The sequence below is a fragment of the Anabas testudineus genome, chromosome 5 (assembly GCF_900324465.2).
Source record: "Anabas testudineus chromosome 5, fAnaTes1.2, whole genome shotgun sequence".
Classification (NCBI taxonomy): domain Eukaryota; kingdom Metazoa; phylum Chordata; class Actinopteri; order Anabantiformes; family Anabantidae; genus Anabas; species Anabas testudineus.
Genome location: NC_046614.1, coordinates 9300602 through 9444780, shown reverse-complemented (window position 1 = coordinate 9444780; position 144179 = coordinate 9300602). Strand labels below are relative to the sequence as shown.

General features: G+C 40.4%; 7 protein-coding genes across 10 annotated transcripts; 6 read left to right on the top strand and 1 right to left on the bottom strand.

Annotated features, from left to right (window-relative positions):
• The first annotated feature begins 36029 nt into the window (after positions 1–36029).
• dlgap4b (discs, large (Drosophila) homolog-associated protein 4b) lies at positions 36030–57177 on the top strand. Its single transcript, XM_026348149.1, has 11 exons — positions 36030–37288; positions 37402–37616; positions 39943–40093; positions 40817–41072; positions 41376–41528; positions 48024–48463; positions 48914–49002; positions 49994–50481; positions 51636–51727; positions 54562–54732; positions 55601–57177. Exons 1-11 carry the CDS (start codon positions 36092–36094, stop codon positions 55841–55843), a joined length of 3495 nt encoding a protein of 1164 aa, XP_026203934.1. The 5' UTR covers positions 36030–36091; the 3' UTR covers positions 55844–57177.
• Positions 57178–60542: 3365 nt separating this feature from the next.
• On the top strand, positions 60543–68362 carry LOC113154625 (mucin-5AC-like). Its single transcript, XM_026348928.1, has 3 exons — positions 60543–60837; positions 62713–62954; positions 63721–68362. The coding sequence occupies exons 1-3, from the start codon at positions 60819–60821 to the stop codon at positions 65302–65304; spliced, it is 1845 nt and encodes a 614-aa protein (XP_026204713.1). The 5' UTR covers positions 60543–60818; the 3' UTR covers positions 65305–68362.
• myl9b (myosin, light chain 9b, regulatory) lies at positions 68187–72757 on the bottom strand. The gene is made up of 4 exons (XM_026348930.1): positions 72606–72757; positions 69680–69877; positions 69180–69341; positions 68187–69086 (listed from the first exon to the last, which is right to left on the bottom strand). The coding sequence occupies exons 2-4, from the start codon at positions 69861–69863 to the stop codon at positions 68911–68913; spliced, it is 522 nt and encodes a 173-aa protein (XP_026204715.1). The 5' UTR covers positions 69864–69877; positions 72606–72757; the 3' UTR covers positions 68187–68910.
• A 1263-nt stretch (positions 72758–74020) lies between these two features.
• LOC113154624 (phosphatidate phosphatase LPIN2-like) lies at positions 74021–84198 on the top strand. 2 transcript variants are annotated; one of them, XM_026348927.1, is made up of 20 exons: positions 74021–74236; positions 76957–77157; positions 77251–77346; positions 77426–77694; positions 77777–77884; positions 77997–78108; positions 78265–79024; positions 79159–79258; positions 79375–79568; positions 79656–79749; positions 79867–79936; positions 80148–80237; positions 80665–80708; positions 80794–80944; positions 81066–81214; positions 81398–81484; positions 81713–81865; positions 82192–82306; positions 82471–82574; positions 82774–84198. In XM_026348927.1, the coding sequence occupies exons 2-20, from the start codon at positions 76966–76968 to the stop codon at positions 82919–82921; spliced, it is 3036 nt and encodes a 1011-aa protein (XP_026204712.1). In that variant the 5' UTR covers positions 74021–74236; positions 76957–76965; the 3' UTR covers positions 82922–84198. The 2 variants fall into 2 exon arrangements, with proteins under 2 accessions (XP_026204712.1, XP_026204711.1); XM_026348926.1 differs by having other exon boundaries at positions 74022–74236; positions 80148–80249.
• Positions 84199–84292: 94 nt separating this feature from the next.
• Positions 84293–87230, top strand: trim107 (tripartite motif containing 107). Its single transcript, XM_026348929.1, has 2 exons — positions 84293–84469; positions 85126–87230. The coding sequence occupies exon 2, from the start codon at positions 85137–85139 to the stop codon at positions 86667–86669; it is 1533 nt and encodes a 510-aa protein (XP_026204714.1). The 5' UTR covers positions 84293–84469; positions 85126–85136; the 3' UTR covers positions 86670–87230.
• Positions 87231–88744: 1514 nt separating this feature from the next.
• On the top strand, positions 88745–94779 carry tpra1 (transmembrane protein, adipocyte asscociated 1). Its single transcript, XM_026349494.1, has 11 exons — positions 88745–88904; positions 89754–89935; positions 90113–90245; positions 90569–90655; positions 91136–91208; positions 91598–91677; positions 91808–91918; positions 92011–92071; positions 92204–92306; positions 92558–92638; positions 92772–94779. The coding sequence occupies exons 2-11, from the start codon at positions 89763–89765 to the stop codon at positions 93040–93042; spliced, it is 1173 nt and encodes a 390-aa protein (XP_026205279.1). The 5' UTR covers positions 88745–88904; positions 89754–89762; the 3' UTR covers positions 93043–94779.
• A 365-nt stretch (positions 94780–95144) lies between these two features.
• Positions 95145–143346, top strand: LOC113154749 (MICOS complex subunit mic25a-like). Of its 3 annotated transcripts, XM_026349107.1 has the most exons (8): positions 95145–95372; positions 96116–96203; positions 96380–96434; positions 97458–97614; positions 112088–112171; positions 118899–118969; positions 129935–130070; positions 143024–143346. In XM_026349107.1, the coding sequence occupies exons 1-8, from the start codon at positions 95289–95291 to the stop codon at positions 143045–143047; spliced, it is 699 nt and encodes a 232-aa protein (XP_026204892.1). In that variant the 5' UTR covers positions 95145–95288; the 3' UTR covers positions 143048–143346. The 3 variants fall into 3 exon arrangements, with proteins under 3 accessions (XP_026204892.1, XP_026204894.1, XP_026204893.1); XM_026349109.1 differs by lacking the exon at positions 129935–130070; XM_026349108.1 differs by lacking the exons at positions 112088–112171; positions 118899–118969; positions 129935–130070; positions 143024–143346 and adding exons at positions 109508–109573; positions 109660–109755; positions 111167–111223.
• The last annotated feature ends 833 nt before the right edge of the window (positions 143347–144179 follow it).

Genomic DNA, 144179 nt, shown 5'->3' with positions numbered 1-144179 from the left:
TTTATCCAGTGATGTTTATGTAAAGCATTTCAATATGTGAGACAGACAGAACAGAGCCGTCGCAGAGTCTGTAATTATGCATGAGAAGCTATTCTACATAAGCACATCCAATATTTGTGCTTTTAAACCAAGATGAATTTGCTGCCAACATGAAGAGTTTATCTTTTTTTCTCTTCTCTTTTCTTTTCTTCTTCAGAGAAATACCTTTAGGTATAGAGGTGACTGCAGGGAACATCTACCTTTGTGACAATATGGCAGCATTGTACAGTCATTTAATTTCTTCACAGCTTGAAAGATATTCATCACTAAATGCCAGAGAGGCATGCTATTCTCAAAGCTATGATCCCATTGCCTTCACTCAGCACACAATCAATTTAGTCTTCTCTCTCCTGAGAGCCACAATGTTGCATTTTCAACGTATTGAATTGTTGATGTTTCGCTTTCATGTGTCAAGGGAGCCTATTGTAATTCATCTGCAGCACACAGCTCATTTAGGTTGTTCATCATTGTCATGGTTCGAGAATCCTGATAAACTCTCTGTTACTTTATTGACAGTGTAGACAGTGGCCAGAAAAGGCCAGTTTGTGAATGTTTTGGAATTTCATGGTTTTCATATAATGTGCCTAAAATAATAATAGAAACAAATTCTGATTTTTCATGACTTTATTGAGAACAACCATAAAAATATCACAGTGAGAGTGAAAAAAGTATGTCAACCCTGAATATTGACCTGAGTTTGAAGGTATGAACTACTCCAAGTGATAAAAACCACTCGGCACAAGAAGCACAAGAAGAAAATGCTTATGTGAGCCATACCTCACAAAAAGGACTTTTTAGGGGATCTACAATAAGGAATTGTTGATTTACATAAAGCTGGAAAGGGTTAAAAAGTGATGTCAGAGACTTTAGAAATTCACCAGTCTACAGTTAGACAAACAATCTACAAATGGAGACACTTTGGGACTGTGGCTAGTCTACCGAGAAGTGGGCGGACAGTGAAAATGACCCTAAGAGCACAAATAACAGTCATCAATGAAGCAGAGAAACAACCCAGAGTGACAGACAAAGATTTGAAGGCATCATTGGAACTGGCTAACATCTGTGTTCATTAGTCTATGTAACTTAGCTGATGACAGTAAAGCTAGCGATGGAGAAGCCATGTGTCTCACAGCTGTGTTCAGCAGGTCAGGGTCAACGCTGCAGTTCTGCAGGGGATTTATTTCCCTCATGAGAACACTTTGTTCTATTAATTTGCATAGACGCACTGGATTGGCTTTAATGAAGTTGCAGCACAACTGCTCATGCAAGGAGCTTTCATAAAACTTGTTTCCAAATGTTAAATCTACTGTGGCCAAAAGAACAAAAGTGCTGACACTACTGCAAGAAATGTATATTAGATGTAAAACAGTGTGCTTCATTATTGAGCTTTACCCCGGAGTCATTAGACACCGAAAGGCTGTTGTGGAGTTGTTCTTTTACTGTTGGTGATCAGTGATCATTGACCGTGGCAAATGTGGATATGCAGAAACTACGTTCTTGACTTAGTGCTACCTCTCTCTCTCTCTCTCCTCCTACCTCAGTTTGTGTGTGTGTGTATGTGTGTGTACACTGTGTGTCCAGTTTGTGTAGGCATTGCATTAACATGCTTTAATCCTTTGCATGGCTTATTGGATACAAATCCCTCCCAAAGCTTTTAAAGCTCCTGCCTTTTCATTCCTGTCTCTACCTATCCTTCCGTTGGACAGCGATGCCACAGTGTGCTACCTTTTTCTAATCATCTCTTGATGTCACATCATCTTCACATGACACCTGTTCTATTGGCTTATTTTAGACATTGGCATATATATGTGCAGATCCTTCCTATTTCTCTTAGGTGCCATTCACGTCTTAAACATCATTTTTTGTGATTTGTTCTAATTTGGAAAAACTCTCATCAGGCCCATACATGGATGGCATGGATATAACTAAATTTAATAAAGTAAACCAACTGCGACCAAACTGATTAGCAACACAGTGGTTTGATTTAAAATCTCATGCTATTGCTAGATTATACTGCATATTGTACCTTTAATTGTATATAATACATTATGGGCAATCCAATTTGAGATGAAAGGGTATATTTTAAACCCATTAGGCCTATTTTAGTATAAGAAATATCAGTGTGCTGTATCAGTCTTGTATATACACCCTCATGTGTACAAAGCAGTTGTAAATACTTCATAAATTGTTCTGAAACTTCAGCGGTACGTGACAGCTGAACACGGCTTATCATAAAAAGAGAGTACAACTAAATTAGCAACATATCTAGAAGTGCAAAAGAGTCTTTTCGGTTCATCTACAATGTTTGGCAGAAAATGTAATTCTTCTCTCTTCCTCATTCTTTCTCGTTAATAAAAATATCTGACTTGGTTGGAAGTGTTTCTCATACAAAATGAATATCAGGGCAAATGTGCCTATTATTAACATGTGGATTCTATTTTAATAACCTCGGTACCAATTTACTGGAGGTCTTCAGTATCAGTATCACGTGATGTAACCTAATTAATGTGACAGAGATGGATGCTTCAATTTCTTATGTATGATCTCATTCCAGATAATATTTGAAGAGAGAAAGTATATTTTAGCATTTACTGTAGCCAAAAGGTAACTGGGATAGTATTGTGACTGTTGTCAGTTTTATTTCATTCATAAATGCATGATTTGTTTTTTACATACAGAGAAAACAGAAGACACTAACGTCATCAGCATCAGAGTTTTTTGTGCCTGTGTTTATTCCAGGTGCATTATCGAATCCTGCAACATTGCTCAAGTACTTTCGCTGCCATTCTCATGGCCTAATTTACGTGGAAATAATTTCAAGGGCCCTGATTTGTGAAGGTCAATTTTCCACTCTGGTTATTTATGTATGTGCTCTGTCTTCTCTGACACAGTTGGTGACTTTTATGTTCCATATTCTGCCTGTTATTTCTAACGCTACTAAGTTGTGCAGTCATGGAAGATAGGGTACATTATATTTTGCATTGGCATTTAAGCTCAGACTTTATGTTGTATCATGTAATATAGCCAATAAACTACCCTCTGAAATGCGTTTGTCTAAAACGGGGCTCAGCAGAGTACTGAAAACAGCAACAATGAAGGTTGTTGGCGCTCTGTGATTTTCCACATACTGTGTTGCTGCTGTTGTCTTAATACCAGACTTGATGTCTCCCCCATGGATAATTCAACAAGGAACTGAGTTTGTGCTGCATGTAATGACAGCTAGTTGTATAGAAAAGCACTATGGCTTAACATCTGAGAGCCGGTGACAGCAGGAGCAGCAGGAGCCATATCCTGTCATTTGCACTCACTGCTTCCCCTCTGAGAATCTCTCTCCGTGATGTCTCACTCCTGCAAATACTTCTCCCTTCCAATTCGGCACTCTCTCGTTTTCATCACCCCTTCTTTGCTCAGTCGGGTAAATACTTACCCCCTCGTTCTTCTCTTTAAATCTAGTGACTGCTCTGTATTTTTCCCTCCAATCTGCGAGGCCATCTGGTCCTCTGTCCTCATCCTCGTGTCTGTCTGCAGTATCTTTGCTCTCTGAATCCATTTGACAAGATTAATAGAGTGGACCTCAAACTGATGTAAGCTGCTCTTTTTGATAGAGATCATTAGGAGGGGAGAAGTTGAGCGCTTGTTGTGAGTAGATAAGCATTTGCTGTTACTTTCCTTCACAATGATTGCTTACCTGGCTAATGAGAAGGATTCAATGTAAAGACATTTCTTTTTAAAGTAAAATATCACTGTGAGAAAAAGAATATCGGGTCAGCATATAGACATAATGCCTAAAATGTGACCCCTTGTAGCTTCTTAGGTGGCAGACATGTTCAAACCACCCAGCTGGATGGATAAACTAACAAAGTGTCCTGAACCAGATTAGCACAGTGCCGGGTGGAGTTCCACTGTAAAAGCTGATTGGTTTGAAATCAGAGTGAATATTTGTGATGGACAACATAGACATGTAGACAGTTGAGTACATAACTTTATTTGAGTTAATATTGTCTACCTTGATCTACAACATTATGGATCTATGGATGCACTGTGTCAGTAAAAACAGTAAAAAGAATATCCTGCTGTGATAAATGTAGGACGAAAAGTAGAAAACTAGCACGTTACCTAAAACCTACAGGCCTAGGGACTTTTAAAAGAGCTTATGTCAAATAGACCTAAATAAATCTTACCACAGGCATTTCCAGGCATAAGAACTGCAAAGGCGGAGGGTGGGGTGAGGGGGTCTGGGTAAAAATTGAAAATGCAGAGGATTTAGCTAAGTACTGATGAGTTGGATGAATCTTAAGTATATTAAACTGTATATGATATGTTCAGAGAGTAATAGAATTAAAACTTAAACATAAACGTAACAGCACATAATTTAATATTAGTACAGAGTGATGTATTGGTAGCTGCTCATTTGACACCACGACCCCTCTGGCACTGGCCGCTGCCTCCAGCGGCACATGGAAGAACAGTTTCCTGCACTGACGACCTCATTTGCTAAAATGATTCCGTTTAGTTTTAACTGAAACATCTGGCAGCAACAGTTTCTATCACATGCTGCCATTTGCAAAGCTTTATGTAAACACAATACTGAGTAAGCAACGCTCAGTGTGACGGTGCTCGACCAAATAATTGCTTGGCTGACCTGAATTTGGCTCTTTTTATTTTTGTCACTCTGAATATGCAGTGATAACACTGATTGGGGCACTGAGAGTGATGGGAGATCCCATGTTGCACATTTCCCTCACTCTGCCCTCCTATATACTCTTATTATTTTCAAATATATAATAGAACAGATTCTTATTAAATGTTTTATTACATCACATTCACAACACATGCTTTCCTTTGGGAATATGAAGATTTGACATCCAAACCCAGAACAAACACTTCTCTTTAATTGCATAACACACGCTCTTTGGCCATGCCTGGGAAGGTAAACCACACACAACAGCAAAGTGAAGATTCATGTGCAATGTTAACATTTAACCATTTTTCATGTTTACTTGTCCACTTGTAGCATCGACACCCCCCAGACACGTACTCTTCTTGACTTTTCTCATGTGCATCTCTAAACCTCACTTATCACTTGCTTTTTCTTTTCCCAGCCATCCAATTATCTTGTGTGCTTAACAAGACTGGCCTCAATTAAAGTAGTAATTGGACCATATGGCAAAACAAACTGAGACTCATCATGCACACAGTTCCTTTATTATGCTCCTGTGAGGACCGGTTACTGAGGGAAGCTTTATTTTTTGTAGTTAACTTCAGTGCCCTATCAGTATAAGTGAAATAAAAGCATGTATTATATGAGAATATTACTATTTCAAAGTCCCTACCTGGCTACAGTAAATATGAACGTTGACTGTCATCACAGGAATTTACATGCATACTTATAATATGAGAATCACAAATAGCTAATGCCAGAAATAGAGTAATATAATAATATATAATATTCCTTCAGTCACAGGCTCATTTACACTCATGTTAAGCTTTGAAAAACAGGCACGTTTTCTTTTTGCAATAGTTGTTAAGACTTTCTTAGCTTGCCTTCTTCTCCATCTTCTAACATGATGCTGAATTTGGTCACTTGGCACACGACTTTGTCAGAAGACTCACTGGAAGCCTGAAGGAGCTGTACTGTGCACGCAAATGTCAGAGTCAGTCAATCCGGCCATTAAATGGACATCACCTTACCTGCACCCTCGAGTGGTCAAACAGCTCTGTGCGCAAGGAGTGGATATTCTCTCTCCTCCACTTTGCTAATATGTTCTGGCCTGTACCAAGTTTCCCAAAGAGCGAACGAGTCTGACAAGGACTGGAGTGAACACTGTACTGTCCCCACTAATAATAATAATAATAATAATAATAATAATAATAATAATAATAATAATGATGATGATGATGATGATGATGATGATGATGATGATGATGATGATGATGATGATGATGATGATGATATCTAATTGTTTCAGTAATCCAGCATTTCAGATAGAAGAATAGAAGTGAAATTATTTCTGTCTATAACCATGTGCTACAGTATATATTCCATAAGTCCTTAAACACAAGCATGTTTAGGTTGGTAGAAGACAAAAATGAATGAAAAAGATTATTGTGGCCATGTTCATTTCCTTGACTTCCAGTTTCCTACCTTGAATGTTGCACAGTGATGCACAGGTTTGTGTTACCACAGCTTAAAATCGTAACTTATAATTACTGCAGAAAAGGATGTGGGTGACAAGACAGAAATGAATCCATAATGTGTTATTCAACACAAGGTGGAAACCTATGAATATCATTTCACATTCATTTGTGCTTTGGCATTGTGTGACTGGAACCACAGCCCGGTTTACAGTGACAGAGCTTTAGAGCCCTGCAGGAGAACAGTTGCCTGAAAAACTGTAACAACAGGCAGCTCACCTCCACTGCCCTTCAAGGAGGTCACTAGTCACAGGCCTTTCTTCTTTTTAACGAGGCGGCAGCGACAGTGAAGGTAATGGGGCTTTGTTCTGTGTTGTTAACGCGGAGAAGATGCAAGTGCGCTGTATCAGTGCTTGAGGAACTTAGCAGGGGTTAGTGCTGTGAAGTGACTAGATCCAGATGTTAGCAGTTGTAGTGTTCATTAGCACTCCAAGGAAAAAGTGAGATTAAAATATGGCAGCCTGAAGGTTGGAAAAGGTTATGAAGGTACGCTCGTACTGTAATTGGAAGGTTGCCAATTTGCATTCGCACTCCAAATAGCTGCAGTCTAAATGTCCAAATAACTGAACTACCAGATGTCTGTAGAGCTGCTCAGTGGTGATACTGCAGTGTCACATTCTGGTGGTTCTGCTGTGTCCCTATCACAACATGGACCTTTAGATATTTTGTCATTTCATTGTCCCTTTGTGATATTTTAATCTGTCAGCTGTGGGAGCTACACTGACCATACAAAAAGACGAAAGTATCCTGCTGTTTAGAGACAGTGTAGATGCAACCAAGTCCTAATTAACTGATAACCTAACAGACAGTAAATGGTGAAATCAATTGTGTTTGAGAAAATAGCAAAAATAATACAAAACTTCAGAAAGACACTGAAAAAAGCCGCTGCTGGTATTTGTAGTTTAAAATCTATTCTAATAAAACAACATATTCACTTCACTTTCGTTTTTTTAAATCCCATCTGTGGCAGACAATGCAAGGACATGACTCAGTCTGAGAATGACCAAGGAAGACTGGATGGAGGACAACATATCATTTCAACAATCCATGGCTTGTACTAATTAATGGCTTGTACTTATCAAACAGTGTACTTATGCATTATTTTGTGCTGTATTGAATGCTGAGTACTCAGAGGGGGACACACATTTGCAAAGAAGCTGCATTTCTGTTTATGTACTGAGCCTATGGGCAAATGTGCTGAAATGGTAAATCAACCCCAGAGGGAGAGGGATCAGATTAAGGCCATGTCAGCTGACGGCATCTAGAGCCTTGGCATCATCAACACGTCACTACAGGATGTCAACGTGTCAAACCCATGTGCAAAGCTTCATGAAGTCACGTTCCATTCTTCTCATAGTCTCAATGCTTCAAGTTTGTTTTAATATCACTGTTGATGTTGCCGTATGTCCCCTAAACTCATTCATTATACCTTTCCCCTTAGTAAGCTACAGTGGCTGGTGCGGACGCATCAGTATGGCGCTTTTCGGAACTGTGACGCGTGACCATGTCTGGCTTAGGATTTTAAACCACCTGCTGTCTGTACAAAATCTGGGATAGATGGTTGGAGGGATGGAAATAATGACGTGGTGAATGGGCGGGGGAGTGGTATGTTAATGTGAGTGTGACATTTTGTTTGCTTGTTTATTTATTTATTTATTTCTCTCTGAGCCACAGTTGACCATGACCTCCAGTGGCCTATAGCAAAGGAGTGGAGGAGCACATCTGGTATTTAGATGCTCGTGTGTGCGTCTGCTTCAGTGTGTGTTTGTGGATTTTGTGGATTGTGTGTATATTGAGCATCCCATCTGGCCGGGCAAAGAAAAAAAAAAATACGACTGAAGCCCGGAGCGTGCAGTGGGATGCGGCTGTCACACACTACTGTGAAGACACACAAACACACATCTGTTTCTTTTCCTATCATACATGTAAATAATAATACATAGGCAAACAGAAGAGTTCAGAAAATGGGTTCGAGCTAAGCCAATTTGAGCTAAAACTATTCATCTACAGCTATAGCCCATGACTTGCATATCCTGTGCTGTTAAATGGACCGTATTAGCCTCAGGCAGGTGTCTCACCCTGAAGAACAAAACAACAAAAATAGCATACACACAAACACACAACTGACTGCTAAACTAGGTAATGCATGTTTCCAACCATGGTTGAACACATTGCTACAGTAATTTAAACAACCCTTCACATAGAACATGTTATACTATAAATGAATACTGCAGCCTTTTGCCCTCTGAGTGCTTCATGTTATCGAAATGAAGATGGAATAGGGTTAAAATCATATAGGAGATGAATATGTGTGATTTATATGTATCTTTAATGCAGCAACTATTTGCTTTGATTGATACTTTTTGATTAAGAGCAAAATCAGCCACTCGCAAAACCTCTCGCTTTGGCAACAAATGTCCAAACACAGCTTTGCAGCCATATCTAGGTGCAGCAGACCTGTCAAGCTTGTGTTTCACTACATATCAAAGGAGTGTGCCGTCTAGTTGACAATGTCAGCATCACTTTTTGGCCTTACTCAGCCAGTTTAGGCCTCGACTTTTAGTATGATACCATGTGCACAGGGCCATTTTTAGACATAGGCCACCGAGGGCTCTACCAGCTGGAGCAGTCCCAAAAAAGGAGGTAGCTCTACTTTTTAAAAGCCTGTTACACATCCAGTGTGCCCCTTAAATTGCTTAAAAACCACTGCTCCAAACACGTGAAAAGAGGCTACCGAAGGTGGACAGACACTCCGCTGAGGGATAACTCTACCTTACCCTGCAGTTTCTTTCACTTTTTCATTCATTACAACACACTACTATGTCAGAATCCCATATGAATAACCAGTTGATACTGTATATATATTACACACCAACATTTGGCCGTAATATGATTCACACCAGAATAAATTACATCATGTTCATGAGTTGACAGGGCTAAAAAAAAATAGCTATAATAATAAACAAGTAAGCTACATTGAAATTAACATAATATGTATTGGTGTGTGAAGCAGTTAGAATAATGGATGCAATGCAATTTGTAGCCATCAGGTTCATATTTAGGGCACCTAAAACAATGTCACTTCCAAACATTACGATATCAGCTGGAGGTACAGTTACAGAGATACAGTGCATTTGTATTATGTAATGAGCCGTGTACCATGTACGTCTGTTTCATTACTGCTGTCTGTGGCTGCTGGGCTGAAACCTAAGGAGAAATAATAGATGTGACTAGATGCCTTAAAATGGTTGGATTCATTGCAGATTTGTAGAGCAAACTATGTCTTTACTGATCTTCAACTACACTGAAGTCCAAATATATCCATGCTAACAAAGAGAGGAAGAAAGAGCTGACACATTCCAGCAGCCTCAGTGCTATTTTGAGTCCACTGTCAAAGTTATTTAGGGATAACAGCTCACTCAGACATTGTTTCCAATTGCTCTTAATCTTTGGATTTTCGTTCAGTAACACCCATTAATGACAAACATGGACCTTATCAGCGTGGGTGCCTGGATGAGACAGTTTCCTGCATCCTCCAGTCATTTCCCCCCCTAGAGACACACTGTGTACTTGGCACAGGAAGTGGTGCTATCACATTCTGTGTCACAGCCACGCAGTTGTATTAAATGTGAGAGGAGGACCAGCAGTCTGGGAAATATGAGTCAGACTTGGATTTTAAAGGCTCAACAAAAGTCATCACGTCAAGGTTGAGCAGGAGCTTTAGAGACAGCTTTTCTCATTGTTTCTTGAAGATAAAAATAGAAAGAGCGACAGAAAAAGAAGAGACTGCTGAAGTTACCTTATTGTTCTTCGAGGCTTGTACTTTGCTGTAAGCTTACGCAAAAACGCCTCAACACTTGAGATGTCTCTTTCCCGACATGTCATCATCCATGTACTGTACTGTATGCAACAGTGTTCAAAAAAATGTATCTCTTCATTTTTCTTTTATGCTCTTTTATTTCGCCTTTTTTTTATTATTTCCTTCTCCGTCTCTGTCTCCAAAAAACGCGGTTTGTTCCAGTTCGCGAGGCCGGTGAACAAAAGGCGAAGCCAAATCAAGCTGACAGGTCAACTGAACCCAGCGTCCTTGTACAAATATGGAGACTTCCAGGAAAGTGAAAGTCCTGAAACTCTTCTAATGAGTGAGGGCTGCTGCACAGTTTTTGAGTGATAGTTGAGCTGATTTGCTTAATGTCCAAATCCATGAACGAGGTCGAAGCGCTGGAGTGATGAACAACATGTACATTTGGGATTGGTGCAGTGGAGATGAGCTGCCACGCGATACCAGTTGATAATACTGAGTGGGTTTTTATGATGCATTGCAACTGTGAGACGGACTGACGTATATGGTAACATTTCTGAGGGTCAGTTCACCTGAGCATTTAAATTTTATTCACTGCACACTCGTCACTGAATCATTTATTGAACCTTCTCCTCCTTAAAACCATCTGTATTCATTTCATTTCTGTGTGATTTTCCTTTCGTTTTTCGCCATCTGTATGTCACAAACAGTCGAGAATATGGTAGAACATAAAAGCTGTTGCCCTTGAAATTATGCATATAATTAAATCATTTAGCTAAAGCTGTGCTTTTAATGACTGACTGGCCTCCTCGTGCCTTTACATTAAAATGTTGATTGTCTGCAGGTAGGGAGTATGCATGAAGGAAAGAAATTGAGAAACTACATTAAAAAGAGTGAAGATAATAGGTAGTTTAATAATTCTCTGCTGTAGCAATGTGTTACTGCTGATCAGAACCATTTAATTCACAGTCAGAAGCACACTTAAAATAAGTAATAACAACTAAAGACTTCACGGTAACTACAGTGCAAATGAATGCACACACATTAATGGAGCTCTTCTTCCTGGGCACCAAAACACAAATATGTGTGCTTTAGATATTAACATTTTGATAACCCTGCTACACTATCATGCAGTTCGAACACAAACTTTTGCATAAGCTGATTAGGATTCTCGTTACACCATGCTGACTCACAGCAGCATGCATAATGGACAGAACATATAAAATATTTAACTGGGGGATTATATAAGATGGCCCTTTAGCTACATCCACTCTTGTGGCGAAAACAAACGAACATAAGAAATGTAAATTACATTTCAACCTAATTTTTAAGTCAGTCGATTCAAACATAAAAGCACGGCAGGAGTGCATGAAAGAGCAAAGAGCACCGAGGTGCAGTCAGTGTTTGATCACGTCAGTGTACTAGGAGCTTCCCTCTTCCTGGTAAAGCTGCTGTGGCAAAGACGTAAGCTTCTCAATTGGCTTGGGATTGGTTTGAGTGAGACAGGCTCATGTAATAATGTCAAAGTGGTTAAGCCTCTGGACATCTTTAAAAAGCTTTCAGCAGTGAAAAACACAGGAGGAGGGAGGAGGAGGGAAAGATAGAGAAGAACCACTGAATGGTAAGTACTGGAGAGACCTCCTTCAGCACATGAAGACGGAAAAGACATCTCATTAGGCCAAAGTGTCGTAGAATAGCAACGAGGAAGGACAAAGACAGATAATGTCAGCAGTGTGGAGGGAAAGAAGAGGAAGTCTGTGATGTCACAGACCAGAAAACGCACAGCTTGCAGATGACTAAGCTGTATTTCCATGGATTCACCAATGCCTGAGCACCTTTAAAGCCTTGGGCAGTGACACAGTGATGTTACCACTCTTCAAAGGAACCTCGCAGTGCTGCTGTGATTTGTATTAAAGAGGACTAATAAAGTCTCTGTAGTTATGGTTGACAAATTCAATTCTACTTAGCATTTTAAATGTGAAGCATTAAGTCTCAGTGGGTGGTGAGAAAGAGACCAGTCCTATGGAGTGGAGGAGTACACTTCAAGATGCTTCACTATGACGCAGAGCCTGGACCAATACAAAGGCCAGTGGGCTGGCACATGTCTCACTTTAGCATGGCTCAGCTGAAAATGGTACGCCGTGTGCATAAAAGTAGTGTGGGTCATGTTGCGTTAACTCCCGCTGTGCTGAATTCGTCTTCCATCCATGCTAATTGACTTCTGCTCACCTGTGAATGTACAGCCTCGGTCAAAGTCCCAGGAGGTCTACATAGCTAGGTATTAATCAGCCAGCGAGGTAAGAGAAATGCAGCAGTTCATCCCCATCTTGTTTTCTGCTTGAATCAGCTAAATCATCCTTTACTTCAGCTGGAGAACACAAGCAGTGATACATCTGTCTGTCAATGAATCACCCACTGACATCCGGAACACATCTTTCTGACTCTCTGCGTCGCAGGGAAAACGAGGATTCATCATTAAGTGCGACTTCCTCCCCGTGAATGACAGCATGCAGGTGAAAACACCAGTCGCCTTCATCCTTCCTCTCTGCAGGTGAGGCTGGATTATTCTGTGACAGGCCGGCATGGTTGTTTGTTATATATACATGAGCTGACTCAGGATTTGAAGTGGAAAATTTTACGGAAAGCCTCAAGCAGAATGCGTCCCATTTATTTAAATCTCAGTAACAGAATTTTCTTTGCTTTATTCCTGCGGAAGGAAGTATGCATGAAAAAGGAGTGACCGGAGTTACTGAAGATTCACAGATACTTGCACAAGTCTTCCTCAGTTGCGCAATAAAAATAATTTAAAAATTATAAGAATTACAATATATACGTCTATGTATATGTGAAGTAAAGTTTATCACGACAGTAACATCGATCTGCATGTTGCGTCATGTTTTAGTTTGGGACTTCCCTCCACGCTGGTGTATAGAGCAGGAGGAAGTGTGTCAGAAGTGATGACTAGGAATTTTGTTGCAGCTAGTGACACTGTCACACATCATCAGTGTTTGGAGGGTCCCCCAGGACCAAGTCAGAGATGTAGAAATAGAGATCTGGGGCACTGATTCAACTACAGAGACAATGATTAAACTGTCCCCAGACTAAGTCAATATTAGCTTGTCGCATGAAAGCATATCGCTTGCTTTTTTTTTTCCAGGTTATCTGTTAAGTGGCCAATGCCGCAGGCACAGTTGTTTTCAATTGTTATGTGTAATTCTGTGACAGATAAAATTTATATTGAGAAAGTGGAGAGGTTAAAAACAACAACAGGGATTACAGTGGTGAAAAAAAGGATGTGAACCTTTTGGAATTTTATGGTTTTCTGCATTAATTTGTCATAAAATGTGATCTGATCTTCATCTAAGTCAAAAGTACTAACATATATATAAAAACACAAATCAATTCTGATCTTTCATGTCTTTATTGAGAACAACTATAAAAATCTAGAAAAACTCCCAATTCATCTTCCCCCCAATCACTGCAAGCTGGTCAGGCCCTGAGGCATCACAGCAGGCCCAAATCATGATGTGTCCTCCACCATACTTGGGATGATTCACGTTTTCATGATGACCTGCAGTGACCTTTTTACAACAGATATAGTGCTGTGTGTTCTGTTGTTTGCATAACTGTAGACTGGCAATTTTTTTAAGTCTTTAACATCACTTTGTAACCCTTTTCAGCTTTATGTAAATCACAATTCTTAATCGTAGGCCCTCTTAAAGCTCCTTATGGCGAGGCATGGCTCACATAAGCATATTCTTCTTGTACGAAGCAAACTCAGTTAGAGTGGTTTTTGTCCGCTGAAGTAGTTCTAGTCCACACCCTCAAAATAATTTTCTTTTTCTTCTTGCATTGTGAGATTTTTATGGTTCTCAAAAAGGCATGAAAGAGCTGAATTTATTTTGTGTCTCTAAGAGTTTGTGTGCATGTGTGTGTGAGAGAGAGTTTGATTTATTCTCACAAGAATAGCACTACCAGTTTATAGTTTAAAAATTTTTTCAAGGATGATAATTTCTTTATTGATGAATATACATCTGTCAACTATAAATCCACACGTTTTGAGTCTAATTCTGGTTGGGGTTGTCATGAAGGGAAATGAGCTGTCTGAAGAATAAGAAGAATAATTCACAGCAGAACAGGGTGTTCCCATTTTAGCAAAGGAAGACTGAACCCTTGGTTCAATATAAATCCAAAAGAAGAAGCATGTCAGTGGTAAAATCCTTATTTCTTTTCTGTGTTACAATAACCTTATTGTGTATTAAGGGGTTAGTGAATCCTGTGATCCTTGTGTGAATGTTATGGACTGGTGTGTTGCACAAAATACAGTATTTAACCTCTACACAGCACCAGCTCAGGGATTTCACATAAATGCACAACGATTCATAAGAGTAGCACATATGCTGATATACATATTATGTTGTTAAATAATTAATGTCCCATTAATGTTATAAAACATCTGAATCAGAACTAGGTTTGTTGCAAAGTAGGTTTTCACATACAGGGATTTGTTTTGGTGTATTGGCACATGATGCAGAAGGTCATCATTGAGGGTTTGGTATCATTATGCTGTGATACTGAACAAAGAGCAATCAATGCTGCCCAATCAAATCCAGCAATTCTACAAATCATTCCCCGACAACTCCAATTTTACCGTTCCCAAATTTCTGATTTTGTAATCAGTGTCACTCTTGATGAACCATAAGACATCAGCATTTCTGATTGCTTCCCAGAATTAGAAGTCATTTTTCATTCAACAGCAACTTTGGTGCAGATGGCAGCAGATGAATTCAGTTGTCCTCAGTAAACATACAGTAGGTGCTGATCATTTGTTCCTTCCAGCAAAACAAATGACACAAATGAAGTAATTATGTCAATTTCCAGCATCAAGAAATCTGCATGTGTATTCTTGGAGGAACACCTGCGCAGTTATACACACCCAATCTTGTTGCCACTGAGTTGTAGCAGATGTTTGTGCCAGAGCTCGAAGACTGTCCAGATGTCTGCGTCATGCTTGTCTTTACTGGGAGGAAAACATGAAGCAGACTGCAGGGCATGCATGGAACATTTAGAGGCTATTATTCTGAGCAAAAGCATATGGAGGCCGTTCTGTTCTTTTCCTGGAATCCTCTCCCTGCCTTCCTATCCCCCTTTCTTTACCTAAAGTGGTTTACTGGAGCTGCTTATTCTGCTTAAAACGTGATGGTTTAAGTTTAATTGGATTGCACTATTTAATGAAATTATAGTGGTTTTGAGAAGAATTAACTTTTTTAGTAGGACGTTTGTCCTTTTCAGGTCAAACTTGCACAGAATCCAATTTTGACATCTCTTGTCTCGTGAGATTTTCAATTCCAATACCCTCGCGGCTGTTGAATTAATTGCATATCATTGTGTTACATGTCAGGTTTCTGCAATAGCTGTGAACATGTAGTTTTTAGATTTTACATATTTTAAGACCGTGACCTCCCTGCAGTGGTCTCTGAGGCCTCAGGAGTCATTAGAACATGTGCCTCGCAGGCCACTTTAAATCACGGCTATTGTGAAGGGAAAGAGGTAAATAATACTGTACTTAGTTTTAGCTCAAACCTGCAATACAGTTGGTGACTAATTTGCTGCTGCAGGCTAATATAAATAGCACAAACAACTTTAATAAAAGCCTCTAATCACACATGCAGCTTTGCTGCTGTCTTGCTGTCTTAACAGGCTATTGTTGCGCCTCACTAAATGCAGCACTCTGCTGTCAGTCTGAGTGGGCTTTCTTTATCTATGAATGTCCCATGGGCTTTTACAGTAGGGCAGCCTGTTCTTGTCCTACTTTCCTGCATGCTTGTCCTCCCTTCTTGTTGTCTGTTAAATGTGACGTGCTGGCCCTACTTTGAGTGACCTCTCTGAGCTATCAGACAGCAGAACCGCTAGCCATGGAGACAGCCTAGACTTGGTCTGCATCCATCTATCTTGTTTGCATCAGTAAAATCCATTTCCCTTCAATCATGCAAGCATCCCCGCCGACACTCATCCCTCTCTGACTTCCCATGAATCCGGGCCATCTGGTCAGGTGCTGCGAGCACATCATTTGTTTCAGTTAGGGTTTTAACCCCCCCCCAGTCCACTCTTGTCTGTACTCTGTTCTCTCTTTGAAATGGCCTGTAACTCACAAAGCGCCTGGTGACGCCATAGTCAAGGCTAACAATATCACTGTGGCAGGCAGGGAATGAGGTTCGACGTTTTGCCATCAGCAGCTGCTCTAAACCAATAAACAGGATGTTAAATTGAGAATTGCTGCCATGGCCAGGTAGTTGGCTGTACGGTCAGCTGTATTCCAGACAGCAGTAATAGCATCATTGGTAATGCTATGGGTCTAAATGGGCTGTAATTGAATGTGACTTATTCAGTTACACATATATATCTATGTCTCCCACTGGGGCTTTGAAAGTGTCTCATGAGTTTCATCCTACAATAAAGACAGCAGAGAGTTTAATAACGGTGATGGTAGCTTAATGGCTGCTACCTGCCGGCATAATTGAAAATCTAAGTTGTCGTATTGCGTCTTTGTTTTCATGGCTCAGTGATGCGATTGTATTTACAGCTTGTAGTACAACTGAAAATGAAACTGAGCCACCGTACAACACTAGCGTAATGGTTTAATTGCATAGTCCCAATAATAAACATGTTACCAGTAAGTCCCAGCAACTCACACGCAGTTGTTGGCCCGATGTGGACACATGTTAACCTCGGGCTCTTTTACCATTACACATATTGCCACTCAGCAACCTTGCTGAAAGGTAGACTGGATACATTGCCGTCTGGTAGCACTGATGTGAATTCCTCTTGGTTGCTGAACTCGGCTGGCCAGGGTATTGTACTGGTTTACTGGAGTCAGTTTTGCATGAGCTCAATACAAAACAAAACTGTATTTCCCAAACACATGCATTTATTACAGTAGAAGCCTGTTTGCCCTATCTCTTTGCCTATCTGTCTGGAAATTGACATGCAGTTGGCCTATGCCAACTAAAATTGTAATAAATCAGTGGTCAATTATATGCCTTCTTAGTTGGGATGTGTTCCCAAAACACAAATGGTTAATATCACACACACGCTGCCGTTTCTGGCAGTAAAGAAAGAACCATCTGTAGATTTTTGGCATGCCTTTCATTCTACATGTGGACCTGCTATTTTCACATACAGCATGTAAGAGATGGCCAGCGGTCCATGTATCCAGAACACCCAGGCTAGAGAAAGGGCTCTTTGTAGGCTAATTTAATAAATCAATAAAAGACCAGAGGAGATATCCTCATTAAACATTGGCATCAGTTTAAATAAACCCCTGATTAAACATTTCTGGAACAAATAAGCACACAAAACCATCCAGCCACAAACACACACACAAACACACACACAAACTTTGAGTCTAAATGTTAATATACTGAAGTACCCATGCATGCGTGCTCACACACACACAGAGACACGTACACACATACTAGACAAATTATTTCACAGTTACAGTATCAAAAGAAGGACTACATTCATCCTTTCCATAGTCTCTCACTGCACACTCCACCCATCTGTCACTAGAGTTCCTTACTCTGTGTTTATGTGTATGTAATGGGTGTGGTTATAGCTCATAACACAATATCAAGCATTATTTAACCTTATATCTTTTAATTTTGAGGTATAGCTACAGCTCTAGTGAGATCAATAGACAGGCAAAGAGAGACAGGTGTTGTCTGCCTGCTTCTTTTCCCCTATTTTATTTGTGAGACTCTCTGCGTGTAAGTTGTTGTTTAATGCACCATTCATGCATAAACACACGCGTACAGTATGCTCCGTGTGTGTGTGTGTGTGTGTGTGTGTTTTAGCTAAAGGCTGTGCATCTCTCTCGTGAGCCAGGTCCTGCAGAGGTAGCATGCTGTGTTCACAGTCGGCCTGCATTTTACTAGCAGTGTCCACTTACACAGTCTGCCACTCGACTGTCGTCGGCTGAAACATATATGACTCTCTTGCCTATAACAGGTACCGATGAAGTCAGGGTTCTTGCGAGATTTTTGTGACATTATATAGTTATTGTCCAGACTTCTGAAAATGCAACATAAAAGAGGAGAGTCGATACAAACACAAGTTCCAACTAACAGAAGTATGAAAAACTGTTGAGATATATTTATAGGCTCTATTGTTCATTATGTGTTATCAGCCCAACTTCTAAACAATAACATAGTTAAAATAGGTATGTACAATATATTGATTGAGGTGAGAGTAAGACTTAGCAAGCTGGAGCTGAGCTGATAAGACGAGGAACTGTTGTTTCAAGACTAATTTATTCTAATTGATTTGGACGGTTAATTGGCGTGTACCTTTTTAATTCTACCAAATAAAAGGAACCAACTTTCCAGTGAACAACCGGTTCCTCTGGAGGCTCCTCAGGTTCTCTACTTCTTTATTCAATAATGACACAGGCAAAGAGAAGTAAAAGTTGGACTCGTACTGTGTCAGGCAATCGATTAGGCACAACAATGGTTTGAGAGCAGATAGAAATATTTGGCACATATTGTAATATATGTATATAAAAACAATAAAGTTTACGTTGGTGTCAATGATTTAGCTCTGCATAAATATAGTAATGATGTTAAAAGTTATTTGAAGAAGTTAGTTTACAAAGCATGAAAATAGACAGTTGATGAAAAGGTAAGATCATTTATCACACTGAGATAATGTCATGACATGAAGTCAGATATCTTGTTGCAGTCAGTTAAAAGTTATAGGACTATTGTCAACAGTCAACCATCTTAATCTTCCTCAACATGCTTGCTAAAGAAATATGTATTAGTACTGTATTGGTTTGCATTTATGTGCCAGAGTCAATGTATTTCATTTCTGAAATGCAATGAGTTGATGTGATGAGATGAGGTCGTCTAAAACTGAAATAAATAATTAATAATAAATAATAAATAATTCACAACAACCAACATAATGTTTTACTTTGACACTAGTTTTGTGTCTTGCCGGTCAACATCAGGATTTGCACGTGCCGAGGTCATTTTCACAATGGCTGACAGCACCAGTGCTAAACTTGTCTTTGGAACTTCGACTCTCTCTTCGTCTGCAGGTGGAGGAGGGCACAGTGTGTGCAGGGGAAGCCTGCTGGGGCACTTCTCTGATTATTTAGTCCTTCTGAGTCTGTAGCAAAAACTGCTTTTGCAGGTTAAAAGTCATGCTTAAATTGTGACATCAATTTGAAAATGATTAATCAATCAGTGCTTGTGGTTGGAATGCACTTTTGGGGCTGCTGAGAACTGCTGTATGGAGTAATGAATGGTGCTACTCTTAAAGTCAAATAATGTAGTGTAATTGTAAGAGTCTTGCATGGGTTGATTCAAGATCTAATAAAATATAAAGAGGATGGCCAATTGATCTTTGTCTAGCACTGACACTGCACCCCAGAGGACTTAATGGTTCATTTGGAAGTTTTGGTACCAAAGCACAAACTCATTAAAGTTCTAAAGATGAGCGAGAGCAGAGACTTGGCATCCACGGAAAGAGTTTTATTTTCAACTTACTCTTGTGACTTTTTAGCCCTGGAGATGGCCTGAGCTGGTTGTTTTTTCCACCACTGTGTTTTTTTTCCCCCTCTCTCCCTCTGTACTTCACCCCTTTGCTCAGAGCACAGAAAAAGTTCAAAGAATGAATATGAGAACAGACAGTAGTCCACATTTTGCAGCACAGAAGAAGGGTTCTGTGATTTCACTGACAGGAAGCTGTAGCACCTAATAGAAACCTTGAAATCTTAAAAAATATTTTTCAGAACTGTTTAAGCGAGAGAGGCTTTTAATTTTGTTCAAATGAAGTAAAGGCGACAAATGAAATTATTTCTTTACAAAAAATGTAGAGGTTTAATTTTCCAAGTGCTGCAGTCTAATGTAATAGGGTCATTGTGCAGCTTCAAATGTAAAGCACCTAAAATGTGTGCACATAGGACATCTGACAATGTGAATATTATATTGTGCATTCAGAAGAAGAAACAAAAGTGGAAAAATGGCTTAAGATTTCACCCATCAGTGAGTTTTACTACCTTGGATAAACTAAGACTGCGTTTCTTAAAACACAATAATGAGAACCAGAGGGAAAAAAAAAAACAATACAGTACCCTTTAAAATCACAGTGAACAATGTAGCCTCATCTGTCTAAGGAAAGAACATATTGACTCCTTTTTTCTTCGGCAAATGCTGATTACATCTATTCACAATCTGTTGCGCAAAAATCATTGCTTTTCATGAGCTCAAAACGTGTCACAGGGCAAGTAGTTGTAAAGCCTCATCACTGCAATGGCTGCAAGCTGATGTCACCATGTTTTTATTTCAAGATCAAAGGGATTGAAAAGCATCATTTTCGAAATGTAACATTAATAAATGAGCATAATGTTGGCACCAGCTTTGTTTTCTTGTGCACTTGTCTCTTGTTCGCTCTCTCTCTCCCTCATAACCTCCATTACTGCACTGACCACATTTAATCCAGTTGCCGGATATGCTGCCAGCTACTAAGTCATTAGCATAATTATAACATGCTGAGATTTATGAAATGAGCATGTGATTCCATCCAAAAGCGTTGTCACGCTGCCTCACTCGCAGGATTCATCTTCAGTCGCACTCAAGTTGCCTCCCATCTGCTTCCTGAATGCTGCGAATTGTATAAGTAGGAGAAGTTCTCATCCTCCTATTGATGAAATGGCCCAACAGATTTGAAAAGTGCACTCCTATCTGTTGGCTCTGTCACCAGCTTCTTCTTCTTCAGGTGGCAATAGTTTCTGTAACATTTCAATAATGTGTGCACTATTTACATACAGTAGTCAGAGTCTTTGAATAATTAGAGTTTGCTTGCTAATGCATCTGCACATTGTGACATTGAGTGACATTTTGGCTTTGCAGTATTTAGATTTCATGGTTTTCCACAACCGTAGCCATCATTTTGTACATTTCTGAGTTAATTTGTAACTTGAGTAGCCCAAACAGTGCATAATTTAAAGTAAAAAATTAAAGCAAACCAAATCAGACATGAAATCAATGAACCTCCAGATTTATTGCCATTTATAAATAAATAGTAGGACATGGTCTGAACACATAATTGTCAACCAGTCTTTTAAAATGGAGCTTAACCAGACCCCTGTGTATAAAGAACACTGTAGTGTCTTTAGGATGTTTTTTATTTGTGAATAGGCAAAGGCATCTTAGAGAACGGGTCCTGTTCTCACCAATACAGTGGGGGTTTTGTATAAAAAGGGCTACTGATTGTTGTGGACAGAGGGCGCTCACCTGCTGAAGAGCATGTGAACAGTCAAAATGTAATGGAAATCTATCCAGTGGTTGTTGATTGTAACGCTGTAGAAGTATAGTTCATGTCAGATGTATGCTGCGTTCAAGTTCGGTTCAGTTGTGTGCGTTTTCTTTCATTGAGATATATCTGTAGAAATGTTTGCAAAACTTAAAAAGACAAAGACACCATCAGCAGTACACTCAGTTTTTATTATCTGATCGGATGTGATGATTCTCAGTGGAGGTTGTGTTTCTGCTGAGACTTAAAGTCCGTGCATTCCATCAATGAGAGAGATTTCCACAACCAGTGAAGAGAAATGTATAATGCATTTCCTAAATGAAGAGCCCAATCAGCAGTACCCCCTCTTCCCCTCCCCCACTCAGCCTGATGCCTCAATCTGTTTCCCAATCTCATTTCTAATTTATCTTACTCTGCCCCAACAAACCCAGCACCATGAAGTGCAGCTTGACATTAGTCCTTTGAATCTGCAGTGGGCGATGAAGCGAGGGAAGAGTGGTTTGGCATGAATCCCATTCCCGATTCAATCCCCACAGCTCCATAAAGTGCCCTTCATTTGTCTTCTATTGAAGTTCATCTGTGCTTTATGAATGTGTTTCAACGTTTGTGTGTTGAAAGTGTAAGGAATCCTAATGGCTTCTTGATGTAGCGTCAGCTGGACACGGAAATGTGAGGTGAGAATCAGCTTTGCCCATTTTCATCCACTATTTAAACATTTGCACTTACTTTAAAAACTCTTTTACTGTTTGTCCAATTAATTAATGTGATCCATAATGGTAATGGCTACTGAAAGGTGATGCTAGATTATGTTCTTGTTCTTGTCATTTAGATTCTTCTGACTAATGCTTTGAAGCCAATATGAGTTGACCTTTAACACTGTTAAGAGAATTTGTGTGTGTGTGTGTGTGTGTGTGTGTGTGTGTGTGTGTGTGTGTGTGTGTGTGTGTGTGTCTGGGAGGGGGGGGGGGTTGTGAGTGTGTTGTGCAATTTTTCTTGACATTTTATTGTAAAAGGTCACAGCACTTTTGAGTTTTGTGTTTGTTGATTCACAATGAACAGTTTTTACAAATTTTACAGTGGCTGTGGATGTTTGGGCAGAGTGGTGAATCTATAGGCCGTTCTGAATGGTGTGACTGAAAAACATGATATTTTGTACTGCCTCCACCTCTAAAGCCGGCTGAAGGGCAGCCGGTTCATCCTGCAGTATTATGTTATTAAAGCCAACCAAAAGGGCCAGCCTAACATTTTCAAGTCATTACCGTCTCTTGGTTTCAGTTTCAGTTAATTCTTTATTTATATGATGGGAACAACAAAATCAGTAGTGAGTCAAAATGATAAGAAAAAAACATGAGATGAAATTTTGACTTTAAAAAGTCAAAATTATGAAATAAAAAGTCAAAGAATTTGGGCTTATTTTGACTTGATAGTCATATGGTAGCTCTGTGGTTTGATACAACAATTGGGTGAATTGTTGTGAACTGAATTGTGAATACATTGAGGACTACTTTAAACGTGGCTTTACTACAGATGAAATTCTTCATTTGCTTGCTGATTCTCATGGGATTGTCCTAAGTAAGCACACCCTTGAGAGGATTTTAACCCAGAAGCAGCTTTGACGGAGAAAGAATAAAACTGATGTGGCTGAAGTGGCAGCTTTCATTCAGCAGCAACTGGAAACATCTGGTCAGTGTCATGGTTACAGACGGATACACCAAACATGTTGGTTGAATGGAATTGTAACAGTGAAACAGGGTGAAATCTGCTACGCGTATTGGATGGAGAAGGTGTTGATTTGAGGTCAAGAAACTGATTGCAGTAGGCGTGTTTATCACAGCTGTGGTCCAAACCCTGCAGTAGCACTAATACGTACTGTCTGGCAGCTGTCCAAACACAATTTCCCCAAGTGGATCAATAAAGTATGTCGTCATGTCATTTCAAGGCACTTTACAGAGTACAATTGTATAAAAAAATTACATAGAAAACCCAACAATCTTTTTATCTGATCATTTGAACTTTTTTAAGTCAACATTAGAGACAAAAAGAGTTTAGAGATCTGGATTAGAAGAGAGAACTGTAACAGTCACCTCACACACAATGTGTTTATTGAACTTTAAACAAAACCTCAATCTCTCTTGATCTTTAACCAAAATGGTTTTCTAGCCTAAACCTAACCACACATTTGACTCTGGAGTCAAACCCATTTCTCTTGTGCGACAGATATGCCCTTGCACACCCAGTATCCACCCCAACTATTTCCTTGCAACTTGCTTTTCTTAAAAGAAAATGTAGCGTAGCACTTAATTCATTCCCAAAAGAACGTGCTTTGGAACATGGTCCTTCCATTGCATTACGATACCTACCAAAGCATAGCATAGGTGCTGTTTATTATTACCCAACATTCAGCCCCACTTCATGCCATGATTGTCCTGTTTTTGGAGGAGAGAAAGGAGTCACATTTTAAACATCTGCGTCTAATTCTGACTATTTCTGTCACTTTTGACATGAACAGCTGTGTGCAGCATGATCAAATGACTTCCGGGAGAAGTTACCTGAAATTGTGAGCAATAGAGCACAACAGGAAACACTCGAAAGAAACACACAATTGTACTTTAATATTTGTCTACAGCACATTTGTGTCATCTACATTAACAAACAGGTTGCTATATGTGCATATAACGCTTATTGCGTATTGCTCGTGTGGCATCCACTCCCTTTGTATCCTTGCAACCATCATGCATTTAAACCTGCCTGTTAAACTCTCACTGTGAAGAGTAGTGTACTGCTATCGGACAGGACATACAGTGAGCGTATGACCATTTGTATAAGACCTGGGTGAAAAGAGCGCTGATCCAACATTGTCATAGCTTCAGTAACACTGCAGGTGTTATAAAAGCAACTGGAATATGTATGAGTGGGAGACTGCTGTGATTGAAATGTGCTGAAGCAAGTCTGTGCCTTTGTACTACCCTCCAAGGTGTGGGAGAGGAGGAAGAGAGCGAGAAAGTAGGGCAGCGAAGAGTAAAGCAGGCAACAAGGTGGAGCTGCTTGCCGAGACTTTGCTGGCCTGGGCCTGCGCACAAGTTTCCCTCAAGCGCTGGTTCTCAATCTGATTATTTTAACCCGATTCGCAATGCTGCATGGCAAAGCCTTATCCTTAGCTCTCTCTGTGTGTGTGTGTGTGTGTGTGTGTGTGTGTGTGTGTGTGTGTGTGTGTGTGTGTGTGTGTGTGTGTGTGTGTGTGTGTGTGTGTGTGTGTGTGTGTGTGTGTGTGTGAGTATGTGTCCGTAGCAAAATATGCTCAGGTTTTCTTGTCACTTAACAAGTAAAGCGTGACACAGTTGTATGGGTTCACAGCACACATAAACACTGACACAGTTTTCCTTGTATTTCTTTCAGGATACCTCCTCCTACTCAGATTGAGACTTCTGAGAAATAAACTGCCAATGTAAGTCTTTTACCCGACCTCAGCACTTAGCTGCTTTTAAATTAATTAAACTGGCTGAAAGTTTTAATTGAGTACACAAACAGCCGTGCACACACAGGCATCGCCTTGATCCGCTAACCTTTAACTAATGTCTCCTCACTAACCATCGGGGACCAGATTCACCGCTGACATCATTTATTAGTAGCTAATTGCTATTCTATTATGCTGCAAACGCACTGATAGGACATCAAAGGATGACTCACTGCAGGAAAGGCTAGTGAAATTCAAATTTCAAACACAACCTTTCTGTCAATATTATGCTACTTAGGCTGCTGGTTTTTAGTTAAGGCTTAGGGCACCATCAATAATGGATGAGGATGTGAGACTTTACAGCAAGTTTTCCAGATGCATCAGTGCTTGCGTTTACAACCCAGCTGGGCATCTGGAAAAATTGTAGCTTTCAAGCTGACCTCCAGGCAGCGTAGTCTGTTAGAGGTGCCTATAGCGAAGATAAGACACTGCAGCTTATAGAGGATCACTGCAGAAAACCATGTGAGATGTTAAGTAGTGGTTTGCAAAACATTTTTTATAGTGCATTCGCTTTAAAGTAGTATTAATATTTCCTGTGAATACCAGCTGAGATAACAATGCTGCAAAAAATTCTTTAAAATTTGAATTATTTAACATGCATTCAGTGACCTTTTGCCCACTTGAGGGTTACATTATAGACGCATCATTGAGAGATCATGCTGCATTTGCATCATTTGGGGTCTCGCTAGCTCTATTTTTGTCTCCAGTAACTTAGTATACCTGATTAAGCAGCTAATCAGTCCACTATGTACACCAGTGAGTCTTTAACTGCGTTTGCTGTTTGATGCTGGGCAGGTAGCACATAGTGGGTTTACTGGGAAAAGGGCTTGCTGTCATGGTTACAAGAGGCTATAAAGCTCTGCTGAAACTGTGTTAAGAGTTAATTTGGCATAGAAGGAGTGACTATTGTGTTTGTAAGGTTTGTAAGGTCTTCTTCTCCGTTCTGAGATCTTAAATGAAATTTCAAAAACCGTGTACATGCACTACAAAGTTTAAGGATTATACTCAAGTCATGTCAAGTTGCTAACACACACACACACAAACACACACACACACACACACAATCCTTTGCAAGTTCTCTCAATTATTTATATCCACACTTCCTAAATCACATATCCACCCAAGCACTCATATGATTTTTGATATTTACACACAGGCACCTCAGCAGACCCATACAAAGACACACACAGGCATTGTTCTGCAGACACCGGTGCCTTGCCAGCCATGTCGCTGTGGTTTGGAGATAACAGGAAGCTCCAGGAAACGCAATCCTTCCCATAAGGCCTCAGATGGTTGTCTCCCCAGGGTGGAGGATGAGAGGATGTAGCTGACATCACACTCACAGTAGGGCATGTTAGAGGTGTTAGAATTGGATCTGGAGGTTGCATTTGACACTGGCTTTTGTACAGTAATTGTGCATAAAAGGTGAGTCGCAGCTTGATAACAAATTAATCATACAACTTTCGCTGTGGCACAGTAATTCCCGCTTTCCTTTTTAGGTCAAAGGGAGACATGAAGCATTTGCCAGGGCATAATCAGATCAATGATAGCCTCCCAGAGGAAAGGAAGAAAAGGCACGGCCACAATATCGAAACACTATGATCAAAGCTGAGCTCACCCTGTGAATGAGAACATAGGGAGGAGAGCAGGACAGCAGAGGACAGCTGTGATTGATGCAATACTCTCTTGCCTAGCTGCCTGCACACACAGAGGAGGAGACTGTGGCAATTTCCCTGAATCACAGAGTTGTACTTCCTTTGTCTCGTCACTCCTTCCCTCCCGTCTCTTCACTCCACACACTTGCATTATAAAGAGCTCATCCTGTGCTATTAAAAGGCCTCTTGTGTGTGCAGACAGTAAGAAGCAAGCGTGGAAACACTTGTGAGTCTGACGAGGACAGTGCAAAAGTGCTCTTACTGTCCCACACCTTGAATATAAGCAAATCACTTGTGAAGAATAAAGAATTATTGGATCTCATATGCTGCTGCCTTTACTGTAACTTGCAGATATCAAGCGTAACATGAAACACGCTATTTTCTAACGTTTGGTTTTGGTTTTTTTATGTGTAGCCTGAAAAGCGAAAAACGAGACATCGGTTTCCCCCAGAGATGAAATGTGCTGCTACCTCTGAAATCGGTGTATTTTTAGATGAGTCATACCAGAGAAAACATTTGTTAAATGGATATGTTCTAATATATCAGGACAAATGCGTTTGCAAACACACAGCCCACGAACGCTGGAAAATGTGCAAAAATATATATATATTTGTCACTCCGTGTTAACATGTCAAGGTCACCATCCTATCTGACTCAGAAATCCTATCAGCAAAGATCCACATTATCTGCTTCAGTGCATTTTAACAAGGTAATGAGTCTCAGTGGTGATATTCAGACCACAGTGGGAAAGAAAGCTCGTGAGAGACTTGATTAAGCAGACTGAGAAAATAGTAAGGCTGCCTCTCATTTACAAATCACGCTCTGAAACAAGAAAACAAGACAAAAGGCGTTAATTTTACTATCCTCAGCTTTAAAATGCATCAAGATAACGTCAAAGTATTTGTTCCTTTGCTTTTGCAAACAGAAGGGAAAAGTGCAGTTTTATTTCTGGGTTCGTTTTATGGCATTGCACAGTACATTTCCAGCACCTAAGGGAATAAATGTGTGGGTAACATATCATGTCCAGGCAGCTATCAAATTCTCAATTCAACTGGTTTTAAAGCACAAATAAAACTATTTCACTTCACACAAAAAGGAACTTTTGTGTTTTATGTGCTTGTGATTTTAAGATTAGATACATGATGTTAAGACAGTGAGGAGAAAGTAAAAAAATAAATACAGCAACAGCCTCAAGCAGGTGCTCCCCGTAGCTGTGCTACATGGAATTTTAGTCCATTCTTCCTGCAGAACTGCTTCAGCTCTGTCATATTCTTTGGATGTCTCGTGTGTGTGACTCTCTTTAAGTGGTTTCATAGCAGCTCTATTGGGTTGAAATGATTTTTCCTCCACCATACTTTACGATTGAATTATGTTTTCATGATGATATGCAGTGATGATATGCCAGATGTAGTGCTGTGTGTTCTTTTCAAATAGTTCAATCTTAGTTTCATCAGTTAACAAAACATTTTGTCAATACTGCTGTGCAGTGTCCATGTGCTCTTATGCAAACATCAGGTGTGCAGCAATGTTGTTTTCAATAAGCAGCAGCTTTCTTCATTGTGTCATGCCATAGACGCCCTGCTTGGTCAATGTTTTATCTTCTGGAGACTCATGAACACAGATGTTAGCCAGTACCAATGATGCCTTCAAATCTTTGTCTGGCACTCTGGTAGATTCTTTACTTCATTGAGGACTGTTATTTGTGCCCTTGGAAACATTTTGACTGGTCGCCCACTTCTTGGTAGATTAGCCACAGTCCCAAAGTGTCTCCATTTATAGATTGTTTAACTCACTGTAGACTGGTGAATTTCTTTGAAAGTCTTTGACATCACTTTGTAACCCCTTCCAGTTTTATGTAAATCAACAATTCTTGATTGTAGCTCCTTCTGCCGAGGCATGGCTCACATATGCATATTCTTCTTGTGCAACTCAAAACTTTTTTTTTGTCAAAGTAGCTCTACTCCACACCTCCAAACTAATTCTCCTAACTTATGCTAACACCTTCCATACTTCTGCCACTTGCACTGAGGTTGTTAAGCACATCATATTTGTTAATATTCTTGACTTAGATGAAGATCAGATCACATTTTATGAGACATTACTGCAGAAAATCATGGAATTCCAAAAGGTTCCCATACGCTATAACTATCCCATGATTATCCTGGGCTTAAATTATATCATCAGAACATACTGTGACTGATTTTATAAAGCTATGTTCCACCTGTTAGAAGACAACGCCATAGAACAGTATCATCACACTGGAGCAGTGTTTCTTGATAAAAAAAAATTGTTATCTTTAGCTTGGTAGATGTGTTAAGCAGACACACCACTTACTTTGACTCCTTGTATACATCCCACTTATCTGGGCTTATTTTCTGGAAATGGAGTCGTGACTTTTGATGCCACTGTTTATTAGCAACTGGTCAGACGCAAGTACAGTACTTAAAAATAAGTTCAAATAAGTTACATGCTGTAAGTCACACAGCTATATGGTCTGATGGCTGGAGCTAACATCCCCTAAATGCCTATGCTGCTGGCTTTATCACTGTCATGGCAGCAGCTCATCTCTGGGCAGTTGATGGGTAGATAGGTTGACAGACGGCCATTAGGGTATTACCGTGAGGCATGAATGCCGGGCTGACCCACTTGGCACCCAGAGGGGACCACTGTCCTCTCTCCCCCTTACACCTCGACAAGAAGTGACTTTTCACCCTTACCTTCCAAAGAAGGAAGTCTTATCGCACCACTGCTTCGTCTTTGAGGGTCAAGGTGTGCGCCCCGAACAGTTGCTATTTTTAGGTCAAGGACACTGTGGTTTGCGAGCCGTTTAAGGGTTATCCTGATGGGATTTATAGCTGTGCTGTGGTTGTTCATAACAGGCTGCGGGTGAATGCTCGCAGCTCATATACATGCAATGCAGCAACTCACAGACAGCAAGGATGTCACTGAGCTGAAGCTTAGAAATAAGATTTGAGAGCTTTCATTAAAGCTTTCAGGTCTTACGAAGTCGGCTCGTGATAAAAACGTCAAACTCCCTCTCACCTTTTCGTTTAACTCTGCACTCTGGTCAATCCAGTTGTATTAAACAACATGAAAGACTGGCTAAATACTTGAATTTCCAATTTAAATGCTTGCTGATGTTCTATATTTATTTTGTTATAGCGAGGAATTAGAGAGTAGCTCAAAGGTGCACAGTAATGTATCACAATTAATGTTTCAATTGGATATCAAAGAATAGCTAAAGTTTATACTGTGGTCTTATATATGCTAAATTTAGTTCAGTGGATAAAGCCTTTGAAGTGGATCCTTACTGTGTGTGCTAGATGTGAGTGCGTGTATTTGCATCCAGGCATCTTAATATATGTGCTTCTCATATGCTGGGGTCTGTGTGTATATGCATATGTGCACATCTCCGTGTCTGTTTGCATTATTTCTGATTTGCCCTGAATCTGGAGATAGAGGCCACAGCTGTAGCCCATAACCCTCTCCTTCCTCTGTGTGCCTCAGTGTGTGCAGCACTCAGCGAAAAAGACGCACATCTTAATTTTACTCCCGAATATAAAAAAAACACTCAACTGCCGTCATGTATATGACCACCACGTCTTCGGTTGTGAGTTTAGTAATCATTTGATTCCCTTTAACACAGTGTTTAAGATCCTAGCCCACTACTCTTGTTTTCTGCAGCTTTGCATTTTTTCAGTTCAACTCTACTTAATCCTACTTGCCCACTGACATGCCCATATGCTCATTTGTCCATAGAATAAGTTCTTTAAACCTCTAATCGATCCTCTTGTTCTAACTGTGCACTGGCCATAAAGACAATTGAGCAATTTTGATGTAAAAAAACAAAAACAAAAACAAAACAAAATCCTCCCTTTTGTGCAAAAGTATATTTTAAAGTTCAGCTGAATACGAAGGGATTTTAAATCCTGTATGAATTAGCTAAGTCAAGTGGGCATCTTTCAAAGTCTTTTTAGGACAAAATTCCCTCTTTGTGCTACTATCTCTCCTGCAGCTCTGCAATTAGGCACTGTCTGTGGAAACACAAAGAGTGTGCTCGAGACATTCTGTGCCCCATCACACAATGAAGGGATAATTTTATGGCAAGTGTGAAAAACAGGAATAATCACACAGAACAACAACACTTTCAGTCGTCTTCTAGTCATGTGAGTACTGTATTAAGGCAGACGTGAAAAATAAGAAGTTATCACATATAAATAATCCTACTGTAGTTGTCCTTTCACAATAATTGTCACTAATCCATCTGAAGTGATAGTTGTGTTTAGAACCTCTCTTGCTTAGTGGACTTTCATGCCAATGTCCCAGCAGATTCACCAAAGGGACTTCAACAAGGTCAAAGGAGTGAGAGTGGTGGGCTCATGTTGGAGCATGGCCACGATAGAGTAACTGCTACAGATTAGAGGTGAAGGCCAAAAATAACTGAATGCTTTCACTTTTTTTTTATTTCCGTAGCTGCCACGTGCAGATGTCGATGGAAAAAAAACAGGCTTTCCTCACATTAAAAAATGGCAACAACAACAACGCCCCATAGTCCCTTTAATGTACCGACTTCAAGACCAGAAATAGTTTCGAGGACATTAAATGTTCCATTGGCACTACGAGCAGCGAAGTGGTGCCACTGTCTTTGACTGACTTCTTTTCTGGCTCACAGTCTTCAGAGATGGGCTAAAATGAGTGGGTCATCTATCACAACAGAGGGGAGAGTGGTAAATTTATAGCTGTGAAAATAGGCCAGAGCACAGCACTGATGGAATAGATAGAGTGTAATTAGGACAAGGTTAGCCTGCTTCACACACACACACACACACGTACAGCCATACAACCATACACATATACAGTATGATATATCATACTAATTATGCACATGTGCGCACATATGTACAGTTTTGCAGTGTTGTGAATGTTTGGATTTGCTCACAAGCACTCAGCCCTCAGTGGAATTCAGTGACTGACAAATCATTCAATTACTTTGCACTTGAGAGGCGAAGCCTCATAACTTAAAATAAAAGTAATACAACTCTAATCTCTGGAGCAGTCTTAGATGATTATTATCTTGCACGCACAAATATGCCTCACATATTCACACTCATTAACACCCTTGCATCCTTTTCTGGCATATAAACACAACGTCACTATCTCCAGTACTGTGTGACTACCTCTACTCAACTAAAAACGTGACTTGTCTCCTTTATATGTTTAAAGATTGAACTCTTTAAACAACCTCTCTCTTTACACTACCTTTATACTACCTTTCTCCCCCTGTGCTGTCTACTGTCTCTCGTCTCTCTTTTTTTTTTTTTCCTGCTTCTTTATATTTCACCTTCTCCCCGGTGCACAGTTTACAACACATTTTCTCATTTTCACACCTTCTCCGTTCCCTGTAGATTGCTTTCATTTTCACTGCCGTCAGAACCCACACCTTTTTCCTAGAGCTTTTCCCTCACTTCCTTCTGTCCCTTCCTCTTCACCAGCCGTCTGTAAGCATTTGTCTGTCTTGTTACATGTGACACGCCTTGTACATGTGCCTTTAGACACTGCGTGCACACACACACGCACACGCACACACACACACACACACACACACACACAGAGCTGCCCCCGGTCTTCCAGGACGGTGCTGTACAAGGAGCAGATGGGTTCAGGGCTGACTGAGCTGTGCTCTGACGAACTGCCTGTGTTGCTCAGATGATGGGATGATGTCCTTTGCACAGTCTCTAGTCTAAATCTGGCCACCCACAGATTTGCCAATCTAGAAGCTGGCAACTGGTTGAAAAATCTGGCTGCTCAAGGTTTACAATGCAGACAACCCAGAGATGTTTTGAAACAGAATCAGTTTTGTTACTTCCAGCATGAATCTGTGGACTGGGAATCAAATATTCAGAATAGAAATTCTCACTTATTTTTTTAAAATAAGAGTTCTTCTTCTGACAATAAATAGAGAGAAGACTGACATGGTAAGGAAAGACAGATAGACCCTTGGACAATGTTGTATATGTTAGACATGAACGTTGCCAGTGGGATTCAACCAATTAGACCTTTTGAAGAACAAAATAGACCAGTGTTTTATACATTTTACTCTGTATTGCTACATATTTTTTATTCCATTCAGCCTTGTTCAACTTTCCTACCTCAGTCATCTCATTTCCTAACAAACTTATCTTAGGAGGGGTCCCAACATCAAGATTGAAACCACTGAAATAATAATACTAAAATAATTAGATATTATGTACCTCAATAGATCTCCATCCGAATTGGATAGTGCATGCGTAATCTTGCTGAGCACTATACAGCGTCACTGGGCTTTGCTCGCTGTCTTTCCCTTTTACATTCAGAGTGCTTTGAAAACAATTCCAGGCATCACTGTAACACCTTTTCGCTCTTAATCACTATTTTAACCTTATTTGACTCCCACAGACCTTTTTGTCAGGTATCCAGGGTTGCTTGCTGTCAGGTTCTGTGACTGACAAATGACTTGTTAAGTCTAATTTGAACAGGTATTTTCACAACCTGCCCACATGCCATAGGGGAACCTGGCAGAAACAGTCCTGCTTGCGTTGACCGTGATCGCCCTCTTCTGGTCAGTAGCATGAACTGCCTGTAGCTCTGAGGTTGTGGCTGAAAGAATGAGTAAGGTCATGAATTGGCTGTGAAGCCAAACGCCCCTTTCCCCACTGGAGGAGCAGATGGCAGCTCCCCAGTGCACAAGGCTGGGAGATGCTGCCACCAGACGCTCCAAGCTGAGTGTAAAAACACACACAAATACAGACACATTAACGGTGCTGTGAACACTGAGTTTTGAGCGCTCCATTTTCTACGAGGACACAGACTCAGATGCACATGCACACTTGTCTGTCCAGCACCTATTGAATGCAGAAGCATAATATGATGGACAGACCCCTGATTAGCACGAAGCTCCACTAAATGAAGTTCCTATGTGTGTTATTTCTCTTACACTGTACTTTTGTGTGAGTGAAACGATGTGCAATTGCAACAAATACCAAATGTTCTGAGTGTGCTTAAGTGTTTGAAGCTTTCAGCTGGAAGTGCACGGTTTACAGTCCTGCAACCACAACAACGCGGCCCTTCATGTGTCGTATTAGTTGACACATTGAGAAGGGCTCGCTAAGCTTAGCTGAGTGGCGTGTCACGACGGGATATGAGGCAGTTAGCTAATGTGGTGTAAAAGGATTTAGAGGATTTGACCCTATCAGCAGAGATGGCACTCAGAGAGGCTCTGTTAATGATGCTAAATGAGTCTGTGCCTGCAGCACGCTAATAATGGTGGCATGAAAGTCAGGCTTACAATTTATATGGAGATTTTTTTTACAAATAGCTCATTTGTAGATGTGTGTACAAAAAGCGTGGACGCACACACTATGTGAGAGTATGAGGAAGGTAACGCACAAAGCATCTCTGTACTTTCATTGAAACAGTGATATCTTGTAAGTTGTAAGTTCACATATTGCCGTTGAGAAGTACACTGTGATTATGTCTTCCTCTTTTTCTTTAGGGTTTTAATCTTCTGAAGGTGAGATAAGTCCTAGTAGTTGAACATAGATTTGATATTTCGAGACAGTATGAGGCTGAGATATGGATTTTTTTTGTAGGACTGCTGACTGATTTCCTCTTTCATAGCGGGGAAGTCATGGTTAGACGGCGGGCAAACAGCAGCAGTCTGTGGTTGTGTGCTACAGCTGTAAGTGCATCAGTCAGGTGTTGTTGTTCTGCCCATCTGACTTTCTCTGGATAAATTAAGATAAAATGCACAGTGATGAATATCCAATTGAGTTTTTAACCACTTTATTAGTTTTCCTCACATCTGCTGGAAGTCTGCAGGAGCCCCAATGATAAAATGTAATTTATCTTTTTCAGTCCAGTCAAACAGAATTAAACCCCATGCTGCCATACACTACAACTATTAATCATCCATCTTAGAGGGGGATCAGATAGAAATGTGTTATATTGCTATGATAGATTACAGAAGGAATTATATGAATATTAGATGTTTGAGTTATAGGAAGTGATTTATAGTGTCGGCACTGCCAGACCATTCTGCTTGTGTCCAAGAGTTGCCAAGGCTAATAATAAATGACAGATGGAGTCATGGATTCAGGAAGCATTTGCGATAGGCAAGACAAGCATGAAAAGGCCTAAAATCCTTCCTGGTTGGGTTGACATGCTGCAATAAAGAAAACATTTCATTTCTGGGGTTTTAGACGGCCTGCAGACCGAGAGCAGGACAGAACTCTATTGAATAAACTGAATTAATTTGACTGCGCTAACACAAAGATAAACTGCAGGCTGCTGAGAGAGTGAATGGCTTTCACCCTATGGTCTCCTAAAAGGGAATGCTCCCTCAGTCTGCCATTGACAAAAAAGGCATCATACAATTCATAGATACTGACCACACTTTCTGCTGGTGATTACAACAGATTTAAAGTGGATAAAGAAACACAAATAAATAGACAGTAATCGTCAGTGGTGGTGCTGTATCACCCTTACTTCACCTTTACAAAATATCTCTCATTCATTGCCGTCTTTTATTTTATGTGACAAGAAGTAGGATACCATCCTTGGCTGTCTTGCCAGCTAGGGCATTGGCACAGCTTGACTAGGATGACAAGGAGGTGTAGCTGCCAGCTCCCACCGCCCACCACCCGCTGGTCAAATCCTCTTTACTGGTCTCACTGTGACAGTCTGCCCACCATCCTTGGCTCACCATGCAAAGATAGGACAGGAGCTCGGTGACCAGTGCCAGGGAAACCCACTAGAGGTGGGAAGAGGAGAGAGAAGGAACAGTGGAGGAGGAGAGAGAAAGAGAAGCAGATGGAATAATGGGCATAGAGAGGGTGTTACAGGCTGAAAGAAAGGGCTCTCACAGAAATGTGGCTGTTTTGTATCACAGCTATCCTGTAGGATATACAGAGAGGCAGAAAGAGGAAGGAGGTATTTCACTTTTTTTTTATCTGTAATTGTTTTTGGTTGTTATAAAAGAGAGCATCCATTAGTACAGCAACATTGAGTTTGGCACATTATTCGAAATGTTTGTGCAATGATGTTCTTTTGATTTTGCTTTCATTAACGTGATTGCACACAAGAGAGGAGTTGTTGTTCATTGACTTCTGTAAAGTTCCATGTAACAGTGGATGTTTCTTGAGTTACAGATGACTGCCAATAGTTGTTCTCTTACCCACAATATATGCCCAGTCCCACTAGCTACAGTTTGCCTTTGTTCCATACAGTTTTTTCATTCATTTTCTGCATTATAACGCAGATGTTCACTGTGGGAGGCAATGGAAAGTGGCTCATTCGCCACACAGAAGCTATTCTGGTTTGGCACACAACTGGGCGTGTTTGTGTGGCGGAGATGATGGGCACTGTTTAGTCTGAATGTGCGTTTCGTGTGTGAAATTCTAAGCCTTGTCCCTCTTTATTTTTGCGTTTTGTGACTTTCTGTCCTGTCCTCTGTTTTCTAGGAGTCACTCTCAAGCTCATCAGTCACCTTAATTGGCCTGGGGCTCTTCTACAGGGTTGGGCCTCCTTGCCATCATGAAGGGGCTGGGGACCAACCGCAACAGACACTTGTCTGACTCCTGTGATCCTTCCGCTGGCCATCCAGAGGCCCTCTACCCTCAGAAGACCAGCACCCTGCCTCGCAGCCCTTACCTACTGAGCCCCACAATGGACCATTATGGCACCATGGACCCCCACCTCTATACTTCAGCCAACCCAGGCTCACTTCCACCAGACTGCATGCTGTCACTCACTAATCAGATGTCCAACAGCAGCACTTTCCCCAGGATTCACTACAACTCCTATGACCAGTCTGACTTCTCCCCACCTGGGGACAGTATCGGGGGGATAAGTACAGGGACCATGGGGACATCTATGTCAATGGGTATGGGAACAGGCATGGGTATGGCAGGGCTAAGTGGACAAACATCTATGATTGTGAGTGGCTCAGCAACTATATCACATCATATGACCAAGAACCAGGCGCCACCCAGTCTCCTGGAGTTCGACAAGCAGCTACCCGGGGGCCGTGATGGATTCAGCACATTGCAATTTCATCGAACTTCTGCTGTTGCTGCAGCCAAGCAGCGCACGGACAGTCCTGGTCGAATTCGTTATATGTTGCACTCTGTGCAGAAGCTGTTTGCAAAGTCCCAGTCTCTGGAAAGCCACAACATGAAAGGAAATGTCAATGGACGGTCTACTGGCAGCGGTGGAGGCTCATCTAGCACAGAGGATGGAGGGAAGCAGAATCGCAGATCCAAAAGTAAAGATCGGGGTACAAAGTCAGAGGCAACCGCCAAGAGGCGGCCACGATCCAACATGTCAGGTTACTGGAGCTCAGACGACTTAGATAGCAGTGATTTGAGCAGCTACCATAACACCATGGCCATGATGACTCTAGGCCGTCCAACTGGCCATGAGAGCCAGGGAAGCCAAAGCAGATACATCCACAGTGGATACAACACTATTAGTTCCTCCAAAAGCAGCAATGACATGAAGTATCAGGCCCTTTCTGTCCCTGGTGGGGGAGGAAGTGGCGGACTTGGTGGAACAGGAGCTATGGTAATAAATGATATTGACTATATGAAAGGAGGGTCCTGGTCCACATTGACCATGGGCCAGCCAAGACAGGTGATTCAAAAGGGCTCAGCTACTCTGGACAGATCCATGCTCAAGTCCAAATCCTGCCAACAGGAACTTACTGGCAACTACCTGCAGGTTGGACGCAGGGTGAGTAGTTCTGAAGTGAATGTAGTGTGTGAATTAAAAAAAAAAAGAGCACTAATGATATAGTGTGAAAACTAATACTAGTACTAATTTGAGCCACTTAATATTGCCTATAGGGTGATTGGAGTAGCACATTAGGCCGCAGCGGGGGTGCCAACGAAATCCCATGTCGGCGGATGCGCAGCGGTAGCTATGTAAAGGCCATGGGGGACATGGAAGACAGCGACGACTCGGAGGGAACCCCCAAACCCTCACCAAAAACTGCTGCTCGCCGCCAGAGCTACCTGAGGGCTACGCAGCAGTCTCTGAGTGACCAGCTACCCCCACGCAAGTAAGAGCGCAGACCGAGACACAGAGCTGGGCTTTATTATGCTGTTCATGTTTACAGTGCACGTACAAGTACAATCTCTATTCTTAAAGATATCCAGTGATTAAAACATCCTCATATCAGTGGACAGGTGTTCTAAAAAAAACAGAGGTTGTATACTGATTTAGTGTCTCCTGATGCTGTTAAACGTTTCCTTCTGTAACGTTTGTACAACTGTGACCTATAGGCTTCAGCAATACTTCAGCAAGTGTAGTTGGATGGAAAGTTACTGATTAGGCTTTTAAAATGTGTGGCTATAAAAAGTGTTGATTTTCAGCAAACACTCATGGGTTAGAAATAAACAAATAACAGGTAAATCAAGTTATAAATACAGATTGGCACAACCTCTCAACAATCAAAAGAAAATAAATAGACCACCCTTTTACAGGAAGGAGCCCAGCCTCACCATGCTAATACACAGGAAAAAACACAAACGCAAACAACATGCACACACCAAAGTACACACACAGCCCAAGCTGTGCTTACTCACGCATACAATTAAGTGGTGACAGACTCCCTGTTGTCCTCCACATGCCAGCCTTACTACCATACCTCGGCTGCATTACCGTCCAACTGTTGGTCTAGCTAAGAGGATACAGACCAATTGAGTGTATTTACACAATATGACGCCATGCTTTGTCGGTGCTCAACCAGTAAATTCACGACAAATTAACTTTGACGCTGCAATGTACTGGCGTTGTGCCTCGCTTGTCTTGAAATTACATGCTTTCTGAAGCAGACATTCTGCACAATGTGTGATGCAGGTGCAGTAGGACTACAGCGGAGTTTATTGTGTCTTATCTAAAACATGACAGAAAGCACATTGTTTCATTTGGACAGTCACTAAGGAAGTGCTATAAGCAAAATGAACAAAGACATGATCAGACAGCGTCTATTCAGACACCACAGTGGCACATTCAACCCACTGTTTTTGCATTTCTCTCTGAAATGACTGCACAGTTGGACACCAGTAACCCACCTAAATCTGATTATTTAAGGTTTTTCCAACTTGTGCCATAGATTTATATGCCGTGAATTATACTGTGTCCATTCAGGTATATAAATATAAGTCATAGTCATTAAACTGTGCTTTCAATTTTCATTAGCACACCTGGACAGCATATTTTAGTGAACGTTTGATCAAGTACAGTATAAAGGTTGCAGTGTTAAAATGCACCACAGACAGACTCTGTAGCGGTGGATACATAACTGGCTTCAACACAGATGGAGTGTTGATGAAAGCACCTCCACATAAATCAAATGTTTAAAATCCCTTTAAAATAAATGTTTAGAAATGTAAGTATTGATTCTTCCCTAAAGCGTGGTTGAAATACTAACCCTACTCCCCCTGCCAATCCCTGACCATCCAACCCCCACTGTGCTCCGGTCTGCTCCACTCTGATTGGCGTGAGCAGCAGAACCCTGGATTACACCTTGTTGCAGGGGGAGCTGGATGCCCTGTGGTCTCCACTCCACAGTGTGTCCTCTCTGCACCAGCTGGGCAGGTCAATGAGCAGGTCAGTGATAGGTCTGTAAGATGCGTCTCAGGGGTGCAGTGTAAAACACTAAACGTACGCCTGATTGTATGATCTATCATCAGTGACTTTGCACTGCTCTCCTCAGATGTCTGTAAAGTCAGTGGCAACTCCAAATGCCAAAATCATGCCCTGCTGCCAACCTCCCTTCAGCTTGTAAATACCATCTGCCCAGTGCTTTTAAAAGGAAAGTAGCTGAGTTTGACACTGTTCAAACAGGGGAATGAGGGGAAATCTGTGTGCATAGACCATGGCATGGCAGTGTACTGTCATGTTACAATCACTGTGTGCCAACAAAGAATGTGTAATGTGCGGATATAGTCATTTTCTTTAGTTTAATTCAATCTAAACCTGTTCTTTGACTTTGGCACCATGATGGCACAGAGCTGCGTACATATACCACCTGACATCACTGGCTTTGCATGCTGCGATGCTACAGTGATCAATGCTTAGATTAGATAAAATTGGAATGGAGTCACTATGTGGATTCAAGATGATCATTAAATACAAGTCAAAGTTAATGGGATGACACGACGAAACAACCTTATCCTCATTTTAGCTCTCTTTCAATTGCTGGTTTTGCCGATCATTCGGTTCTCTCCTGACCCATGTTTCCTTTCTGCCTCCCTGCCATCACATATAAACTGCCCTGAATACATTCTCATGCACTCCTTGACTATGCTTTTTAATTTCCTGGTTACATTTCATATCCTTAACACCTCACCTCTCTGCTCTTGTCTTACTACCATTTCCAGCTGTCTTCCATCTCTCAGAGAGCTCTCCAATAACCGCAGCCTGGACAATCTAGACTGCATTGGGGATTCAGGCTCATCTTTGCCACGCTGGGATGATGATGACTTCAGCCAGGTGTGCAACACGTTGGGTCGCCGTAGCTGCCTGAGCCAGGTCAGTGGTCATATCTAGAAGCTTGTGAGCTGTCGGAGTCCAAATCATGATCACTTAGTTATTATCCCTTTTATGAGTTCATTTTTACTTGCTTATAACTTTTATTATTTACTTCAACTCCTAGCAAGCTTTCCTCTTTTCAATCACCAATGATTTTCAAATACCCCTTTGTCTACCTGGTGCTACACTCATTTCCATAGTATAATTTGTTTTTTCACAGATACAGCTTTAATGGCAGTAATAAAATGAGCCTTCAGTGAACAAAGAATCTATAATGTATTTTCTCGCTGTATCTCATATTAATGTTATGATCCTATAATAACAAATGACTCACTAACAAGGCGATTGAAATCATGAACAACTGTACAGCAACTATTTTCAAAAAACTAGTGAACCGAGGCAGTGTTGGTCATTAAAACAGGATTTGGTTCAGGTCACCCCACTGCAACACATTTATCCAGAATACTGAGTAATTTCTTTAACTACTCAAATTTAATATTCTTTTTAACTTAGACTTGTTAATTAATTTGAACAGAGTGAAGTGAAAATCACCCATGCACAAAACTTTGACATGCTTCCAAATTGTTTGTAGCTGTAACCACCAGGGGGTGGGCAGCTGGTGGTCACCTATGAGCAGCTGATTTGAACAAAATGAACCCACTCATACAGATCATGCCACACTACTGATAAGTCTCTGACGATTTTGACATTTTCTCTCTCCAGCTACGGGACTTGGAACTGAGTCATCATTACGAGGACCGCAGCTCAGAGTCCACATTCAGAGATTCCCGCTCCCATTCTCAGGACAACCCAGAGCCTCCAGACTTACCCATGCCAACATGCTTCCGATCCCGCAGCCACAGCTACCTGAGAGCCATTCAGGCTGGCTGTTCCCAAGATGACGACACAGTGTCCATAGACTCAGGCTGCTCCCCACCACCGACTGACACCACTGTTCACACCTACAGCACCAGCACTGGTGAGTCATAGACTGAAAACAGAAGATGAATTTATTGCAAATTAATTTACTTGACCCCATAGACCTTATAAACTGGGACGACTTTATTTGGTTATTAAACCTTGGTCTGCAAAGTTGACATAGTGAACCCTGTTCAAGAGTGACTCAGACACGTTGGCCAAATTTTTGCTCTAGTTTGTATTTTCCCTAATGTTCCTTAATTATAATGCTCTTCGTGGCCTTGAACCTAGATGGGACACTATTCCTCCAAAATGCACACACCAGGATTTTTAGCTCAAATGAAGCCTCTTTTGCCTATGCTAGACGACCTTCCTACCCAATGGAAGACATGGAAAGAACAGTTTGGCTCTTACCTGATAGCCACAGGCTTGGACAAAGCCCCAAAGGAGAAACAACTTGCAATATTTCTTCAGCGTTTGGGGACAGACAGACCTCGCATCCGACCCACAAACACAGGTAACAATTTGAAACCAGCTCCTCTCCCCTAAAAAGAAACAAATTTCTGCCCTATCCGCTTTTGGACAGCCACCGACACTAGATCTCGATGCTGATCCAGATGAAGCATCACTGAAGTTATTACAGGACATGTTTACAGGACACGGTGGCACAAGAATGCACTGAACAGCTGCCTGTTATCTCCATGCTTGTATTTTGGATATGTGGATATGTTGATGACACACATCAGGCAAAGAGGCTTTGTACTGCAAGTTGACCTCTGACTGCTCTCTGCTGCGTTCAGAGTGTGGATTTCTGTTCTTCTGTTGGGATTATTACCACAGAGCATCCACCATGTGGCGCTCTTCACCACAATGATCTGTACATCAGCCAATACTGCCCTCACACTGTCAAAATAAGATATTCCAGTATGGGATAGATGAAAATCAAGTTGTGTAAGAAGTACTAAGATCTTTTATTCATATAGAAATAGCAGTATCATTGTGCAAATGCTATGTTGCATTCAAGATTGTGCCACCAAGTATATTTCCACATACAACTGTGCATCAAAATGTATTTGTTCATTATATATATTGCTTTATTGATGTGCATCTACAAAATAAACCGGTATCTTACAATACTGAATAAACTTAGCAGAGCTAAACATACTACTAAAACCAGTACGGTTGCTTATTCTTCACATTAGCGCGTCCAGGACCGCACCTGTGCTGTTTCCACCTACAAAAACACCTGAGCGTGTAGCAAAACCACATGTGCCGTGTGATCGTGAAAGCATCATTGCAGTGCGGGATTGTCCGAGGCGGTGTCGAAGGCATCACCTCACGCCACCACGCCTCCCTCTCGGCTCTCGGAGAAACGTCCCCGCCGCACGCAGCCGAGCCGGGCTGGTGTCTCCGCGACGGACGCGGCGAGAGTCGCTTCTAGCTGCGCCGAAAAATATATCTCAAAGCTCAACATAACACACGGCTGTGTTGCGCATTTGTCTGCTCCCGAAGCAGGGTAAGTATTTGAAACCGTGTAACGTCGTCCGGTTGGTATATTATGTTGTGTTTGTGTCCGAGGACCACGGAGGTAGTTTAGCTAACTTTACCTCTGAGCATCCGACACTGAATACTTTTAGTTTAATGTCACTAATGAGCATTTAGCTCCTCTACCTGTATTCAAATGATATTTCGCCTCATGTGTTTGTTTTATTTTTAAGTTAATGTAAATGAAGGCAGCTCCCTCATCAGTTATTATGGAGGTTTCATGCTCTGTGATGTTTCCTCATGCAGTCTTCACTGTATACACAGTTAGTCCAATACTTAATACTAAGTGCTGACTGCACCAGTGTATTTGCACTATGATGCTGTGAAGACCAGTCGTATCAGGCTGTCTGGATGTCTGGATCCCCCCCTTTAGCTGCCTGCGGCTGAATGTATTCACATCTTAATAAAAGCTGCTTCTTTTTGGTTGCTGAAATGGAAAATTGGCTTTCACAGGGGATTATTTGAGGGCTGCCCCACTTATGTCCCACATGGTGGCCTGTGTATTGCCACATGGATCCAATCCCATTTCAAGCTTGTATTTGATAAATAGGCAGGGCAGTTTTGCGGCAGCTGTACTTTGTTGAAAGTATTTGATGTGATAATTTAATGAGATAATGGTTTTGTTGACAAGGGAGTGGTGATATTTTCAGACAAGGTTGTCTATGTCTTGTGGCTGTTATTGGATTAAACAATACAGATGGGTCAACTGGCAGGCAGCAGGAAACTTGGCATGCAATGCAAACCCGTTTAATAGAGCATCACAAGCCACCTATTGTTCTGGCCTCCGTTTGACCACTTCAGTAAATTAGCTTAAAATGTATATTGTTACTGGTCAAATAGTGAAATAGACAAAGTGGAGCCAAAATTGTCAGCTGTTACTAGCACCAAAGTTTTTCAAAGTGTATAACCACTCACACACATCAACCACTGCACTTACCCTGAGTTTTTGCCCCACGGTCGATTAAATAATTATAATTACCTTCACTGCAAACAGTAAAGGGCTATTACCAGGGAGGAGACTGCGGTTCTAGTACATTAAGTTTCTTTTGGTTTTTGAATATGTAGCCAAGATCTAATCTGTTAATATGCGTTGTACTGCTGATGTGTGACTGTGGCAAATAACTTTTGTACTGTTTAGAGGATTAGTGGAAAGCAGTTATTGGGTAGCTGCAAGCTGTTTGCAGCTGACATAGCTTCTCAAAGCCAGTTGTTTTCCAGCCTTGAAATTTGCATGTTGAACCAGGCCTAGCAGTGGACAACAACGCCACAGTCCAGATGGCATGGAAAACAGCGGAGCTGACTGCCCACTCCAGATTCCACTTAAACGTTTTGGCACAAAGCATCTGGTTGTTTCTGTTGTTAGATTCCCCTTCTGAAGAGCAACTAGTTATTTGTAGTGAGCAGCTCCTGGGCACAGATTCAGCTAAATTAAGAAGCAACAGTGTTTGGCTTCATGTGCACTTTTCCATCTTTTTTTGTGGTAGCGAGTAGTGTTTAAGTTATAAAAATAACATGGTCAGCATTAGTTGCTGAAATGCCGGTTTTATGCTTGTGTGGCACAGAATCTCAGAATTAGACCATTAGAGCCATTAACTGGTTCGTGCTTTGACTTTTTACACTTTCTCTCAATAGCTAAGACACACTTAATTAAACTGGGATCCAACTTGCTTTGGTTTCTTTTATGTTTACTTTTCAGTATTTCTACACTCGTTTTCATATGATTCATATTTTATATCATGCAGGAAAAATTGTTCCTGACTTTTTCTCCTTTTGCGTGAAATCTGTTTTTTTTTTTTTTACTTTAAAAAAGAAAACGGTACATACACTGCCATGTTGAATGTCTGAATTTGTCTTGATATGATAAATATATTTGCCTTTTTTGCATTGCCTTATAATAAGTATGTAAAGAATAAGCAAATGGCACAAGCTTATTGCCACACACAAGGTTGAAGTGGATTATATTGCAAGCTGTGTGCAGTGATGTCTGTTGTGTAATTACTTGACCACAGGTTATTTTGTTGGGAGGGAAGAATTCACTGTTTTTGCAGATTTTTAACGTATTGTTAGTTTGAGAACCTTTTGCAAATGAAATGTGTTTTCATGCTGTATTTAGTTTGCTATGCTTTAAATTTCTGCTCTTACAACCTTTATAGTTTTTTAGGTTTGGTCATTATTCTATGACCTATTAGTAACCAGTTAGATTGGTGAGATCTGGGATGTTGTGTTACTGGTAGTCATAGTACAGTATGAATAACAGACAATGAGGATAAACTCTAAACTTGTTTAAAACCCGTCTGATTAGTTATGTGGTTGCTCTGTGTATGCCCAAGATGAACTCTGCCTATCACAATTGCTGCATCTCTTTTCATTAGAGGCGTGATTGCTTTGATGAAATGTGATATTTCGACTGATATTCATTTCAACATTAACACATGACACATTCAAACGTTTTGCATAAGGTTCCCCTACATTTTGTGTGATTCGTAGTTGCAGGACATATTACAGGAACAGGATTGTGTTTCTGTCGGCATAGTAACAGCTCAAAATAACAGTTGAGGCTGATGGGAAAGTGATGGGTATTTAGACATACAACTGTGCATACAAGTTCTGGACAGATTAAGTTTTAAACCTGATAGTGGTATATAGAAAGCCAGGTTAAGTAAAGCCGTTACATATTTGCTGAGGGGCATAATTACCAGATGGTATTTTATACTATAACAAAGCAGACTAACCCACAGACGTGTACAGCTGCAATTGGCAATTTACTGTGTCCTGTCTTACTGTTTTATCTACTGTCTAATCCCAGAGGCAGATGTCGGTAATGATTCAGGCTTTTTGTGGGTGGAGCAGATTCAGTGGTATTAAGTCTGTTCAGAATGACAAGAGCATGATGTGACACTCGGAGAACTGCAGGACTGGTGTCCAAACACGGGAACACATATCTATGCTCTCTCACACCCAGTCACACTGACCGTTATCCTGCAGACGTGGATGCAGGAATGGTGCCAGTGTATCGCATAGCTGCCGCAGTGTCAGCCTTGTTTGTCCACATCTATTAATGTCATGAGAGGGTATACGGATGGTGGTCTCAGCAGGTTTTCATAAGGCAAGTGTGGTTGTCAGAGGCCAGTGGACAATCCAAGGCTTGTAGCATGTACTGCCTAGCTACAATTTATGGCAAACTGCAGTTATTTCCAAACAGAAACTGCAGTTGTAAAAAGACTGTAGTTAAAACAACTGTAGAGTGCACCAAGATGCTGTTGATGACACATTTATTTACTGTCTTGAGATTTCCAGTGACAGCGTCTTGACTCGTAAAATGGATTGAGTCCAAAAGATCTGAGGCTGAGTTACAACCTACTTTCAAGTCAACACACTTTTCCTGGGAAAACCGATGCTGACATGCATCCAAGGACCTATTGAGTGAGATTTGTATCATTAGCTTATTTCCAGTCAGGGGTGGGTGTCTAAAAGGTGTGCATGTGTCTAGTCTCTTCTTTGTGATATCACGTAAAGGATAAGAACACACATCAGATGGACTGGGTTAGGTGTGGTTTGGGTGTCACCTCTGCTGTTTAAAGATGATGTCAGTGTTTTGCCTTCATTGGCATGTGTTCGTAACTGCATCAGAGCTGATAAGTTTCACAGCTGGGACTGGTGCCAGCACTTTACACATCCAAGTCCAAGTTGGGGACATAGGGGTGAGGAGCGACTGTAGAACAGGTATTCTACTTTGTTAGCTGGACCAGAGGGACCTTGGTTCCAGTTTTGATATAGTTGCTTACACTGGAAGACTGCTGATCAACATTTTGACAATTCAAGCATTTAATCTGGCAGAAAAATTTGTGAGGTCTTGTGAATTTTTTTTGTGTTAGGAATGAGTTTATTGAGTTAAAGATAAGAATTGGATTACAATGAACAACAAGCCTTTTGTTTGAGTGTTTTTCTCAGCTACTCACATGTTTGTTTCAAGGCTTTGTCCAAATCCTTGATGACTTGTCAAGATTTCTCACCACATTATTCAGTGATTCTACGCTAAGCATAAACCATGATTTTTTTTCCCTAATTCAGTTCACCACAGGATCAGTATGTCAGCTTAAACTCAAAGCCTTACAGTGTCAACTTGCACAATTAGGACTGTTCCTTACAATTTTAAATTGTGCACAAATGGCTCAAGACTGGTAAATATGTATTTTGTCTTGACACACAGAAAGGCATGCTTGCACTTATATGAAACAATAAATTGGCCAACACTTATAAATAACCAATAAATCTCGCATTTGTCTACTGATGCAAATGTCTCAATATTCTCTATGTAAATGAATTTGTTAAAGAAGCAATGAATTTAATTAATATCTATCATGTTGTGGTATCAGGTTCTAGAAATGTGTTCTGCCATTTGGTAGAATCATATCTGATGTCAACATTGGAGTATGAAGGCAATAACTGTCCCACTGATCAGCGGGTCTACACCAGAAACTGGTGCTTGTAAGCTAAATATCAATGACGGAAGCTGTCTTCCTTTACCAGGTTATGTCACTTGGCATAACTGCTATTATGTACTGTATATTCAGGATTTATTTCTCTACATTACTCTCTCCATACTGACACTCTCTTCTATGCTCTTATGTAGGTTTGATGTGCTTTCCACTGTTTTATACAGTGTGGTGTCAAAAGGCATATTTAAAAGAAGAAAGAATATACATCAGCCACAGAGTTCATAATGTTACAGTCGAATTTCACATGTTTTAGCATTTCTGTGGTGTCATCAGAAACTTGAAATGTTCCTGTGTGCAACAGACTTTGAGTCTTTATTTCATCTTTGTGTATAGAAATTCTGTAATCTTTGACTTTATATTAGCATTTTTTTTAAAGGAAGCCTGTACAATGTGATGTGTGCTGTTCATCTAAACTGCTCGCTGTTGTAACTTGGCATTGTTGTATATTATTTCTAGTTGTGATAATAGGCTGTGATATAGTTAAATCCTCGCAGTCAGTTTCTCTAAAGATGGACAGATCGCTTTATACTTTTCATCACCAGTTTTACGATGGCGCCTTTGGAGTGTAGTGTGGGTGATTTTTCATTTAGTCACCTGGAAAGGTATGTTTGTTTTTTTTCTGTGCTCTGACTGATTTGATTGTCATCTTTACAGGATGTTTCCTTTTGATTCAACTGCTGTTCCAACTTTCTTACAGCAATGCCTCTGTGTTTCATGTACATTACGAAGTCTTCTCCTCTGCTTGCTGATACAGCTTGAGTTTCTAAGCAATGCTTCAAGCTGTTCCTTCTACTACTTAGATATGTTCTCAACTTCCTCTAATTGGTTTATTTCTGTTTTATTTAGATGTGACTTGGCCTTGAAGATTTGCTAAAACTCCCATCCCTACTACCGTACAGTTCTAATGTTTTTCTCTCCTTAATTCTCTCCTCTACTTTTTTATCCCTCTCCCCTCTTTTTTCTTTCAGTCTCTTCTTGCATAACCACCTGTAGGAAGGCTGCTCCTCCTCCTGTGCCACCCCGTACAACTTCCAAGCCCTATATCTCTGTGACTGTACAAAGCAGCACAGAGTCGGCCCAAGACAACTACCTGGATCAGCAGGACCGGAGGTCAGAGGTCAACAGCCAATCCAGCCACGCCCATAGCAACTCTTCTGATAGCCTTGATAGCACCCGTGCCAACAGCTTGGCCCGGGGTATTCCCCGCCCTCCGCACATCATCCCCACTCCCATTGCCACCCCAAGAGAACCTGTCATCCCTGCTACTGCCAATGCTTCCACTGAGACGAGTGACTCAGTAGTTCAGCATGAATGCCTGAAATCAGGATTTAATAAAGGCAATCTAGTGGTAGAAGAGCCTCTTGTGGCCCCAGTACCCAGGCGGAAACTGTCCTCCATTGGAATACAGGTAAGCCATGGAACTGATGCACTGTGTGGGGTTGGCATTGTTGAGTCAGTGTTGCTGCTACATATGATTACAGTATGAGTACAGTCAATGTAGTGCCACAGAGACGGTCTTTTCTTACGTGTAGCTTGTTGTGCATGTTGAGCTAGAATTCAGGAAACTCATCATCTTGGTGCCACTAAGGCATCGTTAGTTGAAGCGCCCCATATTATTAGAGATTTATTTACACTGTAATACAGACAGCAGATAACTATTACTTTCTGTATGTGCTGAAATCTTGGGCTATTTTTCCATTTTGTTGTAAGACAAACTCAAGATTATATAATAAATAATAATTAAACATAACCATAGTCATTTATTTGGGGTCTATAAAATGATTCATGCCAAGATTTATTTGAGATAATGTTCATTGTGTCTACTGGTTATGCTTTATTTCATATTACTTGTTCTCAGGTTGACTGCGTTCAAAAAGTTCCACGAGAGGAGACCCCACCATTGGCCAAATTTCAGTCAGTTGGAGTACAGGTGGAGGACGGGTGGCAGTAAGTCCTCTTCCTGTCCTTGTAACAACGTGAGGAATTTATATTATAGCCACACACACTTCTCTGACTATTGTCTTGCTTTACAGGAGCTATGTAGATGTGACACTTTTATGTCTCAAAACTATCTTTGTGTGATCTTGGTGTGTGTTTTTTTTTTTTTTTTTTTCTTTGTGATACTGAAGAAGATTCTTGGCATGAGCATTTGCGATTAAACTTGTAACTGCTTTGAGACTCTTGGTTGTTGCAGTGGGGTTCGCATTCTGTGATTGTGGTGGTTTGAATGCCAGGAAGTTCTGGGACGCCTTGTGCCTTCCTCCTTTGTTTTATTCTTACTTTTGCATGCTGTACTGTATATAGCAGCTGCCCGGGAGTCGTGGCAGATATTTTACCAACGTAACCAGAACTCATGTATTTATTTACATATTTCTTACAGAGCATTGTTCTTCCTACATTTTTACTGAAGCATCTTTACAAAGTGTATTTGGTTCAGCAGTTAACAAAACATGGCATACCCTTTGCCTTTCCAGTCTTTGGCTATTTTCATCCTCCCTGATATTGGTTAAGATTCTTCAATCAAGCACTCATTATTCAATATCTGACTGAAACTCCATTGTAAGCATTTCCTGAGCAATAACCGGTAATGGAAGTGATGTTAGACAACTTTCATGTTCTGCCTGTTATTCCATTTGTTGTATGAAAACAAAAGCCAGACTCCCGGTGATAATAGATCATTTAATGCCAGTCTGAGTGCACTATTATTATGTATACAAAGCCTAGACTCAAATCAATACTGTTTAGTTTATACCTGTATTGACCATCAGAAGTGACTTAGTATCGAAAGTAAGTACTTCTTCTTTGTTCCAGTAATGGAGACATTACTCTTGAATCCTTTATCTTTATTGTCCACTGTTGTGCATAGAAATTGTTTTTCAAATTTAAAAAAAAGGTTTATTAACAGAGAATTAACCCTGTCTCGCTCTGTTTATTTCAGGCTCAATCGCTCCAGTAGCATGGCCTCCAAACAAGAAACAGACTCAGACACACAGGACATCCCTGTCATCTCCCACGTCACTAATGCTAAACACACCGAGAAGAAAGTCATGGTCAACAGTGCCAGCCAATCTATGAGCTCTACTCCAGGACATGACTCTTTAGACAATGGTGATGCTACTGGTGACAATTCGTCACCTCCACCACCCCGGCAGATACTCAACCGCTCCACCACACGAAGCAGCTCTTCCTCCTTCTCAGAAAGTCTGGACCCAGCGCTGGACCCTTCATCCCTGCCACCTCCAGACCCCTGGCTGGAGAGTGGGAATGGCAGTAACAGCAGTGTACCCCAGAGTGGAGGAGGGGGAACACTGTGTCGGAGAGATGGCCACTGGTTCCTGAAGCTGCTGCAGGCAGAAACTGGGCGCATGGAAGGCTGGTGCCAGCAGATGGAGCAGGAGACCAAAGACAACCAGCTCTCAGAGGAGGGTAAGGACAGCAAGATCCTCACCATAAACCAAAGTCAATTTTAAATTAGAAGTCCAAAGAATTTCCAGTGACACCGTAAAGTTTTACTACTGAGTTTACACAATGAATGTCCATCAACTAAACAAAGTGCTGTTGTTTGGCCCAGAAGTAACAGTACATAGCCAATTATACAATCAAAGCACTGCTGAAATCAAACATGTGCATGTGTCTGAATGAAGCATCTTGATCTTCACTCCAGAGGTCTGTTGCTGTTTGACCTCATCGCGCAGTTCAGAGTTGTGTTACAGGGTTCTGCCTCAGGCCCTACAACCACTCTATCGCACATACACAGCATAGAGGGGATGAGGCAGTAATACCTGGGGTTGCCACACACAAACAGGCCTGTAATCCCCAGAATTACACAAATCTACTCTGGAACTGATTAAACCTCCAGATTAGATTTGGACTTCAACATCAGCCTGACGGGGCAAACAGCAGTGAGCGCACAAAAATGTACACTGTACACAGAAACAGACAGAAAGTGGGAAGACTTTGGATGCATTGAAGATTTATCAGAAGTGCTGGATCGATGAATGAACAAGGCTGTGTGTGTCTTTGTGTTGGTTTGTCAAAAATTAATTTTATTGTAAAGTCATTAGCATACAAGCCAGTGCAAAATCTGGAGACCAGAGCTGGGTCTCACCACACTATAATCACATTGCTATAACTTTACAATCCTGTGATCAGATAGGATTCCCTTTTTTTTTCCAAGGCAGATGTTTGTCCTAGTTTTTTCACAGCAGCAGACTAGCGTAGTCGACAGAAGGCTAGAGTATCCGTATAAGCTTAGATGCCTTTAAAGGAGATAATGTTGTCCACTACACTGTGATCCTCTTTATGCCACCCTGTGGCATCAGTTGAACAATGGCAAGGCACAGCTATACGTCTATATGCCTGCAATAATCTTTATGTTAGTTATGTAAAGGATAAGTCAGACAACATGTGGTGTATTTCAGGCACTTTTTGTACATTTTGATCTAGGCATGTGTCCTCTACTAAATAGCCTGAATAACAGGATGCATCTGAGATCAATAATCATGAAGTAATCCTTAGAAATGTACGTTTGTTGTTTTTTCATGTGTGTCTGTGTGTGTGTCTGTGTGTTCTCCCTTCAGTGCTGGGAAAGGTTCGCAGTGCAGTAGGAAGTGCCCAGCTATTAATGTCTCAGAAGTTCCAGCAGTTCCGGGGACTCTGTGAACAAAACTTGGTGTGTATATTGTCTTTCTGTGGCACTTACACTCTACAGATCTGCACAGCCATAAGGTTTAAAGTCTCATTCAAACCCAAACCTGTGTCTTTTAAGACGTCTTTATTATGCTAAATATGCACAAGAAATACAAAAAAGCTTTCACACAAATGTGAACTGACTAATCTAACAGCTAACAGCCACAATACACAGGACATTAGACCTGCACAACATACTGCACAACAGCAAACCAACATAGAATTCAGAGAGCTTATAATAAGCCAATAAGCTGCTCTTCTCATGTGACGTGTTTTCCTGGAAATGGCATTCAACAAAATGGAGCCACCAAGCAGCAGATGACAATGTAACACTATAGCATAAACTGTGCAAGCCACTATACCAGACTGTGCAAGGTCGTCTTAGGAAATCCAACATTGATGCTGACATTTAATCAGTTGTCGGTCTTCACTGTGGGAAGAAAGCCTTTTCCATATAAGTCATATTTGAAAGTGATTGTACCCAGTGCAAGTTACACATAACCAACCAGTCCAATCCAAACTTGAAGCCTAATACTTTGTTGACACCCATTTTTGGCTACACCAACAGGTCGAACTGTGTTCTTCAAACAAGCAGAGGCTGCAGAATGGGGGGAAAAAGATTGAGACTTGCTATTTAAGAGCATTGACAATAAATGTTCAGGTGTACATTACCTTATTAAGGAATGTAGTCATAAATAATGATTGCCCGTGTCCCCTGATCTACACCAGCCAGTTAACATGTCAAAACATCAAAGCCATGAGCAAAGCTGCTCAAATATGAGGAACAGAGTGTAGACTACACAAACAAAAGCCAGTCTGTCGGGAGCACCACAGACAGTTGCGGCGTCGGAGGAAAAGAAGCCAGAGCAGGATGTACTTTATATCCGTTTGGCAATCTGTGCAGATTTTGAAGAGACAACAAACACAGAGGCAGCTGTTTGTAAACAAGTGAGGGGTCATGTCAGTGGCTTGTGCCAAAAAGTAGGTTTGACAAAGCCTCGACCTAACCCTCAATGCTAAGTTGATTTACCATGATCAGAGCTGTGTGTGTGAATACATGGTGAAGTCATAAGCCATCATCAACCAATGTCCAGCACAGCAGTTCATCATGACAGTGGGTAAATAACAGAGCTGCTATTTTAATCCAACAGAGGTGTGACAAAACACAACTTAATGACACAGTAGCAGAAAAAGTAATTATTTAAACTTAGATTCACTTCATGAATGTAAAAGCACCTCAATTCGGTTTTTGTGACATTAAGGTTTTGAATATTATTTTATGATTGAACTAACAATTTTGACAACTTGCACTTGAAAAGGCGTCTTGCAGTTAAGAGTTTAACATTATATGCAGCCAATATGTAGAAACATATTGGCTTAACAACTGTTAAGCTACAGCTAGGGCTTACTCCCAACAATGAGAATGAGGAAATGAAACGGCTCCTTCACGCTCAGCAGGATAGGAGATAATGGGTTTGTTGAAAACAACGTGCAACTGAGCAAGTTAGCCACAGAACAGGTTAACACAGTAGTTGACCTGCAGCTAAAGTGACCTCTGAAAACTTGGTTATCACAAACACTGATTTCTGAAATACAATGATGTTATTTATACTATTAATCAAAATGATTGCAGTTGTTTTGTATTTCTGTTGTTTTTTTCTGTTAACATTGTCAGAAACTGTATCTTAACTAATCCAATGTTAAGCACAACAGACTAGTGGTGCTGTCGCATGGCTCCCTCTAGTGGTGAATATGAAAAGAGCAGTATTTGTATGACTGACAGATGGACATGTACTGGAGTATTGTTGCACTCTTCAAGCTTTTCGAGATTCAGGTTATGCCAGGTGTGTTTGGACAAAACCAATAAATGTGAATGGATCAATTCTTCATGAGAGCACATTATCTGGCAGGTCTCAATGAGGAATTATCCTTAACTTGTCTGTAATAACTTACTGCTGTGGTTTTAGTGATTAACATTGTTGGTGTTTGTTTTGCTTTTGTAATTGTATGTCTATTTCAGACCATAGAAGAATTAGACCTAGACAACCAGTAATAGTGAAGAGATTAGCTGAGAGAGACAATGTGACAATTGGGACATTGTGGTTATGTTATAATAAAGTTTATTACAGTGAAGCATCAAAAACCAGGATGGACGATGGTAGAAATCCACAACGGTTGACAAACAGATAACCCATCCAGTGCCTCTATTGACACATCTAGGACATACAGTACTATTTGAAGAGATTTGCGAAATCCTTTCTAAGTTTAGTAGATTTTTATCCTTTGAAGGTTTTTTTTACATCAGTGTTGCTGCCTGTGTAGGTGTGTTGCACTTTTCTCTGACACTTTTATTTTTAATACATTTGCAAAGATTTGAAACAAACTTCTTTCACTTTGACATTATGGGGTATTTTTGTAGAATTGTGAGGAAGATAATGAATTTAATAAAATTTTGGAATAAGACAAAATGTGGAAAAAGATAAGCACTGTGAATACTTTCTGGATACACTGCAGTCTGTCTTGCAGAGCATTGAATGCCCTTTTCACACCAGAACAGTACAGACATTAACAACACAAGAAGTGAGATAGACGTGTAGTGAAGTAACGGGTTCTGGTTCACACCAGGAGTTAGTGTGGCAAAATTAATGCCAGCTGAAATGATTCATTTTCAACTTTTGGGTAAAGCAAAATAATTTATTAAATGAACCGTTTCACTATTGTCTATTCTCTAATGGTGTTTACAGTTTCTAATATATTTCTTAAAATCAACATTACATCCCCCTCTCATTCATTTATTCTCATCCCTCTTTTGGTCAGAATGCGAATGCCAATCCACGGCCCACAGCCCAGGACCTGGCAGGTTTCTGGGACCTGCTGCAGCTCTCCATTGAGGACATCAGCCTCAAGTTTGATGAGCTCTACCATCTCAAGTCCAATGACTGGCAGCCTGTTCCATCTGCAGCTGCCCACTCACCCCCTGAGTGGAAGGTACTTCCCACCCCTGCTGCCCAGTGCCCTGGCTGGGGTAGGAAAGCCGCCGAAACCGGCCTCTCTCCTCCCACCACCACCACCACCACCATTTCTCCCACTCTTTTTTACCTCCCCTTCAACTTCCCCTCGTCCCTGTGTGGGATGAACTCTAACAGGGCCTCCCTGTCCAACACAAAGGGTCCAGAGAGATCCCTTTAGACATGCATGGACAAATTCACCTCAAAGAGGGCTGTTGGTGTGTTTCGTGTGTAAAGCCCTGATTTGAGCATGCATGTGTCACCTACTGATGTGTGTGTTGCAGTGGAGCATGGCTAAGATGCACTGGCTCATATGACAATGCAGTCTTGCTTTTGCTTTTGCTATTGCTCTGTTTTAATGTCTCTGTGTTTGTGTGTCGTTGTTGGTTACTGTTTGAATTTCTATATGTGTGTGTGTGTGTCTTCCTCTACTAGATCCTTTCATGCTGTATTTGCAAATGCTCTCGCTTTCCAATGCAGACGCGCTGACTTTGTCTTGTGATCCTTTTATTCTGCTTTAAGTTTGATCCATTGTGCCCTTCATTTCATGTTACCATTTCACGTCTTCTAGATTTTCATTCACTGTTCACAGTTTTTCCTCACCATTTGCCTATTTGTACCCGTTGTGTATGTGGTCAGTGTTTAACATCTGTCACCTTCTACAAGAGCTTTAAGAAAAGCAAACTGTCGGCATAATGTCTTTGTCAAAGCCTCGTCTGTCAAACTTGCCTAAACAAATAGAACCTGTTGAAGAAGGTTTATGATTTTCTCTCACAGTCTTATAATTGTCTTTTCCCTTTCCTCCTTCACACTTTGCTCTCTCCCTCTGTCTGTCTTGTTTACCACAGGACGAGGAGAAGGCAGCCCCTCCAGCATCAAAGAAGCCCGGTAAGGGGCGACCATCGCTGGGCCGCGAGAAGAGTGCCGACTTTTCATCCAGCTCCTCTACGGCCTCAGCAGAGAAACAAAGACAGGAGGCTCGCAAGCGCCTGCTGGCTGCTAAGAAAGCTGCCTCATTTCGCCAGAACTCTGCCACAGAGAGCGCAGACAGCATCGAAATCTATGTCCCTGAGGCCCAGACTCGCCTCTGAGAGAAACCGTGAGATGCGGAGTCAGATCAAAGAACAGATTCCCAACAGAGTCACAGAGATAGAAGAGGAAAAGGTTTGCAATGCAGATGGGATGCTCTGAGTGGAGATGGATGGAGGTGGGGGGTGGAGAGATTAAATTCCCAGAATGGAAAATTTGGTTCATTTGTTTTGGTGGGGGGATGAAGACATTCGTACAGTTATAGGCTGGTCCTGGAGGCATCAGACATTTACTCAACAATACAGAACAGGATATATTGAACTTTTCTGAACTTGAAAGACTACAAAGCAGGAGATTCCTCATTTGAGGCTGCCATTGAACACCTCAGCTGATGAACTTTGTCATTTCTTGTTACTACTCTTTATCATAAAATTGTTAACGAAGGTATTGTTATTACTACGATTATATCCTAAAGAATCTATATGAAGACTGTTTTAAATTTTCCTCTATCTTGGCTATAAGATTTATTCAAGGGACAGAAGCGAGTATTAATGCTCTCCTGTCCCTTGTCATCCTTCTCTCTTCCCAGTTTCTTGTAGCTTTGCACAACACCGCCTTGTGGCCATCACACACACAACATCTACTGCACTAACACGTCACAAAGTCACACCTATGTACGTCTTCCTCGTATTTATTTGTTTACTCTATTCACTTTGAGTTTTGTATAAAATTCCAATTAGATCAGGTTATTATGAATATTTTTGGTATGATCAAATTGAAAGTCAGATTTAAAGGGTTATTTATATAGTTCATAGCAGTTGAATTCTGTCTGTGTCCTTCACAGTGTTTTTGTGTCAAAGATTTCAAACACTGGTTAGAAGTTTAGTTTCTTAATGGTTTTGAATGAAAGCACATCCTAATGTTAATGGCTGAGGATCTCTCATTTTAGTCATTATGACTAAAATATTAATATTTTTTAAAGGAAACACCTTCAACTCATTTATACTTTATTCTTCTTCTCTTTATTTCATTAATTTTGGTTTTCATGTTTGTGCTGCAATTACAGTTCTATAAAAAAATCAGTCTGTTTAATGCTTCTTAAAGTGCTTTTATCAACCCCACTTAGCTTCCAGCTCATACATCACAATTGAATCCAAGGCTTTTACTGTAGTAATGCAGCAGGCTGAGTATGCAGGATGATACATGTGCACTAATGTAATACTGTTATTTTTATACTGTTTTCAAACATTTGTGATTTGTTTTGTCTCCCATCTCAACAAAATCAGTCTTAGTTTTTAGTTTACCGTTGTTGTTTTCCCCTTCATTGAACATCATCCAAAGTAGCTGCACTTTTTTATTTAAAGCAAAATATTTAATTAAAGCATTACACACATTAGTCATTGTGCTTTCATCATTTATTAAGTTCTGCTTGCTTCTTTGTTTTTTTTTACCTTTCTTTCCATCGAAGACTGAACAAGCCAAAGATAAATTCACTGTTTCGAATAACTCCAATGTATTATTTGTCAGCAGCAGGGAACTTGATAGTAATAGTGCTTACTGTGAACACAGATGAAGATGTTACAGGTTTAACATTTTGATACGCGCACTCCCAGAAGTTAGACACTGCCCGTGAGTATAACTGTAATGGGCCGTGGCTTTAGAAAGCTCTGAAACATCATGTTTTAAATAGGACACGTAATGTGGCTTTTCAACATGCACAGTGTTTATGTGCCACTCTCAGTCAAGGTTTGCCTCTTGTAATGTCCCAGTCTCTCCACAGTGACCTCTAGGGGGCGACAGTGATTAATACTCAATTCATACACAACCAAGCAGATGAACATGCAGTCACATTAGACGCCCACACTTCTGACCTGTTTTACAATAAGGAGTCGCACTGTGTTGGTTACATATATTCATAAATTATATATTATATCATCTGTTTCACTTGAAGCCAGAACCACAAGGTCTGAAAAGGGCCTAGTGGTACTAAGTACATATCCAACCTTAAATTCAGCACTAACAACCACAGTAGTTTTCCCCTCTTTCACTCACGTTTGGTTTCTTTCAGAGAAAACAAACCAACCTTTATCTTCCCAATTAGTTAGAATAAACTATTGCAGCGTCCCCTCCTTTGCCCCTTTTTACACACAGTGACGACTCAAAACACAGCCTTGGGCTTTGATTTGGAGAAGGACGATGGCTACCATTTTGTCTGTCAAGGCAAGAGCTTTCTCTTGATGGCAGTCCTTTGTTTGCCTGTTGTGTTTGCCTGCTGGAGATCGCTCTGTGAGGAGAGGTGTCAATAGCCCATTCCCTGGCTGCTGTCAATGCCCCTTTCCATTTGACTGGGGTGGATGGCACCGTTAGCACCTGAAGACCATTTGTGTGACTCGCTCGTTTGATTTGATTTCTGACTGCCAGTAAAAAGTTGTCTGACAAGCTGTTTTCCTATGTTATACTTGGTGTATAGTGTCTTCACCATATGCACCCACTGCAGTCTTACGAAGATTCAGAAAAAACTTTTAATATTATTTGGCATTTTTCTCCACTTGCTGCAGATTTTTTTTTTTTTTTTGGGCCAACCCTGCTGTCAGTTCCTCACACAAACTGTAGGTCTGTTCCCGACTTGAACAGAGATCAAACACATTGTGGCATCTCTGCTACGCTAAGGGGAATGAGGGGAGAGACACAGAAAAAAGTTGTTCTGTGACCTAACCAACACAAAATGAAAGGTGAAGCTTTTCAAGTGTGCCTGAACTTGGACGTGTAAATTGCCAAGAGATGTCAGTGACATACTTAAATGGAGAAAAGAGAGCTCATCTCATACATTTCAACAAGGCTTTTCTCCAATACACACTGAAATCACTGGGACACACCTAGGTCTATTTCCTGGGTAGGGTTATCCACGATCCAAACAGCTGCAGTGTAGGGGGAAGGGAGGGGGGTGTTGCTGCTAAAGCCATTGATTTGGGGGTGATAATGGCCCCTGTGTAGGTTTGATGAAATTGGCCTTTCAAAGGCAAAACTGTCACTAAAAGCATTTGCTTTAGCCGGGTTCATTTGTTTTGGTCTGGTATGAACACTTTACTGCCTCCTACAGCTAGTGGAGTATGTTATTGTCTATAAATTGGAAAAGATGTCTGTGTAACTTTCAGTTTAACTTTTTGTGATCATCTAAAGATAAGTTTAAAGTCACTGTACAGAGTTTATCTTTACCCTTAAAGATTGTTTTATGTGTTTGCTACGTTTTCTGCATTTTGACGACTGCGGAAAAAGTTCCTTCACTAGAGGCCATAAAGAAACAGACAAAGAAAAACGGGTTAATCCCAGGAAGAAAGTTTACCTCAGCTGGTTCACCAGTGAATCCACTCCCATACAGTACTCCAAAGGCCTGTTTGCTTAAAAAAAACAAAAACAACAACAAAAAAAAAAACACTCATTAGCATCTCTGCTTTGTTCCACTGAGCTGGGCATAAAACTGGGAAAAGGGGTGAGGAGTACAAGCTATGCTCTTATCACAGGAGATACGATGTAGCAAAAAGTGTCTGTACAACTGCTAGAACATATATTTTATGAAGCAAGCACATATTTTAAAGACGTTTGTCTCTTCGGTATAATACTCTATAGGCTGTGTGTGTTAGTCGGGGTTTGTGGGGTTTAGTATAAGGGGTCGTACTGTTTGGGACAAAGATGTGAGTGAGTGTGTTCTTAAAATGAGATTTACCTAGATTCTTGTCACTATACCCTGCTAATGTTTAAAGTATAATACTGAGTGCAATACTGAGTAAAAACAAAGGGTTCTTTTGATATTAAGATGAAACTAATAATCTTGCATTTCTCCCCCTGTTCCTTCTTACAGCCATCGTCTGTAAATAAGAACCAGACTGACAACCGTCATCTTTTACAATGCTGTAGATCTATTTATACTATTTGAAGGTTGTTCAGATGTATAACAGAGAGAAGTAACATTCAATAAAATGCACACGATACTTTCTCAAAAAGTCCACCCTGACTCTAAGTGCTTGGGTCCTTTTTTAATTTTAATGTAGAATCATCATGTAGTATTCTGCACCGTGTTATTGCATTTTCAATCCTTGCAGAGCAGAAACTGATTGACTGATGTACACTTGCACATTTAAAGTCTGCAATTGCAATGTGCATCACAGTTTGATATTGTACTCTGATCCAGTAATGTTTTTTTTTTTTTTTGTCTCCCAGGCTTCTAGCAATAAATTGCACTGAAGTGCAACAATCAGACGATCAAAACCACAAACGTGAGGATGAATGCGTGAATCGCACTCTAGTCGTGTCTTTAGGTAGCGTGTAACGTAACGTTTGATTTATGTAACTAGAACATTTTGCTCTTGTTACGTAAAGCCTTTCCATATGATGTTGCTATATGCGGCACACAGGAACAGATGCAACCACCAAGGTTGAAACATGTTTGCACGTTGCAGCGTGCGAAGAGGCGCAGTTATGAAAAGCGATCGTGCGGTGTCGACAAACAACAACAACACGTTCAATGACTGCGCTGTGTTTTTGAATGAAATCTGTTTTCTCCCGTCAGTCACAACGACGCGGGGTCCGTCCGCTGTCTGGCCGAGCGCCGGGATTGGCCGACGACGGACTCCCGGAGCCCGGCGATTGGCTGCGGGGCCGCGGAGGAGGCGGGACCACTTCAGCTGCGCCTGTGTAGATTGGCACAGCGCTGGCGCTGCTGCTACGTGCAGGTAAAAAAAGGAAGCAGCGACACGAAGCAGGCAGCGAACACTTCTCCTGGCGGGGCGGAGAGCGAGGCGAGCGATGGAGGAGGACCGTCCGGCGAAGATCGTTTGCCAGAGATTTGAGAGGAAAGATATCCATTAAAAAAATAAAATAAAATAAATAAATAAATAAAAGCGCAGGCACCTTTAGCGTCTCGGAACAAAGTGCCGTTGTGCGTCCAACCATCGTCCGGACTCCCGGACGCGCTTTTAGTGGAGACGGCGAGCAACTTGGGGACAGCTGCGTGTTTTTCCAGCGAGCCGTCAACAAAGAATGAAGGCGTTCAAACGAGGTGAGCGCCGCGGGCTTTTGCTGCTTTTATTTGTCACTCTGTAAAGTGTCCGTCCGTCCGTCCCCCTGTGTGTGTGTGTGTGTGTGTGTGTGTGTGTGTGTGTGTGTGTGTGTGTAATGGGAGCAAATGCGGCGTGTGTTTGTGTTTGAATGTGGAGGGACAGCTAGCCAGCTAGTCGTCTGTCTGTGGAGGCAGGCATGGTGTCCATCTGGCGGAGCGACATGCGGGAGGCGGTGTGTGTGTGTGTGTGTGTGTGTGTGTGTGTGTGTGTTGCTGCCTGCCTCCTTTGTGCGCTTCCCTCGACTAATTTAACGAAAGCTGCCTTTTCTTTTTTTTTTTTGGCTTTTCCAGCTCCTAACCATTCCTCCTAGTCGTGTGTTTTTTTTTGTGTGTGTGTCCGTGTTTGGTTGAACTTGCGCGGCGTCGTTATCACCGGGACAAAGCGGGGCGGTGTGAAAAGTTGGTGTTTGATGTGCAGCGGGCACATTGGACAGATTAGCTCTCTGAGAAGTTGAGATCTCCAACTTTTACTCTGGGGACCGTTTGGCTCCAGGTAGAAACACAGTAGACGACCAGCAGCGGATTCAGAGGCACTGATTGACAAGCTTGAATCCCGATAAAGGCGATATTTTGTAAACACACTCGGATCTATTTGACATCCTCTGCCTCGTATCAAGTTGCTGTGGATGTGACGTGCTGCACCAAAGCAGCATCTAACTCTGAATCATACACACGACGGATACATTGGTCAGATCTTTTCATGGCAGATGTGTTTAATGTCAGCCTAGTGAGCCGGTGGAGTTGAGGGGGTGAGAGCTTTGTCGTGGCCTACATCATGTCTCTCCCAGAGGCTGTTATTAGAGGGAAGGATAACGTGAGGCCCACTGTGTGTATTGATGATGGACCCAGCTAGGCACAATTCAATAGTTGCAATTGTGTGATTATTAGTTCAATTAAAGGTGGTTATATTAAGTATTTTGGAGGGAGTTGTATGGAAAAGCAGTGTTTTGTCCACAACTATTAGTTGCATGCTGGAGATCATGATGATGTTTCACTAACTTGTTTTAGCTCTACTCCCAGTTCTGTACCAACATACATTTAGGTGCAAGTGGAGCTTAACTCATTTATACAGATTGGGGAAAATTCAGTGAATTTGCATTTGTATGTTTTTAGCCCCCCCCCCCCCCCCACCCCAACTTTAAGAATGCAGGATACCACAGATTTGTCAGCTGTAAGCTGAACTGGCATGAGGTGAAAACAGCCTCCTTTGCATGGTCAATAGATTCCTGGGCCACTGGCTACTGTGATGTTGATATGCACACAATCTCCTTTGTGAAGACAGGCGCTGCCCCAGGGGTCAGGTTTCAGTCAGTCCCAGAGAAAGACATTTACTGCATTCTGTGGCCCACCCCTGGGATCAGGCATGCTCCATTTTGTGGGGAGATTCCCTCCAGTGGTCAGCAATGGATAGAAAAAAGCAACACGCACAACATATCACAAAGCCATTGTTTAAAAATGTTCAGGCCACCGACTCTTTCAAACTGTGTTGCAACTGAAAGTAAGAAGAAAGCAACTCACGAGGTTTGTGCACTTGTTCATTGCTGTGTTTATTACTCTGCTTACATGGCTCCTATAATTTTGAGGAAGCGTGGTTCTATTTTGGGCATGAAAATCAAATCACACCGCTTTCTGCAGAGGCAGGAAAGCACTTACCTTCTGCCTTCCGCACACCTCGTGTATAGTGAAAATAATGCCATTTAATGACAAAACACAGAAGAGCACCTTTTTATACCGAACGACTAGCAGGGTTGGGTAAAAGAGGCTGTCGGTGCCGTAGCAGTGAGCGTGACTGACACCTTGCCTCTTCTCCCTCAGCTCTGGAAGAAGAGCACTGCCCGGAGCAGGAGAACTCCTCGGCTATGTCGGACAGCGATGATGGCTCCCCACTCGACCTGTCAGGAAGAGGGCTCTTTGGGAAGCGTCGGCGCCGAGGCAACCTGCCCAAAGAGGCAGTGCAGATTCTGCGGAGCTGGCTGTACGAGCACCGCTTCAACGCCTATCCGTCAGAGCAGGAGAAACTCAGTCTGTCGGGCCAGACCAACCTCTCCCTGCTGCAGGTGAGGACCAGGTTTTTATACAGTATATTAATTTTTTTATTGTTGTTTTCCCAGAAGTGCTCGGTACTTGCCAGAGGAAATGACACTTGTGGTGCTCACTGTTTCTGCATTCTGGTGGATTTTATTTCTGTTCTTTAGTAGGAATTAGTCCACATGATAAACACGTTCATGTTCATTTTTAACTGTGGTCTTTAACTAATTTTTGTATAAGTTTGAATACGGTTTGGACTCCGTCTTTTTAATGAACTGAACATAAGAGAGCAACACAATGATCAGACGTTATCACCACATTGTGCTGGCTAAGAAGGGCACTTTCCCAGCCTTCCCTTTTCACTTCATTGCATCAATAGTTCACATTTCCTCTTTCCTTCATAACACAGGCACACAGAAAACAGGCAGCCTACACTAGATAAGACATTACAGATCAGCATGAGCCAACAGCAGAGTTCTTGTTATGTAGTCAGTTCACTGGAATGCCTTTGGCTGGCTTCTCTGTGGCTCAGCATATTTGAGTTCAGTCCTTCATTATTGCCAGCTGTCTGAGGGCTCTCATCTCTTTCCGTATTACTGTCAACTTTTCATTATGTCTCATACAGATGTAGTTCAAGAAAAAGGTGTAGGTGGTAGATTGATTTATTTATTATTTATTGATTTATTTATTATAAGACCTTGTGTGTCGCAGAGGTTTAGGTGACAACAAGTGAAGCTTTCTTGCTAATGCTATATTAAGTAAGCAGCCGCTGTTCCTTTTTCCATCTTTTCCCAGATATGCAACTGGTTCATCAATGCGCGTCGGCGTCTCCTCCCCGACCTGCTTCGCAAGGATGGAAAAGACCCCACAAAGTTCACCATCTCCCGCAAGGTTGGTTGTAAAAGTGAAGGCCACTCATCTAATGGAGGTGGAGCCAGCTCTCCAGAAAGAAATACTTCCACCAGCACATCTCAACAGCGCCCTTCTGTCATCCGCTCTGGCCCCACATTGGACCTCAGTCTTCTTGGGAACACAGCGACTGCTATTCTGACAGGGGCAGGCTACCCTGATAAAGAAGGATCAGTCCAAGCGCTGATGAAGTTGGACACACAGAGATTGCTGAGGGAAGCAGAGGAGCAGGGAGCTAATACAGCTTGTCTCACCAGCACAACAGTGGCAGCTAGCCCCACCAGTGGCCTCTTCAACACGCCACCCCCAACTCCTCCCGAGCTGTTCCCCACCCAGGACTTCAGTGATTTGAGGCTCTTAGTTGATGCAGCTCTGCAGAGGGCAGCAGAGCAGGAGAACCTCAAGAGACTCCAGGAGATCCAGAACAAACCAACAGATGCTGTAAAGACAGAAGACGTAGGGGCACAGGGCAGTGGTTACAGCAGTGATATGGGCCCCACACCGCCACCCGAGGACAACCAACAAGTCATGGATGCTTGCAGGGTCCAGAGTCTGATGGAGAAGGCTATGGCAGTCCCAGTGTCAGCTGTGACTTCAGTGAAGGCACCAGTGCCTCAGTCCTCAACTGCACCTGTATTAGTCCCAGCTCCAGTCTTGGGCTCAGCCCCGAGGTTATCTCCCCTGTCGGTTAATAAAGTCATCTGGAGCCCCTTGGATAAGGACACAGCCAGTGCCTCTGGCTCAAACCAGCCTCAATCCATCCCAGCCAATCTACCAAACCTAGTGCCAGTGCCGGCTACAGCCTTCGGACAGCCAAATTCTCAAAAGTCATCTGCTGCTCCAGTTGTTACCTCAGCTTCATCAGCTCCAACGTCACATCCCATCACATGTCCAACAGGTGCAACAGTTCCAGCTCTAACATCAGTATCTGTGCCATCAGTTCTTGTCTCAGGTACAAGTTCCACTTCAGTCACGGTTTCAAGCCAGGCTTCACCCCCAGCTGCAGCGCTTGTTCCAGCTGCTCCTTCTTCAGCCGTCACCTCTTTCACGTCTCCCAGAGGAGTCCCACTTTACCTTCCATTTCACAAACCGGCTTTAATCCCAGTGACAGTTCCCTGTCCATCACCTGTTTCAGCTTCAGAATCATCTCCAGCCTCCACAGTCTCGGTCCAGTCTTCAGCGCCTGTCCTGGCTTCAGCCATTGCGTCCCCCTCCACTCCAACAATCACACCTCTCGGCCTCACATCCCAGCTCACTCCTCCCAACCAGCCATCCTCTACAAGTAGCAACAGCAGCGGTAGCTCTATTAGCAGTACTACTCAGAGAAGTTCTTCAGTGATGCCCAGTGTTTGGAACATGGTCCATGCTGACACCAGGCAACCTAATTCCCTGCAAGTGGTAAAGACCCCAATCACCACAGTGTGGAGCCCACAGCACAGCCTTCACACAGTGAGCGAAACCGTTAACTAGAAGCTGGAACTGAGCATCTGTTTTTATATATACATATATATAGACACACATACAGGAGAGAGACCAGCCAGTCCCTTAAGCTGGACAATACTGTAAATACAAGAATGTATGCTCCTCACCACTCCCTTATTGGTATTCAAGCCCGTGCCTGCAGAATACGTGGCAATGAATTAAAGTTGGGACAATGAATTAAAGCGAAGTAATGGACAAGGTCTTTTTTTTTAGACACGCTGTTTCTAGCAACTTTTATTGTTTAATATGGCGTTCTTGTTAAAGCTCGTAAGAACACTCTCAAAAACATTCCTCAGTGCACAGTAATTGTATTGTACAATTTTTTTATGCCATTAATTCCTTTTCCGTGTTACAGACTATGAATGAGGAAGCAAAGTATCCCCTAATTGTAAAGTTTAAGCGGTATATAGGCACCAGAACCAGCAGAACTAGCCTTTTCAGTAGCAGTACTGGACTTTAGTGAATGTACAAAACATTATTGGTTAGGCTGAATGTTGTCCATTCCTCTCCAGGACACAAAGGCAGACATCTTGTTTCCTGTGTGCAGCAGCAACTTTATAGTCATTATCATTGTCATACTGGTGCAATTCTGATAATTTTTCTCTCAGTTCTTTATTTCACTACATTCCCCTGTTTCCTTTTCTGAGGTGGAGATGAGCAGAAGAGAAATTGATTGTACTGCAGCGAACCTGACTAAATGACTCGATGTGTCTGTCTCCATTATTCTCTCTCCCATCTAACCACAGTATTTTCTTTATCTCTCTCTCTTTTTTTTTTCTCTTTTTTTTTTTTTCTTTGATTAGTTGTGTGCAGATTTCAGGGACTATTGTTGATGGGGAGGACTGTGAATATAAGATCAACAGGAGAAGGTCACATTGGATCTGTTACAGAAATCAATTTCAGTAGAGAGGTGAGCAGCCTGGTGATCCGATGACATCAAGCTCTTACGGCTCTTGAAATGAAACGTTACACTCGCTGTGAGACATGGCGCCTCCACTTTTTACAGCACACAAAATACTTTAAATGTTGGATCTTCTTATTTGGGAGAGAGAGAGAGAGATTATTGAAATTTCCCTGTTGATCTGGGGCCCTCGCATTTGGTCAGTGTATTTTAAACCTGAATGTCAGAGCAGTGGTGGTGTCTTCACAGAGCAGATGTTGCAGATGTACTGATGATTTGCTTTTTTTTGCCTAGAAGATGCCACGGCATATAAATGTAGTTTTCTCATCTGTGCTTACCACTTATCTAGTTTAATCTAGTCTAATGGTTTCTATAGAATTTCTAATCATTCATTAAGCCGTAGTTTCTGTGAAACTGTCTTAGCACAAACCACAATATATGGCTAAATGCCAGCTGGACATCTATTAACAGTAGCATTGTGTGGAAAGGTTGAGTTCCAGTGTGAATAAAACTGTAGCTGAATTGTCATGTTTACCAGTGTCACTGAGCCTCGGTTGGTTCAAACAGTTACATTCTGCATCTGCAAGGAGTTGGAAGAGACAGAGGGAGGAAATGTCATGTGAGGTCAGAATACTGCTGTGCACTGATCCCGGAACCATTTTCTTGTTAATGGCAAATCCAACGACCACGTGTTGTTTCTTCTTGTTTGTTTTGACTGTCTCCTCGCTGTTTGTTTTCTGTAGAGGTCAATGGAGGATGTTTTTATAAATATATCAGACTGATGTGGATTTATACCTCAATTTACACAGGTCATATCAGGCTTGGGTCATGTGTAGAATACTAAGTATTAAATATTTTTATTATTCATACTACAGCACCCCAATGTGGCAACTTCTTACTGGAAATGGCTAAATAAAGTTAAGGAATGCAGGCTTTTTATAGTAAGGTTTTTAGATGCAAATTGATGCTCCGATCATGTAATGATGTATGTAAATGTTTTCAAAGTGGTTTTTTTTTTTTTTTTTTTTTGGATTTGGAACAAACTTTATCTCAAACTGTAGTTTTCTATACAGCCACATGCATTCAAAAATGTTTTTTTTTTTTTCCCATGTTCATGTTCTGAATCATGACTGACTGTTGGCAGTATGACTGGCTGCTGTGCCTTAAACCTACGACTGAGGGATTATGTCCCTTTTTTTTCTTCTTTTTTTTTTTTAATATAAAAACTTCAATAGTCTGTGCAATATATGCCTTAAATTTTAAATGTGTGTTTTGTATAAGCATTTCAAAGAAATAAAAGTTCAGTTTTTCATAAATGCCATTTCTTCTTCTGTTTCTGTCATATGGACATGGTATTGCGCACGCTGGCTCACTGTGTCACACTGACATGACTTAAGGGCACGTGAATAGAGCAGAAGTCATGTTGTAAGACCTGTGCTTTGCCTACTGTCAAGTTAAAGTACAATGAACACGGCCTGCACAGCACATCAACAGTTATTTCACAGGAAGTGTGTGTCTCTCTGTTTCTTGTCCTGTGGTTTTCTGTAGCAGATCATTATAAAGGAGTGGGAGGACACACACACATCCATGCATCAATCTGGATTTCTCAACATTTGACTGTCAGGCCACTGATGTGCATTATTACTGCTAAAAATGATTTATTCTTTCAAATGAAATGTTACAGAATGAAGACATAATGATCAATTCATGTCAGTGAAATGTGAATATAATCTTGCAATGGTAAATGTTTAATTATTACTGTGAGGAGATGTAGCCAATATATATATATATATATATATATTAGTAGGCCAAAGAATAAAACATTCAAATGTACTGAATAATGCTTGAAACAGCAAATTAAATATAGTCAGACACCTTTTCTAGAACATTTCAGAGGTCTGGCACATACCGTACATGCTACGCTGTCTTAAAAACATTCCCAACACACATCCACGCTTTTTGCGGTCAATGGCATGAATAAACAAACTTTATTAGTCTAAAGTATTTCAAGACTAAATTCCTTCAACAGCACAGACATACCTGATCCTTCAACAAATACACAACCAGCTGACAGTGGAGGATATTTGTTTAGACTAAATAAGCATCTGATAGCAGAGTTCCTCACTATTTTTGATTGTCAAAAAATAAATCCAAACACAGCCAGAAAGACCAGTTACTCTCTCCATTTCCATAATACAGGGACACAAATTTTTACAGGGAAGGCTTGTTGCAGTGCTTGTGCAGCTGTAGTAGCTAGTTGGCAGGAAGAGGTAAACATGGCTGGTACTGTATGTAGCACTGAATCTGGCAGTCCAAACATCCCCTACACACACACACACACACACATATATTGGTGTTTAATGCATCTCCAAAGTCCAACCAAGTTCCCTACAAAGATCAAACTGCAGTCAGAGTGGATCAAGCTGCAGTAGACTTGTTGCTATGAGATGCAGATACTGGGACACACTGCTCTTCACTGATGATAAGAATGGTTTAGTGGTGTATTGCAGAATATTTCTGTGGCTCTGAAATAAATCCCAAGATCCTACCTTTGACAAATGTGTAGATGTAAATTAATCGTATAAAATACTTGGATGTACAGCATTCCTATTGGATTTCCGCAAAAGTAGGAGCTAGGAATTAAATTGGGGTGCAGAATGTGTGCAGGGGACTGAGGCAGTTGTTTCCTTCCTCTACTCATCGTCCTTGTCTTTGGCGCCGTGTTTGAGGATGCGGGTGAACTCTGCGTAGTTAAAGTTGCCCTTCTTGTCTATGGGCGCCTCACGGAACAGCTCGTCCACCTCTTCGTCTGTGAAACGGTCGCCCATGGTGGTCAGCAGCTCTCGCAGATGGTCCTCATGGATCACGCCTTGGATACGGGTAACATCCAGTGAGTGGGAGATAAAAGTTCAACGCGTTGATTTTGTGCCATAATGGGTGTATGTTGCTTATGGTGACTCACCAGATCCCTCCTCATCAAAGCAGGCAAAGGCGTTGCGGATGACGTCCTCGGGATCTGTCCCATTGAGCCTTTCTCCAAACATGGTGAGGAACATGGTGAAGTTGATGGGCCCCGGTGCTTCACTCATCATCCCCTCCAGGTATTCATCCGAAGGGTTCTTCCCTGAGGACAAACACAGTTACACTCACAAACTGACGGATGTTATTATGTAAACAACTCTATACAAACAACTGTAACACTTTTATAATGTAGTTTACATGTAAGAGGGAAACTGACAGTGTTCAGATAAATAAACCTTTAAACCAAAAACCACTGCATCATACATTTCCCATAATGCAACTCCTTGATAGTCTACTGATCAATCACATTTCTTTCCACCACCTCATTCCACTAACTTCATGTGTGAAACTGGTGGAGTGCCCCTTTAAAATGCAACGTTCATGATTTTGAACCTCAGGTTCACACTTGTATCCATACAGACTGAGAGCAGTGGTGTTTACCCAGAGAGGCCAGCATGTCATGAAGATCCTCCTTGTCGATGAAACCATCTCTGTTCTGGTCGATCATGTTGAAGGCCTCTTTGAACTCCTGGATCTGAGACTGGTCGAACATGGCGAACACGTTGGAGGTGGCCCTTTGAGGGCGCTTCTTGGTGGTCTTTCCCTTGGCACGCTTGCTTGACATGATGGCGGCTTGATCTGGTGGTTAGATAAAACTGTGTTAATATAGTATATTATAAGGCAGCCTAACACAAACACATCATTTGAAATGGATGTATATGGCTGTATATTTAATGTTTCTTTATTATTGCGTTTTATTTATTACAGTTACAACTGAAGCACTGGATCTGTGCAGCTCTTCTACGGGTTTTCTTCCAGGAGAATATCCTTCGATTGCCGCGTCCAAACAGAGAATCACATTCTCCTTAAATGTCGGGTACAGTGATGGGTGTGAAAATGACATGTCACCACAGCGCGCGCTGCAGCCAACTTCAGATGCCTCCAGTATTAGACCTGTCACTCACATTCCAGTCTGCAAGGGTTTCTCGTGTGTGTGCGTGCACTTTATGATTGCATTATACCCAGTGGGCAACAGCAGACAGAGGACAAAAGCACAGGGTGCGCAGCCAGGAAGGAGCAGGTGAATGTGGCTCGTGAGTCACACAGAAGTATGACATCATGTGAATACCATAGCTGGTACTAACTCATACAGTTTAATCATTGACTGTATGATGTTATAAAATGTTGTGCTAAAATTAAAATCATGTTTTTAAAAATGATAACCAGAAGTAGATTTGTTTTAATTTGATGTTGATTTTAAAACCTTTGTCTGTAATATTTGACCCTAGTGGGATATACTGTTTAAAATGCATAAAACAGTTTTTAGTTCAATATGCTGAGGAACTGTTTCTCAGCGTTAAACATATCCAGGCAAATCACATATTATCATCTAAAGACATATAAATGGGTTTTGTTAAGTATAAGACAATATTTCTAGTCAATTATAAATGACAAGATTGGGCTCTGTTGATTCAAATGTGATCATCTTAAGAGTTCATTCATTAAATCTGTTAATACTTAATCAGAATATCTTTGTTTATCATGGCTTTCTTGTGATTTAATGTGATTTGAAATTCTTTACAAAATAAATTGAACACATTTCTGCACCAACATATTTATTCCCTAGCACATTAGAGTAATGGCTACAAGTGTATTCAACAATTTTATAAATAGCTCTTTGCTGTCCTATATTCCAAACCCCTGTCTCCAAGGGGCACTCTCATTGTGACACTGTCTGTCAACATATTTAATGGGCACCACAGTAGTCCTACTTTTCTGTGTCTGCTGTATCGGCTGCTTGTATGATTCACAAAGGCCTCACAGAAAAGCTGGTGAGGGCAGGTTTGCCTATCTATGTGCGCCTTTATCTGTTTCTGTTGAGCAGAAGGCTTCCTCCTCTTCTGATCTATATACAAATGAAGATGCTTTTTAACATTTATAGTTCATGCAAAGCAGCATAACCAGCCACAGTTGTCCACTGTTTATAGTATAATAAATTATAGGATACGTCTTGAGGTTAGTTTAAGTCCAGTAATGAATTTTTATGTTTTGCTTTTTGGTATAAAAGGTTACAGGAGAGAATTCAAGCACAATATTATAGGTGCTCGGTGCCAAAAGAAGCATATTAGCAAGGATGTAGTAACTTGTTCAGTATCACACACACACTTCCGTTCACTACAGACACAGTCTTCCCTTGAGTTTAAGTAACGTTTGGCTGCTTCTATCTCTTCAGGTGCCACTAAATGAGGAAATGTGGAAGGTGTGTGCTGCTGGCTCGAAGCCCTTCCATTCTCCATCTCACAGTCACAGAGGAAGCAGGAAACCAAGCAGCGGCCAGCTCCAATTCAATCCAGTGCAGTTTCAGAAACGGAGGAATTCCTCGATCTGATTACTTACAATTTAGGCTGCGATTGTGTGACTGTAAAGGAGAACTTAGGGCTCAGATGAAGTGGCTCCAATGTAAACAGTCCAACTGAAGGGCAAGGAATGTAGTTATCTGTAGTGTGCTTTCCCGTTTGGCTCCATTGATTCAGTAGTGTATCCGGAGATAACTAACCTAACTGTTGTTTAACTCTACATCAATAGTTCTGCTTCAAGCAATCTATAAACTGGATTTGTGAAAGGCTGAAGTGTTATTATTTCACAATTCATATTTTTGCTTCACGTACCACTGTGTCTGGTGTCATATCAACAGCTGAAATGTTCACCAAAAGTCTCCATCATTCACAAAGAGGGAGAGAACAGTTATTTTTGACCCCAGCAGACAATCGCGTTTGTTCTCTGTCCACGACTCTGTGGACCCTTCTGGGATGACAAAGTCTCCTCTGTTCCTCTGTCCAGCGAGAACACACACACGCACTAGACCAAACAGTCGGGCTGTCAACCCTCACCCCTCACTTCAGGTCACCCACAGCACCTCTACTGTAACGAAGACTCAAAGGCCAATGGTCAGGAATTTTAAAAACAAACAGAGAGCGGAGTGAGACAGATCTAAACGGGTCAGCTGCATTCAGAAATTCCTCCGTCTAATGTGCCGTAGTGATGGGGTGGAAGTAAACACACGGGCGTCCAGTGCGTCTATCACTGCACATTCAAACCTACACACAGCTGCTACAGGTCTCATGTAGTTTGATCAACAGATGATAAAGCTCTATTGTAACTACTACCTTTAATCGAAGATCCACTTCAGAGGCTTTCTGTAATTCAATCGTCCCCTTCACTGTCAGCTCTGACAGTTCAGCATTGTATCACTGAACTCACAGAAATCACACTTTAACACTCTAAAACCCTCTTTAACATCATTCGACGTACACACTGAGTATCTACTTATGCAACTATGTGATAAAAAAAACGCTCCCTTTCTCACCTTGGCTTCAGGTAGGAATATTCAAGTCCTTCAAACTCCTTTTGTCTGGGTCCGACACAGCAGTGGGAAGGGAAGCAGGCAGTCCTGCTGAAAAAGTTTGTTTAAAGAATCAGACTCACTGTGGATCCCTCCCCTTTCTGCCCCAGCCAATGGAGAGGCCACCCTGTCCCGTACAAAGACGTCCCAGGCCAGGGCATTTCTCCATACAAGGCAAAAGAATGCACAGGCTGCAGCTTGCTACTGCCACAGACGCTGGTTGGGATGTTTGGGAAAAAGGCAGAAATGACAGGAACTACGATAAGGCTGCCTTATTTAGAGAAAAGGGCCTAAACATTTAGAGGAGACTCTGTGTGGTGGAGAGTGCAAACATGGGAGAGGGAGCTGTGAGCAGATGCAGAGCCGTTTTGAAAGGCAGTGTTTTAGTTGTAAGACTATAGGTTTCCTTAAATAGGCAGTTTGGCCGGGGCAACATCTGCTCTGTGGCTGCTCACACTTTATTCTACTGTGTTCTATTAAAAAAACGTCGTGAAATACAAACGAGATATTATGAAAATAAATAAATAAAAAATAAAAAAGGCTGCTCTAACATTTCAACCTCCACCACTTGACAAAATATATATATTTTTTTTGCATATTTATACATAATATATGGAGAAGAGAAGAGATTTGTATTACTAGTATTCAATTTTCTGTAACCTTTAAATGCGTTGTCAATTGTAATGATAGATTAAAATAGGCTAATGTATTTTTATTTAATTGTGAAATAATTACTATCAATACAATTCTGTAAAGATGATGATAGCAGTAGGTAGGGAACCCACCCCCTGCTGCATACCTGGCATTTAATTGATAGATTACTACTTGCCTCCATGCTCCTTTGTAATTCTCAATTGTATATTATATACATGATAATGATAATGATAATAATAATGGCATCATTTGTTGTCTTTATATAGATATAAATATGTATATATCTAAAGGGTTTTACTTAATTAAATTATGTTTTATCAGTATCCAACATATTTTAAGTTTGTATGTCTTAACAGGACACTTTCATTCTTTAGAAGAAATTGTGGACAACATGACAGGAAGCATCCTGTCACAGAAATGAGGCCTCTCTGTGTGATGAGGCTCTGTGCAGGTGCAGTGATGCCCTCTGCTGGGTTCCATGTAGGTCTCATGTTCTGTAAAAAAAGAAAATCCTTCGATGAGTGATCATGAGGAGAAACATGCAATTTTGAGGCACAAAGAAAGTGTCGAGAAAATAAGTGAAGTCCCCTTTTTATCACATGATCATATAGAAAAATATAATATAACATCATATATCTGTCTCAGAGACATGCATGCAGAAATATATTTAGTGAGAAGTTCCTTTCACCATGTGATAAAGGTTGTTTTGAGCCCATGTAGATGCTTTTTGTCTCTGTTTTCAGAGACACTGCAGGTCTGAGGACCTCATGCATCATTTCACCTTTCCTGTAGACATGAGCACTAGAGGCGGGCCACAGTTACTATGCGGCAATGTTGATTGGCTGTTGGAGTGATTGACGTGTGTTGGGGCGCAGGCGCAGTAAAGCAGAAGTCCAGCGTCCAGGATGGCTGTTTTCTTACTGTGAAGAGCAACAGTGAAGGTAAGCTGCTTTTAAAAGACTTTAATCTTCAACACGCAAGAAAGAAACGGTCTTATTCTCAAAAAGCTATATCCTCTAGTCGTGTGAGATGTTAAATAGCCTGTGTTATAAGAAGTATGTAAATCCACGTGCTTGTTTTTATTTGCTGTAACTTCGTAGCGATGAATTCTCTGTCAAGCAAACCTTGTTTTCTAGTAAATAAAATAAATAATAATGTGTGCTCCGTTTAAAAAGCAGTGATTAATCTCTCTAGTAAATAGCTGTAGAGCATTTGTGCTTCTTGGTTGGGTTAAAAGTGTCGATAGTTTAGTTAGTTTTGGTGAATAACGTGAACCCTGGACTGCGCCATAGAGTCAGCATTTGCGGAAGTTATTCGGGTTTGGTTTGTGTTTATGTTTTTGTTTACATGTCTCCTATACAGTAAACAGTCAATTAAAGTTACTCTGGAAACTCTTTAAATGGAAAAATGCTGTAGGAACGTGTCACCTGTCGTTTAACTTAAAGTTATGAAGTGGGGTCTCCTGCCGCTAAATGTAAAATAATGTTTAGTCAGTAATAGTGATGAATAGTGGAATATGTAAAATATCTCATACACATAACACACAAAGCAGCTGTGGGCCCCAGATATTATGACTCACATGATGAACGCATTGCATTAGAGTGATGTAAGGTCTCTGACCATGTGTCCCTGGAGGCAAAGGTCGGCACAAGATGAGTCCACCCTGGGGAAAGTGAGGCACATGTAGCTCTATGGGCATTGTTGAAATGTCCAGTGTCCCATCTAGTGGTGAAACCACGGTGGTGAACTGACACAAAATGAATCCGCAACTACTTCTTTTAGTTGTTGGCTGTTGATGAAAGGGTTTAGTCCAGTTTATTAGAATAATTTTTAATTAGATTTAGTGACACTTAGTTAATTTGAGTGGGATTATGCCAATTGTGACACTGTGACATTTGAGCCTTGTACACATTTCTCTGCTGGCATCCCTATTTTAACCTGTGTTTATACTACCATTGTCCACTATAAAATACTATAAACTATATCACTGTTAATTATATATCAGAAAAGGCTGAATGAGCACAGAAAGTGACAACACACATCAAAACGTCATGAGCTACAAACTCTTATAGTGCATCTGTGCTATTGGATCAGTTCCACGTCGGACTGAACTAAAAAAGCCCCACCTTTCTGTCATGTCCTCTTCTAGCCAGCACAAACAGCGATATCCATTAAACTCCACAAGTTGTTTGTTTGAGTTCCTGCCAGGTTGGCTAGGCCTATGAAGGATATTCCAGTGTTGGTAGAGCATGACTGCTAGAGAGCCCCCTCATGTTTGACAGCCCAGAGGGCTGTGGTCAAGCCCAGAAACTGTGTCTGTGTGTGTGTGCGCGCGTGCATTTCCATGCCATGCGTGTTTGAATAGCCTGTCCAGGCCTTTTAGAAACTGCTAGTCTGGCTGTCATGTGCAGGAAGTATGAATTTGGTGTGACATGAGGGTGTGAACGTATAGTGTGTACTTGTGTAATTGTGCCTGAATATGCCAGGGCTCTCTCACAGACTGCTATAATTTTTTTTCCCCAACTGAGAGCAGAGAGGACTAGCGCGCTGTCAGTAGAAAGTCTGATTCAGATGGCAACGTTTCATTTGTTCAGAGCTAGAAAAACATGTAGCCTTTGAGCTGCACTGATATTTGGGCCGTGGGGGTGAACAGTACAAGATTTGAGAGGCAGCTGAGAATTATGGGGAATTGAGTGTTCGGTGGGAAATGGAGGTAAAAGTTCTTCAGACTGGTCCTGGGTTTCTGCGGTGGGAAAGGCCTGTGTAGCGGTGGCATATGGCAGAAAGGCAGTCAAAGCAACACAGCCTGCTAGGGAGGGAACATCTGCATCCTTCACTCTGGGTAAGACCGTTTGGTAATGTGTATTTGAACAAATGATGCTATAGACAGGTTTAAACCTTTGTCTAGGTGCACCGTATGATCCATCACGGCCTCTGTTGTTGTTGTTGATTTCTCTATAAATATAAATATATAACTAAATTAAATATATAATATAAAAGTTTGGTTTCATTATGAAATTGAAAATTGATAAAATTACAGTGAAGGTTGCTTCTTTCGGCCTCCACTTTGTCTTTGTTTATGTTATGTATGCAAAACATGATCCTCTTTCCTGTCTAGATATAGATACGGGGCTTGTAAGGCCATGCTCAAAAATAAACTAACTTTTTAACATGTGCGTCCTCGTTTGCAGTTACAGCAGCAAGTCAGTAAGATTTTACACATATTGTGATGATTAACTACACTGCAAATTCATCCAGCAAACCTTTTCAGTTGAGTCGAGTTGTTGCCTTAGATTTACAAGAACAAACGTCTGGACAAGTATCAGTGAAAGATCTCCCGTTCCCTCCCATCTCTTGACCTTAAACCCTTAAACTTCAACGATTGATATTGATTTGTCAGAACACACGCAAATTATTTGAAGTTCCTTGGTCTCAAAGTCTGCGATCTTGCAGCATGTGAGACTTTTCTTTGACTAACGATGTTGTTTTTAATATAAGGCACTGCTGTATTTTCTGAAAAGGTGCCCACTGTGAAGGGAATAGTTGCTGCTGACATTATGAAACAAAGGGTTAAGGATCTAACTGCAGACTACAGAAAGGATTAAATGCACACTTTTTGTTTCACTGGGCCTCACTGTTGTCACTTCTTGTTTGTTTTTAGTCCCAAACCATGAATATTGTGGGCCAGCTGGCAGAGACAGTGTTTGTGACAGTGAAGGAGCTGTACCGTGGCCTTAACCCCGCCACTCTCACAGGAGGGATCGATGTCATTGTGGTGCGACAGCCTGATGGATCATTCCAGTGTTCCCCTTTTCATGTTCGCTTTGGCAAGCTGGGGGTGCTGCGATCCAAGGAGAAAATTGTACGTCTTTTCCGTCTTACTTGATTTATTTCAGTTTCCTTTTGTTTTGTTTTTTGGTTATTTAAAGATACATTTTAATTATTGTGTTTCTAGGTGGACATTGAGATAAACGGAGAATCAGTTGACCTGCACATGAAGCTCGGTGACAATGGAGAAGCTTTTTTTGTGGAGGAAAATGAAAACATGGTGGTAAGACTAGCTTGCAAGTATATTGATCTGTTTTTTCCAATTAATTTGTAACTGTCCCTTGTCTCCCGCTCTGCCGCAGGTCCCAGCCCATCTGTGCACATCCCCACTTCCTCTTGAGCTCCCTGAGGAAACAGCAGAGGCCTCTGAGGGATCCTTCGTTGCTGGGTCTGGCACCCGTAGGAAGAAACGGCGCCGCAAGCGCGTGCGTTCTGACACTCACCTCAGAGAAGATGGCAGCTCATCGTCAGAGGAGAGGGAAAGAGAGAAGGAGGAGTGGGAAAGAGAAAGTGATCAGGCTGCACAGGAGAGTTCCATTCTCGAGGAGAGCGTCACGGCACTGCAAATGAGGTCAGTGATTAAAACACATACATCCATGGTCACACCTTCAAAGTTAACCCAGTAGATTAAAACATCTTTGTGTGTGTTACAGTAAATCAGTGTACTACTCGCTGTCTGAGGAGCCTACTGAGGAGCTGGGGGCCACGCAGACCTGGGACACTCATCCTCACTCTGAGGGAGAACAGTCACCCTCAGAAAGGTGAGGAAGGTTAATCTGTCCACAATAAAGTCATTCATATATTTATTTTTAGATTGAGAAAAGTTTGTTTTATCAGACATTAAGTTTTTGGGTTTATGTCTCTCTTTCCCAGCACTGTGTTTTACAGCCGACCATCCTCTCCTAAGAGTGACTCTGAACTTTTGGTCAAACCCCTAGAATCATCTGGGCCTCAGATACAGTGGAACTGGGGAGGCTTTCCCACGGTATGACAACTCGCACATAATATCCTCACACACACGCGCACTCACTGTATGTAGGTGTGCTTTCAAAGGCCACTCGTAGTGTGGTAATGCTTTAGATTCGATATTGTCAAACTCCCACACTGTCTCAAATTGCTCTCACTGACCTCCCTTTTGCAGCTGTGTCAATCTGAGAGGACGCCGGTGGAGTTGCAGCACATCTCCCCTTCAGGCAGTTCTCATTTTCGCGCCATAAAGAGACAGGACTCCTTTGAATTGGACTTGGAGCCCGTCATCAGCTGTGGCAGACTGGGCAGCATAACAGTGATCAGGCCACAACCCAGGACTCCCTCCCAAGACCCAGATAATGGTACAATGCAAAACACATCTTTAGCTGAGAAGAAAAACCTTCACGTTGACCACTCGACTTCCAGTGTGCTCCCAGAGTTTTGTACATCATCAGTTAAAACTAATGTAGACTCAGCACATACACATCAATCAACATCAATGGCAGAGGAGAACAGAGACTTGTCTTTATATTCCACTAGTCAAACTAATGGTGCTGATTACCTTGATAGCAAGAACAACACAGTCGGTGTTGTCAGTGTTAATAAACCAGGCAACGAACAGAAACAACTCATACAACAGAGAGAAGATGACACAGTGACAACAGCAAGTCCAAGTAGTACAGAGTCAACAAATCTAAAACAGCAGGGGGCTGCATCTGAACAAGGTGAACAGGGTTCATCCAGCAGTGTCCCAGTCAGTGAAGGCGACAGTGGGATAGATCCCTGTGCTGAAGGATGGGAAGAGGGTAGTGGATCAGGATTAGTGAATGCATCAGCAAGAGGCTCAACGCCCAACAAGACCGATTCAAAAGTTGAAATGACAGCTGTGGGAGTACGCTGGACTTCACCAGAGGTCAAGGGCAAGAAGAAAGGTAAAACAGTAGTCTAAGGATTTATTGTGCATTTAATGAACAATTAAAATTAAACTCATTTTAGACTAAGAAGAACATCTTTGTCAGCTTATGTCAATGTTCACCAGGGATTTCTTTTTTTATCTGTTAATTAGTCGCAGCTAGACGTAATCACCATCTAGGACCTACAGATATTTACTTGGATGATCTGACCACGCTAGACCCAGAAATGGCTGCACTGTACTTCCCAAAGAGGTAAACGACATGGCTCGCAGTGTCAACCCAGTAATTGTGCTGTAATGTCTGTTAAACATTTTCTGTCCAGTTACACTGGAGAATAATTCAAGTGAAACGCTTTTGTGTTCCTGCAGCGAGGCAGAGGCAGCGGCAGCATTTCAGCACGCAGCAGAGCAGGCTTCCTGCTCAGGAAGCCAGTCGCCTCAGTCAGTGGGCAGTGGAGCCATGGACAGTGGAACAGAGTATCTGTCTGATTCCACCTCCTATAACATGGATGTCAGCATGTCTCTCTGTGGACAAGAAGGCGACACCAGTCAAATCACCAAAGGTATATGTTAGTGAATATGTAGTGATCTTTACTATGCGTCCAGTGGAGTTACGTCAGTCAATCTTTTTACTTTTGCTCTTTCTCCAGAGAAGTTTATGAAGCACATTGTGACGTACCAGGAGTTTGCTAAAAATCCAGGAATCATTGAGGATCCCAATCTTGTCATCTGCATCAACTCCAAGTAAGACTTAAGAAAGTACTAACATATATGTACTAAAACCTTTTACAACAGTGTCTCACGAAGTTGATCAAATCATGACTCTGTGATTGTTAATCGGTTGACTTTCATATTTCACAGCTATTATAACTGGGCAGTGGCTGCTCCAGTGGTGTTGTCAATGACAGCTTTCCAGAAAAACCTGCCTAAGGTACTTTTTGTTTGTTTGTTTCTAAACAAGATCATAGTAATGTCAGCTTGTGATGCTTCCTTAAATTTTTTAATGAGATTCGCCCAATTAAAAAATGTCTTTTATAACTTTAATGTTTAGCTGCTTTAGTTTTACACTTTAGTTTGTTGGTGATTATGATTATATATATATGTTTGTGTTTGTATTAATTGCCTTCTCTTTTGTCTTATAGAGTACAATCGAACGACTGGTGAAGGACAAGATGCCCAAAAAATCTGGACGCTGGTGGTTCTGGAGGAGAAGAGATATGGACAACAACCAGGTAGACACTCAGGTTAGTTACTGAGTTTTGTTTCTGTGGAGTAAGAAAAGAGAAATTGCATGTTTGTACCTGCAAAAATACATCCATTGTGTTTAAACAAGGTGCGGCCTTGTTAGCCAGGTTTGGTTTTATGCTAAGAGGAAAAAGAGTGGGAGAGATGAAAGTGAATAAAGGAGTAGGAACTGATTGTCTTCTGGATAGTTTTTTAATATATCTTTAATGTCAACTTTACAATGTCAACAATAGCCTGTTTGCCTTGCGTACTTTTTGCCCTGTTGTTTTTTATTATGCCTTATGGTAATTGTTGCACTATGACTGTGTGCATTTTAACAATGAAGTGTCATCTTATGTTTTAATATGAAAACCACCATTAACACCTAAACACTGTTTTTGGTTAAAATGCTGCTGTTACAACCTTATTTTTCAGCAAAAACCCTCAGAGGGGCAAGAGAAGCCACTGACAACAGTGATGTAAGTTGCCTCACTGCGCGTCAGCTAACACAAGTTAATAAAGTTTATGAAACCTTGGATCAGTTGTTTTTTGCTTTTTCCCCAGAGCCACACTGGATGACATTGAGAGTGATGAGGCAGCAGGGCTTGGCCGAAAAGCCACCATTCCCTCCAGCGTGTCAGCAGAAACTCTTAGCACCACTCAGTGCATCAGCCAGATGTACCGCAAATCACTACGTCTGACCTCTGAACAGATAGTAAGAGACAAACTCAAGGCCAAGTTCACACAGATTCCTCTGTCACATACATTTTGTGGTTGACCACACAGAAGTGTGGCCTAGTTAACACCTAGCTAACTCTCCCCTCCCCGATATCCAGGAAAACTTAAACCTGCGTGAAGGAGCCAACCAGGTTGTGTTCAGTGTGACCACACAATACCAAGGCACCTGTCGCTGTGAGGCTGCCATCTATTTGTGGAACTGGGATGATCGTGTCATCATATCGGACATAGACGGCACCATCACCAAGTAAGAACAGCTGGGTTTCCTGGCACTGTAGAGTGTATAGAGAGTTTAATAAACATTTTACAATGCCTATTTCTTATAGATCTTCTTCCTACATTGATGTTAAACTGTCTACTCTACATAAAACATTGTGTGAAATAACATTGTCACCTAGTTAAGACCAGTCTTCACTTTCTGTCTCCTCAGGTCTGATGCTCTGGGTCATATTCTACCTCAGTTTGGGAAAGACTGGACACACAAAGGCATTGCCAAACTCTACCACAAAATACACCAGTATGTGATTTGTTTTTTCTTCTTTTTGGAACAGTGCTGCCCTTAAGACGTTTTCTATTCTCTGATTCTGTCTTTCTTTCAACAAACTTCCACTCGTTATTCACACTGCACCAAGTACAGTACATCAAGTTTATCTCATGCAGATGATGCCATTGTAATACCAGTTGACTGCGTAAGTGTGGTACAAGGCAAGTTAAATACCCAAGTTCTTCTATCCCCTTCTTGCAGAAATGGCTATAAATTCCTGTATTGTTCAGCGCGGGCTATAGGTATGGCTGCAATCACTAAGAACTACCTGCAGTGGGTCAACGATAAAGGCATAGTGCTTCCTAAAGGTCCTGTGCTGCTGGCTCCCAGCAGCCTCTTTTCAGCACTACACAGGTAACAAATACATGCCACTAATCTACTGTGCAACCAGTGCCCTACGAAGATGGTCTGCTTATGTTTTAGCATACTTCATGTCGTAGAAATTGACATGAAGTAGATCAATTCTCTTGCTTTGTCATCTTATATGTCAGTACATGAGCTGTGCAGTAAAATGTCTAAAATGTCTACAATAGCATGTACTGCTGACCTCTAGTGGCCACTCTTTTACATCAAAACAGCACCCAGCAAACACTAATCCTCAGCTACTACACTGTAAGAAATATTGAAATGTATGCAAAGAGACATATGAACACATTTAACTGTCTGTCCAACCTGTGCAGAGAGGTTATTGAGAAGAAACCAGAGGTGTTTAAAGTTGCTTGTCTCGGGGACATCAGGGACCTGTTCAACCCACAGAGACAGCCCTTCTACGCGGCGTTCGGGAACAGGACTAATGTAAGCAACAATGATTATAATGTGTAGCATCTACATGACCTTATCACATTATTGATTAGTGCTGAAACAGCCAAATTATCCTTATAATGTACATAAATACTTGAAAAAGGTTAGAATTGATACTGAAGCTCATCTCCGATATGTTGCTACTGTCACCTTTGCAGGATAGTTACGCCTATAAGCAGGTTGGAGTACCTGACACCAGGATATTCACTGTCAACCCTAAAGGAGAGTTGATGAGAGAAAAGACTAAAGGAAACAAGTCGTCGTAAGTGTGCAATACAACACGGAGAGGTTTAACACCTTGTAAATCTCTGTGTATGTTTTCAAAATGTCTGACTTTGATGTTTCTTCGTGGTCTCAAAAAAGCCATATAACAGTGACCACAGCACAATGAAACTAAATGCATGATCTAATAATAATTTAAGTTCACGTTCATGCAACATTGTAAAAGTGTGTTTTTGCAGGTACAGCCACCTGAGTGAAATGGTGGAGCATTTCTTCCCCGTGCTCTCTGCTGGTGGGAACACGTCTTCTTTTGACTGTCCTGAGTACAGCAGTTTCTCCTATTGGAAGGAGCCTCTGCCAGAAGTGGACCTGAACACACTACTGTAGACACACACCTCCAGCTGACAAAACGCACACACAGAGACGTATAAAGGCAAGCACATGCACTGTGCCCTTCTCCCTTCTCATTTGCAAATATTTATTCACGGTGTGCCTAATTATTGCCTTTGATAAATCTGCCTTTTATGATCCACTCAATAAACTGGAACAAAGAGACAGAACCAGATAAAGTCACATGTGCATGGACGTGCAAGTGGGTAAATCATTATGCAGTTCGCATTCTCTGACAAAATATTTGCCTGTTTGCATGTAAGATAGTAACAAGACTGGACCAATAGCACTATGAACATTTATGTTATTGTTTATACCACTATTATAGTCAATCTAAAATATACATTTAAGTATTATATTGGCACGACGGCTCTAATACAATACATTTCAAAGTTAAAAACATGGAAAATATAGTTAAACAGAAAAGAAAAGTATTAATTGATGCTATAATCCTGCTGTTGTGTGACTGATCTGGGTATTTTCAGTGCACTGTTTGTTCCTAGTGGCTTGATGTGAACACACCCAGGCACACGCGGCTACAACACAAACCTCTTGCCCTTTTTTATTTTGTGGAGTTATGAGGGATTATGCGTCTCTGTGTTGCTGACAACAGAGAATGTCTTTGGGTTTCAAGGTTGTGAAGAGGAGTTATTCTTTATACTGGATACTGAATATGTACCAATCAACCACATATGGTGCGAGGGTGTATTTCAAATGCTTCAGACTATTTTAGAGCCTTTTTTTTTTTTACTGTAGTAAGTTTTCTCCCATCATGGTCGAGCATGATTGGTTTAGTCAAGCACAAATGTGTTTTCAAATTGCACTCGCCCCAGGTGTGAAAACCTCTTGGAGCTCTAGAGGGAGAGCTGGGTTTAATGTGTGACATTTGCTGAATGATAGTTGAATAGTAAAGTAGTAAAGGTGGTTTTAAGGTGGACTAACAGATGGATCTGAGGACACCATCATCATTGTGAAAATAGCCAAAGCACATTCCAGGTGATCCTTAGAAGAGCTACAAGTACTGCACTACAAAGTAATAGAAACGTTTGTACACTACACGACAGAGACTTTTATTCCACAGGTGACAGACCGTGTCGGTGGTGTCGCCTGCTGCTGTGCCTTCGTGCTGTACAGTGTCACTGTAGTATTTATTGTTATTCCGACTTTTTATTCTTTTATCTTTCGTCATCCAAATGTGTGAATAAGCGTTGGAGTTCTGCTGTTACTGTTTTTAAAAACCAGGGTATAATAAATATAATCGACTTTCAGATAAACCACTGTCTGTGCTGTTTGTTCAACTCTCTGTGCTCATATAATAAAAACAAAAGAAAAAGAAAACCATCAGTGGGACCTTTACTGTGTTTGGTGTTGGTAAAGACACAGTCGGGTTGAAACATGTTGATGTGGTTGGATTAACTCACGCAGCTGGAGGAGTTGTGTGCTGAAGGCGTCCAGGGATCCGGACGCTGATCGTCTGCGTCAGTGCGTTTTCTTATCTCCTACCTGAACAGGAAGACTCGACGCGAGGCGGTGGTGTCGCAGCAGGTAGGTCCTTCACGTCCGGAGAAAGTCTTTTTTTTTATTTTTATTCCGTATCCGTATTTATGCTGCGGTGTAAACAAACAAACAAACAAACAAAACAGAAAACAACAACAACTGCGCGTTTGGTAACGTGCGCCGCGCGCAGAGTGGCGCGCACACAAAACGCTCCTTCCTATTAATAAAAGCTTAATTCATATGTTGGCAAATCCAAATGAGCTGAAATCACACCCGTGCCTCGGAGCAGAATAAGAAGTAGAAGTAGAGTAAACGGAGATGAAGGAGCTTTTGCTTTTGTCTGTGTGGATCCAGATCCTGTTGACTGGAAATCGAAGCGACGAAACAAAAACACGATGACGTACATTACAGAAGTTGCTCTGGGCCATATGTGTGGGCCATGAGGTGGATTGTTCTGAAACTAAAACCACCTATGGACACCTGTTTGTGCAACTCGGTCTATCAGTGTAGCTTCGTTTATCCACATGTCGCACTTATATCTCTACTTTTAATGACGCATCCTGACGTCGGTGACTTGGTTGTTTCCGCGTGCATGAAGACCCGCGTCTGCAGATGTAAACATAAAAAAAAAAAACAGAATAAAAGCACAACCTAATCATTTAACCTGCTATATTCTACATATCTGACTTATCTGCTTTTTCCAGCACCTGCCACGATGTCTGTGAGTGACGGTGCAGAAATCCTCTCTGATAACAATCTTCATACTAAGGTTGTGGAGCTGACCTGCCCCATATGCCTGCAGCTCTTCTCTGAGCCAGTTTCTCTTCCCTGTGGACACATCTACTGCTTTGACTGCCTTCAGACCATGGGAGAAGGTCTTGACCAACACAGCTGCCCTGAGTGCCACACAGCGTATCAGGGAACCAAAGCCCTTGTTAGAAACGTCAAAATGTGCAGCATGGTAGAGACTTATAAAGCCAAAACTGAGGACATCAGCTCCGCTGTAGGCCGTCCTGATGAAAAAGTCCAGAGCCACGATAACCCCTTTGCACAAAAATCAGACACAAAATGCCAGGAGGAGGGTGAAGAATCCAGGGCGAAGGATAACATCCAACCTGTGTCCGAGTTCACAGAGCGGCCTTCGAGTTTAGATCAAAAACAAAGCAGAAGCAAACCCAGAACGGAAATGGACGAACCTAAATTCAGGCTCGGGTCTCAAGTCACAGAGTTGACCCTCAGGTTGGAGATGGCAGAGGGCGTCCTGAAGAAAGAGAAGGAATGGGAGCTGGAAGTGACCACGGCTAACGCTCAGCTGCGAGAGAACATATCCAAGCTGTTGGGGCAGGTTAAGGATTTGTCTCAGAGCTATAATGAGAAAGTGGCCCAGATGATTGAAGAAGAGCTAGGTCCCGGCGAGGCTGGCATATCGAGTCGAGTCTGCCAAGCCTCTGAGCTGACTAAGCAGCTCAGGCAGGCCTTGCTGAGAGCCGAGTCCCTGTTGACCGAAGAAGACGAGGCTGCGTTCAGTGGCGACCTTCAGACTCTGCAGCCACACATTGAGGAGCTAATGGCAAAACCAATCGGTGAAGAGGAAGACCGTGTTGAATCGAAAGTCAGTCCTGCACGAGCCTGTTCCAAGCTGGAAAACATGAACACTGAGCTGAAGGAAAGACTCGGAGAGATTCAGCGCTCTCTTCGGAACACGCTCAATCCTTCAGAGGTGACCTTTGACCCAGAAACAGCCCATCCCAACCTTGTTCTCTCAGAGGACTTGAAGACAGTGACATACAGTGCGACCAAACAGCCCTACCCATCTTCCCCACAGAGGTTCACCAGCTTCTACCAAGTCCTCAGCACCCAGAGCTTCTCTGAGGGCGAGCATTGTTGGGAGGTGGAGCTCGAAGGCTCTCCCTGGATCATCGGTGTGTGCTACAGCGGGCAGGTGGCACGCAGCGGGCTTCCCTCTGCTCTGGAAAGCAGCCGGTACTCCTGGTGTCTCATGTGGTTCAACAACCTGCTCACAGCCTTTGAGAAGGGTCACGACGTCCCGCTGAAGAGGACCACAGTGTCGCACAGGCTAGAGATCAAGCTGAGCTTCAAGACCCACAGGCTTAGCTTCTACAACCTGAGCCCTGTCAGCGGGAAGACGCATGTGTACACGTTTAAGACCAACCTGACCCAACCGGTGCACCTGGCCTACAGGATGATGTCAGGGCACCCTAAAGCACGTGTAACTATTTATTCATAATAAGAAAACATTTCTATAAACTGTATTTGCTTCTTTACAAAGGTACTCCATGAGTTATGTAATGTTTTATACTATATATTAATAAATTAAAACACCAAAGTTGAAACTTGATTCACGTGAGGGTAGAATTTATAGTCTGAATTTGTGTTTTGATAGAAGATACTTTTTCTCAACGCCTGGTTGTTGGATGCTTTGTGCTTTACATGCTTATATAAGACCACAGTACTTTGTAACTCTACTACAGAAAACGTTAATAAGTAGTTGTTAATATAAAATTCTTTATGAAGTTTTTATTTCATTATGACGAATGAAGTATTTAAAGCTTCATAATATAATACTCTTGGAAAATTCAACTCATTTGTGATGTGTATTTAGGTACCTAAGCGTCTGATAAATGAAATAAGTTGCTCCGTTTTCACATTCTGCGTGTTTTTGATGAGCTCAATATATTTTGTGTTTTGACTGCAAATTTTATAAAGTTTAAAAAAATGGAAAGCACGTTAAAATATAGAGCAATGTTTGTCACAATTAAAAATGATTTTAAATAAAAAGTGGTAATGACATTTTGTAAGCCTTTGGATTTATTGAAAACACTGTCAGGACTTTGTAGTTGTTTGTACAAAGTACAAAAATGCCATTTAACCACAGATGGGATGCAGCATGTAATATTTTATTCCCAGCACTGAGGTGAATGGTTAAAAACAGAAAGGTATGATAAATATGAGCTAATGCATAAAAAGAATTTTGTTTTACCACTTGCCAACTGGTGATTCAACACTCTGTTGACTCAAAGAAAACATACATGTAAGAACTTAACGGACCACTAGGGGGTACAAAAATTGAAGAAATAAGGGACAAAATGCCAAAAGTACAACACTGAGACTGACTGTTCATAATATGTCTCAATATGAATATGAAAGGCAGAGGTGACCAAAACTAACATGAGAAAACATGAGAAGACGCAGGAATTACTCAGCACGAATGAGGAAGTCTAGAATACAACCACAATTGAATACTCTATCTGCCATAGAAAAGGTGAAAGGTCGGGCCCGGGTATTTTCTGCTTTTGAAGCTGTAGATTTATTATGCCTGCCATTGCTTAATGCGATCCACTCTGTCCCCTCATCTGATGTCCAAACCAACAGCCCCCCTGCTTATATCACTCAGAAAAGGTTACTATGGGCTGCTGGATAATGCCTGGCTATGCGGTAAGGAGGATAGCATGCCAGTGCTCAGCTGCCCCTACCTCTATTACTGTGGCCAAAATAGCAAACACAGGGTCCCAACTTAAGCAACAGGGACCATAATGAAATTTGTCCGCTGCACCCCACCCACTATTGAGTGCATTTCTTACATTTTCTTTCAGGTATGACACAGAAAACAGGTTCTTCCAATAGGTCAGAGCAGTAGGGTAAAAGTTAGAGTTTACCTTCGGTTACTTCTCAGTAACTCTCGGTTGTTGCCTAAATACGTATGCCACACAGGACTGCACCAAAGACCTCGGCCTAATGCCTAGTTGCTACAGTGATGTTGTATTGTGATAAAAGCTCCTCACGAATAAAAAAAATGGACCATCATTAATATGTCGAATCCAGTTGACCTTACATGTGCTTTTTAAGTTGGACAAGTCCAGAAAACATAGCCCACCCCTTTAAAAAGGACTCATAATAACTGAAGAGCATTTGATGGATTTCTTTTCATTCAAGCTATGAAGTCAACGCAGCAGAGTCAGTTGTGATACAGTAGCCATTGTGTTTAAAAGCCTTCATTAACAATTTATTGGAATTTTCTTTTCCATAATGACATTAAAGTTTAAGAAGTAGTATCTAATTTCCTGCTCCATTGTGAGAAATATGCTCTACCTATAATACTGGGATGAATAAAAAACAGTCCTTGAAGACAGACATGGAACCATTAAAAATCAGAGTTTGAATTTGTTATTTATTTTTTTAAAAAACATTATTTTCTACCAGATAAATGATGAATATCTTTTTCCCACTAAGAAGGTTACACAGCACTAGACCTCCCATCCCAACGCGACCATGTCATCTCGCGAGATTTGGTCCGCTTGTTTGGCGAGAGGGTCAGCTGACAGCACAAGGGGAAATTTGTTAACGAAAGTGTCCAGTACAGCCATGTTCCGTATTACTGATCGATTAGCTGTCCTAATACCGTGTGTATGACAGCGACATTATTTTACAGCAGTCTCACCTTGAGTCCGTGTCTTTTCAGCAGGTAAGTTGTTATTTTCTACCAGTTGAAGGTGTCGTTACGTTTGCTCCGCGTCATTGTGCTTGTACAACTAACGTTCTCACGTTTGTTGTGATGCTAACGTGAGACTGTCGGCTTTCAAACATTGACACCTGAGGTTAAATAGTAAGCGATTTTTTTTTTTTTTGCCGTTCGCGTTTGTGATCTTCCAGTGTGTGTCTGTAAAGCAAACTTTAGGAGGTTCCTCCTAATTTAACAGTGTGTTTTCCCAATGCAGCTAGCAAACTGTAACGTTAGCAGCGTTAGCTAAGGTCTCAAACGCTAACTTCAGTGTTGTGCTTTGTTGCACTAGCTACTACGAACAGTATAAAACAAATAAATCCATGTGTACGTAGTATATGATCCACGTTATTAACTACCTGTCATGATCTTTGCCAACTCCGACCGATCTGTTTCATTTAGTTGGGTAACAATATTAAATCTTGCCACTTATCCAACTGTTGAGTCGCTGAAAGTAAATGCTCAAAGGATTAGATCAGTTTTGGTTAGCTGCAACTTTAACACCACATGCGGCGGGTATAGCAGCCAGTCTCATTACATAATGTTTATTTTAAAGTGGAAAACTGTGTGATCACAGCCTGTTTGGTACAAAGATCATAAACATACCATAACATAACATAACATAACGAACATATAAAAAGTTGAAGTCTCTCTTATCTAAGTGTTTTGTGATTGTGTGACACCTTTCAAAGAGTGTACTGAAACTTTACAGTTTGAAATGACAACTATAATGAGTTGCTGGATCGTGTGCTGATGAGAGTAATCAGTAACAATTAATATCTCACACTTTGTTTGTTTGTTTGTTTATTTCAGCCTCTCACCATGTTACCCACAGTGACAGCTGTGGTCAGATTTGCCCAATACAATAGCAGTATTTCACCCACGCCGTGGGAGAACACATCAGCATTGCCAACTTGGCAACCTGATAGTGGAGCCAACATCACCAAGCCCCACAAATGCCTGCAGATTCTGTATGAGGACATTAGAGACTCCAGGTAATTAGTCTAAAGTTATAGTTGAAAACCTTAAATGAGTTAGGAAGAATTGAAAATGACTAACTGTTCAAAGACTACAAAAAATATGTAGATCAGCAGTGTCTACTGATAATAATTTTTTAAAAAGTTCTTCATTGTCCTCATCTCACCTTCATCATCTTCACCTTTTTGTCGTAGGGTGCGCTTCTGGGACATTTTACTGCTAGTACCTAATGTGGCCTTTTTCATCTTCCTGATGTGGAAGCTGCCCTCAGCCAGGGCAAAGATTCGACTCACCTCTAGCCCCATCTTCATCACCTTTTACCTGCTGGTAGGACACATACTACAGAAACGGAAACATCTTAATCTTTATCTGATCAAAACTTTTGGGATCTGGGGATGTAATTAAAGAATTAATCCCCTAAAAGACTCTGGGAACTCCGTGCCTGATCATGCCTTTTGCTTTCACTTTTGTTTAACAAAGACAAATGACCTTGTCCAAAGACTTTCTGATAAGATTCTTTTTTGTTTACTCTTTACAGTATTTTGTTCCTAGTTTATTTTTAATTTTACTCTAGGACTGTTTTTACTGTTATGTTCAGTAATAAGACTGTCTAATATACTCTAACATGTTGTGTACAATATTTTTTTTAGGTGTTTGTTGTAGCAGCTGTTGGAATTACCCGGGCTATAGTGTCAATGACTGTCAGTGCATCCAGTGCTGCCACCATTATTGACAAAGTAAGGGAGCACAAACGTGTATGTGTATGTATGTGGTAAGGAAAGACGGGTCCAAATGTTAAAGTGATATAAAGTCTATAAGTTGTTTACTGAAGTCAAGTTACAGTAACGCTTAACTTACATCTGAGTTCTAATCAGATTTAGTGATACCACAATCTGGTACATTTTTTTAATGCTTTCCTTGAGCGTATCAGTCTGGCATTGTTGTGGATGTTTCACAAGTAGTACAGTATGTGTACTTCAACATTGAAGCAGCAGTCAACATATCCTGTCACACATGCCAGGAAAAGCATGGCTGACATTGCTCACATACCACACAGATCCCTACGGAGTTCGCAGCGATTCCCAAGACGCGCCGTCTTGGCTGCACTTTTAAAAGGGGAAAAAAATGCACATTCTTATATAATGTTTTGGGGTGTGGCTATGCAGATGTCCTGGGTCAATGACAGTGTTTTCCCCTGTTGTTTTTTATCTGTTTAGGTCTTGTGGGAAATCACCCGTTTCTTCTTGCTGGCTATTGAGCTCAGTGTTGTCATCTTGGGACTGGCTTTTGGTTAGTTTTCTGAACTGGTTTCAGTTCTCATTTATACATTAATCGTTGTGTTGTTTCTGTCTCTTTTCACATGACAAAACGGTTTCAGATTATTATTTTTTTCTTCTTTTTAATTTCACATTCATGCATTGAATAGCTGTTCATCAAACACATTAGCTCACCAGGCTGATGCCAAAGCTTATTAACATTGCCTACTCTAGAACAATGTAATGTCCATAAACAGAAAAGAATGTTAGACCAAACTCTTGAACTTATTCTGTTATTCTTTAGTCCAGTGCATGTTCAGATATCTTTAATTCATTCTCAAGGTCAGTTTTTAGTTTTCCATTTCAGCATGTATCAAATGATATATGTAACAAGTAACATTTAATTTTTTGTTCTTTTATCAGGTCACCTGGAGAGCAAATCTAGTATAAAGCGTGTGCTGGCAATCACTGCTGTGCTGGCTCTGGCCTACTCCATCACACAGGTAACCACAGGCGTTAACCAGATAAGTAATGTTAAATCCCAAAAACTAAAAATATAACTTAACATGGCATGGCAGGCAATTTTGTCAAGTCGTCTTTGTGGCACTAATTAAAATAAATGCCTTGTTTTAGGGGACACTAGAGATCCTGTATCCAGACAGTCACCTGTCCGCTGAGGACTTTAACATCTATGGCCATGGAGGAAGGCACTTCTGGTTGGCCAGCTCTTGCTTCTTCTTCCTGGTCGGTAAACGGTTATCATGCAGCAGAAACAACCTGACCAAAAAGATACAAATCAGAACAGATGATTGATAATATAATTTTTTTTTTTATAGGTATACTCTTTGATTGTGATCTTACCTAAGACTCCACTGAGGGATAGAATATCTCTACCGTGTAAGTTACAGAGTTTAGTCACAGCAAAGAACAAAAATTGAATAATGCACAGACACATAATGCCCCCCCTGATGTGCTTTTTACCACAGTATGATCTCATAAAATTAAAAGAGTTTGTCGTCTGTTGTTCAGCTAAGAGGAGTTTCTATGTGTATGCTGCCATCCTGTCTTTACTGAACTTCGTCCAGGGCCTGGGCAGTGCACTCCTGTGTGCTAAAATCATAGAGGGACTCTGGTTAGTATGGTTCTCATAAAAGCTGTCAATAGTGGCATTTTGGTGTACACCATATTTACTATGGATGCAAAATGATTCCGATTATAATTTTAATGAATCCTATGATTTTCAGTGGATTTTAGAGGCGAGGATGAGATCTGTTGTTAAAGATGTTTCTTCAGCTTTTTGTGCCTAATGATTCTGATAATCTCTCTATACTCAGAGACTCATTATACAGTTTGAAAGTTGTTTCTTTGTGTTTTTTTAAACAGCTGTGTGGATGTCACCACCTTCCTGTACTTTTCTGCATTTGCTCCTCTCATTTATGTCACATTCCTCAAAGGCTTCTTTGGGTATGTACACAGTATCATACGAAATAAACACAATGCTGCTGACTGACAATCTTCATCGACACAGTGCTGCTGAGTTACACTTGATACAGTTGACTTTTTCTTCTTTAGTTCACTTCTTTCTTCTCTTCAACAGTTCAGAGCCCAAGATCCTTTTCTCCTACAAGTCACAAGTGGATGAGCCGGACGAAAGTGACGTCCACCTTCCCCCAACTGTTGCTACAACCCTCGGCCGGAAGGAGATGACAGACCAGGGTCTGTTCTACTCCTCAACTCAGATCGATGGCTCTGGTTCAGGAGGCTCTCGTGTGCTTGGAGCATACTTGGATGATGTTGCCTCTGGGCCCTATGGGTCTAGCAGCATTAACAGTGTTGACTCTGACAGATGGAGACCTGTCAATGCATGAAAGAATGAAGAAGGAGAAATGGAGAGAGGCGGTCATGCAGCTGTATTGATATGTACGCTGGTAGCGTGTTAGGTAGGGTGCTGATCAATGAGAAGCTGGCCAAGAAATGCAGAACAGCATAATTGGACACCAAGGTAATCTTGGTGTTGCTTTGAGACCAGGATGAGTAAACAAGTGGACACTTTTACTATCCAATTATCTGACCGACTGTGAATTTAGCAACTGCGTTTGTAACACTGTTGCCAGAGTCCAATGCTGCTGTAGCTCCACAATAGGAGTACTGTCCCTTATTGTGGGCCCCAACAGAGCTTTGTCCAGTTCTGTTGCACAGGCTCTTGAATAATGGCGCTTACGGACTTGTCTCAGCACATTCTGTCATTCAGAATCAACTCAATTGTCAGTGATTCAAAATTTGTACATTATTTAAGATTGTCTCAACATCTGTACATTCCCGATTTCAGTAACGGCATCTAAACTGACTTCATCTGCTGACTTGTATTAGACCTGCGACTCTGCTGTCACTCTGCCCCTCTGTGGATAGGTGTACTCAGTTATCTGAAGTAGGTGCTGTCCCTACTGTTAACAATGATGATTGACGTGATGGGTGCCACTAGAATGTCATAAGGAAAGCGGTAACTCCTAAACATAGGAATTGCATTAACATCACAAACCATCTGTCCCTGCTACCACATGGGTACAGTTATTGAACGTATTTAAATTGTATTTCTGCCATAAGCTCTCTACTTTTGATTTATTTCCACTTTTTTGGTTTTGCTTTAATTTCTTGAACCAGGTGAATCATTCCTGCTACTAAAGCACATTTGTTGGCTTCCCCTTCAATGTTGTTGATCTGTGTGATTTGAACATCAGATGTGCAGAAACCTGTTTTTGGTTGTTCCAATTCAGACATGTTTTCCCTGTCTTTGCTGTTGCAAAGTTAAATTTTTATTTTGCTGCTAACATCTTTGTTCTCTTGTGTTCCAAGTTTTCATAATTGAAGTGGTGAAATGAGTTCTGAATTGCTCAATTTTGTAGTAACAAACAAGGTTACTGATACAGTTCCATTGTATAGAGAAAGTTTGATTCCTCCTGACGAAGAGAAGTTCATCTACGAACCATGACAGTGTCAGGGAAAAACTTATTGGAAGAAGTTTCCATTTGATTTGTGTTGGGCTTTAGCTTTTGCTTTTTGCTTCAATGCATTGGGCTCATACTCTGTATTCAGCAAATATCATACCACCACCACCACCACCTCATGTTAACTTTATTTACCCTTACCAGGTTTCCCTCGAAAATGCTATATATTTGGTATGATGGAATAATTGTATTTAAGCTAGCAGTATTCATATAGTAGTGACCTGTATGCAGAAAGCATTGGATTATCTATATTTTTAAACCATTATGATGCAACAACAGTAAAAAAAAATTTATGAATTTCCAAGAAATGACAATATTTATACCTAATATTATGCATATTTGACTGCTGGTGAACATTGCTGTATTACTTGGAATTGGAACAGTCATGGGAATCTGTTGGATGTCTCATTACAAAGATTCAGTGTGTGTTGCTGTGGGGTTGAGGTGCACCGTCTTAAAACACAAAATGTTTAGTGGTGAAATCAAAACATGTGTAAATTGACTTTTTATTTAAATGCATTAATTGTATAAAATTCAGCCCAGCCCATATCAATGTGTTAAGTATTCCATGACCTTCGAAATAAACCATGAACTCTTTAATTTTTTGTTATTGAGGTGGAACAACACACCACACCCCTGTTCCTTTAGTTATTACTGTACAGTATCAAAATGCAAGAGAGCACTCCACTCTGTGGTCTTCTGTGGAAACTACGTTCTGGGATGAAGCTTTGTTTTTTTTAACATGTATATATGTTTAGGACACGGCTGCTTGTCCTATATATATGCAGGATTCATGTTTTCCCTAAATAGTGTTTCTCTTATAAAGTTAAGTCAAACTTCACAATAACAGAACCGTAGTTTGACAACAATTCCCATGAACCCTTGGTACACCAACATACAGGACGACGAATGATTGGCTGCGAGTTATTTCATCTAACCAATGAGGTTTGAGGATACTGCGGCGCTAGAATGACCTTTATTGGAGTGTAATGACCACCGGTCGCTGTGGCGGCTCCTTCAGCCGCTTCTTGCCCGTGTCCCTGTCATAACACAAGGCACGGATTTAATGATCATTTTCTCTAACCAGGTGGACCGGACAGTTGGCCACAATGGGAGCAAATGGAAGCACAACAAGAAACGTGTCATTCGGACTGGACGAAGACGAAAAGGTCACGGTAGTCGAAGGGGTTAAGGTAACGTTACATGTAACGCTAACGCTAGCTAAGTTAACGTTCTCTGTAAAAGTAGAAATTCAGAGCTAAACTCTTAACTAACGCTACTTTAAGTCAACTGTTAGCTAATAGTGGTCATATCTGTCTCAGGTGGACTGACAAGCTGACAGGTCCTGTGTCCTCAAACGAACCCCGTCGTCCTCCACTCTCTCTCCGCTAGAAGTAGTCACCGTTGCCCGCTGTGTGGACGGTTAGCTAAGCTAGTAGTAGTAGAGGTGGTGGGTATGATGACGTTACAGTGGGTACGAAGCCACGCTTCAGCACCTGATCTTCTCACAACATAGGAGACACGTTAGCTAGATTTGCTATGTCAGCATGAGTAAATGTAATTAACGTGATCGTTAATTCTAACTGTAATTACAGATGTTATAAAAACTAGTTTCACTTTCTTGAACGCACAATTTACAGTTCTCATCGGTTGACCTTCGCCCTGTGCTATAGAAGAATAAATTAATAATTTATCCATGCTTTGATTCATCTAACATCATTATTGTCTTCCTGTTGAGACTGATGTTACCTTAATGGTATAGCTGCACATCTGGATCTGGTAGGCAAGTCAGTGACCTGTTCTAAGATACGTCAGTAGACTGGATGATACTGCCACTGATCTGATATCCTTTAATCTGCTGCTTTCCAGGTTACCCCCTGAAAGACTTGTAAGTATGTGTTTATGTGCCTGTGTTTATTCCCACATTTCTGCGCAGCTCTCAGAGCATGTGCTACGGCGGATGAGGGAATCTCAGGGGTCTGACAGCGCCAAGCCACCACTGTCTTCGTTGGACAAACCACCAAGTATGTTCCAATAAAAGACCTTTACTTTCTTACAGAGCTCCCACTGGGAGACCCACTTTGCCCATATCTTTTTCAGATAGTCTGTGTCTGGAGTTGGTTCACTGTCTTGCTCAAAAATATTCTATTTGATTAAAAATAAAATACTGATATTGATGTTTATCCCATTGTATTTTCAGGTCAAAAACCAACAGGACCATCCACTACAGAAATACAAGAAGAACTGCGCAAAGAGTAGGTGGTCACAATGTCAAGCTCTGTTCTTAATATCCAGTCAGATTTGGAGAAGGACCTGCCATAACTTTGCATTTATTTTCCATAATGTTGGCTTACTTGAAATGTGGTATCTCGCTCTCCAATTCCAATTACTCATTGCAATTTTATTGTAGTAAATGGCAAATTCTGCAGATAATATGACCTTTATAACAACAACAACAATAATTATTATTATTATTATTTGATTTTTGATTAGCTTATTGAGTGTCATACCTATACAATCTAAAAAAACCCTAACTAGATAACGGGAACCAAGTCAAACAAATAAGAGATAAAATACACTTTAATCGATCAATCAGTCTTAATTATTTGTTTCAAAACTATGTGAACCTCATCAGTGTTTAAAATAATGTATCCTGGTTTGTGTTCTCCTTTTGTATTTGTATTGTGAGTTAAAACAAGAAACCATAGCCTGATTTAATTTTAATGTTACATTTTTACTTTATTCCACACTAAAGTTCATAAATGGCCATGCAAATGACAATAATTATCACTTTCCGGTATCAGTAAAAGTATTATGCTCTGTGACATTCCTGGAAAGCTTAATATGTATAGTTGTATGAAAAAGCTTGTTCACCTCTGGGCAAATTGAATATTTTGGATAAAATATTGGAACACAAACCAACAGACTACGGTTCAATTATTCGTTATACGTATTATATAAAAACCCTAATTTGTAATGTTTGTTTACTGAGGAGTTGTATTTCAATAAAAAAAAAAAAAAAAAAAAAAACAGAACTTGCCCAAGGGTACACAAACTTTTGCATACAATTATTCAGTATGTTTGGGATTTCGGGTCATATTTCCTTATGGAGGCTTCATATGCCAAAAGGTATACCAACCATTGGAATTGATCTGCAGAAGTCAATATGTGTCTAAATCTAGTGGAGAGCTCTGTGTGAACAACAACGTCCATATTTAGCAAACTTGTAGTGGATGCATAAAGGGACAAAGGGTATAACTTATCTTTCCCTACTTCAGCTTTGAGCGGCAACAGGCTCTGGTTCAGGAGCAGTTGGCCAGTCTGGCCCAGATGGAGAGAGAGACAGCAGCAACCACAGGTCTGGATGAGCTGACCCCTGCCCTTATGGTCGAGAAAGGGAAGGTCTTTGAAGAGCAAGAAAAGTCCAAAATACTTGTGAGTAAACAACATGGGGCCCACAGCAAGGGTCAGAGCTTTGTTTTCCACTGGTGGACTTAGTTGAACTTTACTGCACTCTGTATCCCACAAAGAATTGATTTTACGTCTTTATTTGCATTTCGTATAAATAGCAGATCACCAGTATTATTGGCATTCTTAAGAGTAGACTCAGTCAAATTGATCCAAATGGCTATTTTTACTTATGTTTTACTCACGTTCTTTTTCTCTTTCTGTTCATGTGTCTTCATTAGCAACAAGCGACCTATCCCCTTTACATCTGAGTTTTTGTAACAAAAACAGAATAAATATTCTCTACTTACCTCAACTTACCTCTTTACCAATTGCACTAAACCTCTGTTAGGAAGATTATATAAATACACAGAAAAGATATCATTCATCTTAGACGTCATTTCACTGCTGTCATCTGTTTTTTGCTGGTAAGAGCTAATGTCAGTGACTTGTTAGTGTCAAGTCTTGATTTGTTGAGTCCTTTACTTAAACTAAGAGATGGAACAAGCAAACATTTAAAATATTTCACACAAAAAAGATAAAGTTGCAAAATTGACGATACACATTTTCTACTATGTAGCAAGAGCAGAGTAGTAGGTTTAATTTCTTCTTATAATAATGTAATTCAACAGCCCCCTCTACTGGTAACAGTACTCTACTTTGGACTGAGCCACTGATGACTTGAATTATCTAAAAAACTGGACTATATAAACCAAAGATGTTTTAATTTTATATGAATGTTTCTAAAACAGCAGAGTGAAAGTGATTAGTATAGTCTACTTATCCTACACATGTTCAGTGCTTGTTAGCAACAATGCATTATGTTCAACATCACATTGTCCAACTTTTCAGTGATGACTCATGTAGCACAGCCTTGCCACAGTCTGTTTTCTCTCTGTTTCCACTCATTTAACCTTAAAATTATGTACCTGATTGTCAATATCACTACACCAAAGATTTGCCATTTTTTGCCATTTGCCAGTGAGACTATTCAATTTCCTTTTGTTTACAACTGTTATAATGACAAATGAGTCTTTGCACTTGAATAGATTATGTGAGTGGTGTGTAGCATACATGTGATGGTGGAGATATACACTGGCTTGAGTCTGTTAGATTAGTGAAAGCACCAATGATGCTTGTATCTTGTAAGGGAACAAGTATGATCATCTAGTTCAACAAGCTATATTGAAAAAGACAGTATTCATTAATAGATGAAAGCAGCACCATGCACAATGCTGTCCTCTATGAATATTAACCATCAAAGTCACAGGGTTTATATGTATTTCTGTAGTCAGATTAATCTTACCTGTATGTAAATGAATTGCTTGCAGTGATTGCTGTCTGCAAGTAGACTGCTCTTCTCTCCTCTGCCTCCTTTCAGTGTTTAACTGGAAGCTCTGCTTTCGCCTTTCAAATGTGCTTCATGACACATTCCTGTCAAATTCAGAATTCAGACTGATCATGAGTCAACCAACGGTACATTGTGTGGGAGTGAAAGAGAGGTGATAGCTAGTTAGTGTCTTTAGGATTTGATGGAAAATATTGAAATTACTGGCTGACTAAAGCTGACTCAAATGCTCGGCATGTACCAGTTTATGTTTATGTGATATATACTGTACATTGTATGTTTTACAATACATATGTGCACGGTTTACTTACCATACATACATACCGTGTGTGTGTGTGTGTGTGCGTGTGTGTGATAGTCTTGGCTCTCCCTATTCGTATTGATATATGTATATTGATAAGCATTGATGTGTTGCCGATTATAAATTAGCATTTCTCTTGTTGGAGTTTTTTTACACACTCTGCTCACTGTTGAATTTTAGCACATTGAACACAGTAGACTCACTTTGGTTTTCTCTCTGTCTCTTGCTCTGTCCAATTGATTTGTCCTGGACTGTCGGTGTACAAGCCAACTGTAATGAATACTGAATGAAGCCGCTAACTTAGCTTACACTGATATGGGCTCCAAACAATTAAAGATGTTGCATCAGTGAGAAACTGGACACTTTCTCGTCAAGGCCTTGTTTCCTACTTTCTGACATGACAGTAATCAGTATGGTGTGTGTGTGTGTGTGTGTGTGTGTGTGTGTGTGTGTGTGTGTGTGTGTGTGTGTGTGTAGAAGTAGTAGCCAGAAACCTTGCATTGAGTAGAAAATACACTCTAAGCCAGCTCTGTCACTAATGATGTAACCTTTTTCAATCCCTTTTTTTTTTTACAACACTGCATGCTCTAAAACAAAGCTTAATGTGGAGAGGTGCTGTAAAAGGGTTTTGCAGTGCAGAGATATTTCCTTTTTAAAAGATTTGAGCAAGCCTCACTTCTAAGCAATCAGACAAGGCCAAAGTCAGGGGTGTGAGCTCTTAGCTGTCAGTCGGTATGTAATGGTGCATCTGGTCTGCTGCTCATTTTGTACCAAGGCTGTTAGCTGTTGGAAAGCATTGCGATGGCTGGCTCACAGGCTAGCAAGCCCCCAGTTTCTGAGACAGTAAACATGATTACGATGTACAAGGAAGGACTGGGCAGATTGTGACAGAGAAGGGAGAGGAAGGGAAGAGAGGAGAGGAGTGGCTTGCTTTCAAGTCTCGTGCTAGCTTGATATCCAGAGCTTACATGCTGTAGTGAAAAGAAAGAAAAGGGAAGATTTCTGCTGCTTTCTGGTGAAGAAAATGTATTACAATAGTCTGAAGAGGGCAACATTTGCAGTTTCTGAAAGTTTGTGATCCCACCCTCCACCATAATTGCCTCTTCTTCTCACCTTTTGCAATGTCTTACCTGTCCTACTTGTTCAGTCTCACCTCTGACTCTCACTTTTTTCTGCTCAGCTGTCTAACACATTCATTGTTCCCCTGCTAGATTTCTTCATTGTCTAAGATATCAGACATACTTAACAAATTAGGAAAGAGCCTAAACTTAGCAGAATTCCCTAGGAATATTAAATAAAAGATGTTTGGTTTATTTATTGCATTGCATTTATTGCATTCATCACTATCAAATCTCTCTGCTAAGCAGGTGGGCTTCCCCTTTCCCTTTTCTTCTTGTTGTCATTGACCACATATCCATCGGCAACAACACAGCTGGAGGCTTACAGGGAAAAAGAGTCTCTTCACCCCCTCTCCTTCTCCATTCCACCTAAAAATGCTCCACTTTGAGTAGTTTGGGAGCTGCCTTATATCCCGAAGAGAAGGCAAACACACACACACACATAGACACATTCACATGCACACTGCTGTAACACACACTATTACATTACACAAACACATATACAGTGAACACACCCTAGTCTATTCCCCCGCCGTACACTCCTGGCTTCCCAGCATGCAGGCTGTGTGTTGGGGTGAGGAGGAGGTGACAGAGTTGTGGTGGCAACACCTGTCAGAGAGCTGAGCTGTTCCCCACTCTGCCTCAGGCTGCCTGTCACAAACACTCACATTAGCCATTTTCTTTCCTATCTCAGCGCCAACTGCCACCTCTGGGACTAGTTGTGTGTGTGTGTGTGTGTATCTGTGCTTGTGCATACATGTGCACAAAACTGGCACTGTGTCAGTTTACATTGAAGGAATGTGTGTGTGTGTGTGTGTTGTTGGAGAATATCCACTTGCTTGGTTCATTCATAGTTTAGTCAGCATTGTATTTTCTTATCTTTTATGGAAAATTTGTAAGCTTCTTTAAACTGGTGGTGGCATTATTTTTAAATTAAACTCTGTTCCCTTGTGTAGCACTTGACTGAATACCTTCTAATATATACTGTGTTTTTTATGTAGTCTGTGAATGCCTACCTGTAGCTCACTGAAGCCCAGCACTGAGTGGCAGTAATGCACCATTACCCTTCACAGAGGTGTCGTTTAGGAAGTCAGAGGAGTGATTTTTGATATTGCATGGTAACTGGCCAAGAGTGGATGTCAGTGGGGATAAAATGCTTTTCAACCTCTTTTATATTTCTGTCATTCTTGCCACACTATTTGTTGCTAAAGGAGAAGCTGTGTAATTTCAGTTAAGAGAAAGTGAAATCAAGATGAAGTTCTGAATAACATGGCTATGTGTAATGCTAATAGTAGCCAACTAATCCTACACTTTTGCTCCACTTCTTTTAAGCAAAGATTCCCTAAAGTTTTAAGACTTGAATAGAAGATTATGAGAAGCTACATACCAGGAAATGTGAAAACCTGTGTCCCACACAATATTTTTATTTTGTACATTATTTGTTTACTTCTGCTTCGTAGTCATTTTGTCACTGTACCATCCATCTCCCCCCATCTACAAGGGAAAAAGTGTACTGTATACAACTTGGCTTTTTTGACATATCATCCTACCTTGTATGAGACTATAATTAGACTTTAACAGTTACACCTTGTGTGAAGACACAGAAGAGACAAGTTACATTAACACCTAGTCTCTTCTCTTCTCCTTTCTTTCATTAGCACCTCCTGTGTGTATTTTCTTCCCCCGACTATTCTCTCTGCCTCAGAGGTGTCATTCGTGCTGCAAATACAATGCTATTAGTATGCACAGGCATTCAGTGCTGAGCAACTCACACACACAAACACACACACACACACACACACAGAAAATAACAAGCGTCTATTTTAAGCTATTAAATTTCAGAAGCTTCCTAGGTGGGTGAGAAGAATCGACTTTACCACCTGTGTGGGGGTTGCGGGTGAATGTTTGTAACCTGTCAGTTGATTTGCTCGTAGCCGTGTATACTAAAATCTAGCTTTCATCTGCTGTCTCCAAAAGATTTAGTTCATTTTAGTAGAAATTAACAGGTTGCTGTTCATAAATTAAAATGACAAAATTAGACAGAACCAGATCATTAAAAAGACAAAAAACACTGTAAATATAAACATCTCACAAACAAAGAAACTCTTTAAATCAGGACAAATTGCCTGATTCACCATTGCAGCCATGTGTATATTTGTGCATTTTGAGAATTTATAGTATCATTGTCCAAACTGAAAATATCTTATTGAAATTTTGAATTATAGTAAATACTTTTTGTAAGTTGTTACATACATCTTTGGATTTGAATTCCAGTCATCCTTGTTTCACCCTGACGTTTACTGATCCTGAGGGCAATTCTAAATCAATTTCAGTGGGGAAAATAGCTTCTTGTGTCACGCTGCCTTGCTCCTGGGTCTCTACAGTCTATTCAGAATTGACAAAGACGTTTTGTTGATTTGCAGTAACTTAGGGTTACACATTTCTAACAGGGATATCATGTTGATGCTGACTTTCAGTCTGCCATATTTTTCCAATGATCAAAAATTCACACGGTGCAAATTAGACAAAAAGCCAAAACAGATTTGCTAAGACTTGGTTGTAATGAAGCCAGTCTGTGAAGAATAGCTGTTAGAAGAAATTGTCATCTTTTATCTAACTGCAAATAATGATATTTTGATGTGAGAATTAGGGTGTTATACAGTTGGAGCTGAAATGTGAGATGAGAAGTGATGGGTCCATTTGGTCACTCCTGATGTCTCTGTTTTCTCACGTCTCCTCTTTCCTTTTAACACCAGAGACAAATTGTTGTGTAACTACCTAAACAGCATAATGGGGTAATTCTGTTTTATCTCGTGTACACTGATGAATATAGTCACAAGCTACACTTATTTAGTCTAAATTGGAAGCAATGTATCGCACTTCTCTTTATGTTATGAAAGGTTCCAGACACTATTCTTTAGTTTGGGATGATCAGACTCACTCTGCTCTATTTTCCCCGACAATATTTTTTTACCACATGACAGCTTTTGTAATATGTAGTAATAAATATTACCACATATTGTGGCTAGCCCCTACCAAAATTATTGGTGAAGGGGTGATAGGAAAACACAGTGTAACCCTATAAATAGACAGTAGATGGCGTTGTTGAAACATATTCAAGATTTAACAAACAAGAAGGTTGTGTATGTACCACATAGCAACACATGCATCTCACTACTAAGTTCTTCCAGCCTTCATTCCACCTCCTCTGTGTGTCATCTTTCTGGCTTTGTCTCTTTAACGCCTCAGTCCCTGTTCTTTGGGTGTGGGTGAGGACTCGGAGTAAATCATTTGACACTGTCCAAAGAATGTTAATGAAAACCAGAGTGAAAAGCCCCACATTCATTAAAGTTCAACCTGAAATGACAGATGATGCCACATTTTAAATAATTTCCCTGCTGCTTAGAAACAACAAACAAACAAACAAACAGGCAGTTAACGTGACAAGTGGAAAAATGTTGACATTTGTTTACAATTACTGACTAATTCTCTGCTATCATACTATGAACTGTTGTTTCAGTTGATTCCCATACTTTTACAGTTTCTTTAACTGTTTTGTTTTTAGTTGTACCCCTTATCACCATGATTACTTATAGTGTTGGCAATCCTAGATATTATTTCATCTGTGGCAGATCACCTTAAGACTTATGGCTTGATGGTAAATACAGTATTCCTGCTTTGCAACCTACCTCCTCACTGAACTGAGCTCCGATCAGATCATCTCAGCTGCTTTGAGTGTTTGTTCTGTAGCAGCAGATGGCTATGTTTGTTCAGCTGTATTCACTGATCCCAAAATAATCTCTGGGTGTTTTTTTCCCCACTTGACCCAAGATGACGATGTACATATATCTAAAATCAGAACCACGAACATACTTGTTGAGTAGATTACCAGAAAATACAAAGGAAGCTGCAGAAATACCACAAAGAGGTGGTCAACATTTTAAATAGTAGTCTGTTGTGTGTTTGGTAACCATCTTCTATTGTTACTGGATGCACTTGCGGGTATTCACAAGATCAGTTAAAAAACAACAGAAATAGAAAACTGGATTTTATGGAAGGACCTGGGTCGGCCCTAATGTACACATATTTAACATATTTATTTTATGCTTAGTCTACAAGCTCTCTTTTCTCCTTGATTTACCTGGGAGTGAGAACAAAAGAGTCATTGTTATCAATATATGATTGCAGGTGCTGACTCAGAAAGCAAGCACTGGGCCAGAGAGCTTAGAGGAAGCGAAACATGATCACAGACATACTATAGGAACTGAAAGAAACTTGGAGCATTGTATAGAAATAGCTTTGACTAACAAGTTCTGATGGTTAGTCAAAGACAGAGGCTAAAGAAGGGGAAGAGATGGAGAAGAAAATTGAAGTAAGAATTGAGAGGAAAGGGAGAGAGGAGAAAGACAGTCAACAAAGATAAATTGCTTAAACATTACGTTTATGTTGAAACCGAGTGCGGGAATATTAGCCTTCACCATAGGGATGTCTTCTGAGTCTGCAAGTGTGCACATACTGTATGCAAACACACCTATGTGTCTTACTCGAAGACACTGACTATGTAAAGTACAACAGCAGTTCAGACACACACATTTGCACGCACCTCAACCTCAATTTTTATCAGCTAGTGTAATCACAGACTTGACATCTTTTCTGCATGTTAAAGCTGCTAAGCCCCTTGTGCACTCACTCATGCACACACGTGTACAGTACTCCCCTATCATCTCGAGCGATGGTAATTGCTGACGAGCAGAGTGCTCACTGGCAGAGGAGATTTTGATCGGTGCAGTGCAGGGGAGGAGTGCCTTGCACAAATTGGTTCAAAGGACAAATGTGTAGGAGTGGAATACCTCTCCCATCAGAGAGACAGACAAGACAAGATGTAATGAGACAGCTGAACACCACTTTGTATAGGGGGTGAAGTAATGTTTCCCTGATGCCCACTGTCATACAGAAAAATAATGGTTTATGTATGTCAAAATTAAACCTGGAAGCCTGTGAAACACCCTTTTACTGTTGCCCAGTACATGTTGGAAGACTCAACCATAATCCAAACTGTGTTTTTCCAAAGCTGTCGATTAAGAAAAGTCCAGTGTCAGGTGCAGCCAAGCGAAAGTGTACGGGACATGATCAGGATCCAATTCTACCAAACTGTTCCTGTCTGTAGTTGATCATATTTCTGCAAGGCACAGAAAGTGTTCTGAAACTGAGTAGTAGAGAAGTTATGTCCCTGGACTTGAAAAGTAAAACTTTGCGAAACATATTAGCAGTTAGTGCAAATGAGAAGAGAAGACAGACAGTGCCTATGGTTATTGTTTCTCGTTCTCATCTCTCTTCCTCGTCTTCGTCTCTGTAACAGCCTGTGATGGAAAAGTAGACTGATGATGAAGTGTTAATTAATTTAACCTTCGCTTCAAATGTGAGGAAAACACATATTTAATGAGCAGACAGCTAAAGTAACCAATTCATGCCTCTACTATTTGAGTTTGGGTTCATGTGTGTGTTTTTTTTTTTTTTTTAGGTGTGTGCTGTGCATCACCTACAGGTGTTAGTGTGATGACTCATGCATATGTATTTGAACCTCTGTCAAGGCTGTGTATTTGGAGTGTGTGTGTGTGTTAATAACTCTCTATTACTGATGCAGAGACCTGGAAAAGACTAGCCTGTCGGAGTACTGCTGGCAGAAAAGTAAGCAACAGCTAATGGTTTAGATGGAAAGCTTTACCGCATTAAATAGAGATACAAAATTACGAGTGATGTAAAACAGTCAAGTGTCTTTTTACATTTACACTTTAGTCTGAAGTGGCCCAAATCTGATCTTCTTACCCCCAAGTGACTCAGATCTTTTTCTTTTTCTCACAGAAGTGCAAACAAACTAAACTTTTTCCATATGACGTGAGCCACTTTTGTGTGTGAACCCACTCTGACACTGTAAGCGTTGTCAGTACAGTCAGATCAGAATTCACGTGTCACCAATGATGACAACTTGTATCATGGAACCTCACCTCTTGCAAAATAAAGTTGAACTAGAGAAAATCACCTGAAATACTAAATTCACCATTAATTGCTTCTTGAGTAGTTGTTAATATTATTGTGATATGAAGAACAAAGAACAAATAATATATATGTGGTCAATACAAATTTGCCTTTAACTTATACACAAGCTATAACAGGTAGCTTCCTGATGTTAGCTGCTCACTGAATAAACAAATCAATAATGGGTAACGGCTTTCCCTGCATCTGTGTAATAAATATACTGTCTCACTGTCTATGAAAAACAAAAACAAGAATTTATTGTGTCAGCTATCAAAGCTTAGCTCTAGCTGTTTCTGTACCATTTAAAAAATGGTACAGTAACATGCTAGAGATGATTGATTGCCATTGCTGTGTGTTGTGTGCAGCTCCCTGTGGATCGTTCAGTTTGCCTTTGAGGGCAAATCCACACAAACACTTCAGAGTTGTAGCCAAGCATCAGCATCGACCAAACAAGAGCTGGGGTGAAAGCACTCTGCTGTAGTACCAGTGGCATTTATTACTGGCACACATGATGAATGTGCTTACTTTACTTATTCCAATAGCGATATGACAGGAAGAAAGCTGTCATTAAATGATCCTTTATTTTCTCCTCTCAGTCTGTATTTGTCTTTGTCTCTCTCTTTCTAATTAAAAAGCCAAAGCAGAACTTTAACTGCAATTCTTCAGTTTAATCTTCTCTTTAACCTTCTTTCTGCATTTCTCTCTCTTACTACTGACTCCTATAGAAAACCACACCAAAATCTTTGCTCCCCGTACACATAGATTTATTTAAATGTACATTTGCATAATTCAGTATTTACATAAGTGATTTCAAAGGAAGCGTTTCTCGCCATGTGAGATGGTATTGGAGACCAAAAGGTTTCATCCTGTCACATGCACACATAGTGTTAATGTCACATAATTTATTTTTATTCTTTTACTTTAACACAGACATAGACACATCCATCCCACACTAACACACAAGCACACACTGTGTTGTTGGACTGCTGAGGATTCAAGTCTAAATCAAGCATGAAGCATTGCCAAGATGGCGCATCTGGTGACCCTCATGGTACAACCATAGTAAACATGATTCAGCTAAGCATAGATAATCAAATGTATTGAGTGAAAAAGTCACTGTAAAATCGGTATGCGTTTTTTTTTTTCATCATCATTAGTTTCGATGTGTGGGGATATTATTTCTTCTATAAAACAGATTTGTACAAGCAGGAATATTCTGGTTCTGGTGAATGTCTAAACTGTTGCTCCCATTTGTCCTAATTATGCAGTCTGTTATTTGAATTATTTAAAGAGAGGAAGTTCAGTCCATTTCTACCAGTGAGCTCCAATCACCCTTTATGATGTTGCTCCTGTATAGATTTTCATTCAGGATGAAACTGATGTGTCTGATGCTTGATTAGAAGTAGTTGGATCCACCATGTCGGAAATTAAAAGCAAGGGTGCTCTCAATTGTTCACGTTAAGATGGACAAAAATAGTTGTGGAGATTGGAAAAAAGAGAGCCTGAGAGACAAGTGGGTGTGAATCTCAGATTGCCAATTTCAGGAAGTTATAGCTCAACAACTCAGTTGTTTAGGACTGACAATTAACTTAACAGTGTAGCAGCTTTATCTCAGTAAAAATATATATATGGCTGACTATAGTCTACCTGGAATACTTCTCTGGCTGTGTTTTTGCCATCTCATTTGATCCAGGCTCTTAATGTGAAGGCAGAGGCTGTCTGCTAATCACCAGGGAGCTCAGACACACAAAAAAATTTATTGATGCACCTGAAATGCCATTGTCCGCTATGGCCCATGCACTGCACAAAACAGCTTGGGTGTGTGTTTATCTGCATCTGTATCACAACAAGCCCCTACACCTCTCTACTAAAGTCTGTCATCTATGGAAATGGGACCGCCACACTACTGTGAGCACTCTGTGGGAGGCCACTCACACAAACACACACAAACGGTCAAACTCAAACACATATTCAGTTTAGGGCCGGCCACAGAGGAGCAGGGAGGTTAAACAGATGGCATCAGCTGTATCCGTTACACAGATTACCCAACACACACACACACACACACACACACACACACACACACACACACACACACACATGCATGCGTTCTGCAGCAACTGGCTTTGTGAGTCCACCTCATTTAACTGAATGGTGTTTTTATGAGGCATGGCAACATTAAAGCCACCCACTGCTCTAATCTATCCCTTTCTGTTCTGTGTCTAATGCCGGACTTGGGAGCACTTGGTTTGAGTAGGAAAGGCCAGACACACCCAAATGTGGTGTCCTGTTTGTCCGGGTTTATAATTATATGGATTTGGTGATAGATATTTTGTTACATACCGTAGTCTACCATGTTCTGTCATAAGATTTGATTTCTATACATGTAAAGGTCTATAAAATACATAAAAACAGAAAGTAACCTGATACTGTAGTCCTTAGTATTTCTATGAGCTGTGGGCAATAAGCACACAGTTATCTAACACAAATGCCTTTGAAATACCAAATGTACAAGTTCTAAAAGAACACTTATAGTGTAACTAAAGATGCTCCTAACAGTGGTTAGACGACAGACATTTGTTGTTAGCCCTTATTCATAGACACAGTCAAGCACTGAACAAGAGTGACTGCACACATTTTAGCCCAAGAAAATGTAGTGATTAAAGAATACACACACCTTTCATTAGCTTAGCAAACTACTAAGTTACTCTGTCACAGATTATGTTAGGACATATTGGATGCATTATGTTACCGTTGGAGACTAAAATTAGGTTTCATCCAATGCAACATTAGACATCTGGAAGTTAGATTTTTAACTAACAAGTGCTACTCATTCTGCCTAACTTGTACATAATGATGTTGATTACTTTGTGACTCACTGTACTAACCTTGTCACTGTCCACCAATTTGTTTTTCCTTTCCTTTCCTTTCCTTTCCTTTCCTTTCCTTTCCTTTCCTTTCCTTTCCTTTCCTTTCAGTCTCTGTGCCTCTTTGTCTCTATCACCATGTCCTTTAACCACTTGCCGTCTTCATTCCTTCTGTTGCCTCACTAACCAATGTTCCTTCTCTCTCTCCTAGCCAGCAGATTTGGATGCCTGGGTAAGCAACACCACCATTGCTGATCCCTCGTCTTTTTTAACCAAGGTTTTTTTTTTTGCTCTATCTCTCTGCCTCTTCTCTCACTCTCTCTCTTCTCTATTCAAATGTCATGTTTTCATTGTGCATTAAAGCGAGGCTGTGAGTGTGCTGCCACCACCATTCCACACAACAACACTTTGGGAGGTATTCAGCTAGAAAATTACACATCATCTGTGCTACTGGTAGAGGTGATTTTACACACACACACACACACACACACACACACACAGTTCTTCAGCATCAAACAGCCGCTGTAGAAAGAAAAAGTTCAGTGACCACAATATGGGGATTTACAAACGTGCTCTTTGGGGATGCATGTTCCTACTAAGTTAGGATCAGACTAGATTGGATTACACTATATTTAAACTCAGTCTTTCTCTATGTGTGTGTGTCTGCATGCCTGTATCCACCATATCAACTGAGAGCACAGAAGATCTGCCATACAAGATGATGTTACTCCATCTGATCTTTATCACACCCACTAATGCACAATTCGGGTACAGCTATCTGTCAACATTAAACCATGACACAGTATGTGTGTATGTGTTTGTATGTTTGTGATACACACTTTCTGAGTTTCAGTGCTACATAAACCCCTGCTCCATTGCTGCTTCACTCCCAGCCAGTTTCATTGTGTTCATGCACCATATCATGTTCATATTGCTGCAGCACAGCTTCACTCATTAGCCTTATTGGTAGGAAACAGTATTTGTTGACGAGTGCGATGATTGATTGTTACTCAGTACGGACTCTAAACTGTGTGTTCTGAATAGAAGAAATCCATCCTGTTCATGTTACTTATCCTATTATGCATTTCAGCCTCCATGCACTGTGTGATTCAGATTGTACAGCTGTTGAAGTTCTTTGATCTGCTGTATGCTCTCCACAGCATGACCAAACTTCTGACAGATGTAAACATCCTAAACCAAGCCGCAAGGTTTTTTTTTATAGTAGTAGTTTAATTCAGCCCTTGGCCGTCCAATTCAGATTGACTTAACAGTTTGACTGTTAAAACGAGAAATTTCCTAATTTTAATGCACCATACTTTTATCGCTAAATACGTCATTCAGTGACTGTCCCTGTGAAAACTAAAAACTAATGCTGTGATTGTATGATGGAGTGAGTGAAAACACTGAGCTGCATGGTGAAAAATCAGTGTAGTGTAATGTACTTGTCACTCAGGCCCTGACAGTCCTTGCTATCGCTAATAGTGGATGCTCATTTGTTTTCAACATCCTTCTCTGTTACTTTCTTTTTTTGCAGCTCAGTTTCAACTCTTCATTGCTGTTTTTCTGCCTGTTTATATTATTTCAGTTACTATTGATGATAAAAGAAATTCAATTTTATGAAAATTGAAAATGTTATTATATTAACACACATGTGGAGCCTTATGTTGTTATAAATAGGGCAGCAATGCTCACAAGCATCTACTAGTTTCTATTAGGCATCCCTTCTATATGTACATTACTGACTACAAGCTGAACTGGCAACTTGTTTTCTCAGTAAATCTTTTTGACATCTGCCTCCTGTCTTCCCTTGCTTGCACGCTGCTATGCCATGGCCCAATCTATGGGTCTTCCACCTTGCTGCCTGTCAAAGCTTGGCTCAGTGGACATATTAAAGCGTTTCACCTCATCCTAATGCCATCATCGCCATGTCAACCCCACCTGCTGCTGTTCCAGTCGCATGTCACCTGAGTTGTTTTGTAAGTCCTGTTACATTAGATGGGCCCACCGTTAAATATATATTTTGTTGTCTTTTACTTTGTGGTGTAGATGAGATGTCAAATTATATATTGATAAAATATTAGAAGAATGTGGTAACATATGAATTATGTGGATAATGTTCATTTGAAAACTAACTATTTGATGTTACATCAACATACTGTAGTTGCTGAGAATATAGCCCCATCATAGATTCCCAAATTATCTGTGCTGACAGTATGTTGATAGAGGAAAGTTTTTATGTTTTGCTCACTGCTGCAGAAAAATGTGGTGTCCCCTTTTCCTTTCACAACAATGGTCTGTAATATACACAGTGGAATTATCAGCTTTAGTAAATTGTGTGTTGGCATCATGATGACACAATTTTGGAAAGAGTTTCTGTAACTGCTAAGGCAATGAGTACCTCTCAGTAGAATACCATACTGTATCAACAGAAAACTAAGTTTTGTCTTTAGACATTTTTTACTTTACCAGAAGCCACTGCATGTGTAGTCATAGTGTGTGCCTCTGTTGGTCAGTAAAAAAACTGACTGGTTGCTTTTTTTCTTCTCCCCTCAGCATTTACTCTACTGTACCTCTGGCTGGTGTTTCATGTGTGCAGAAGGCTCATCTGCAAAAGAAATTAATGTGTTGTGTTAGTCCATTACCTTTAGTATGTTACACTACCTGGATTCATTAATTCTCCTTATCCCCAAAGCAGTCCAAATTGAGTTTTACACTCAATCGTACAATTCTTAAGAATTAAATATTTTTGAATTTATTTTTTGCCTTCTTTTGTTTTCTGCTTTTTCTTCAGGCCAAACAACTGGAGAGGAAGGAGAAGGAACTGGCCAGTATCTCGAGCTTTTACAAAGAACAACTTGAAATACTGGAGCAAAAGGTAAGGACAAATTGTCCATGCATGCCATTATGAGTAAATAGCCACAACTCATCTGAAAGGCTTCATGCATAAACATGTTTCTTCAAGCGCGTTCATTACTTCCATTGCTTTAATTGTGTTTCAACTTAAAAAAAACACAGACTTTAAAAAGTGAGGCCATGCTGTGTGAAATCATAGAAGAGCTGACATTTTCTTACAGTATCTAATGAGATGTGTTTTTTGTTTTTTTGTTTCTTCAGCTTTTTTTTTTCTTCTTTTTGTGGGGGCTTAGTGAGTGATATAATTGTTCTTTAAAATTTTGACATGTTTAACAGGAGACCACACTAATGAGATAAAACATCTAGCAGGCTTTCACCAAAAATAAGTCTTCACACATCAGGAAACTCAAAAAGAGTCTGAAAGTGAGGTATTACTGTCCTTGGAAAGTAAAATCTTGTAGAGACACGAAACACTCTTCTCTATCTTGAAAATGTCAAGCCCACATACCGGTGTCAAAATGTAAATGTAAATTAATTGAACATTTCAGCAGACAGATGAGAGTCACGACTCGCTGTTGATGGACCAGCACTCAAGAGAGTTTTCACAGTACTGTCTCTCTCGGAGAGCTTCAGCTGTAATCAAATGTACTGTGCTTTCCTCATTACTATGTCCTTTTGCCAACAAGCCAGTGGTCTTTTCACAAAATAGAAAAAAATAAAGGCAGTTTGTTGGGTGCTTTTAAGAAATTATGACCTACGTTCTCTCTACCTGAGCACTAATGCGCCGTTGTTATTTTGCACCCTGTAAAAGCCACAAACACTGTGGTTTGATAAATGTTGCTAGCTTTTTACATAGTAAACTCTGGCAGATATATTAAAAGACTTTCTGAAAGCATGGTGGTAGTGGTGTATTATTTTAAGACAGGGCAAAATCTGCTTTATGGTCTTAGCAAATGACAGAGGCTAGAAGAGAGCACAAGAGGCATGAGAGCGTGAAAAGCTACAGGTAGACACACATACACTCTCGCACCCTGCCTTCCTCACCCTTGTCTCTCTCCTCACATACAGCTCCTCCTCTAGTATTCAGTAGATACTCTCTGGGACTTGACTCCCACTCTACCCTTCTCCCTGTTTCTCCCTTCCTCTGGCTGGGCCCATCAGGCAGACAGGGGACCTTATCTAGTCCCTGGCACTCGCCTCCTTTAGGCCTCTGTGAAAACCTTTTACATAGCCAAGTTAAATGGAAGGGCCCCTTGCACCCGTGCGGCAAGCAGCACACGCTGCAATGCTTGACGGAAGAGACTGATTAGCAGAAGAGAGGAGGATGCTCTATCTTTTTTTGCTCGCCGCCACAGTCCCTTTTTCTATCACTTTTTTTCACTGTTCACTTGTTTGCAGCTGACCTGCATGTGGATGAGGTAGTGAGAAAGAGGGGGACTGAGAGCAAGAGATAAAGAGGCTATATGGACTGTGCATTAAACAGTCTATCCTGAGCAGCGCCCTGAGCTGGCATCCATCTACCTCCTTCTCTTCCTTCATTTTCCAATCTACCACCCTATTCATCCAAGCCTTCTTTAATGCCCCCTCTCCTTTTGCCTGAATATATTTTCTTTTCACTCTCTTATACCTGTGGCAAATTCCAGTTGGGCTGAAATAAATGGCCACTTAAAAATTGAATTGTGACAGTTCAAATACCATGCCATGCACAAATTGAAACAGTAATATGTCTCATTATTCACATAAGTAAACTTTGTAAGGGTGTAACGTGTCAGATCCTGTCAATCTAAAGCAGAGATTTTAAGGTGATGAGTGCCATTGAACAAGCGTGAATTACAATCTGTGCTTTCATTCTATAGAGATTCTGCAATGTTTTATAGGGCCATATTGATTTTTGTACAGACTCACAAGCAGACACTTGTGCGCATACAATTGCACTGGTATGATGTCTTAATATGAATCAACACAAGGGTAATCAGCCAGAAATAAATAATCGAATAAATAATCCAATGGTAATTGATACAGGATCTGTCCCTAAATCAACGTTTTGTTATGGCTTAGTAACAGTCCCTTCTTTTAGGCTAATAACTGTGTGTATGCATGTCATACACTGGTGTGCAGTGTAGTTAAGGGATGAATGACAAAAACATAGTATTGTGTTTGTCCAAACTCTGCGAATGCTGTTTAAATTCAGCAGAGACAAAGGAGAAAAATCCCTATATGTGTGTGTGTGTTATGATGACAGATATGTCTACATGCATAAGTAATTGTGATATAGTGGCCCATCCACTGCACAAGTTAGCATTTCCACTCTTCCACAAACATACAGGTTCACCCACTCAGAAACATCCCAAGTCAGAAACACCCCTCCAAAACATACCAGTACATCCTCTACACATCCTCTCTCCAAATCCTCTCCTCTCTCTCTTGTTTATTTGTGGATGCCTCTCTAATCTCTTTGCAGTGTACAGGTGGAGTATATCTGTCTTCCTGTGGCAACATACCCTGTGACTCTGTAAACAAGTCTCAGTTTAAAATTCACCTCTTTTAATCCCCTCTTCCCCCCTTTGTCAACTGCTGCTTCTGAAAAAAAAAATTTAATCCGTCTTCGCCCAAGTCTGGAGTGTGAAGCAACTCCTCCCCCCTCCCTCAAGATCCTGACATCGGCCCATCTCAATCCATGGCTGCTGGAGGGTGTTCAGACGAGTGTGCATGCAAGGATCATCTGAACACAAGCATTCACGTACAAACAGATTTTAGTCACACACACACCTGTATGTATGCAAGCTCACACGCATCACACGTGCATGCACACTAATCCCCTTCATAAGCTTTTCCAACACCCCCAAAAGCTTGCTTTCCCCCACTGAGGGTTATCACCCACCGTTTCTGTCTCTCCAAATGGGCTCTTGTCCCCAAGGGTGCAAATGACTGGGAAGAGCTTAGCATGTGTGTGTGCCAGTGATAGTGCTGCCACCTTTCTGGTGGAGCTGAGCTGGGGCTGTTGCTCGGGATCTGTTCTGTAGACGCACATAAAAACATGTTGATGTACACAAAAAACAACACTCCCCAACATTTTGAGTGGATAAGCTAAACCCGCTAGATGAAAAACTAAATTCACTCTTTTTTTCCCACATATTCCCATTTTATTAGTGATACAAGAGACAATATAGGCAGAAAAGTCAAGGTACGACATCCAACCTATAACAATTAGGCTACTCACTGTTCATCTACATGGATAAGATGAGGATGTGCTGTACATGTATTTATTTTTGCAAGAGAATGCAGATTGTATTGTTTTTAAAGGTTGCACTAATCGCACAGAGAATTGTTTTAAGTATGTGTTAATGTTTTACTAAAACATTATACTTGGAAAAAGGCTGGAAAGCAAATGCGGGAAAAGAGCAGATCCCTCACTAGCTTCCCACCATAGCTGTATTGCTAAATGTGTATCTGCTTCCAAGTGGGAGGCACTGCCTGACCCCTTCAAACCTCTGAGATGGAGCCTTGGTGATACATCAATTGTCAGTGAGGAGTTCATTTTACGTTTAAACCTTGCCTTTGCTGCCGTCCTACTCTCCGTGTCCTGCACAATCTGAGGCACCCTTGAGTATAAGCCTCTATGGAGCCTTTATTTTTTTATTTATTTATTTTTTTAATCTTGGCTTGTACACTGATTGTCCCACAAGGCAACAACCGACTTTTAAGTTTCAGCTTAGCTTTCCTCCATTGATTGTACCCACTGAGTCCTTGACCCCGAGGCTAAAGGCTAAGTCGCAAACATGAAGCTAACTTCTTACCACATATTGCCAGGAAGCCAGGCAAAGAATTAGCTAACTCGCCTCTAACAAGAAGTGAGACTATCTCCTATTGTTTATGAAACCATGGCTTAGACCAGGGGGGTCAAACTCATTTGCACAGGGGGCCAAAATCCAAAACACACTTTAGGTCGCGGGCCGTACAGGATAAACTTTTTTTTACATAAACCTTAAATAACTTAGTTATTAATAATAATATTTTGCTCTCTATAAAAATATATCCTGTCTAAATTAACCAAGCTGGAAATAAAGTAAACATTAAAAGAACAAACATTTGAATTTTATATAAAAAATAAACTTAAATTTTAAATATTCCAAAATATTTTGCTCTCCATAAAAATATATCCTGTCAAAATTAAACTATTTCAAAATATGAACATGCTGCATAACAAAACCTGGAAATATAAATAAAATTTGTGCTTTTCAGCAATAACAAATCAAATCATTCAGTCTTTGCTCTTATGTCATTTTATCAGAGCTGCATCTTTTTTTGTCAACAAGTTTGTTTATATTTGTTGTGAGGTTCTGTGTTGTGGAGATTCTCAGGATGGACTGCAGGTTCTCACCAGTGAGACGACTCCTGTGTGCTGTTTTGTTAGTCTTCATCACTGAGAAGAGCTTCTCACTAAGATTTGTGCTACCAAACATAAACAAGGTTCGAGCCCCATGTGGACGGAGCTGGGACATTTCTGCGGGAATGGAGTGAATAAACTTGTACGGGTCCTGCAGTGTCCTACTTTACCTTCAGTCATTACACTGCAGCTCAATCGGCTCCATCTGAATCTGCACAGGTGCAGTTTCCACATCGACGGCAAATGGGTTGAGAAGCAACTCAAAATGATTTTCTTGTTCGTCAAAGTCACCAAAGCTCCGTGAGAACTCAGTTGATCAGCAAAGTGCGTATTTCTGAACACTGTTGTGCCGCCTTGCTTCAACATTACTTGGCATCCTGAGGACCAGCTTCATAATAACTAGCAGCATCATAAACTAGACTTGATTAACGCGGAATGTGTTCTGCAAGGCAGCTAAGCGCTGCATTATGGGATCTGTAGTTTATTGTGTTACCAGCGCTTCATATCGCTGGGCCATTAATAACAATAATATAGAAATGATCACGCGGGCCGGATATAGTTACACGCCGGGCCGGATGTGGCCCGCGGGCCGTGAGTTTGACACATATGGCTTAGACTTTGAAATTAGACAGTTATTGGTATGGTTAATGCTGAGTTGATTAATAAAACATCAGAGCATATGTTCTGAGTTCAGGAACTGTCTTCTATTATGAAAGCACACAATTCTGCGATGAAATATACTTGTTATTCAGTCTTTAGGGTTACATTTGCTACCCCTCACCCCACCGGTCGAGATATGGCATTTGAGTCTGGTCCACACATTGGCAATGGGGAGATTTAGCAGCAACAAGAGTCTAATCCTGAGTCCTGTCCTGCATAATCCAACACAATACAGCCAGGAAACATAACTGGCAGGGGTGTTTGGCATTTCCACGTTGTGAATTACCTTTACAGCTAAAACGGAAAACAAACCCAAAAGAGAAAGGTAAACTGTACTTGGAAAAACTTTTTAATGTTTTTTGTATATATCCAGTTTACATATTTGTAATTGTTTCTGAAGTTATACGTCAACAGTGTTGATTAGGTTTGTTTTTCTTTTCTTTCTTTAAAGAACATGAAAGAATAGTGGGACAGATTATTACTTTGTAGTTAACACTGGCAGATAGGATTAAGGAAAAACATGCCAATGACATTAGTTGAGTCTTGAGGCATGTCTGGATCAGCGTGAAATAATGAGATATGAAAATTACCGGGGGGCACTGGAGGAGGAAAGTGCTAGGGATTGTAAAGGAGGTCTGTGTTTGATCCCATCTTTTTCCCTGCTCAGTCACTTCAATTATCTTGCTCTACTATCACCCTATCTATTGGGAATATAGGGAATAATTAAGAGCGTGAGTGCTTCGTTTATTGGTAAATGGTGATTACTGTACAGTCAAAGTGTTTGAGTGAGAGAGAGATTTGCTCTGTGTTTAGGGAATAATAGTTTTTAAATGTGTGTGTTTTTGGAGGGGAATTTTAGGCTTTATTTGATAGCTTGATAGTAGAGAGGCAGGCAGAAAACACAGGCAGAGAAAGGGTGTGATATGCAGCAAAGGTCCAAATAAAATCAAACTGGGATGCTGTTGTGCCGTGGCATGTGCACTTACCATTTGGTGTGCTCCGAACTTCATCTGTTTTGATGCAAAGCCATCTCACAGAGCTGATGATTTTAAACACATTCTTATTACTGAGGCTTGGAATGCTGCAGACCTGATCTGTTTTCTAAAACTACTTCTACTCTCGACGTCTTCCTGGCCTTGTAAGCGCCTCTGCCCGTGATGCAGTGTAGTTAACACTGTGACCACTGATTACTCCAGTAAAGGTGTGCTTTCTCTGACCCTGCCCTCTAGACTTGAGCTTCAGCTTTGTAGTAATTGCTGTTTAAATGCCACTGTGTCTCGCGTGAAATAAAACATTATGGTGCACTAACAGTCCATCAGCACTCGGATTTGTAAGCAGTGCTGTAAAATTCAAAGGTCACTAATTTAACGAATGTGACATTTCTTATGGCTGCTTTATGCATTTTGGTTTATGATTGGCTCATTAGAGCCTGAATTGAAGCAAAAAAAACAAAACAGTTATAACTGTGGTGGTAACATTATGTAGCTATGCAAGTTATTAAACTCTTAATTATAGGACTTTGATATCTGTTTTAATTTTATGTTTTGTAATGAGGTAATCAGAAAATTGTGTGTTGATAAAAGTTGGAAACAAGTCTCATATGTTTCAAAACAGCCCAGTTTCTATTAAAAATCTAAAGAGCTGTATGATAACTCTGAGTTCATTCTCACCCCACTTTCTCTCTCTGTCTCTTTACCTGCAGAACTTTGACAACTACAAGGAGACGACAGAACAGTACAACCAAGCAGCAAACAAAGCTGAAGCTCATATCCGGTAAATACTGTGAATGAACTTCACTCCACTATTTTCTGTGGAAATAGCCATTCAGCATACTCACTACAGTTGCTCCGTTATTGCCTCATTATTATGTTTTACAAGCATATTACAGGCAGAAACAGACATGATGTCTCGGCACAGCAGATCACAGAGACAAACCAGTTTTGATTAGCAGGAGGCTCAGACAGTTGTCAAAAAGCAGATGTGGGCAGAGACCACTGTGTGAAGCCTGACTGCAGTGTTATGAATGTTGTTAATGTGAACTCAACACCTACTGCATCTGCCTGATAGTCAAAACATCGTTTTCCACACATTGTGATGAGGCTAGGCGATAATTTACTATTATCACATCTCATCTCTCATATAATAGTGTTATGACAAAATTCTCTTATTAGCATGTCAAGGTTCACCATTTCCTAAGTGTGTGATGAGTTAAAAACTTCTGTCTCACTATGGGCATTTCCAATTCTTCTATTTTTAAATTCAGAATTTGAGTCTATAGACACAACTATTATGGCAAACAATATTGAAGTACTGATGCAACAACTGTTGAGGCAGTAGTTTAGCAGCATTCAACCAGTGCTGTTAGGTGGCATCGCACATTATATTCTTTGGCCAATTCACATAGAAAGCGTTATACAGTATACGCATTTTTTCCATCCATCACTTGCCTGAGACCCGAGTCTCGCAGGTTGGGTGAAATTCCATTTTATTAAATGTATCAAGCCACTTTTTTACTCTTCAAGTCTGTTTTTCACATTCAGTGAAGCGTGATCTCCACAGACAGCTGTTTAAATCAGTTTAAAAGCTGCTGCAAACTTGTTACCCATATCGGTAATGATTTATCTGACTCTGTGTGTCACTGAGCTTTCTGGTTTTACTTTCCCTGCCACAGTCATAAACCCTGATTTCTTTCTGTTGAGCCTACACAAAAACTGGGTCTATTTTATCTTGCTTTATTCGTTCTCTGGTGTAAAGAGGCCCTAGATTTTATGTGTAGATTTAAAAAAATATGGGTAGATAAATTATGATATTAACACATTTGCCTTTCTTTTGTGTAACAATGATAGACCTCAAGGTTATCTTTTTTTTTTTTTTTTGGTTATCAGAGTAACCAAACCTTTTAATTGGACCCATTCTGCTGATGGAAACAGCAGGATTTAACCAGAAGCAGAGACATTCCTCTAGGATGGCAGAGTTCAGTCTCACCTGTTGTCAAAAAGCATGTCCATTTCATTCAGCACTGAGCCATTGCCACGATGGCAACACTAGAGTGTGTGGGCCTCGCCAATTTACGCCCCTCTCTAACACCCATTTACACCCCTTTTTGGAAGTGAAGAGCGCCACAAAGTTCCATGAATCCAGTTTTGTCAGAACGCCATTTCCCATTTTCCCATGTGCATGGCAGTGATTATTGCAAAACTGATGAAAGACGACAAATGATGATGGTAATTAATTCAGATCCTTTATATTTTTCTGTTTTTATCTTATGCTCATTCATCACCTTTTGGTTTTCATTAACACTTAAAGGACGTGATTTTCTGCCCTTGCTCTTATGTCTTACTGTGCACTATTATAATGTGATTGCTATCCATCCAGCCATTTACTGCCACTTATACAGTCCTGATCTCCTGTTAAAATAAAAACCTGTAGAAATCCCAGTGTAGGAGCCACCTATTCTGCCTCTGCTGCCAGCAGGGTATCCAAGTCACTCATCTTTCGTGAGCACACAGAACTAAAAAGTGAGGACTCTCTCTGAAGTAATAATTGGTTTGGTATATGGAAAAAAAATTGTGGCTAATGAAATTACTTTTCGTTCTCCACTTCGCTTGCAGTTTTCGCATATAGTTGATTAGTGGTATACCTACTGCTCAAGTCTGTTTTTGTTGATTTCTTCAGTTTGTCTATGAGCAGTCGGAAAATCTTGGCAAAAGCTTCCAATGTTGTTCAGTTCAGGGGTATGAGCTTTTACCTTCTGGAAGACAATTTAGAGTACCTAAGTGCTGACTTAATTGTTTTAAGAATTCATTTGTGCCTCCCTCTTGCTAAATAGTAAAGATACAACATTCTTAGCAGTTAGTCCCTAAAGGGCAGTGCTAAATTGGATAGGTAACTCAATATGTTGTTTACTAAGCAATGATGTGAAGTTGTGCAATATGTTGTTAAGTGGTGAATTATGTTAAGTTGTGCAAATACTATTAAGTGGGTAACAGGATGCTTATATTATGCTGTATGAATATTACTGTTATAATAGTAATATGATTAGAGAAGTATTATTGCAGTTGTGCTGGTTTTAAGTTATGGGCTTACACATGTCAAGATATGCAGTAGTTACGTGTATGCCTCAAGTCATTTTATGCTGCAAGGTATTTATGTTGCCTAATGTCCTGACAATGTATGCCAGCAGCACTAGTAAAGTACTTATACTGTATATTATAGTCTGAACCAGTGCCTTCAAATCTTTGGCTGTCACTCTGGGTTGTTTCTTAACCTCATTGATAGATAGGTGATAGATTTCCCAGAAGGGACATTCAGGTATTGCAGTAGCCATTACACAGAAAAACGCATGCAGATGATAATAGGAATAACACAGAAAAAATACACATCTAACAGAACTAGACAGAAAACAAATTGCACACAGTTAAATCTACAGAACAAAGCAGTCGCCTGCAAACCCCACGGTGAGTGGTTCGATTCCCGGTTCCTCCTGGCTAGTTGCTGAGGTGTCCTTGGACAAGACACCGAAACCCCATAGTGTAGTGCTGACATACTGTCTAGCAGCTGTCCAACCAAAATTTCCCCAAGGGGATCAATAAAGTATTCATTCATTATAACTAAACTTGGACTATTTTCAACATACTGTAAATTGATTAACTATAATTGTCTATAGAATAACAGATGAGGTGATCCTATGAGCTGGTTGCTTTTCAGGATGCACACAATTATAAATTAACAACCTAAATTGGTTACAACTACAAGGTACTTGTTTGAGTTGATAGGTGGAAGTGGAGGTTTTTCTTAGTATTTCAGCTGTAGTTTATCTGTGTTTAACTACTTTTTACATGGGGTGGTTATCTGCTACAATGCTGTGTTTCCATATACAGTACATGCATTTACTGAGTAAATAGTAATTAGAAAACTGTAAAAGAAAGGTTTGCTGTGATTTACTAACAAATTGATCGAAACAGTTTTAGTTTGAAGGTTTATATTGGTTGTACTTCGAATCAGTCCTGTGATGTTAAGTACATGCTATATACCCATCTCTAAAGGCTAAAGGATACACACTGAAGCAAATGTAAAAAATACCATTATTATTATGTAGGCAATTTAGTGGATTCTACAGACTGCAAGAGGAAAAAATAGAGACATGGTCTTTTTGCTAGCTCTACACTGATGGGCAGTGACCTCATCCACAACACTGCCATTCTCATTCACCTGGTACATTGAATTCAACAGCTTTTAATTCTGGCCCAAAATTTTGACCAAATGATTACATTAGCAAGGATTTGCTATTGTCCATAGCTGCATGGAAGAGGTTAGAAGATCAGTTCAGCATGAGTCTGCTGGAATACCATTTTGTCCTGCCACAATGTGTTGCTCATTATTCTTTACGCGTGTGCACACACATAAACACACACTTGCTAACCCGCAAACTTCCACTGCCTTTTCTCTTTCTATCTCTGCCACACATACAGGCACACTTTTGTATTCAGGCAGCTATGTGCTTGTCATGTTCCGTCAGCATTTGGGCAGTGTTTCATTGTGCCATGGTCACACATGTCATTTCACACTACACTGGCCACCCAGTAATTATTCTATTTACCCACTACTGAAAAAAGGGGGGAGGGCTGCACCACAATCCAACATATAAGGTATCTACAGTGTGTCCTTTTCTTCTGTCTTTGTATGAGTCTCTGTCCCTGGATTAGTGTCTGATTCTCTCTCTCTTAGTATCTTTTTGATTCTAAAAAATAATCGATCTCACACACATTATTTCTCTTTCCATAGCATTAACCTTTTTTTGCCTCTTTTTTTTTTTTTACTGTCTTCAGCTTCATTTTCTTGGAACGTCTAGGGACCGGTGCATGCACTAATGCTGCTCAAGCCAAAAACATTTTTGCTGCTCCTATGTGTCAATATTAGGAAGAAACAAAGAACAAACCAACTATATTGTTATATTTTAACAATATTCAAACCTCTAGCTGACAAGCTTGTGTCCGTGTGCTTTTGACTGTATCCGCCATGCTTCATTGATAAACAATAATTCATGCATGAACTGTGTTGTTTCTTGATCGATATACTGACACACATGCTCATGGACAAAAATTCAGTGCACTGGACAGAGCATGTAAGCAGTGTGGAACCCTGAGAATTTACGCTCTTCAGTCACAGTACTGGAGCAGGATATAGGGTGATGCTCCCTTGTTTAAAAAAGAAAAAAAAAAAAAAAAGCCGCTTTGCAATCTGACCAAAATCTTCCTGTTCACGCTCCGCTCACATGCTCTAGCATCGGAGTGAAAGCTGTGTTTTGACATGGAGATCAGCACAGAAATGCTTGGTGTTCATCCTTAAAAGATCTGCTAAGATGTGAGCAGGGATTCATACATCACTCATCAATCTTGTTTTGTCTTTTTTTGTTGTTGTTTGGTTTTTTGGCCCACATTTTGCTGCCCCTGGCAAAGTGCCACTCTAGGCAGTTGCACTACTTATTTTTTTTTTTGTTTGTTTTGGGGGTTAAATATAGATAATATAGTGAATATAAGCCAGGTGAGAAAAAAATTTGGTGTGTGTTAATTATAGTCATCTGGCACAGTTTTGATTATTTTGTCTTCTTCCTATGCATGTTTTATTATTTTATTTTTGCACCTGACTTGTACATTGGCAAATGCTGATAAGGCCATAAGTCACAGAAACATGTTACATTACAACACCTTATATCACATGTACAGTACATACAGATTTAGTGGGAAAGATTATTTCCATATAAGGGTTGCTGATTCAGTGTTCCTTATATTCTGCCACTTTGGCTACTATTTCCTAGTTGTGATTCCAGTACTAGTCCCAAATAGTTGGAGTTTAAGCTAAAAGCTACCTCTCACACATGAGGAGGGTACTTCCCCGATAGCAGGGCAACAAGATGGAAACCCCCTGGGACATAGCCTCTCTTTTTCTAGACTGGACAGGTCATACCGTTTAAAATATTCTCCTTTAGTGGAGACATTGTGAGTGGTAAAACGTTATCTAGTGCCATTTGCTACTTGCCTTGCCCAACTACATGGGGCATTTTAGAGGAGTTAGTTCATCCATTAGCCCTGCCTTCGGATATCAGACAAGTCACGTTCCCCAAAATAACTCACCTAAGAGACCCTCAACATTGTAGCTGAGCTTACCTTAAGATCTAAAAATCCATTAATCCTCTTAAAAAACCTTGTTACTCTCAAAGTGTTTGCAGAGATGGAACCTAAGTGAAGCTCAGGTGGATGTCTATGTGAGAATTCACCATGAAATAACTGCTGACAGTTTGTGGTTAAAAGCCTACTATCATGTGGATTTGTTATATCTACTTTATTCTGTATGTGTGTCTATTCCTGTGTGTGAGTTGAGTGTCCAATTAGTGAAACAGACAGGTAGCATACTGTAAGGATTTCTCTGCCCTCAAAAGTAGACTTTTAGTCATTACTAGAGACAAGGCCTATCTGCACTGTGGTCTAACAAAGATTAACCATTAAGACAGAAGGCTGCAGTCCCTTACACACTCTCCTTTCACTGCTTCTAAAGAGTACAGTATATAAAGTAACACACACACTCTGTAGTTTACTCTGACAGGTCAGATTTACTGGTCTGTGGACTCTGTCACAACAGAGATCATCTTTCCATCCACAAGTCTAACTTTTACAGAACACTGGCTATCTATCTAACAATCCATTATCTAACCTGCTTATCCTCTTAAAGCAGTAGCTCCTTGACTCAAACCGATCTCTCATTGAGCAAATGTAATGAGTTGATGTGAACATGTAAATCAGATTTAGCCTATTTGCCATAACAGTAAAAGAGATACAGGAATGCATTCATTCATTTTTTTCTCTTCTCACATTGATTCTGATACTTGGGGTAATCTGGCATTACAGATTCCCAATTTAATACCCATTGCTCTATATTATAAATAGTGTGGACTGTAAATCGGAGGGAAGGATTACATCACAGCACATTAGTTGCATCTGTTATGGTCAACTGAATCTCTGGGTGAGCCACAGAATGTTGGAACGATGAAGACCTCTTATAGGAACATACAGCATCAACAAATTATGTAATAGTAGAAAGAGAAAAGAGATAATTAATAATTAATGTGATAAAAGTTAGTTTTGCTGCGCAAAAATGCTGTGCTCATGATACACTATTACACACACATTATCATAAATATAAGAGTAGCACTGTGTTTCAAAAGAAAGGTGAAGCTCTTTAAAGGTCCCTAGATCACACAAAACTTGAATTGAAATTGTAAATGATAAAAAAAAAGCCAGCGATAGAAGGTGATATCAGCTAAATGCTCCAAAGTGCATGTCTCACCCCTCATCACCCACAGCTGAAGTCGATTGTCCAACCACAAGTTCTCCTCAGTGAAAAGTTATCAGCAACAAGCTGACATACACAAGCACATGTGCACCTTATCTGTTCCTGAGTGTCAACTGTTTTAATGAAACACGCTCCTTATCCCCTTCCATCTCTCTCTCTGTACAAACTTATTATATTTCCACAAAGTGAGTTTGGTTGGCATCAGTCAGCCACGCTGAGAGTGAATTGTTCCGACTTTTCTATCTTCCTTTAGCTATTCAGCGGTCAGTGAATGAAGGCTCTGTCTGTCTTCAGTTCATGGGTTGTAGGTGTTTTTGATTTCCATTTGAGACAGACTTTGTAAGTGTTTTTATGGAGTAGAAAGACAGGAACTCCAATGTGTTTTTGTAGAGTTGAGCTTAATAATCATTTTTTTTAGGTGTTATTATATTGTAACATTATCTTATGCATTGAGTTGGCTGCATCACTTACCAAAATATAGTATAAATGATTATTATGATGATTATTTTTATGACTGTCAGAATAATAATATCTACTGAATTATGTCCTCAGACAGATCTTATAAACTAAATAAACTAAAATCTTTATAAACTAAATCTGTAGTTCTGACTTGATATGATCCTAAAAGTAATATTTCTGCCTGCTGAAATATAATGTTGTGAATGTTAACCTTATGGCAGTATCATAAAAGCTTTACAAAACCTCTAACAAAACAACATGCATGCTCTGTCATTCCTTTTGATCTCACCCCAGCCACGACATCTTTGATCCTCTCTTCTCTTCCCCTCCACTCAGCGTAATATTAAAAACCAAAAGTACAATGCCATGGCTGATGCTTTAAAGGAGCCCAAATCCTTGTCATCATACATTAATAACCGTTCACACACCACACACACACACACACTGACACAAACAACCGCAACTTGTACATAGAGAGAATAATAAAATGCTACACCCTCACAATCTTTCCTTTTCTTCTTATTGCTTTATTCCCCAGTGTCACACTTTGCAGTGGCATGGAGCTTGAGCTCTCTTCATAAAAACTACACCCTGCCAAGGTGAGACAAAAAAAATAATAATGGGAAACTGTAAGAATATAAACTTAATCTTTCTCCCCCAACTCTGCATGTATTTATTCAAAACCGTCACAAGCACAAAGCAATTGGAGCGTTATTTTGCTTCTTTTCCATGTGCAAGTTAGCTATCAAACTAGCTGGTGCGGCTAATGTTTTTCTAATAAGAGCTCACCTTTAATTTTAACAACGAGGCAGTTTGCGCAGATTAGCAGAGGCAATTTTCTGCTTCAGATTCCATTAATAAAACACCCCTCCTATCAGAAAGTTTCTCTTGTTGAATAGAGAAAAGAATTAGTTTTTTTTTTTTTTTTTTTGCTTGGATTAATACCTTTGGGCTATTGTTGCTCTTATCTCCTACTCTTAGGGAGTAATTCCAGCCAGCTGTCACATTGCAAAGTCAAACATCAACCAGTCGTATCATTTTAATCATGTGATTGAAACTCTTCCCCACAATTTTAGACTAACACAACAAAATCATCTTTGTTTTCAGTGTAGACAAATGTTTTCATGGGATCACCTCAGCAAATCTTCTCTTTTCAATCTTGTGTTGACATAATATAGTTTAGTTACTAGCGTAACCATGGTCCTCTGAAACCTCAGTCAGGTATCTCACAATGGAAAGTCCCGTCTGGCGTGACCAACCACAGATTCTCCACTAAGAGAACCATTTAGCCCTAAACCCGATATCTTATACCAACTCTTCACATGAGTATGTCAAATTGGCCTTTACATGACTGAAACTAGGGCTGTCCACTCTTACATCAACTAGTGAATTATATTGAACCTGATAGCTTCTTATCCGTGTACCAAATGAATAATTGTTAGAGTCAAATATTACGCAACAAATCGTCGCCCTGGGCATTGAATGGCGTGGCACCGCACGATGCAGATAAGGTAAAATACAGATTGTGATGGTTGCCATGGGATACTGTTTGTCCATGCAAACTGCAAGGGTCATTTATCATTTAATATGTCACTGTCACGTTTTCTCACTCAGGTTGCATTCACTTCCCTTTTCATGAATATTCTCTCCTCTGGTGATTTATTTAATCCTGTCGCTCTACCCTCCACTGCACATGCAAACACACGCAGACACACATATTGAGACTGCACAATACACATACTGTACCAGCACAGGGAAATTTCTCCTACAGTCTTCTGGCTATATGGTTTATCTTGGGCAGACACACATGCAGTGCAAAGCACAGTTCACAGATACATGCACACAAATTCGCAAATTTATTGTGCCTGTTTGTTAGTGAAAACAAGGACCACTGAGCTTATTCACATGTGAAGGATGATTCTGTAATTGCTTTGAGGAACGGCGTGAGGGCAGCTCTTTGTGTGTGTGTGTTTGTATGTGCACATGATTCCATATATGAATGTTAGGCGATCAGCTTCTCAACTAATTGTTGCATTGTTGTATCACGTGAAATGAATCCCTGCATTTCCTTATCAAACTTAACCCTAAACCTACCTTATCCTCTCTGTCTGTTGCTTTTTACAGTGCAATGCTGTTTCCATAGTGAAACAGCACTGCAGGATAATATCATGATATAAAGATGTTTCTAGAAGCAGACAGAGGTAGAGGATCCCTGCTCTTTTCCCGTCTTTTCAAGTACACATGAAACTTAATTGTTGAGTGCAAAAGCTCTAGCTGATTTAGTAATACCCATTCAAGTGTCATACTTTTTAAATATGTTGGCAAAGTTGATGTTGAACGTTTGTGTTTGGCAAGGAAAGCAGCAACTGAGAAAACATTTAAAAAGAAGTATCAAAAATAGTCATGAATAAGATGAGAATAATGCTTTAGATGCTCCGGAATAAAGGATTTTTCAACATGTACAATTACATGACAGCTGGACAGATTCCATCTTTGACTAAAGATCATGTGATAAAATAGAACGACCAGCTAATACTGTAATTGAGAATAGACTATTTAACAATTATATTGTGTAATGTCATTCTTAACTTTTTGTCTATAATGTTCAGCTGTAGTGGACAGTGTGTACATGTGGAAGGTGTGATGCAGCACTGAGAATGATACGTTGTGTCTCTCGCCGTGTTTACATACGTGTGTGTTCATCTCCACATCCCAATCCTCCCAGTTACGACTTCTGTCACAACAGCAGGTAAATTACCACAAGCAGCAGAGCACTCAAGGATTACTCTCATGTAGGATTAGCATGCAGTACCTGTATGTGTGCATGTGCACAAATGTGTGTATATTTGTGGGTGTGGTTGTGATTGTGTGCTTCTGCCTCCACACATGTACAGTTTGTGTGTGTAAGACAAAAAGAAAAGAGAAAGTTTGACTTTAACTCCTAAGCTGCTTTGTCTATGCATAATTCATCTCTCTCCACAGGCTGCACTTGAAGCCTTTGGCACTATCTTAGCTGCTCCAGCTCCTGCAACTAAAACAAACCTCAAACAGTGTCAAGTGTTTGTATTTTCTTTTCCTTGTCGTAAGATTTAATGACACAAACCAGAAGTGGTTAGTGATGTGTTTCTGCAGTTTCATTATAAGCCTAACTCTATGGAGTCTGCAATGTTTATTCACATGTACCTTGTCCCTAATCTTGATTTAATGAAGCCAGTTTTTAATTTTATTTCTTTGTTAATTACATAAACCTGATGTTGGAATTTCAGTTTGGCAGTCATGGTTAATTTGTTGTCTCAAGAAGCAAAACAACTGCTCAATGATAGTCTTTTCTATTATTGAAAGAAACTGAAATTATGCAAAATGTATTGCAGCTTCACATAAGCTAATATTATTTTGAGATAGAATAATTGCCATATTTTACAGCTTTACAATGCTTTGCCAAACATTAATGGAAACATCAGTTTTGTGGCTGTTTATAACCTGTCTGATCATTTCAACAGATCTGATTCTAGATGACATCATGCTGAGGATATTTCTTCCCTCTGCCATGTCGCTGTATTTTATTTTTCAAACTGTTTTAATTTTTCACGTTTAGCAGTAAAGTTCTAAAACTTTTACCTGTTATTGGTAGTAATATAAGAAAAAAATAGTATTTCTCAAAATCTAATTATAAGTCAACAGCAAATGCTATCAATGTTTTTTTTGTTTGGATTTTGTCAGCACTGAATAATTGATGCAGCACTACTGATTGTGAGTTGATACAAAACTACTGCTTTACGTCTGAAAATGTAAGGCTCTGTTAAAACAAGCAATCAAATGAGCAATAACAGGATGATTGTAGCCAAGAAATTTGAGCAGATTATGGATATTTTCAGTTGGTAGTGCTGTGTTATAATCACACTAAGCCTCAGATCTACCCTCTGTTTCTAGGCCCCGGCAGACTGTGTCTGTGTGCACTGAACTGCAGGCCAAAGTGCTCCAGTGCTACAGAGAAAATCCACAGCAGACCCTGTACTGCTCCAGCCTGGCTAAACAGTATATGACCTGTGTCCAGCAAGCTAAGAAGGTAGGCAGAGGTTACATACTCTGTGGGTATGTGGGAGCATGAAAGAAAAAAATATTTTTCTCTTTTTTATGTGGTTGTATTAGGGTGTGTGTGACAGGTAACAGCGTGCCTTTCTACTTTCATATTCCCACATTTATTGTCCCATTATTTCATCAGTTCTTCATCACTTCTTGCTCATTTGTTTTGAGTGTCATACTTGGCCAAAGCACATTAAGCCCTTTTCTTTCTTTTTTTTTCTTATTTTGCTTTCAGTGTTTTTTAAAAAGACAGAATAGTAGTAGTTAATTAGTCAGACCTGTATGGAGCTTGACAGTGACACTGACAGTGGAACCCAAAGGTTTCAATCCTTCTGCCAAATCAGTTAACTTCTGAGAATTGTAATCTGCATGTTGCTTACTTTGACACTTCAAATAGAAGGCTAAATCAATGAGGCATGCTTATTGAGCGGATTTATAAGTCAGCAGGCGTACACTGTGTTTTGGAACTTTCTGATAGGAAGATTACACTGTTATTAGTGTATTAAAATCAGTTTTGCCATTCAGTGCTTTGAAATGTATTCTCCTTTCTGCTGATGCTTTTGCAAATAGTGCTCAGACCCTACGCTTATCTACAAAGTGCTTATTTTACCCAATTTCTCCATCAAAAAACAATAATGAATGGGGCAATTTGCACATTATTATCATGACAAAACGCACTGATATGGCTCCAAAGTAGATAAAAAGCACAAAACAACAATTGGTGATTTTGGCAGTTTAAATGGTCGATAAAAGCAAGGCGAAGGCTCACAATAAAAGCAATCAGTCTTTTTAAACTGGTTCAAAAGATCCATTTGCCAGTGGGATTGTACTCTTTGGGGGGAAAAATTGTGTGCCTGTATATGGATTCAGTTTTGCGTGAACATTGGTTGTAAAAATTCAGATTGGGAGTGTTTATATTTAAAAGAATGGAAAGTAATGCAGTGTAAACAGAAGCTGTTTTTCTCTTCTTTGTAAAAAAAAAAAAAAGAAGGCACTTGTTTAATTCAGATTCAATCAAGCATATCCTTGACAGTGTGTGAATGAGTTAGACATAGAGCAAGTGTTACGCTGAAGAGAGTAAAAGATTGTGAGTAAAAGGTAAAACTAAAAGACTTCAGTCTATTTTAAACATAACATGTCCTGAAAACCAGACCTTACTTTGACGTTGCACTAACTTCAGAAGGGAATTGTGAAGTTTTTCTTGGTGTAGGAAAGTAGTTTTGACTGTTGTTGATAAATTAGGGCTTTGTGTAATTCAGACTATAGTTTATTTTTGACAATTTACTGCTCTGTCTGTATTAGTGGAGAGCTATACTCATATATTAAATATAGTTTTCAAAACTCCTACATTTCTAAAAGTGTTCTCACATCGCTGAAGAAGTAAATTCATTTTATTGCTAAATTTTTTATGTCTAACCTTTCTTTAGTGGGATAATCTAACAGAGATTAAATCTTGCTTTTCAAGAGTGACCTACACTACTCTTTTGAAGATAGTGGAATTTTCACGTTGACCTTTAAGACTTCTGAAGAGCTCAGTCCCAAGCTGAAATTTAAAGAGGCGTATAAATGTTCCTAGATTTTAGATACCAATGTATAAATGTAAAAACATCATATTTAAGTATCCTATCAAACTACCTGCTGCACATCCATTAAAACTAATTTTTCCCATTATCGGGCCATCTCTTGTCTATTAGCTGCTCACTCTTCTTCCATCCATCTTTCATGCTTCTGTCACTGATGCATTTCTTCTCCTCCACTTCCCATTGTTGTGCATTCTACATTAAAGCCCCTTTCACCACTTCATTACATATTTTGTCACATCAACCAGTGCATTAACTCTGATCCACACTGCTGGCCATGGAGTTCTGTTAAATCTTGGCAAGGTTTTAGTAAAACGTATGGTGCTATCCCTCACATTCTTATACACATTTCATACAAGTTAAAATGTGCAATTTTGCTAAATATTTGACAGCTAATTATGGCATTCCAATGTAGTTTTGGAGCTAAACATAATGCCCATATTTTAAAATTCAGTGTGACCTAAACTTAGAAGAAGTAGAATATGATATGCAATGACCATCACAAATTACTGTCCATAAATCCACTTAAATATTAAATAAATGAAAGTTCTGGTGTACAGGTTATTCCAGACTAAAATCATTCCATCCTCTCTTCTGTACCACAGTTATCTAATAATAATTTTATGTAGCACCATGGATACATTGCAAACAGGAAAAGCTCATTGCTAATTCAAAATATTTTTTATGTAATTTTGCCAAAATTTAAAACAAAACTAATATTGACTAAAAAAAAACATAAGACTCAAGTTGAAGCCTGCATCACAACTTACAGTCACAAGAAAAAGTATGTGAACCTTATGGAAAAAAAAAAACATTCTAATCTTTTATGTCTTCATAATAATAACATCCAAAAAGCTAACTTGAGTCAGGTGCTAACATACCTGGAGTCCTGTTAAAGAAAATAGTTTGTAGGTGTGGACTAGAGCTGTCTTGACACAGCCACTCCAACTTTTTGAGTTTGCTCCGCACAAGAAGAATATGCTTATGTGAGCCAGACACATGGGGGGGGGGGGGGTGTCAACCAGTTATTAATTCCTAAGTGTTGACATACTTTTTCCACTAGCACTATGAGGTTTTTATGTTATTATTTTAGGCACATTATATTTGTTAATATTCTTGACTTGGATAAAAATCAGATCACATTTTATGACAAATTAATGTAGAAAATGACAAAATTCCAAAAGGTTCACATACTTTTTCTTGCCACTGTAGTTGAGGGGAGTAGTCTCAATTTCTGAGTGAGTGCCAGTCTGACATCTACATCTTGAAAACTTTACACCTACACTTAAAATGTGTAAAAACGTGATAAACATGTAAAGCATATTTTACAACAAAAATAAAGTTTTTAAGAATAAGAAAGAGTTTGGAGACGAGTAGAGCTGCCACTGGAGCTCCAAATCAGTCAATCTTAATGAAAAGAAATGAGTGGGCTGGCTCAAGCCCCCTCTGGACACACAGGCAGCTGTCCAGTCTGCACGTCTATAAATGTATCTGACAGAGCCAGCAGCTTGGCAGAGTGGAGGACTTGGACGAGAGTTCAGCTAGGAAAGTTTCAGTATTGCTGCAGGTGGTTAAGGGTCAACAGGGAGCAACATGCACTGCCGATTTAGTCATGAGAGACACCACTGGATCGCATTTCATTATGAAATATAATGTTCTCTAGACCTCAGAGGACGCATTCTATTAAAGATGAGGCTTTTAATAATGGAAGTTTTACCATTTTCTGACTGGGCGTCTGTGTGCTTGTATTGAAAATAAAGCAGAAGGTTTCATTATTTATTGATGCTGATTTGTTGGAATTAAAAGATATTTGAAAAGAAAATTATTGTGTCATCAGAAAGTAAACAGTTTAACAATTAAATGTCTTAAGATAACATCTTGTTTAGAATTAAAAGTCTTTGAATTTTATAACAATACTATGGGCTGACATAAATGACCTTTGTAATGTAGCAATTTTAAAAGAACTTCTCTTCTACATTTAAGGACGACAATAGTGCACCAAAATATTTTTATATTCCCTCTTTTTACAAAGGGAAAGAGGTCAGTTTTGTTTAAACTAACAAGCAAAATAGGATGGCTGTTAGTGAGCAGATAAAGTGACTAGTGATTTAGAAAAGACTTGCAACACTTGAATACAGTCATTTTTCTGCTTTGTACAATAATAACATGACTATTCAACAGACAGCAAAGCTTTTAGCCTGGCGAAAACCTCATGACAGCTTAAAAGGTCTGTTCTTTTGTTATCAGCATGTCCTTGTAAGGATTTTCTCAAGCAGATGTATTCTTCTCTGTGATTAAGGGGAGAATGCAGTATTTTTCTTCCAAAATTAATCTTTGTCTAAAATTGATACTTTATGGTTCATGGATTTCTTGAATGTAGTTACAGTCCAGACGGAAAGTATTTGGAGAGGTGCTTATTTGTTGTTCTCCCAACTTTGTGCTTCAGCACATTCAACTTGAAATAAAATAATGAAAAGCTTATAGCCAAGTGCATAATGGGAGCAGGTTTGCTTAAATAAAAGGCTGTGTGGAAGATATAGCCCTTTTAGCAAACTGTGTGCAAACTTTAGAGGTCATCATATTTAATATTTTGCGCACACTTATATGCTGTCGACACCAGCAGATGCTTCCCTGGTGGTTTTCTTGCAAGCCTTCACTGCAGCCACATTTAGTTCTTGTGTGTTTTGAGGAGTCTTCAGTAAGTTGTGGTGAATCTTCTGAGGTTAGGGTAATTAAACCTTGTTTTGATCGGTGAGGACCTATGTATGTTTACAACATTTTTTACTCTTCCTGCAGTAGGATAGGTTGATATAGCCTCGAAATTATATCATTCTGCCCTCTTGACACTACTGTGCAGAATCTGGTTGCAAATTCACAAAAGCAAGATGGCAGCTTCCGAAAAAGTTATTCGGTGGCTTTAATTTCACATTGTGGGAAAAGGCATGAATGCATTGTGACATCTCAAGCACGGTTCTTTTGATTCTGTAATTCATACATGTGATACCCTGTGACTGTTTTCTTTATAATTATACACGATGAAGCACAGAGCCCGAAAAACAAATTTTAAAACTACAATATACAATTTAACACCTGAACTTTACTACCTCACCTTTTCACTTTCTATCTCTTCTGCTTGAAGTCCATCCAACTTACTATCTACAGTGGCACAGCCTTCCTTATATGACTCTCTAAAGTTCTCTTATGTTTTATCATTCGTGCATGCACACGTATTCTGCTCTCTGCCATCCCCATTACATATTGTATCACCGGTGAAATTGCGAGAATCTTCACTTCACAGAATCATCTGTGAACTAAACCAACCAGGATGATACGTGTCACACTTGGAACTGTGAACATTTTCCTCATTTTGTTAAACTTTGAGAGAAACGAGACTGATAAAAGAATGTTGTGTTATTCTATCGATTATTTTACTCAGAAAATATCATATAAAGTAAAATGAATCAAATTTGAAATAAATTTGGTTAATTTCTATAATCTTTCTCTCTTTTTGTCCGAGATGTTGACAGCCATTACTCCTTTTGCTTTTACCATATTTTTTTAACTGTAACCAGTTCCGAAGATAGACCACATACCAATAGAAGTGGTGGGATAAAATGACTGGAGTCCAGCATTCGCAGGGCCATTTTTACATGTGAAACCCACATGTCATCCCCATGGTGGTACAGTACCTGGAAATGATCAGCTACTTAACTTAGTCACCTCTGAAGGTGTGGGCGGGTCCTGGGCATTCTGTCTAAGGGGGCCTAGTCGACCTGAGCTCATTCTATATTTGCCTGTCTTTATTAGCTTTGTATTTCTTAACTGGTGACCTCATTATAACACATTGAAATTGTGACATCATCTGTGAGCTAAAACAACTGGATGCATTTTAGAACATGTACTTTGACTTGAGTAAAAATTGAATTGAAGTGGTATACCTGCTAATAGTGAAGTATGTTTTCACACAGCTACCTGCAGTTTTTCTTGAGAATTGACCTTGTGTACTTATACAACCCCTGTTAAAGACAGACTATTTCTCAGGATATGACCTTGCACTTCCTCTTTACTATTGCTCCCCTGTCCCTCACCTGTCAGTGTCTTTGATCATGGGCAATTGTCATGCATATGGAACCTTATGTGTGTGGGATACAGAGTAAATGTCAGCTCACCAAGGCCCTTTCTTATCATGAAGCCTTGTGGAGATATGTCTCTTTTTGATGTGACGTTAGACAGTATCTTATGTATTGTCACTATATGGTCATTATCATTGGAAGTGTTTATACCCACCGTGTGTTTGTGTCCTTGTTGTGTGATTGCAGAAGTGTAAGCCCATGAAAGGTTTGTGAGTCCACCTTTTACGTCTCAACACTGTCACTTTTTCTCAAACATTCTCAAAGTCACATTCAAGAACAAACAGTTCTCAAACCAACACTAACTGTAAGTGTCACCACCACCACTCGCCCTCCTCCGCAATACTTCACAGTTCTAGTGCCAGCACCATCAGCAGGGGCCAACAGCATCAGAGCAACACTTGCCACTGTATCCTACACACTGTGCTTAACCCACTTGATCCCGCAGCTGGTCTCCTGAACACAGTATTTATCTACCCTGATGTGTTAGCGTGTTCTGGCCTGAGATGCTTGGTTAAGTGCTACTTTTTTTCTGCCTTGATTATGGAGGCTTATAGAACATTGCTATAACAATAAAATATGTAGAACAGGTGATTTGTAGACGCATGTGTGGTGGTACTTGTAAAGGCAATCAGAAATCTGTCTCAATTCTACCTTTCAACAAGTGCAGTTACACACACCTGTATTAAGTAGCTGTAGGCCTACATCTGTGGCTAAAATTGAATGCCAGTAGTCTTTGCCAGACTTAATGATGTTGTACACATTAGTAAGTAAGAAGAGAGACAAGTGAGGAAGAAGGAAACACTGCTAAAAACAGGATCCACACAGCTAGCCGTAAAGCTACAGTATATAATTTTAATTTAATTGAAATGGGCTCCAAAAAGACTTAAAAAAAGAAACTAATGTTGGTTGTGTGTGTGTGTGTGTTAGAAAATATCCAGGAATTAGGAGTGCGTAGGTTTGCAGATGGATCCTGCTACATTTAAGTGCTGTTATTTTTCCTCTCTTAATGTCACCTTCATCAGTTGTGCTGTGTGTGTTGCCTATCTGTGCATGTGTACATCTGAGCATCTTGTGTATCTGTGCAGAGCTATTCCCCTTTTTCAAAACATTGTAGTTGACATTTTCCACACTAGCCACTTTCAATCACACACTTATTCAGGTTTCAAAATTTTTGCAAGGAGTCGTCCTTTTCTAAATGTAGTGCCAGCAGCATCTTAAGCACCTCTCAGACAACATTCACTCCTAACAAGATGTTTAGATCTCCACTGCCCATGAATAAGAACTGAATAATGTTAGTAATAGCAGACAATTTTATGCTGCTATTTCCTCTACTGCAGGACTCACAAATCCTCCCCCCACCCAAAAAAAAACAGGGCATCGTATTTTAAACCTGCTCATTTTGTCTAGATGAAAAAGTTGATTGATGGGAAGTGGAGAAATTCTGCCATTTCTAGCTGAAAAGAGGAAAAATGAGGGATAACTCTTTGTAGCAGGGATGAAAGTGGAGGAATAGAAAGTGTCTGTCAGTGAGGATATGGAAAAAAGCAATGAAAAACAGGAAAACGTGGGAAAAGAGGCTTAGGAGTGCCTGTCAGGGAGGTATGGTAATAGAAAACTGGAAGAGGAAGATACAGTAGGAATGTGTGGATGATGGAAGGAACGGAGAGAGGATGAATAAATATAAGTAGAGAGATGCTGTCAGTGGAACGGATGAGTATGGCAATAAGGAAGAAGAAAGAAGAGATGAGTAAGTGTTGTCAGTCACTGCTGTGTGAGAAACAGACAAAAAAGTCTGATTTTAGGATTGTAAAATGGAATGAAATGAGGAAAATGTGCTGTGTTTGCGCGCGGGTCTGTGTGTGTGTGTGTGTGTAGCTATCAGTAGTAGCAGGTGGTGATCCCCTCTGTGAGCCTTGCCCTGACGGCGAACTCTAATCTGATAACTGAGCCACTCTGTTCAGCAGAAATCCGGTACTGCAGTACAAACACACACACTTATATATATATATAAATATACTGTATATACACTGCCTGTCCCAAAATAAAAGTCACCACCTGCATTTTACTAAGCAAATAGATAGGAGCCTCCCATTGGATAATTACTGAATGGATGATTATTATTCTGCTGGCAACAAGTTATTTAATAAACTGATAATAACTGATGCAGTTAGAGTTAACTAAGTTAACAACCATGTCAGAAGACACATCCTGTCGTCGTGGAAAAGATGTTAATCTGTTTCAGAAGGGTCAAATTATTGGCATGAATCAAACAAAGAAAACATCTAAGGAGATTGGTGAAACTACTAAAACTGGGTTAAGAACTGTCCAATGGAACAATGCCATGTGGTCTGATGAGCCCAGATTTACCCTGTTCCAGAGTGATGGGCGCATCAGGGTTAGAAGAGAGGCAGGTGAAGTGATGCACTCATCATGCCTAGTGTCTACTGTGAGAATCTTTGGGATGGGCTGGAGAAGACTTTTTGCAGTGATCCGACTCTCCCTTCATCAAAACAAGATCATGGGAAAAAAATTAATGCAACTCTGCTACGGTGAATGCATGCTGTAATCAAAGCTAAAGGAGGTCCAACGAAATATTAGAGTGTGTGACTTTTTTGGACAGGCAGAGTCCATCGACAGTCTCTCTCTCTCTCTCTCTCTCTCTCTTTCTCTCTTTCAAGTCTGTATAACACTCCATCAGCATCCTGCTAAATATCTCTTTCATGCTGCTACATTCCACTCACCGTCTCTGTAACCTGTGATTGATTCCCTCCTTCCAGGTTTTTACCTGCCATATGTCTTCCTTAATTTAGGGTAGGATGAGGCAGTGAATATATAAATGCAAACAGAGTACTTTTACATTTGTATGCATAAAACTACACATAGACCCAAACAGCTGTATATTACAGTCTGCCTGTTACTAATATCTACTAACATATCTTACTTGAGAATAATAACTAATAACTAATAATAGTCCCTATTATTATTCGGTTACTTTTATTTTAATTAATTTTGTATTTTGACAACAAAGATAAAAACATATTAAACTATGGATGTGTGAGAATATCTTATACTCATTCATTTGGCCTTCACACACATACCAGCTCACACATTTTTGTCTCTTTATGTTTCTTTCCTTCCATTCCACCTTTTCTTCACATCCCTCATCTCCAAGGCGACCACACCGTGAAGGCACAGGCCATGTAAAGATTAGATCTTCTCCCTCGTGTCCCCCCCCCGTCCACCAACAGTCATTCTCTTTCTCTTTCAAGTCTGTATAACACTCCATCAGCATCCTGCTAAAGATCTCTTTCATGCTGCTACATTCCACTCACCGTCCCTGCAACCTGTGATTGATTCCCTCCTTCCAGGTTTTACCTGCCATATGTCTTCCTTAATTTGGGTAGGATGAGGCGTTGGAGTAAATTGTGACAAAGGGACTCTCTGTGGTGTAGTTTTAGTTTGTTAATGGAACTGTCATTATCAGCTTCATCATCATATTGTTAAATACGGTGCCTGCTTAGTCTGCCTGAGTTCATTTTGTCTTCATTATATGTACAGGTAGGAATAGAAACTCAAAAGTCCAGGTGAAAGTGTTGATAGGATTATTATTCTTCCTGATTTCCCTCGTTGAGACAATCTCATGCCTGTGCTTATGACTGCATTCTTTGTGTCAGTGAAAGTTAATAAAAATAATAATAAAGAATACTAAGTTATAATACATTTTATTAACAAGCAGCATTACTGTTGCAATGTTATGATGTAAACAGGAATGCAGATATCTCAGAAAATAAAAAATATGAGTGTTTATAAATTGGTAAGATTAATTTAATAACTGAAAATCTGAAAAGAGATGATAATATAATGATGTGAAACCAAATAATGAATTAGAGATTACATGCAGTCAGCCATCTGGCTATGCGTGTGCCTGGGTGGTTAAAACGTTACACCTCTCTGTCTAGTGTCAAAGACTCACCTCCTGAAAGTTAGGTAGCCCTTAATGGTTTGTATTTGGAGCCTCCAGAGAGCACAGTTTTGGTTTTCATAAATAAGAAACAAAATAAGAGAGAGTCCAAATGCTTGTCTGAGACAAAATAAATATCAATTATAGGAATTCTGGGTATAAATGTCAAACCATACACTTACAAATACATCTCTCTCTTCACTTTCACATCCTTCTGTTGTCCAGGGGTTACCTATTAACAGATTTAATTTATAGAGGCAGAAATTAATATTTACAGCAATTGATGGGTGTGCCAGCTCACTTCATCATCATCAGCGTTGATCCTTAGCAGTAAGCAATATGGAGGTTCTCCTGTGTTGCTTACTGTTACATCAGAGCACATTCACTTACGCACTCTATATGTGAAAGGATTAGCAAGTTAGTACAATACGTGAACTTGTACTAATAGTAGTATTTTCAGTAGAACAATATGTATTTCTCTTCAACAAAGGTATTTATATATTTAATAATAGAGTCTACCAGGGCTCCTAAATACCCAAACAACTGACCAACATTCAACCTGACTAAACAATTTAGATACTCCTTTGCAGGTAACCACCCCACTGACTGACAAAGAGGCTTCCTTAATTGACTGGTTAATTGAGTGCCTGGCTGTCTTCCTGACCATGTAACAAACAAATGGCTGAATGTGAACGTGTAAAGCTGCAATAGCCATGGATACTCTGAGTGTGTGATTGACAGTCCTACCTGGCAACTGTCTCTGTCCCTCCAAACTGAGGGAGAGAACTGATTGTTGTTAGTACAGAGCAGAGAAGACAGTTATTGATTTTCTACTTGTCTATTATTTTTGTTTTTCACTGAGAAAAGACAAGTGAGCGAGTCAGGTGTGTGAATGAGTGTGTGTCCTTGTATGTGGTGCAGATGTGTGTTTACATGTGGGTCTGTTGTCTGTATGTTGCCTATTAGCCTAAGACTATGGGAGTTTGAACATACCCAGTGTGCGTACGCTGTTGCCTCTGCGTTGCTGCCGTTGATTCCCAGACAACAAACACGACCATCTATCCCCTCCTCACACTGCTCACTAATTGGATGGAAACTGACAGGTAAAAGAAAGCATGTTTGTGTGCACGTGTATTCTGTGTGTGTGTGTGTGTGTGTGTGTGTGTGTGTGTGTGTGTGTGTGTGTGTGTGTGTGTGTGTGTGTGTGTGTGTGTGTGTGTGTGTGTGTGTGTTAAATTAATCTCAACAAGCAGTTTCCTATCTCAGCAGGTGGCAGTGATAATGAACTAAAGTTGCTGGTTCAACTTTGCACTCTTTTCACTGACTGTGAGAGTGTAAAAAATGTGTTTAAATTCATTTAAATAGATTGAAAAATTACAGGAAAGCAACCAATCACACTGTGTTTGTTTTTTTACCACACATAGTATTGTTCTATAAGATTTCCTTGATGTGACCTCATGGTGCCTGGATCTATCAATTAATATAACACTGTACTGTTTATGAAGGTAGGATTTATTGCAGATGTTATATTAGATGGCATTAGTTTTAAATTGGTGTACTTAATAAACTGGCAACCACGTGTACGTCTTAAATTCAGTGTAGACCTTGAGCTAGAATATTTGGCTGCCCTCCCTGCCCAGGGTGTTGTGCATAAAAAGCTTTTCCTGTCTTTAAATTATCCAAGTGTGGATGGCAGCAGTCCAAATTTGGACCTGGGGCACCAAATTGAACTGTGTGTACTGTGGGAAGTGTTAGGGGTCAGTTTGAAATTCAGGAACTACTTCATGCACTATGCATGAGGCATAATGTCCCATCACACTGCCGTATATGAGTGTGGCAATACCAACACACCCTGCCGCCGCACACTCACACATACAAGCGCATACTCACATGTTAATGCATGCATAAACTTTTACACATGTAAATGGAGCCACTTTCACACAAATTGTGGCTTTTCATGCACATACGCAGACACACACTGTCCCCTTTATACATCAGGACGTGAGTGGAACAGTAAAGCTAAATCCCCTTGTCACATTTGCCGCTCATCTCCAATTCAATGGCACTGGCTGCGATGCCCTCGGATGCACTTGGCAAGTGAACAGCTAACCTGCCCGCCAGCATATCTGCCTCCCAGCCGAGCACCAAGGTAGTTAGCATGCCAACTAGCCCACCCAGCCACCACAACCTAATGCTTCACTTACTCTGGGTGGCCCTGTGTCTCTTTTGTTGACTGTGTGTACGTGTATTGACATGAGAGAAGTTTAGTAGAACCTTTATCAGAAAGGCTTTTCTATCCATCAGCTGTTTCTTACAATAAATGAACACATAGACAGTCCTTGATAATCGTGTCTCAAACCTTGTCAAAGCCTTGCAAGTCACTTCAGACATTTTCTGTTACACAAACATCAAATCTCAGAGAGTGTTCTACAGGAGACACTTTCGTCTCTCCTTTGTATGTAATATATAATATATCCTAAGAATGATAGAGTGTCAACCTCACAAGTATATAAGTGCTTTATAGAATATCTCGTGTTTTGAAATTAAGTTTTTCATAAATAAAAAACCCAGTAAGAAACTAGTTGAGTACTGTCTCTAGTAAACCATCAGAATAAACTGCTATAGTCATATTCCAGTGAATATGTAGGTGATTGTCTGGCAAGATGTGGCGTTTAAGCCATATGTGTCATATTTCATTTTTTAAGTAAATTAAATATGACACATTCCACTCTTTTGCCTCATATTCTGTTACTGCCACCGTACCATCGTCTTGATGAGAAATCTGTGCTGTCTCTTCAGCATTTAGTGTTGGTGCTATGGCAACAGTCTTGATAAGCAAGCAAAAGGCAGTTACAATGGATGAAGAGATGGGAGAACTACAGTAACTGAAACTCCTGTTTGAATTCTTACTCAATCTGTTGTAATTATTGCTGTTGCACAGAAATGTCACAGAAAACGCACTCTGATCAGGGTGTGAATATGGCCAAAATATCTCAGTTATTATTCTGTTGTACCAATGAACCACCTCTGAACGTCCCTGCAGCTAGTGTTTAAGTCCACAAATGTTATTTCACTACTGTCATTGTGATGTTTGGCATTTTAGAAGGCCCTCACGACTTCAAAAGGCTTGGGCTACTGTGTGTGAGGGACTGCCTTTGCCATGATGCATTCTTTGATGCATGATGCATTAAATCTATTAATATAAACTTAGAATTTAACAGTGTCTCCTCTTTTCTGCCCTCTTTGTTACCTCCTTTTTCAGAGCTCACTGACGAATCACGGCTAAGAAACCCTGAAGTAAGCAGAAGTAAGAGGAGAAGAAGAGGAGAAGACGAAGAGAGCATGTCAAATCCATCCATTTCTCGCCTCCCTTTCCTTCTTTTATCCATCCATCGATTTATTTAGCCATCATCACTGAATAACCCTCCCTCTCCTTCCCAATCACCATCCTCTTTTGTTTTTGAGTGTTTTATCTTGACTTGTCACTCCACAGTGCATGATGTGTTGATTTATTGTCAACTTGCGCCGGCACACCCCTGCCGTCAGTGAAATAAATCCCAGTGATCCAGTGGTGATGAGACTGCAGGTTGTGTGTCTCTGTGTCTCCTGTGTGTGTGTGTGTCTGTGTGTGTATTGGATGGTCTCTTGTCACGACATGCTAATAATCCTTCCACTGCTGAAAATGGGGTTGTGTGCACCTTTCTGACAGTGCTGTGCAGACCCAGGGGCTTGATTTTGTGCAGTTTCATTAAGAGAGAGAAGGGAAATAAGAGTGAAGAAAATGAGGGATAAATTAAGTGGATGAGAGATGAATGGTGAAGTGTGCAAGTATTAATATGTGAGTATCTGTCTGTCTTAATGTGTGTTTTTTTCCTAACATGGTTATGCTGTGTACGTACATGTCATCACGTAAAGTAACTTGCGTGCACATGAGCAGCACACCGGACAAGCCGCATATTGTCCCTGCTAGCTGTGTTTCCATGGTAACCGCATGGGTTGGCGCTAGCAGCAAGGTGTGGAGGAACCTTCCAGATAACCCTGAAGGTCAGCACACAGCTCACAGCACTGCTCTGCACTCACACACCTAACCACCTCCCTGTGTGTGTGTGTGTTTCAATAAGAGACTTGGTAAAGATGCATTTCCACTTATATATGGACATGGTTGGCCACCCTTGGAATGACAGGGGCTTGTTGTTGCACTTATATTGCACACATACACGCCAGACACCAATTTATATACACGGTAAACAAATATATATATATATATATATATATATATATATATATATATATATATATATATATATATATATATATATATATATATATATATATATGTATGTATATGTATATATATATATATATATATGTATATATATATATATATATATATATATATATATATATATATATATATA

Excerpts from the sequence above, each read along its gene's own strand:
- trim107 (XM_026348929.1), top strand. The coding sequence starts at position 85,137 with ATGTCTGTGAGTGACGGTGCAGAAATCCTCTCTGATAACAATCTTCAT.
- myl9b (XM_026348930.1), bottom strand. The coding sequence starts at position 69,863 with ATGTCAAGCAAGCGTGCCAAGGGAAAGACCACCAAGAAGCGCCCTCAA. Across the intron at positions 69,342-69,679 it reads TGACATGCTGGCCTCTCTGG|GGAAGAACCCTTCGGATGAA; the intron begins GTAAACACCACT and ends GTTTGTCCTCAG. Across the intron at positions 69,087-69,179 it reads CTTTGATGAGGAGGGATCTG|GCGTGATCCATGAGGACCAT; the intron begins GTGAGTCACCAT and ends CCCGTATCCAAG.
- LOC113154749 (XM_026349107.1), top strand. The coding sequence starts at position 95,289 with ATGGGAGCAAATGGAAGCACAACAAGAAACGTGTCATTCGGACTGGAC. Across the intron at positions 96,204-96,379 it reads TTCGTTGGACAAACCACCAA|GTCAAAAACCAACAGGACCA; the intron begins GTATGTTCCAAT and ends TTGTATTTTCAG. Across the intron at positions 118,970-129,934 it reads AAAGCTGAAGCTCATATCCG|GCCCCGGCAGACTGTGTCTG; the intron begins GTAAATACTGTG and ends CTCTGTTTCTAG.
- dlgap4b (XM_026348149.1), top strand. The coding sequence starts at position 36,092 with ATGAAGGGGCTGGGGACCAACCGCAACAGACACTTGTCTGACTCCTGT. Across the intron at positions 51,728-54,561 it reads GACTCTGTGAACAAAACTTG|AATGCGAATGCCAATCCACG; the intron begins GTGTGTATATTG and ends TCTTTTGGTCAG. Across the intron at positions 54,733-55,600 it reads ACTCACCCCCTGAGTGGAAG|GACGAGGAGAAGGCAGCCCC; the intron begins GTACTTCCCACC and ends TGTTTACCACAG.
- LOC113154624 (XM_026348926.1), top strand. The coding sequence starts at position 76,966 with ATGAATATTGTGGGCCAGCTGGCAGAGACAGTGTTTGTGACAGTGAAG. Across the intron at positions 77,158-77,250 it reads TGCGATCCAAGGAGAAAATT|GTGGACATTGAGATAAACGG; the intron begins GTACGTCTTTTC and ends TTGTGTTTCTAG. Across the intron at positions 79,569-79,655 it reads CACCAGTCAAATCACCAAAG|AGAAGTTTATGAAGCACATT; the intron begins GTATATGTTAGT and ends CTCTTTCTCCAG.
- LOC113154625 (XM_026348928.1), top strand. Across the intron at positions 62,955-63,720 it reads CCAACCTCTCCCTGCTGCAG|ATATGCAACTGGTTCATCAA; the intron begins GTGAGGACCAGG and ends ATCTTTTCCCAG.
- tpra1 (XM_026349494.1), top strand. The coding sequence starts at position 89,763 with ATGTTACCCACAGTGACAGCTGTGGTCAGATTTGCCCAATACAATAGC. Across the intron at positions 90,656-91,135 it reads CTGCCACCATTATTGACAAA|GTCTTGTGGGAAATCACCCG; the intron begins GTAAGGGAGCAC and ends TTATCTGTTTAG. Across the intron at positions 92,072-92,203 it reads GGATAGAATATCTCTACCGT|CTAAGAGGAGTTTCTATGTG; the intron begins GTAAGTTACAGA and ends TCTGTTGTTCAG.